The sequence below is a fragment of the Talpa europaea genome, assembly GCF_964194135.1.
Source record: "Talpa europaea genome assembly, chromosome: 1".
Lineage (NCBI taxonomy): Eukaryota > Metazoa > Chordata > Mammalia > Eulipotyphla > Talpidae > Talpa > Talpa europaea.
In genome coordinates, this window is record NC_140073.1 from 43,846,632 (window position 1) to 43,977,210 (window position 130,579).

General features: G+C 37.5%; 9 protein-coding genes and 1 pseudogene across 10 annotated transcripts; 7 read left to right on the forward strand and 3 right to left on the reverse strand.

The window, feature by feature from the left end:
- Positions 1-1,228: 1,228 nt before the first annotated feature.
- Positions 1,229-45,568, forward strand: LOC311180187 (uncharacterized protein; the record flags this gene model as incomplete). The annotated part of the gene is made up of 4 exons (XM_084247848.1): positions 1,229-2,182; positions 32,582-32,762; positions 37,946-38,854; positions 44,589-45,568. The coding sequence occupies 4 exons, from the start codon at positions 1,229-1,231 to the stop codon at positions 45,557-45,559; spliced, it is 3,015 nt and encodes a 1,004-aa protein (XP_084103974.1). The 3' UTR covers positions 45,560-45,568.
- Positions 9,066-10,015, reverse strand: LOC311182317 (olfactory receptor 51F2-like; the record flags this gene model as incomplete). The annotated part of the gene is given in 2 exon segments (XM_084251026.1): positions 9,066-9,859; positions 9,862-10,015. Coding segments are annotated over 2 exon segments (948 nt in total).
- Positions 18,030-18,974, forward strand: OR52R1 (olfactory receptor family 52 subfamily R member 1; the record flags this gene model as incomplete). Its single annotated transcript, XM_084251213.1, has 1 exon — positions 18,030-18,974. The coding sequence occupies one exon, from the start codon at positions 18,030-18,032 to the stop codon at positions 18,972-18,974; it is 945 nt and encodes a 314-aa protein (XP_084107339.1).
- Positions 45,569-49,154: 3,586 nt separating the features above from the next.
- LOC311180268 (olfactory receptor 51F1-like) lies at positions 49,155-50,098 on the forward strand (annotated as a pseudogene). Its single transcript has one exon. The product of its transcript is annotated as an olfactory receptor 51F1-like (transcript).
- A 5,428-nt stretch (positions 50,099-55,526) lies between these two features.
- LOC311180349 (olfactory receptor 51F1-like) lies at positions 55,527-56,492 on the forward strand (the record flags this gene model as incomplete). The annotated part of the gene is given in 2 exon segments (XM_084248082.1): positions 55,527-56,033; positions 56,037-56,492. Coding segments are annotated over 2 exon segments (963 nt in total).
- Positions 56,493-72,780: 16,288 nt separating this feature from the next.
- LOC311180401 (olfactory receptor 51F1-like) lies at positions 72,781-73,725 on the forward strand (the record flags this gene model as incomplete). Its single annotated transcript, XM_084248220.1, has 1 exon — positions 72,781-73,725. One exon carries the CDS (start codon positions 72,781-72,783, stop codon positions 73,723-73,725), a length of 945 nt encoding a protein of 314 aa, XP_084104346.1.
- Positions 73,726-81,236: 7,511 nt separating this feature from the next.
- Positions 81,237-82,178, forward strand: LOC311182475 (olfactory receptor 51F1-like; the record flags this gene model as incomplete). Its single annotated transcript, XM_084251290.1, has 1 exon — positions 81,237-82,178. The coding sequence occupies one exon, from the start codon at positions 81,237-81,239 to the stop codon at positions 82,176-82,178; it is 942 nt and encodes a 313-aa protein (XP_084107416.1).
- Positions 82,179-90,128: 7,950 nt separating this feature from the next.
- On the reverse strand, positions 90,129-91,083 carry LOC311180474 (olfactory receptor OR51C1-like; the record flags this gene model as incomplete). Its single annotated transcript, XM_084248343.1, is given in 2 exon segments — positions 90,129-90,770; positions 90,772-91,083. Coding segments are annotated over 2 exon segments (954 nt in total).
- Positions 91,084-96,943: 5,860 nt separating this feature from the next.
- Positions 96,944-97,888, reverse strand: LOC311182432 (olfactory receptor OR51C1-like; the record flags this gene model as incomplete). The annotated part of the gene is made up of 1 exon (XM_084251214.1): positions 96,944-97,888. One exon carries the CDS (start codon positions 97,886-97,888, stop codon positions 96,944-96,946), a length of 945 nt encoding a protein of 314 aa, XP_084107340.1.
- An 18,212-nt stretch (positions 97,889-116,100) lies between these two features.
- On the forward strand, positions 116,101-117,102 carry OR51E2 (olfactory receptor family 51 subfamily E member 2; the record flags this gene model as incomplete). Its single annotated transcript, XM_084251525.1, has 1 exon — positions 116,101-117,102. The coding sequence occupies exon 1, from the start codon at positions 116,140-116,142 to the stop codon at positions 117,100-117,102; it is 963 nt and encodes a 320-aa protein (XP_084107651.1). The 5' UTR covers positions 116,101-116,139.
- Between the last annotated feature and the right edge of the window lie 13,477 nt (positions 117,103-130,579).

Consider the following 130,579-nt stretch of genomic DNA (forward strand, 5'->3'; position numbering starts at 1 on the left):
ATACATAGTTCAAATGCTTTTAATTTCTCTGATTATTTCTCCTTTGACCCATTGAGTATTTAGAAATGTATTGTTTAAATTCCAGATTTCTTGTTATTAAGGATCTCTAAATTTGTTTTATTATTGCTAGAGACAGACTGACATGATTCAATGTTTTAAAATTTATTGAGGTTTATTTATCATCTAACCTTTCGTCTATCATAAAGAATGTGTGTATCCGACAAATTTTATATTTAGTTTGTAATGTTATTTATGACTTGCATTTTCTGGCTGATTTTCTATTTTTTTATTAGTTATTGATACAAAGTAGGACAAACTGTGAGGCTTTTACTTTGGGAAATTTGTGAGAATTGGTGAGTAGTAATGCCACCAACTCACTTAGAAAACCATAATATGTTTCATTTTTGCCATTATGATTTTCCACCACTGTCTCCTGAGGAAGCTGGAAGAGGTTTTAAGATGCATGTGTTAATATTTGGTTTTGTTTAATTTAAAATGCATGGGATATCAAAAGTAGTATTATCTTATATCAGCTATAAGATAATCAAGGGGGATATATTTGTGCTTCATCAATTTAAAGAGTCGATGAGAGTAGATAAACCACCTATAAAAAAAAAAGAAAGTCAAAGAACAATCCCTTAGAAACCAATGTATAAATTGGAGGGGACACAGCAAGTTGAGCAAATGTGAATACTGAGAGGCAGAATTCAGAAGAAAGTAGATTCATAGTAGCCAAAACTCATTAAGAAATAGATCAGTTTAGGAAAAATGAGAGCCCCTTAATATAGTATAAAGGAGGAAATGGTGGCCTTAAAGAGAAGAGTTAACGTGAACTGAAACATGGGTGTGTTAAGGCAGCACAGAAGTCAGATTGCCTGGGATTGAAAGAAATAGATCTGCTTATATGAGAATAAAACCTCTTCTCAGGTGTTTGATATCCAGGGAGGGAGATAAGTGAGAAACCACAAGGAAAATCAGGATGAAGGGAAAATGAGAAAGACAACCTAGCAGGGGAAAATCTTTTGAGGACAACCGGAAGAAAAGCTCTAATACACGGTGTGACTGGGGTGTAGATACTAGAATGCATGTGGGTATAGGGGGGAGTGTACGTGGGCGGGAGAGGAAGAGACAATCTGTTTTAGAAAGATTCATGAAAATATATCATAACATAAAATAAATCTTTTTATTCAGTTTTCAGATTCTAGAGCTCAAAGTTAAATCCTGAGCTATGTCAACATTCCCCAACCAGGCAGCCTCCAATAGCAGCATTTCAATGGACCCCAACTTCCTGCTGGTGGGCTTGCCAGGCTTGTCAGCTGTACCCTCCTTATGGACAATACCCCTCATCACTGTCTACCTTCTTTCTGCCCTGGGGAATGGCACCATCCTCTGGATCATTGCCCTGGAGCCCACCCTCCACCGTCCAATGTACTTCTTCCTCTTCCTGCTTAGTTTGTCTGATGTTGGCTTGGCCACATCCCTGATGCCCACCCTGTTGGGTCTTGCTCTTGCTGACGCTCATGCTGTCCCTGCCTCAGCCTGCCTCCTACAGATGTTCTTTGTCCACGTCTTTTCTGTCATGGAGTCCTCTGTCTTGCTGGCCATGGCCTTTGACCGTGCGCTGGCCATCTGCCGCCCTCTCCACTACCCAAGACTTCTCACTAATGATGTCATTACCAAAATCGGCCTGGCCATTGTTTTCCGATGCCTGGGTCTCCACTTACCGCTGCCATTTCTTCTGGCCCGCATGCCCTACTGCCGCCCACAGGTTCTGACCCATTCGTATTGCTTGCACCCAGATATGGCCCGTCTAGCCTGCCCAGGAGCTCGGGGTGCAGTCTACAGCTTCTTTGTGGTCCTGTCAGCCATGGGGTTGGACCCCCTCCTTATTTTCTTCTCCTATGGCCTAATTGGCAGGGTGTTGCAAGGTCTGGGATCCAGTGAGGATCGCTGGAAGGCTGGCCAAACCTGTGCCACCCACCTCTCTGCTGTGCTGTTCTTCTATGTGCCCATGATCCTCCTGGCACTCATCGACCGTCTGAGGGTGCCAATCCCACAGGCTGCCCATACTCTACTCTCCTATGTCCATTTCCTGCTTCCTCCATTGATGAACCCTATTCTCTATAGTGTGAAGATGAAGGAGATTAGAGAGAGAATATTCAAGAGGTTGCAGCCCAGGAAAGTGGGTAGTTCTCATTGACAAAGATATCTCGCCACATCAAAGGTGCATGGTTACCTGATACAGAGGTGTCCCTGACTGAGAACTCATGTATAAAATGGACTTCCAGTTACACACAATCTCCTCTCCATGATGGTATCTGCTTGTCCCTAGAAGTGTGTGCATTTGTATATTGGTGAAAGCACACAAGCCTCAGAATCTCAGCAGTCCACCCCTTAGCACCCTACAGATCAATGGCATAGACAGGGCCAGAATCAAGAACATGTATTGTTATTTTGTTTTTATTAATTTCCCCACCACATCAATTCCCTAATAACTGAGGAAGTTAGAGGAGGTATGCAGCTACATAGCAAAGAAAAGAGAAAACAGAAGCTTCCCCACCCAACTGGATGGGGGCCTTCAGTTAATGCTGGAACTTCACAAAAATATAGATTCTGTCTTATCCACAGTGACTGGGTGAATGAGGAAGATACACATAAGAATCTGCACACTAAGAGCTATGCTGTACAACTCTGATCAGGCAATGAAAAGAAGAGGGAAATAATTTTTTTTTCATCCTTTGTTAGTTTACAAAATGCTAGTGTAATATTTAATATATGTGTACATTTGTAATTCAAATTTCAAATAGTTTAGGAAAAATAGAATAAAGATTACCCTAAGTTATCATCCAAATGTAGCCATACTTATTTTATTAGTATATGCTCATAAAAGTAAAGTTTTCTATAGAAGGAATATTACATATAGTAGATCAAATTTTGGGTCTTAGTTCTTTACTTTCTGGTAGTGGTGTTAGACACCTCCAACCACATCACAGGGGTCACAGTGGGCAGATTGTATTTCTCTTCACACTCATTTTTGAGCTGTTCTGTGAGTAGCACTTCCTCTGTGCTATAAGTAGTGCATACCCTACGTAGTAACTGTCCCTTCAACCTGCCCCCAGAAGGAGTCCCAACCAAACCAACAACCCGGAGCCAAACCAACAACCCAGAGCTAGTGCCAGCTGACTGGAAACTTAAAGCAAAGTCATCACACCAAAACAGCCTAGAGCAAGGCAATCTCTTGTTCATCAACCTGATGGACAGCGAGTATTACAGTAAATGCTGCTGTTGTAAGCAACAGAGTTTGTGATTCATGTGCAGCAAGAGTGGACTAGCAGTATAATGAAATCTATTCTGTACCATAATTTCTTCATTTTTTCCTTTATGCCCTAAATTATTAATACATGTATGTGAAGAGCATGCTTTGTATAACAAAAGCTGAATATTATATAAATTTTTCTACATCTTGTTTTTCTTATGGTAGAAATCCCACCAATGTAAGTATGGATATAATTCATTCAAATGGTCATAATATCCTATGGAATAGATGGCAACTTATTTATCTATTTCCTAGGAATGGGTATTGGAAATTGTCCTCAGTTTTATGCCTCTCAGAACAACGCTATAATAGCCATTTTTTAATAGCTCTTCATGTGAATTATGCTTTTATTTCTGTAAGATCTCTAGGTGATCACTGCTGGCTTCACAGCATTGTAATTTTTTTATTTCAGTATGTATTTGTGGATTTTTTCCCCCAAAGGCTGTATAAGTTCATATTTCTATCCTTTGTGCCTTTTTCTTCCATACCCATCAAAATTCACTGTTACCACTATTTTTTAAAATTTCCATCAATTTTGCTAGTGAGAATTATCTCATTTTATTTTATGGTGAATTTCCCTATTAAGTAAGTGTCTCTTATATGTCTTCTGATTATTTTGTTTCCTCTTACATGAATAGTGTCCTCAAATTACCTTCAATTTGAAGAATGGATTGATTACATCAACTCAATAAATTTGATTTTTTATATTCTACTAAATTTTGCAAGAACTGGGCCTGCCTGGTGGCACAAGGGGTTGTGGCAACCTATGAAACTGTCTGCAGCCACTGCAGCATGAGTTCGATCCCCAGGCAGGGAGCTACCCACATGGCGCAGCAGACCTCTCCAGCCTTACCCCTTGCTCCCCTCAGCAGTGTATTTTTGTCAGTCCACCTGTTCTGTTCCCCACTCTGTCTCTGGTGAATCCACTCACCGCACCCCCACATACACTTCTGGCCTGTACCCTGTCCTTGTATGCATAAATAAATAAATCTTTAAAAAAAATTTGTAAGAGATCCTAATTTCACGCATTTAACAATGTAGTGTTTTCTTTGGTCTTGCCTAGGCAGCCAAATTTTAAGAAAATATAGATAGTTTATATACTCAAATCCACCTTTATTTTTCTTCACAATTTTTTTATGTCGCTTTTTTAAAAAGTATCTTTTACTTCTGTGTTCTATATATAGTCTATTATGTTTTTCTGTTAAAATTTCCATACTAGTTTTAATTTTATGTTTCTGTATCAAAAGCCTAAATTTATATTACTCAAAGGTGAATATGTACTAGTGGCAAAATCATCTATTAAGCACATTCTCTTTTTTCTTTTAAAGATTTATTTTTTTTAATTTGAGCAATATTTCTGTTTTTATTTTCCTATAATCTAACATAAGGTAGGAAAAATGTCCAAAAAGCTGATTTTGGAAATAGGAACATGCTCTATTTGTTGACATTTCAAGCACGAGACAATAATGCACATATATTCTTTATAAAATGGAGAGAAACTTATGAAAAGCATGAAGAATGTCTTGGCATCAATCAAAAAAGAAACTGCAAACATCAAGGAAAAAAATTGTTCCCAAAGAATAAAAAATTGGTCAGGAAAGCACATGCCAGATTTTAGCAACATGTATTGATATGTTTGTCTATATAGAGACTTTCAGAGAAAACTTTGTGCTCCAAGGATTTTATATCCTGCCAGGTTGTCATTTACCTGTAAGGAAGCAGCCAAAGACATTGCTGTTTTCTATGGACTTGAATAATATTTCTAATTTTTTTTTAATATATACTGAACCTATGTGGATTTGCCCACTTACCACATCAAAAAAAAAAATGACAAAAGAGTTATTATGAATGTAAGTTAATAAATAACTAGTATCCAATACAGGAAATACAGGAAAGTGAAATCTCTGTGGCCAAGATGCATGATGTACACCCAAAAGAAAAGTAAGACACCAAGGATACTAGGGCCCTTGGGCATCTACCAGAATGTTACTGTGATATTCCCTACAATGCTGCCTGGAAAGTTACTGGCCATTAACAAAACAGCAAAATGTCAAATTTTTATACTTTAAGAAATTAAATCAAATTGCTAAACAATTGATATAACAATGAAACTAAAAAGCAAATTATAAAATATGTATAATATACATACTGTTGGCTTCATAAAATGTGTTTGGAAGCATTTCCTCTTTCTCAATCTTTTGGAAGAGTTTGAGAAGGATAGGTAGTAGTACATATTTGAAGGTTTGGTAGATCTCACTAGTGGAACCATTGGGAACTAGGTTTTTGTTTTTGGGGAGACTTTCGATTACTCTTTCAACTTATTTGCTTGTAATTGGTCTTCTGTTTTTTTTTTTTTTTATCTCTACCTGATTCAGTCTCTGATACCAAAAGCAGGTGAGGGCATCAAACTCATGCCCTTTGAGTCATACTGTTGCTCCAGTATGAGAAAACATTTCTCCAAATCTATCAATATAAGTACATGGTTTTCATTTTGAAAACTTGGAGGAGGCAAGTCCAGTACATCCACTGCCTTCATTCTGCCACCATCTTGCCTGATTTGTTTTTTCTCTTTTGCTTTTCTGCTATTCTTATTTTGAGAACACATATTTTCAGAAAGAAGAGAGACATGCAAATGATCCTCACTCAAGGGAAAACCTTAGACAATTTCCCTGCTTTGAAGATCTATGGCCTCACAGGAAATGTCATCTCTGCTCATTTGGATTCTGTGATTTCTCAAAATCATCCAAAACAAGAAATGTCTGAGAAACTGTCACACCAGGTGGAGCCTGAGGAGATGTGATAATTGAATGAATGTGATGTCCTGAAGGGAATCCAGGAAGGAGCTGCGTCATCAAGGCCAAGTTCCTTCTTTCTCATTAAGATTTCGCCTGGGTTTCTATCTTGTTTGTTTCATTTGAAACATGTTTCTCCGTGTCTGCATTTTGCTTGGCTTTGGTCCCTCTTGTGCAGGAGAGGAAGGCACCTCAGCCTGGAAGGTCCCCGAAGCTCACGGCGCTTCCCAGGGGAGCTCTGGCTGTCTCCCCGTGTCAAGGTCCAAATAGCCCATTTTATTTTTAAAAGTTCCCTAAAGATTTATTTTTATTTATTTATACAAGCACTGGGTACAGTCAGAAGTGTGGGAGGGTGAGAGAATTCACCAGAGCCAGAGGGGAGAGCAGAACAGGCAGATGGCAAAGAAATACACTGCTGAGGGGAGCAGCGGGCGGCAGGAGAGGTCTGCGCACCATGTGGCACCCTCGCCCAGCGGCCTGGGATCGAACCGGCGCTGCAGAGGTTGCGGGTAGCTTCGCAACCCAGGGCTCAACCGCCGCGCCACTGGGGAGGCCCACCTTCTCTTTTTTCTTAGTGAAATAAAATGCTGTGTACGCTACCATGTGTGTGTACTGTTTTACATATTTTAATGAATCTTGATATATATGAATGTCATATATATGACCCAAAAATATATGGTAACTGTTTTGCTCTTCTTAATATATATTTTATATATTTTGATAAAATTACTACCTTTACTAAAATTTATTTTCATGTGATTTTTAAATGTATGATTCTGTTGCTATTATAAAGAAAACATTTCTCCAAATCTATCAATATAAATATTGCTAGATAGATAAGTTGTTTTTATTGTTCATTAATATATTATTAAATTATATACATTTTACCAAGTTATATGCATTATAAAGGGTTTTTAATTTTTGGATTTTATTTGTATACAGCACATTTAAGTAAAAATAGATGACTGGTAATTTTTCTTCATCATACACATTCTTCATTCTCTTGTTTTAATTCACTAAAATCTTCAACCCATCAAAAAGGATTGAGTTAAAAAGCATTAATGTTTCACCTGTTAGAACAATGGTTGGCTGCTAGATGTTCAGGTAAACTTTGTAACATTTAAGTAATTTATATTCCCATTTTTATATATAGTTAGCTTACTTAGAAAAACCTACCAAACACCTTTTTCAGCATCTACTAATAAAACCATAACACTCTGCTTTATAATATTGATAAGTTTTCTGATATTGAAACATCCTTGTTCTTTTGTGATTACAGAAGAATGCATTTTAAATGAAAAGTAAAAAATAAATCCACTTATTGTAGAATCAAAACATATAATCACACATTCAAATATATTCCATGATGCCAGACTGGTTATGTCATCATGATATATAAGGTTTCCCCGTGAGATGTGGAAATGCATTATAGCTGTGCAGAGGGTAGTGTCTCCAGATTCCAGTTCTGCCAATGCTCAGCACTCATCAGCTTCTCTGGTAGCTACAGAGTTTGGAGAATTGAAACCTTCCTGTGGAAGTTCTTTTCATTCATATATATATATATATATATATATATATATATATATATATATGATGTATGTATATAATGTCAGACGCTGGGAAAATTCATGTGTTACCATATCTGTGAAATTTGAATCATTATGATGGGCAGGGCAAAGCATAAGGTCCAAAAAGCACAAATAAATGATATGAATAGTTGTTTTAGAATCCCATGGCACCATCACTGTTATATGAATGTTTCCCATTAATTCACTTCTCCAATCTCACAGGAAGAGGAGGAAAATATTCAGGCTTGGTTCATGGATGGATCGATGAGCAAGTTGGGCTAAACCCAAACAGAATGCAATGGTAAAATAACCCCAAACAAGGAAGGTTGGCCATAAAAAAATAGTGAAGGAAATTTTTCATGGTGAGCTGAATCCTCGGTTGTTAACTTTGTGTGGAAAAGGCTGTCTGAGGCACATGGGTATTTATGAGTTTCTGTGCTTTGCTGAAAGGATTGGATCTCTGGTTAGGAGATGGAACTGGCAACCTTGAAAGAAGGGAGTTGCAGAAGTTGTATGTGAACTGCATATTGATAGGACACAAGAGTGAAAATCTTTGTGTTTCCTGCTAGTAACTACCAATCAGCCTTCATCTGAGAGGAGGAACTCAACCAGCAGGTAAAAAGAAACTGTGCATAGGTGTCAGTTTGCCTTGACCTCACTACTTGTCCAGTGATTCCAAAGACGGAATTATAATGGTAGCAATTAAAGTAGAACATAAGTCAAAAGTATGAATTCCCTTTTACCAAGTCTCATTTTGGGAAAACCATGTGATCCTCATTGCTGGGATATTAGTAATGTTATTACCAACTTTCAGTATTCAGCTAGTAGCGACAGTAACTGATTCCAAGCACTCGATATAGCATTTGTATTTACATTGGATATGCTTCTACATATAATAAAGAACAAAATAACTCTAATTACATAAGATTAAATGTTGCATTATATTGATGTGTAATTTATGATTCACTCTATAAAATGCCTATTTTGGAAACATGCAGAGAATTAAGGGTGTTAAGAAATGTCCAATAAATTAAAAAGATTTTGTATATCATCCAAAGAGAACAACTGACTTATTAACATACTTCCCCACATTAAATCTGACTTTTAAAATTGTTTGCAGTCTGCGTGAATATATTATCCGGGTCTCATATTATTGCAAATATAAATAGCTGTTTACATACATTATTTCACTTTCTCTTGAAACAAAATCCTAATTTAGGTGGTATCAATATGAACTTCCTGATAAGGAAACTAAGCAATGTCATACAACCTATAAGTTGCATAGTCTGAGGCACTGAGGCATGTGTAGGCACTATGGGGATAATTACCCCATTCTACCAAAGTACTCATTCATGAGTGGCTATATCTCTACTCTGATATAGCTAATTTTTAGATCCGGCGCTGCTTCTGAGTTAAAATCTTGACAATAGCCTTTCGAATCTGCTTAGTCTTCACACTGTAGATGACAGGATTGAGCACAGGAGGGATGAGGAGGAAGACATTGGCCATGACAGTGTGGACAAATGGGGGTGCCGAATGGATATAGCGATGAACAAGAGATAAGCTGACAAGAGGAATGTAGAAGATGGCTACAGCAATGATGTGGGATATGCAGGTGTTGAAGGCTTTCTGCCGTCCCTCTGAGGAAGCGATGCTGAGGACAGATCGAATGATCAGGACATAGGAGAGCAAGATACAAGGGCAGTCAAACCCTGTTGTGGAAAAGAGTGCAAACAGACCAAGGATGCTGTTGATTCTGTTGTCTGAGCATGAGAGTTGAATGAGATCAACATGGTAGCAGTATGAATGTGAAAGGACCAAGGAACTGCAGAAGGACAGCTTCTTGACAAAGAGCACAACTGGTAACATGACGGCAACATTCCTTATCGACAAGCTCACCCCTATCTGGGCAATCCTGGCATTGGTGAGGACAGTTGTGTATCTCAGTGGGTCACAGATGGCCACAAAATGATCAAAGGCCATGGCCAGCAGAACACCAGACTCCATAAATGTAAATCCATGGAGGAAGAACATCTGTGCAATGCAGGCATTTATGTTTATCTCTCGGGCTTCAAACCAAAAGACTCCAAGCGTCGTGGAAAGTGTGCACAGGGACAAGCTCAGGTCTGTGGCTGAAAGCATAGAGAGGAAATAATACATAGGCTCATGCAGACTCTGCTCACAAGGACCACAAACAGGATCATGCTGTTCTCAGTGAGGGCGATGACATACAGGAGACAAAAAGGGATGGAGATCCAGACCTGGGCTGCTCTCAGGCCTGGGATACCCGTCAGGAAGAAGGTCAGAGGCTGAGCATTGGTATTATTGAGGATCAACATAAGGAAGGACTGAGAAGACAGTGATATTGGAATAATTGACCATAACACATAATAAATATATATATATAATGTCTCACTTACATCTTCCTGGCACTCTGGGATTCATTGAATAACAATTACTGATTCTCTGAGAACTTTGGTATTTTCTGACTTTTCTGGTGTATGCAAGCTATTCTCTCTGACTCTCTTTATTTCTCATTTGTAGAAAAAGACCACTCTGAATTATTTCACAGGAGATTTCCAAAAGTTTGTAATGTTCTTTGGTAGCAGCAAACATCACCATTAAATTTCCGCCTGTTAATAAAATTTCTCAGAATCTCTAAACTTTATCATGAAAATTTTGGTTTCCAGTACTTGTTAAATAAATTATTGATACTAAAATAAAGCAGTGAAGGGCCTCCTTGGTGGTACAGGGGTTAAGACTCAGAGCAATCAAGCTATCACCAGCCACTGCAGCATGAGTTCTATCCCCAGCCAGGGAGCTGACCCACATGGCGCAGCAGACCTCTCCTGACTTGCCTGCTGGTCCCCTCAGCAGTGTATTTCAATCAGACTGCCTGTTCTGCTCCCCACTCAGTCTCTGGTGAAACTTCTCACACCCCCGCACCTCTGACCTATACCCAAGTTCTTGTATGCATAAATAAATAAATCTTTTTAAAAAAAAAAAGTATCTTACCAGTTCTTATATCTTTGTCTTTCACCCATGAAATTTCAAATGAATATCTGAAAGCAATCTGTTTTCCTGCTTCCTAAAGTTAGGGCCTCCTTCTGGAGTTTGCCTCTTAGGTTTCACACAGGTAAATAAATTCAAAATGTTTAAAATCACACTGAACATTCCCACTATAGTTGTTCTTACTCCTATATATTTTGCATAAAGAGTAACCAATAATCTGTCAAAACTCTGGAAATTATTCTACACTTTTTAAAATCTTTTGTCACCACTCCCAATCAATTACCAACTCTTTTCTATTCAACCACTAATATCAAGTAACTGTTATTCTTCTTCAACCTTTTCTTTTATTTAACACAAAATATTCTCTTTCAGATCATCATGCTGTATACCTGGACTATTAACACACAAAGTTATTATTATGAATATAAAAAGGCTTTAAAGCTAGAACAGTATCACTTATTGAGCATTTTTCTGTGCCAGAAAAATACAAATTAGAAAAACAATCTTTCATATTGAATATAAATGAGAAAAACACATAATAGGACCTGTGAGACAAAACATTGAAGTTCAATGTAGAATATATATTTGTTTGAGAATAAGGACATAAATATTATTTTAATATTTTCAGTATAAGAGGCAGGGGAAATATTTAAATAAATATCAAAAGAAGCAACTAACAAAGATTAAGAAAACACTATTGAATGAGTTAACAATGAAACCAAAGCTGATTATTAAAAAAAAAAAATAGGTGAACTTTTTTCAAGAGTGAAAAGAAATCAAGAAAATTTTAGAAAAATCGTGATCAACAACATGAGAAATTAAAGAGAAAATGAAAGCATAAAGAAATAAAAAATTAAATATAATGAATACCATGCATAAGTACAACAATATATTTGGCACAAATATAAAATGGATAATTCCATAGGAAAACATCAATCATCAAACTAACCGGAGAAATTACATCCAGTGGAGAAAAAATAGCAATGACAGGAAAAACTCCAATAACCAAACCTAAAGAAAAAAAAAAGTATTTCTACTTTTTACAATTTCCAGTAGAGCAGAAGAGAGGTAATTTAAGTAATTTATTTTGTCCTCCAGGGTCATTTGGCAATACCTGGGGGCAGTTTTGTTTGTTGCAAATGGGGAGGGAGAGCTACCGGCATCTCCAGTAGTAATAGTGGGTGAGTGGATGCCAGCGATGCTTACATCCTAAAATGCACATAATAAAAAAGAATTATCCATCCCACAATTTCAGTAAGACTGAGGTTAAGAAATCCTATTCTAGGGCCTCCCTGTGGCCTAGGGGTTAAATCTCAGTGCTATCACCACTAAGGCCTGAGTTTCATCCCTGGTCATGGTGCTAACCCACATATGGAGCAACAGTGCTCCATATGTCTCACCCACTGCTCCCCTCAGCAGTTTATCTCAGGGCCTACACCCTAGTTCTACGGAAAAAAAAAATTCCTATTCTAGAGCACATAAAATTTTGGAAAATTATTCATCAAATTTCTTATGATGACATATGCAACCAACCATTATAAATAACATTTCACCAAGTTAAATGCAACCATATTTTTAAATATTGCACTTTGATAGGATAAATTTTGTCTTACAAATTAAAAAAAATCACTCAACTGAAAATATCAATGTTATCAATAGATTCATATGTTAAAGAATTTTCTCAACAGGAGGGAAAAAAATCAGAAAATTCAATGATAATTCATGGTAAAATTCTTAATATTTAGGAAGAAAATGAGCTTCCCAAATGAAAGGCATCTTCCAGAAATCTGAAGCAAACATACTTGCTAGTGATCTATTAGAAGCATTTCAATTACAATTAGTGAAAAGATAAGGATATTCCTACTAGTCAACATTTTATAGAAGAACAATCTTAGCAAATAAAAAAGGCCAAGTAAATAAAGGGAGGTAATGAAATGAAAACAAACGAAACAAAACAAAAGAATCTTTGTTTAGGTTTTATTTTTTTAAAAAAAAGATTTATTTCTTTGTGCATACAAGAACTGGGGTGTAGGTCAGAGGTGCAGGGGTTGAGAAAATTCACCAGAGACAAAGTGGGAAGCAAAACAGGCAGATCTACTGAAATACACTGCAGAGGGGAGCAGCGGGCAAGACAGAAGAGGTCTGCTGCACCATGTGAGTTAGCTCCCTGGCCGAGGGATTGCAACTCCTGTTGCAGTGGGTGGTGATAGATTGATAGCACTGTTTTTAATCCCTGCACCACCAAAGAAGCCCTTTCATTTAAATTTTAATTGATTTTTTTACCCAAAAAAATCCAAATGACTAGATTACAAACTCTAAAATACTTTGTCTAGCTAGCATCAATACCATAAATTAATGTCTTTTCCTATTAACCAAAAATAATCACTGAGGAAATTTCATAAAAGTGAGGATTATTTACAGTAGCCATACAACCATATGGATCATAAAATGTATTAGAGACTATAAATGGGCAAATATAGTATTATATTGAAAACTACAAAGAGAAAGCATTTGTCCTTTGATAGATCAAAATATGACAAAATAATATTTTACTTAACCAAATGTAATAGTTTTAAAAATACATATCTCTAGAAAATAATAGTAAGATTATGTATGTATATATGTGCATATATATACACAGACATGCATATATATATATATATATAGTTGATGTCAAGGGAAAGAAGCAAAAAAAAAAAAAAACTTGTTTACTAGAAAACAAGGGTACAGAAATTTTCACTTTGAAACAAATACTTGTTTACAAACTTCTCACTGATACCTCATTGCTTTCCAGTAACTTCAGTTTGAGCCTATCACTCTGAAACCCACTTCAAACTATATTCTTCTACCTCTGATTTTTCCATTCTTAACCTCTAAGTAGGAACCTTTTCCCCATTCCTGACTCCTTGCCCTCCAGGTTAGCTCTCAGCATTTCCTGTTCTGTCTCTTCCTACTATCCTAGCACCTTACCTGCCTCCCCTCAGAGGAGCGCTGTCTTTCACGCAGTGCCAGTTGAGTGTGAATATGAGTGGCTCTTGGACCCAGTCTTCTGTAAGGAACCTAAGTAATTGCTAAAAGACCGTTGGGACAGAGATAAAATAATCCCATGAGTAGTGTGACCCTTGGCATGAGAACTACAATTGCCCCAGGAGGCTTGCCACATTAGACCAAAGCAGATCTAAATAATATGTTTACTTTTCCCTTTTAATTAATTGATTTTTATTTTTATAGTTTGATTTCATTATATATATATTTTATATTGTTCTTCCTTTTTGTAGAATGCATGCTTTCTCCTTTCAGGTGAAGTCCCCGCAAAATTCTCATCAACAATTCACCTGTGCACCATCACCATAGTCCCTGGTGTGAGAACACATTCTCTCCCCTGTTTTGATCCCTTTCCCTCCCTCCCCCCAGTGTCTCTGATTAATAGTGGTCTGTTGATTTTGTTTTTTAATTTATTATAATTATTTTTTCCTTGTTTGGTTCCTCTACATTCCTCCTATAAGTGAAACAATCCAATATTTTTCTTTTTTCTTCTGATTTATTTCACTGAGCATGATCCCTTCCAGCTCCGTCCGTGTTGCTGTGAATGGTATGAGTTTATCTTTTTTGATTGCTGAATAGTATTCCATCATGTATATATTCCACATCTTCTTGATCCAGTCATCTATTTCGGAGCATTATTTTCAATGAATATAAGCATTCTGTTTTTCTCCATTAACTTAAGATTCTTTATCCTGTTGTGTAGAATGCAGGCAAGAAGCATCTTCACACTCCTCTCCTCTTCTCTCTCCCCTCCCAAATTCAGTCACTTATTACTGGATTAGATACAAAAAAAAAAATGCATAGTCTTGAGGCTATGATTAAACATTATAATTAGGGACTTAGATTATTTGAATCTTAAAGTGAATAAAATTTTATTGTACTATGATTAAATAATTATTCAGCCCAGAATCCATTTTTTACATGCTTCATTCTCAAATCTTTCTCTCATATTCTATTCAGGACAAAATGCTAATGAGTATATAAGACAAAACAAACAGGTTCCTGTGCAGAACCTGAGAGAGAAGGAGCACTGTGAACACTTTGACAGTTCAGGGTCAGTGAAGAAGGTCTCCATCCTCACACAGTTTCAAAAATAACCATGGCAAGGTCTCCATCAGGAAGTCCTTTTGCCTCTCCAGGTAATCACCCACTCAGAAATGGTAGTAATTGGGATAGCTACTTGCCGAACTGTGAAACTCCAGTAGGTTGTTGAAATCCTCATCATCTACACACTTTGCACACACATCCACATGTATACTCAGTGGTATGTTATCTCACACTAGGGATTGTAGCTCAGAAAATGCCTTTGTAAAGCAAGTATACAGTGGCCTTGCACTTACAGAGCCATATAATCATGTGAAATAGGTGCACTTAATATAAACATTATTTATACTTGCACATATACACAAAATTATGCAGTGATTAGTAACATTCACATGCAAATTCAGTCCATTCATACATATATATTAACATCACTCCCCAATACACATATCAAATATATGACATATCAGTACATTTCACATAGCACAAAATATTCCTTCAATTTAAATATACGTACTAACAAAAAGTATGTGTATATAAGATTACACTCATATAATCTCAGCAACAATCCTTATTGTACATCCATTCAAATCTCCTGACTTTGCATCCATGTACACCAGGGAGACGAAAGTTAGGGGTTAATGCCTCCAGCTTTAGACTATAGTCTCAGAGGAAGCCAGTGTGAGTATGAGGCAGTGGGACTTAGGAGGAGGAGAGAATTAATACTTGTGGGAAGGAAAAGTTCAGAATTTACAAGGACTTTAAATAGGTCCCAATCTGAGCTCTCTACTAAAGCCTGAATGCCAGGAGCCAGTTAGAGCTGCTTAAGGTCAACCAGCATGGTCAGGATTAAATCAGATCTAAGGGTGAGTGGTTCCCTGTGCCCCAGTTATGTCTGCCTTTCCCAGAAAACAGTAGAGTTCATATTGACTCCAAGAAGCTGGACGATAAGGTGTGCACTGGGCAGAATAGTCTGACTCATCGGGGGTCTCAGGTCCACACATCCATGACTGCTGAGCCTCATTCATAGATGGGGAAGACATTCAATATTTGCACTGTGTCATCAGAGGAATCTAGAATAGTAGCAAGACAGCCTCTGCATGATCATGAAGGACCTTAGATAAAACCCCATTCTGCTCCAGAATTATTGTTCTATGCCTTAGTATTAGAAAATCTAAGCAATCAAAATTTCCCTGATTCTATTCCTTATCAATATCTCAGCCCATTTTGCCCTTTAGACTATAGATTCCAACTATACAAACTTACTGATGGACATAACTATTTCCTTGGGCACACTGCTGAATTCAAACCTAGACTTGAAATCTCACTTTCAGCAATGTGAGAACCTAGTTCTCATAACCATATTTCCAAGACAAAAAATTCTCACAAGATAGATTATATTTTGGGGAACAGAAACTGGATGTAGTTCAATGTGTGGTCACTATAGCTATAATACTTGATCTTAATACTTGATCTATAATACTTGACCTATAATCTATAATACTTGATCTTAATTTTGTCTTTATTATGCACTGTGATTACAAGAGTTCTATTCTGAGGGGCAAGAGAGAACATATTTAATAGCAAAGAAGGGGAAAAAGAAAGAATGTTGAGTAAGAAGAGAGCTTATATCATTTTCCCTTCTCCATCCCTGTAGTGAAAGTTTATTTTCATCCCTCAAATCAGCAACAAGGTGATAAACTGTTCTTCCCCTCAGAAATACTATTGGAAAGCATCCATATTGCACAAAAATGACCAAGGATTGCTAATTATCTGTCTATTCCATGATCTCTTGCCTTAACTCTGCATGTGTTGAGTTCATAGATCGTAAGAGAGGAAAAAGCAAAGAAAAACAAACAAAAAAGAGATTGCTGAAAGTCAAGGCACCAGATGTCATGAACAGCCACAGAAATTACAGGAGGAAAGAGAGGCATCTGCCAAGGGCCCCTATCTCCCACTTCTGACTTTGGTCCCAGGTAAGCTCTGCTCCGACATTGTTCTCTATTGTTCAAGAAAGAAAATCTGAGTGCAGAACATAGAGCCAGCACAATGGAATGAGGAAGCTGAAAGGCATCTGTTATAGGAGGTCTCTGGTGTGTGAAAAGGCTTGTGCATATAGATGAATCCATGGAGAAAAACAGTCTTTTGAAAGGGAATACAAAATAAAAGTAGCTAAACCCAGGTTTTTCAACTCCAAAGGAGTTTACGGGGCAGGTGAGTTCTCCAGCAAGTCTCAGGGGCAGAAGACAATAAGGAATCCTAGATAAAGCATCTCATGCCCAGAGATTGCCAAGAGAGTAACTTGAAGACTATTCTAGAGGCAGCCATCCAGTGAAGTTGGAGGGCCTATGGGCTTAAAAACAGACTTACCTGTAATTTAGTATATAATTTGGCAAGTGTCCTTTATGTCTACCTCTGCCACTTTGGGGCAAATAATATGGCAACTGTCCTATAATCAAAACTAACTCAGCATCACTGAATATATTGCTGTAGGCCTGTGATTCAAAGTGTTTTCTAAGTTGGCTTCCTATCCTGAAAAGTTGCCCAAATGGCATAAACATAGAGATGAAGAGGATTTATGGTAAAGGTTAAACAAATCAGTTGGTTTGTCTAAAGATTAGAAGGGAAACACTGATTATGATATTATTTCCAGGATAAATTTCCATTAGCAGATCATACACTTAAAAAAATATTGATTCTTATATAAAACATTAGTCTTGTAGGGCCTCCCCTGGTGGTGCAGCGGTTGAGCGCTGGGCTGTGAAGCTGCCCACAGCCTCTGCAGCTCCGGTTTGATCCCCAGATGCTGGGGAGTGTCCCACATGGTGCGCAGACCTCTCCTGCCACACCTGCTGCTCCCCTTAGCAGTGTATTTCGTCAGTCTGCCTGTTTTGTTCCCCACTCTGGCTCTGGTGAATTCTCTCACCCTCCCGTGCTTCTGACTGTACCCAGTGCTTGTATAAATCAATCAATCAATCTTTTTAAAAAAACCATTAGTCTTGTAGCTGTTGTATGTTCTCACACCCTTTTGAATGGCATAAAAATGAATAAAAAATAGTGTCATCATCTTTAAATGTCACAAATATTTTTTATTAAAATAGTTATAATTATTGTAGTTTACCATTGAATCCAACTGCCCTATTTTTCAGTCGATCCATTCAAAAGATTATAAACAATAATAATGATTTATTTGATTGCTCTCATCTATAGAAAGTAAATTACGTTCTCAATGGAGAGCAAATGCAACAGCCTGTGATGTCGGCTTCAGGGAACAGCTCTTTTCATCCTGATTCCTTCTTCCTGGTTGGGATCCCAGGACTGGAGAATTCTCAGTTTTGGATTGGCTTTCCATTCTGTGCCATGTACATTGTGGCTGTAGTTGGCAATATCATTGTCATTCATATAATCCGAATTGACCACACCCTGCATGAACCCATGTACCTCTTTCTGGCCATGTTGGCTTTCACTGACTTAGTCCTCTCCTCTTCCACCCAACCTAAAATGTTGGCTATATTCTGGTTCCATTCCCATGAGATTGAATATCATGCCTGCCTCATCCAGGTGTTCTTCATCCATGCCTTTTCATCGGTGGAGTCCGGAGTGCTCATGGCTATGGCCTTGGACCGTTACGTGGCCATCTGTTTCCCCCTGCGCCACTCTAGTATCCTGACCCCATCTGTAGTGGGTAAACTGGGGGCAGCTGTGATGATAAGAGGGCTGCTGTGGGTGAGTCCCTTCTGCTTCATGATCTCCAGAATGCCCTTCTGTGCCAACCAGATCATCCCCCAGTCATACTGTGAACACATGGCTGTGCTGAAGTTGTTGTGTGCTGACAGTAGAGTAAACCGTGCGTATGGGCTCTTTGTGGCCTTCTCAGTGGTTGGGTTTGATATTATTGTCATTAGTATATCCTATGTGATGATTTTGAGAACTGTGCTGGGCTTGCCCTCTGGTGAAGCCAGGCTCAAGACTTTTGGCACATGTGCTTCCCATATTGGTGTTATCTTGGCTTTTTATATACCAGCCATGTTTACTTTCCTCACCCACCGCTTTGGACATAATGTGCCCCGAGTGGTACACATCATGTTAGCTAATCTCTATCTACTGGTACCCCCCATGCTCAACCCCATCATCTATGGCATTAAAACCAAACAGATCAGGGACAGGTTTTTTCAAGGGTGTTGTGGAAAAGATCCTTGAACCCAGGTATTCAGTTTCACAACCAACCCCGCTGCCCTACTGTGGATCTGAGGATGAAATCAAAGTTTGTCACAGACCATTAGCTATCACCACCAAGACATCTCTGTGAAAAAGTGGCCCAGAGGCCAGCAAACCTCCAGGACCAACAAGAACAATCTTTAGAACAAGTGTTCTTTTCAGAGATTCGGTTGATAACAGACACTGAGGTGACCTATGGTCATCACAGGAAAATAGTAAAAATCAGCTCATCTATCAAAATAGTGAAGATTTAAACATGTCCTCTTCCACAGACCAGTAAGTTGAAAATTATTCCTATGCTGTTGGTAGACATATAAATTGGTACTCCTTGTTTAAAAGGAGTTTAGAAATGTCCATCAAACAAGTTAAAAAGTGCATATATGTTCCCATTTTAGGAATTTTTTCTAGAAATAGAATTTTTTTAAATAATGTACAAAGACATGCATGGATTCTTTGTTTATACTACAAAAACATTCAAATACTGATTTATATGCCAGGTGAAGCAAAGAACAGTCAAATAGTGTGTATTATTTAACTACTATTAGCAAAATATCTAAGGATGTGAAAAATAATCAAGATATAATATTAAATTAAAAAATTACAATTGCATAAGGGTTAATACTGATTCTTAGGAATGTATGTGTATAGAAAAAGATTCAGGAAATGCATCCAAATGCTAATAAGAGCCACTCTGAATTTTGAGATTTGTATTATTTTAATTTTATTATTTTATTTTAATTTTCTGTTTGCACCTTTGTTGTTTCTTATAGTATCCCAAATTGGGGAAGTTTAGTTTTAATGTAAGGAAACAGTAATTCAAATGAGAACAAAAGCTTATAGAAAATGGAATTCAGTGCCAAAGCCTAGGGGAGTGGAGTGGGCAATCTGAGAGATGAGAGACTCTGGAAAAAATAAGGTTTCAAAAAGTTTGAAAATCTATATGTAAAATTACCCCAGAATCATAAGTTCTAGGAACTAACAATAAGAAATAGCTGAATGTTGGTCTCTTTTCCAAATTTGCTGATTCTTTGATGGCAATCAATTCAGAATGAAGAAATTTTGGAAGAATATGAAAGAAGACTCTTCTGAAGATAACCATATTGTGTGGTGAATGGTAATAAGAAATAACTAGAAACTTTAATAGCATTTATTAATATTCAGTCACCTTTTAAGTTAAAATGCCCATTTTACAGTATTTCAAGTGTTTATTTAGGCTATCTCATACTAATAGATGCTCTGATGGCTAATTTCTATTACTCTCCACTCGCTTACAGAATGCCTGATGCAAAGTAATTGCTCCAGAGATATTTCTTCAGTAGATATTTAATAAGTTCCAGATCATTATTTATACAACAAATTGTCTTATTTGACAAAGAACATCCTTCAAATTTTCCATGGAGAAAATGAAAGGAGCCCTAAGACAGAAATCTGGTACCCAGTTTCAAAGCAATGAGGCAAAAAATGGAAATTTTTTCCTCATTGGTGAGAGGTTCTTTGACCTGTTTTTTGTTTTTATTAATTTGCAAACACAGTATACAGGACACAGGAAATCAGTGTACTTACTAGGTTATTAGATTAATACAAAAGTTGTGAATCTGCAGCCATATGAAGAGATATATTAGGTGAGATGCTTAAAAAAAAGATACCTGGAGCTACCTCTGCTTATGGAGTTTGGGAAACAGTGGCACATGGAAGAATTCCGGGTCCCCAACCTGTAAGATTTCTGAACCCTATCTGCTTGGGGTAAACGGAGGCTTATAAATATGTATAATTATATATATATATACATCAAATGACCGAGTATATATTTCTTATAAAACAAAATAGCATACACCTCAAAATTCACATGTTGAAGTTCTAATCCTAACAGCTTGTTTAAACACTTGATCCAACAGACTAGCCAACGGCATACCTAGATAAAAGGAGATTATGTCCTGCTAATGCCTGAGGGTCCCACACGCTCATTTAGTAAAAATCATGACCAAGTGTGTCTGGAAGCTCATTAGTATATTAACATGTACACCCCATGTGGGAAATTTAGATGCTAATGAGACATGCAACATACAAAGAAGCATGTAGCTCTTCTTGGCATGCCCCAGTATAGACTTGCCCAGGTATGCTATGCTGTTGCACCCCTTTACCCCACTCTGTAGATTGGGGTAAAACTCTTTTCCCAGCTCCCCTTGGAGAGTCTACCCAGAAACTTTCCTCTACAGCCCTGTCTCCCTATATACATGCTTAATAAAACGTTGTCTTGATGCCACCTACCTTGCCTTTTTGTCAAATTCTTTTGTGAGGAGTTAGAACTTGAAAAAGAGACCCAAGGTCTCTGACAGAAGTAGTATGAGAAAGTTAGAATGCAGGTTCCATAAGACCTAATGAAACAGAATTTTCATTTTAACAAGACCTTGAGGATATTTGCATGTTCTTTAAATATTTGCAATCATTTTATTATCATTCTAAATGAATAACATGAAGTCATTACTAAGAGAATAAACAAACTTGTTTCTAACCTGCTAGCAGGGTACAGTATTGTGAAGTCAATGAAATATGACACAGCCTTGTACTCCAAGGAATGTAATTACTATCCCCCAAGTAATGGGTGTATTGAACAAGGGGGGAAAGAGGTTAAATATATGAGATTATAAAATAATCCTTGTGCTCAGAAAAGTTAAAATACAGAAGTCTGAGAAATGGAGAATAATCATATCATTGGGAAACCTTGTTAGACTCCATCTCAAATGACACTTTTGTTCTCTAGAGGAAAGCATCCTCCCTTTGTTCATGTGATCATGTGATTCAGGAAATTTTTACAGTTTGGGCTGCCTTGTAATAAACTTTACTCACTTAATGTCAGGTAATAAAATTTAGTGACTCTTGTACCTCCTTATAATATCCAGTGTCCAAATATCCACCACTTTCTCCTCTCAAAAATTCTCTGACATAACATATAAGATATTCAAAACAAGGACAAAAGTATGCACAGAGGATGAAATATTTCACTGATTGAAATCCATTTTTGTGCCTTATTTAATATTTTCTAGAAAATCTTACCTTGAGTATAGCTCACTGTGTTAAGAGCATAATAGTGTTTCTGAACCTAATATGAAAAATATGAATTTTCCTTTATTAAATTTGTCCCAAGTAGCGATAAAATTAAACTAACAATGGTAGACAGAAAAATTACGTCAGTAGAATTATAATATTAATTATGCACATACAACAGAGTATCAGCTTCTGATTATTTCCTCTTTGGTTCTGTGATGACTTTCCCACTTCCACACTTCATAAATGAAATCTCACCATTTTATATGTCCCTTTTATGACACAGTATCTTTATATGTTTTCTATTCTTGCCATTTTTCTTCTTTAAAAACTCAAAAAAATGTATATACAATTACAACTAGGTATAAAGTGAAGTTTTTTGTCTGAAATGCATATATTAAGAAATAAGAAAAAAACTGAAGACAAGTTATTTAAGTGTTTGTTCCCAGAACTCAGTAAAAAAGAAAAGAAAATCAAGAAAAGAAGAAGAATTTGAATAATAAATACTAGCACAAAATGTATTTTCAAAGCCATCAAACTTTTAGAAATTTAAAGACACAAAAGCTAGTTCATCAGAAAGACTAATAAATTTGACTTGCAAGAATGATCAATTATATTTGAATAAAAGCACAAATGGTCAAGTTAGTGTCTCCATGCCATAGATGCTATAGGCTATAGAGCTTACAGCTCCAACTTTTCACAAATTCTTCAAGAGAATAGAAATAGAAAGCACACTTCCTAGTGTGTTCCATAAAGTCAGTTTTATTCAACATTGCAAAGAAGACTAAAGGAATAACATAAGGCAAAATAAAAATAACACACACACACAAATACATACACACGTACATGAATTAAAGGAAAAGGGATATAAACACTTTTTTTTATAGAAAACTGAATAAGTCATGTAGAATACCAAAAATAATCAACAGGTTATCTTCTAGATTAAGAAATTACTTAGTAAAACTATGATATCAGTCATGACACAAAATTGTTTTTTATATTTTTCACTAAAAATACTTAGAAAAGAAGATTTTTTAGGATTGCCATTTAAAATATTTAAAATTACAAACACCAAAAATAAGTTTTACAAAAGAGTAAACATCCCTACTCTGAAAGTTATAAAACAGCATAAAAGCTAAAGCGATCTTAAATAAATAGATGAATACACAGTATATTCATGGATTGGATGAGTCAGTACTCAAAAGTACTGTTGAATACTATCCCCAAGTTAATTCATAGATTCAGAGTAATCCCACATAAACCAACAAATTTCTGCATGAAATTGCGTGTGTGTGTGTGTGTGTGTGTGTGTATTCATGGGCTGATCCTAAAATTCATAAATCATCAAACAAAAGTTTGAAATCATACTTTACTCAATATCAAACCATTACAAATCTATGGTTTTAAGACTTTGCCCAGAGTTATACAAATGGAACAATGAAGCAGAATGGAGAGTCCACAATTGGCTCATTATACGTATGAATACTCTATTTTTAATTAACAAGAGCCATATAGAAGTAGAAAAGAATGTCTTTTCTGTGAAAGTTGCCAAGATAATTTTGTATTCATACACAAAATAAACTAGACACCTAAAATAGCTCTCAAAAACAGAACTAATGTACTTTAAACTAATGTACTTTTAAACTAATGTACTTTAAACTAATGTATCTGTCACCTTTACCATAGTCTGCTGGTTAGAAACAAGTCATAGGTTCTACCCACATTCAAAAGCAAAGAATTATACAAGGACTTAAGGAGGCAGAGCTAAACAAGGACTCTTTCATTATTTAATAATCTGTCTGACAATTATTTAATAATTATTTTATAATCTCTAAAATTATTTAATAATCTGTCTGAAAATCCTAGCTAGATTGTAAGCATTTACAAATCAAAAGCAGTGAAACTTTTCATCTTTAACAATTACACATTAAGTTAATCAAAATAATTTGCTAGTTCATTTTGGTGTTGAGTATGACATATAATAAACAGGTGTTCCAGTTAGATTGACTTGAACACCTTGGGCTTTCTGTCACTAAAAAAGAAATAAAGGAAGACACAAGGAAACAGGAAGATATTCAATACAATATGGATATTTAATGCAATCTCTATCAAATTTTGCTAGCTACATGGAACCATAAATTTATATGAAAACACATAATTCTGAGAAAAAAGAGGAAAGGTGTTAACTGCCTGACATCAGATTATAACATAAATTTATAGTAATTAAACCACTGTAGCACTGGAATAAAAATAGATACACAGAAAAATGGATAGAATAGGAAGCCCAGAAATAAACCCAAACTTATATAAGCAGTTTGTTTCCAGCAAAGGTGTCAAGAGTATACAATGAAGAAAGGAAAGCCTCTTCAACAAACGGTGACAGAAGAGACACATGAAAATTTAAACAAGACAACTCTGTCACACCATATACAAAAGTTAGCACAAAGACTTGAATGTAAGGCCAAAAACCACAAAATACATAGGGAAAAGAAAAAAAAAAAAAAACATAGGCAAAACACTCCCAGACATTGGCTTCAGAGGTGTTTTTGGAAACTCAACTCCAATGGCAAGGGAAACAAAAGAAAAAAAACAAAGAGTTTACAGCAAACTAAAAAGTGTTTGCACAACAAAATAAAATTACCTTTAAAAGAAAGCTACATCTTACTGAGAGGGGGCGGAGCAACATGGCAGCAAGGAGACACTGCGAGTAAGATCTCCCATTAAAAAAAGTTAATAGGGAGGAAAAGCGGCCAGTCCCAGTGAGAAGTGGGACACGGAAGATAAATGGGTGACGCCAGCAAACTGCCCGAAGAAGAAAGTGGCCATAAAAGAGGACCAGAAGGGAGGGAAGCGCAGAACCCTGCTCCCCTCCCCTGCCCACAGAGGCGGCACTCTCCGACCGGCAGAGAGGAGGAAAACAACAAACCAAAACGGCCAACAAGAACAAACGACGCAGCAAGCGGGACTGTGAGTGGAAAGGAACTATTGCAGCCACCACACCCCGTGAGCGGGAGCTGAGGCGAACCCTGCAGGATTCACCACTGCGGTGAGCGAACGGCTCCCGGCGCCATTAGAGAAGAACAAAGAGACTCTGGAGGAGACCTGCACACAGCCCCGGGCCGGCCAGTAAGCTTGCGCGGAAAAGCGGCGCACTTGGCACACTTGAAAAGCAAACGCAGACCGGGATCCCAGCTGCCCAGGTCCCCGCGCCTGCGACCTAGGCTTGCGGGGAGACGCGGAGGCCCTCACTGGGGTGAAAGTCCCTCACCGAGTGAGCAGGAACCAGGCGCCCAGGCACGGGAGCTGGGTGCAAAAGGCGCCATTCCCGCGCCACTGAACTGGGCTACAGCCCGCGTCCTGGACCTGAGGGCTTTGAACTGAGACCCGGGGCACGAAATTCGGGGCGTGGGTTCTCCACGACGGTGGGGCACAAGGCAGACACAGCACCCCAAAGCCGTTGAGGTTTACCGTACCATTCTCGCTCTCTGTTCCCTGTCCCACAGGGTGGAGGGGTTGAAAAACAGCCCCCCAAGGACAATAGGAGAGATCTCTGGCGCCACCTAGCAACCAGAAAAAAAGTCACTAACACCCCATAGAACAGGGAAATTTCTTAAGACTTCTTGAAAAGGGCAGAAGGCTTCTGGAGGACCCAGTGGCCAGCTGGGAAGTTAGCCCATGCCAGGCCCCTTCCAACCAGCAGTCTGAGCCCACAGAGGGAGCAGGCACCCACATCCGGGGCAGACCGGGCACGCAGAAGAGTGTGCCTGAGACCAGATGCGCAGGGACTGTGTCCCGCTTCGCCAGTTTAGAACAGGGACATTTCTTCAGTAAAGACTGCCTAAAACAAGCAGAAAGCTCCCCCAGAAGCCAGAGATGGTTCCTGGAGGAGCCAGAGGGGAGCGGAGAAGTTCACCCAAGATGACAGCCGGTCCGAGCAACACAGTCTCCCAATGCATACGACAAATTAGAAAACAGACAGTAGGGAGTAGAAGAACCACATGCAACCTAACAACGCGTCAGGAAAGAAGCACACCACAAAAAGAAAACCACCCTCCAGATTGCAACGACAGTAACTTGGAAGAACTTCTGAGCCTTCCAGAAAGAGAATTTAAAATTGCCCTGATTAAAAAAGTGACAGAAGTCATAAAGGAAAACAATGATCAGAAGAAGGAAATTGAGTCCCTAAAGAGGGAAAACAATGGTCAGAAGAATGAAATTGCGTCCATAAACAGGGGAAACAAATGGTCAGAAGAATGAAATTGAGTCCCTAAGAGGGAAGTAAAAGAATGCAAGAGATCAAAGAATTAATGGAGGAACTAAAGAACTCTGGGAAAAGCAATGAAAGCAGAATAGATGAAATGGAAGAACGAATAAGTACTCTTGAAGACACAGAAATAAAAAGAACCAAAACAGAAAAGGAAAGAGAAGTACGAAGGAAAAAGAACAAAGAAAGACTTCGGGAACTATCTGACTCCATGAGGAAAGGAAATATAAGAGTTATAGGAATTCCAGGAGAGGAGAGAGATGTAGGAACAGAGAAAATATTCCAGGAGATAATTGAAGAGAACTTCCCAAATGCGAAGAAGGAGCTGAAAATTGATATACAAGAAGCAAGAAGAACACCAAACTTCCACGACGAAAGGAAAAACACAGCAAGACACATAATAGTAAAGCTCCCAAGAATCCAGGACATGGAAAAAATAATGAAGGTGACAAGAGGGAAGAAACAGATAACATTCAAAGGAAAACCAATCAGGCTGACATCAGACTTCTCTGAAGAAACACTACGGGCAAGGAGAGAGTAGAGGGACATAGTCAACAGACTCCAAGAAAACAGATGCCAACCAAGAATACTCTATCCCGCAAAGCTCTCCTTCCTCTATGAAGAAAGAATATGGACCTTCCCAGACAAAGAGAAACTCCGGAATTTCATTACAACTAAACCCCCACTCCAAAAAATACTACAAGGAATCCTAAAGCCAGAACCTCAGAGGGACGAATAACAACGAAAGAAGACCAAAAAAAAAAAAAAGTTATTAAAAGAATAAATAAAATCAAAGGAAAGACAAACACAATGGCAAATACAGATGCTAACATATCAATATTAACTCTAAATGTAAATGGACTAAACTCTTCAATAAAAAGACACAGAGTTGCAGCCTGGATTAAGAAACAAAACCCAACCTTTTGCTGTCTCCAGGAAACATATTTAACTACAAAAGATAAAAATAGGCTCAAAGTTAAAGGATGGAAAACAATCCTACAAGCAAATGGACCAAAAAAGAAAGCAGGAACAGCTATACTTATATCAGATAAAACAGACTTCAAACTCAAAAAAATAAAAAGAGACCCCAATAGTCACTACATTATGATCAAGGGGACAATACTTCAAGAAGAAATAACACTCATTAACATATACTCACCAAACGAAGGAGCACCAAAATATATCAGACAACTGTTGTCCTCTCTGAAAACAGACATCAGAGAAAACACATACGTAGTGGGAGACTTCAACACACCACTATCAACAATGGATAGATCAACAAGACAAAAAATAAGTAAAGAAACTAAAGCTCTAAATAAGGACCTAGAGCATTTGGGCTTAACAGACATCTATAGAACACTAAACCCAAAAAAAACGGAGTACACATTTTTCTCAAGCGCACACGGATCATTCTCCAGGATCGATCACATACTGGGGCACAAGACAAACATCAACAGATACACCAAGATTGAAATCATACCAACCATCTTTTCTGACCACGAAGGCATCAAACTAGAAATAAACCATAAAAAGAAGGCAAGGAACTATCCTACCTCGTGGAGATTAAAAACCACACTACTGGAAGACCACTGGACTAACGAGGAGATCAAAGAAGAAATTAAAAAATTCTTTGAATTGAATGACAAGGAGGACACCAATATCCTAAATGTATGGGATGCAGCAAAAGCAGTAATAAGAGGAAAATATATAGCAATAGAAGCTCACATCAAAAAACAAGAAAGAACTCAAAGAAACAACCTAATCTCGAAGCTCAAAGATCTAGAAAAAGAACAACAAAAAAACCCAAAACCAGTAGAAGAAAAAAAATAATAAAAACCAAAGAAGAAATAAATGAAATTGAAACTAAAAAAACAATCCAAAAGATCAATGAAACCAAGAGCTGGTTCTTTGAAAAAATCAATAAAATAGACAAACCCCTAGCCAGGTTCACAAAGGAAAAAAGGGAGAAAGCACAAATAAACAGGATCATAAATGAAAGAGGAGAAATCACAACGGACACAGCAGAAATCTAAAGAATAATCAGTAACTACTATGAACAGTTATATGGAAACAAGTTCAGCAATCTAGAGGAGATGGACAAATTCCTACAACTCTACAATCACCCAAAGCTAGATAAAGAAGAAATAGAACACCTAAACAGACCAATTACAAGCAGCGAAATTGAAATGGTAATCAAAAACCTCCCCAAAAACAAAAGCCCAGGACCTGATGGATTTACAAATGAATTCTACCAAACATTCAGAGACCAATTAGTGCCTATCCTTCACAAACTCTTCCAAAAAATTGAGAAGGAAGGGACAATGCCAAACACGTTCTATGAAGCCAATATTACACTAATACCAAAACCGAATAAGGACAACACAAAAAAGGAAAACTACAGGCCAATCTCGCTAATGAACACTGATGCAAAAATCCTCAATAAAATTTTAGCTATCAGAATCCAACAATGTATCCATAAGATAATTCACCACAACCAAGTAGGATTCATTCCAGGGACACAAGGATGGTTTAACATCTGAAAATCAATCAACGTTATCCAACACATCAACAAAAAGAAATATAAAAACCATATGATAATATCAATAGATGCTGAGAAAGCTTTCAACAAAGTGCAACACCCATTCATGACAAAAGCCCTTGAAATTCTTGGGATACAAGGAACATACCTCAACATCATAAAGGCCATCTATGACAAGCCAACAGCCAGTATCATCCTCAATGGTGAAAAGCTGAAAGCAATTCCATTAAGATCTGGAACAAGACAAGGATGTCCACTCTCACCACTGCTTTTCAATATAATACTGGAAGTCCTAGCCAGAGCAATAAGACAAGAGAAAGACATCCAAGGAATCCAAATAGGAAAAGAAGAAGTCAAACTATCACTATTTGCAGATGATATGATAATATACATAGAGAACCCCAAAAACTCCACAGAAAAACTAATTCAACTTATCAATCAATTCAGTAAAGTGGCAGGATACAAAATCAACACGCAAAAGTCACTAGCCTTCCTATACACAAACAATAAATCTGAAGAAGAAGAAATACAAAAAAAATCCCTTTTATTATCAAAACAAAAAAAATCAAATATTTGGGAATAAATCTAACAAAAGAGGTAAAGGACCTATACAAAGAAAATTATAAAACACTGTTAAAAGATATAGAAGAAGACACAAAAAAGTGGAAAGACATCCCCTGCTCATGGATTGGAAGAATAAACATTATTAAAATGGCCATCCTACCAAAAGCAATATACAGATTCAATGCTATTCCAATCAAAATTGCAATGTCACTCTTCAAAGAAATAGAACAATTATTGATGAAATTCATATGGAATCACCAAAAACCCTGAATAGCCAAAGCTCTACTGAAAAAAAAAAGAAGGAAATGGAGGCATCACACTCCCAGATTTCAAACTATACTACAAAGCCATAATCATCAAAACTGCATGGTATTGGAACAAGAACAGACATACAGACCAATGGAATCAAATAGAAAATCCAGAAATAAACCCACAGATTTATGGTCAACTAATCTTTGACAAAGGAGCAAAGATTATGCATTGGAGCAAAGAAAGTTTGTTCAATAAATGGTGCTGGGAAAACTGGGTTGCTACATGCAAAAGAATGAAGCTTGACCACTACCTCACACCATACACAAAAATCAACTCAAAATGGATTAAAGAACTAGACATAAGACCTGAAACCATAAAATACATAGAAGGAAATATAGGTGAAACACTATGTGATTTGCATATCAAAGACATCTTTACAGACACATCACCCAAAGCAGTGATAGTGAAGGCAAAGATAAACAGCTGGGACTACATCAAATTAAAGAGCTTCTGCACAGCAAAAGAGACAATAACAAAAACAAAGAGAAACCCCACCAACTGGGAGAACATTTTTGCACCCAACACTAATGATAAAGGACTGATCACAAAAATCTGCAAAGAGCTGATGAGACTCAACAACAACAAAGAAAATAACCCAGTCAAAAAATGGGCAGAAGAGCTAAAAAGAAACTTCTCTGAAGAGGAAATGCAAATGGCCAACAGACATATGAAAAAATGTTCAACATCACTTGTAATCAGGGAAATGCAAATCAAAACTACCATGAGATACCATCTCACACCAGTGAGAATGGCACATATTAAAAAAACTAGCAACAACAAATGTTGGCGAGGTTGTGGAGAAAAAGAGACTCTCCTGCACTGTTGGTGGGAGTGCAAACTGTTCCAACCACTATGGAGAGCTGTGTGGAGATTTCTGGACCTACTAAACATAGAGCTCCCATATGATCCAGCAATTCCACTCCTAGGTATTTACCCAAAGGACACAGAAACATCAATTCCAAAGAGCACCTGCACCCCTATGTTTATAGCAGCACTGTTTACAATAGCTAAGCTTTGGAAACAGCCCAAATGCCCAAAAATAGATGACTGGATCAAGAAGATGTGGTACACATATACCATGGAATATTACTCAGCATTCAAAAAAGATAAACACATGCAATTTGCAGCAACATGGATGGTGCTGGAAGGGATCATGCTCAGCTAAATAAGCCAAAAAGAAAAATAAAAGTACCGGATTGTCTCACTCATAGCAGGAATCTAGAAAACTTAAATAAGGGATCAGGAAAATGAATAACTATAAGAAAGTGAAAATCAAAATCAACAAAAAACTATGAACCAGAGACACTTTTTGGGGGGTGGGGGCCGGGAGGGGAGGGATTGGGGTCAGAATGGGGCATGTGCAGTTGTATGGGGGAATTCAAAAATAAAATTTATTATTTAAAAAAAAATAAAAAAATAAAATAAAAAAAATAAAATAGTAAAAGGTGGGGTACGTAAAAAAAAAATTAAAAAATAAATAAATAAATAGATAGATAAAAGAAAGCTACATTTTACTGAATGTGAGAAGATATTTGCACAGCATACATCTTATAAGGGACTAATAAAACTCATACAAAAAAAAAACCTCATACAACACAATAAAAGAAAAAAGAGAACCCAATCAAAAAATGGGCAGAAGAGTTAAATACACACTTCTCCAAAGAAAACATACAGATGGCCACGGGCTCATGGGAAGAAAAATACTCATCATCACTTACCAAGGAGATGCAAATTAAAAGCACAGTGAGATACTACCTCACACCTGAGGAAGTGGTGCATATTAAAAACCCAAGACACAACAATTGTTGGCAGAGTGTGGAGAAAAAGGGACCCTTGTTCTCTGTAGATGGGAATGGACACCAGTCCAGCCCCTGTGGAAATGGCCTGTCATCCTCCCTGTGGGTCAATGTGCTCGTGTAGGAGCAGGGGCCTGGGCTCTGAAGCTCATAATGACCTCTCTGTCCATTGACACCATAATTATTTCCAGCTAACACCAATTCATCTTCCCATCTTCCCAGTATAGAGGTTTCTCAGCACATGAAAAATAGATCAATCTTTTGATCCAGCAGTCCCTCTCCTGGATAACTACCAAGGGAATACAAAACACTAATACAAAGATATATGTATGTTCTTCTATGGTCATGAGGCAATGTTTACAATAGCCAAGCTATGGAAACGAGGCAAGTACCCAAGGACAGATGAGTGAATTAGAAAGATCTACTGGTGTATACACACAATGGAACACTACTCGCTTACAAAAAAAAAAGAAGAAATCTTGTCACTTCTAGAAAAATGGATGGAACTAGAGTAGATTATGCTAAACAAAGTAAGTCAGAAAGAAAAAGACAAACACTGGCTCACTCTACTCATGTGGATTATAAAGAAACAAAGCAAACAAACAGCAAAAACTCAACCAAAACAGACTGTAAAAACCTTACTGGATAACTGAGGGCAGAAGGGACGCAGGCGTAGAAGGGGGTCCCATGGCCGATAGTGGGTTATTGGAGGGTTATTGGAGCTTTATTAGTAGATGTGATGTGGTCACACACATTTGTAGAGGTCTGAACCTTTACTACCCCTAAAGTACACACAATGTTATAAATCAATGTTACCTCAATAAACATAATTTAAAAGAAACTTCTCAAACAAGAAGCATAGAAATAAGAACCAAAGTAAAATTAAAGAAAAATAGCCAAAAGGGTAAAACTGACTAGATTTATTGATACCTAGATGAACACAAAACAATCTCTGGCGAGTCAGACTTTCCTACAAAGGAGAAAAATAATGTTGGAATGTGGCTCTTCCCATTTTCTATGTTGTCTGCATCCATTACTGCCACATTGAGAAGGCTGAATCTCCCCCAAGACATCGGAGCCCTTGAACCTATTACCACAGGAAACAGCAGAACGCATACCCGTGAAGACTCACCATTCACCCACAGTGGCCCCTGCCACAGCAAGTGGAGTCCAGTTAACATACCAGGATGGCTGGGCAGAGATTGATGGGGAAATGGCCTGTCATCCTCCCTATGGGTCAATGCGCTCATGTAGGAGCAGGGGCTTGGGCTCTGAAGCTCATAATGACCTCTCTCTCCACTGACACCATAATTATTTCCAGCTAACACCAATTCATCTTCCTATCTTCCCAGAATAGTGATAATGCAAACAATGATATGCATCTCTCTATTTCCCGGGGCCTACTGCAATGTCTAAACTTTCCATTTATGAATGATTCAGCTTCCTTTATTTTTTTGCACTTGAGGTCCCTGGGGAAACTTCTCACTACAGTAAGTCACTAAAAACCCTTTGGAGATTACACCTAATTTCTGCTCATTTGTAGATAGAAAGAGAGATTTCAGTTTTTCTCTATTTATGGCCCAAGGGAAATTCATATTTTACCAATGGCCCCAGAGCTCCTTCCTCTTTACTATAAAGTCCAAGGCTCCAGAACTGGAACCTGTTCTCTCTTTGTATTGAAGAGAGAAAAGGCTCATGCATACACATGATGCTGGTAAGAAGGTAGAGACAGGTGTTCATTGTGTTGATTTTGTACTGTGATTGTTACCTATTCACAAATAATCATGGGCTTACAGAAAAGTCAGATAAAATTAAGGTTCACCTTATCCTCAGGGATCCATGTAACATATAGATCTCTTATCCCTACTAGTTCATATTATATATTGTAATAGTCTTAATAGTCTTTCTCAGATGGATGTGAAACCCTGGGAACTAAGGTTAAAGAGTAACTACAGGAAACTAGCATAAATGAAATGGTAACATGTTTTATTACAGGGTATCAGAAAATAAATTTTATATAGTACCTTTTTAAACTTGACAAAGTGGGGGTAATGAGGAATTACGTTTAATGCATATGTAGTTTCAGTTTTACCAGGTAGAGTTATAGAGATGGATAGTGAAGACAGTTGTCCAACATGAATGTATTTAATATTATTTAACTGTAATATTAAAAATGGCTAATATGATAGTAAATGTGATAGATTTTATGCCAGGTTTGTTTGGCCACAATAAAACAATGGGAAAGAAAAAAGCAGCAGCATCGGATGATAATTCCCTCACACTACCCTCCACCAACATTCCCGTTTCTCACATACTTGCCAGTGCCAGTGAAAATGATGATTCTCATCTTTGGGGAAGCTAATTGCTGCCATGCTCTATATTCAATCACCTACTACCTCTTAAGGAATTGTTCTAAACCAATTAATCCTTGCTGTTCTGTATTCTCAACCTCTTACTATCTATCTTAAACCACTCTTTATAATTAGGTACATTTCTCTGACTTCCAGTCTTGCAAAAAATTCTTTATTTCCCTTACGGTCTTCTGTATACATTGTTTATTTTTTTTCTTACCTTTACTGGCAAGTTTCCAGAAATAATATGCGTTCTGCCTCCACTACTTATTTATTTTCATTCTTTCCTGAAACTGTACAGATTCTCAGCTTCCATCTCTGCACTTTAAGTGCTTTTTCCAGGGTCACTAATATGCTTTCAGCTACATTTGAAAATTCTAATTCTTAACAGATTTGGTGACTTAAGTAATTTGATACTGTTGTTCACGTAACACCCAGTCATGACACCATGACCTCTTGGTATTACTAGTTCCTGTAAAGCTGTCTATCTCATCTTTCTTTACTGCATATAGTCCTTTCCAATAACCGCTACAGTGTTTCATCTTCACTGTTATCTTTTTTCTTTTAAATATATTTTTTGTGGTTGTTTCTCCACATGGTTAGATTAAAATAGCACTTAACCAGTGATATTCCCAATGTATGTAACTAGAAAAAATCTGAAGAGCTTTATCTACAGTATCCCACCCACATGGTAGCACCATGCATATATTTAGAAGGATTTCTCTTAGTAACAACATGCAACTTTTTAAGTGATACTTGATAGTGATTTTTTTCTTATTCATTGAATATTTATCTAAAATACTGTAATTATAGAAAATAATTATCAAAATTTATAGTTACCTTGAATCAGAGTAAAAGAGTTCATTTATATACTAAATATATCTATTTAAAATGATTGCATGTTAGTTCATAAAGAATATTCTATATCTATTAAGCTGATAGTTCTATATTTTTAATATTTATTTAAATATATATATATATATATATTACATCATTGTCATTTTTGTAGTTTGCTTTCTCCTCTCAGGTATGTCACTGTAAAATCCCCACCACCCAGTCACCTATGAACCATCTCCATAGTCTTCTGTGCTCTTTCCAACCCCATGTGATCCCTTTCTCCCCCGTCCCCTGCTGTATGTCTCAATTTATAGTTGTCTGCCAGTTATGTCTTTTTTTTCCCCTGATCCCTTATTTGGCTCCCCTATATTCCTCCTATAAGTGAAACTATATAGTACATTTTTCTGTATTTTAACCTCTCAATATCTAATTTATCTATCTACATTTCTTTATTGCATCATTGTGATTATGAATGCAGAAGGAAGTTAGAGTTCAATATATGCCGGGGACCAGCCTCCGGCAAAATGTCGTGTCAGGGTTCCTGAAAGGATGAGATGGCGTCGGCGAATACGAATGATCTGAAACTTAGGGGCTGAGGGGAAGGGGATGAGGTAGAATGAGGAGACACCGACACTTGGTGAGGTGTTAGTATCTTCTGCCCGAAAGGCTCAGCAGGTTCTTTATTTATACGTTTTTTGCAAGCATTGAGATTACATTATCAAGTTCATAGAAACAAAGCAGAAACAATTAGCGCATCTCTTTTTTGTGCTCTCAGCAAGAAGGCAATAAAAAACTAAGTCTTACACTAAAATTCATTGTTTCAGCTAAACAATAACCTAACACAATTGATAGTCACCAGAACATTCCCATCAGCTAAAGCTTAAGCAAAGAAAGAACTTTTTCTTATTCTCATGGCCTTCACACCAGGGGCCGGCTGCTACTCAGCTATCAGAACTTTCTCTACCTAGAAACTTCTTAACTCAAATAGTTTCTTTTTTTTTTTTTCATTAAGTATAACTTTTATTTATTTTTTTTTACTGAATATCTTTTTTTTATATAAATTTTATTGTTATATTCCCCATACAATTGCAACCTCCCCATTCTGACCCCAATCCCTCCCCTCCCGCCCCCGCCCCCCTAAAATTGTCTCTGGTTCATAGTTTTCTGTTGATTTTGATTTTCACTTTCTTATAGTTATTCATTTTCCTGGTCCCTTATTTAAGTTTTCTAGATTCCTGCTATGAGTGAGACCATCCGGTATTTTTCTTTTTCTTTTTGGCTTATTTCGCTGAGCATGATCCCTTCCAGCGCCATCCATGTTGCTGCAAATTGCATGTGTTTATCTTTTTTGAATGCTGAGTAATATTCCATGGTATATATATACCACATCTTCTTGATCCAGTCATCTATTTTTGGGCATTTGGGTTGTTTCCAAAGCTTAGCTATTGTAAACAGTGCTGCTATAAACATAGGGGTGCAGGTGTTGTTTGGAATTGATGTTTCTGTGTCCTTTGGGTAAATACCTAGGAGTGGAATTGCTGGATCATATGGAAGCTCTATGTTTAGTAGGTCCAGAAATCTCCACACAGCTTTCCACAGTGGTTGGACCAGTTTGCACTCCCACCAACAGTGCAGAAGAGTTCCTTTTTCTCCACACCCTCGCCAACATTTGTTGTTGCTAGTTTTTTTAATATGTGCCATTCTCACTGGTGTAAGATGGTATCTCATGGTAGTTTTGATTTGCATTTCCCTGATGACAAGTGATGTTGAACATTTTTTCATATGCCTGTTGGCCATTTGCATTTCCTCTTCAGAGAAGTTTCTTTTTAGCTCTTCTGCCCATTTTTTGACTGGATTATTTTCTTTGTTGTTGTTGAGTCTCATCAGCTCTTTGCAGATTTTTGTGATCAGTCCTTTATCATTAGTGTTGGGTGCAAAAATGTTCTCCCAGTTGGTGGGGTTTCTCTTTGTTTTTGTTATTGTCTCTTTTGCTGTGCAAAAGCTCTTTAATTTGATGTAGTCCCAGCTGTTTATCTTTGCCTTCACTATCACTGCTTTGGGTGATGTGTCTGTAAAGATGTCTTTGATGTGCAAATCACGTAGTGTTTTGCCTATATTTCCTTCTATATATTTTATGGTTTCAGGTCTTATGTCTAGTTCTTTAATCCATTTTGAGTTGATTTTTGTGTATGGTGTGAGGTAGTGGTCAAGCTTCATTCTTTTGCATGTAGCAACCCAGTTTTCCCAGCACCATTTATTGAACAAACTTTCTTTGCTCCAATGCATAGTCTTTGCTCCTTTGTCAAAGATTAGTTGACCATAAATCTGTGGGTTTATTTCTGGATTTTCTATTCGATTCCATTGGTCTGTATGTCTGTTCTTGTTCCAATACCATGCAGTTTTGATGATTATGGCTTTGTAGTATAGTTTGAAGTCTGGGAGTGTGATGCCTCCATTCCCTTCTTTATTTTTCAGGAGAGCTTTGGCTATTCGGGGTTTTTTGTGATTCCATATGAATTTCATCAATAATTGTTCTATTTCTTTGAAGAATGACATTGAAATTTTGATTGGAATAGCATTGAATCTGTATATTGCTTTTGGAAGGATGGCCATTTTAATAATGTTTATTCTTCCAATCCATGAGCAGGGGATGTCTCTCCATTTCTTTGTGTCTTCTTCTATTTCTTTTAACAGTGTTTTATAGTTTCATTTAAAAACTTTCCCAAGAAACTGCAAGGGAAGGCAAAAAAGAACTTACAATAATAGTTGTATTGTAATGCTTGTCAGGCATGTTTAATAAACCATCTCCCATTGTCAAGTGGGCCAAATTGTTTAATAATTAGTTTTTAAGAGATAATTTTCCGTGCCGTTTATTTACTGTATATTGATGTATATAATGTAGTGCCTGATGTACCTTTTGGGAAATTTTTCTCTTTTTATGACCAAGAACAAAAAGTGAAGGGATGTTAGATCTTCAGCCCCACGGTGTGAGGCACAAGGAATCTTCGGCCCCACGGTGTGAGGCCCTTTAACTTCAGTCCCACGGTGTGAGGCCCTTTACTTCACTGCTTGCCAGTAGTTTATCTGGCTGGGGCTACAAGGCCTCCTGCAGCAAATATATAGTTTTCTCAATGAGAAACTTAGATAACTCTCTAAACAAAAGAAAATGAATCTACGTGCCTTGAACTAATAAAATTATTTCTATAGGATGAGAACATTGTGAGGACAAATGCCACAAATCCAAGACAACATGGAGATCCTCAATAACTTCACATCTACATTTCCAACCTTCTTATTGACCGGCATTCCTGGCCTGGAGTCAGTCCATGGCTGGATCTCCATTCCCTTCTCTTGTCTCTATGCCATTGCCCTTACTGGGAACAGCATGATCCTGTTTGTCATCATTACCCAGCAGAGTCTGCATGAGCCTATGTACTATTTCCTCTCCATGCTGTCAGCCAGTGATCTGGGCATCACTGTGTCTACAATGTCAACAACATTAGCTATCTTCTGGTTTGATGCAAGAGAAATCAGTCTAGATTCCTGCATTATCCAGATGTTTTTTCTTCATGGATTTACTGTCATTGAATCAGGAGTGCTGGTGGCCATGGCCTTTGACCGCTATGTGGCCATCTGTAACCCTCTCAGGTACACCACCATTCTCACTAACCCCAGAATCATTCTGATGGGACTTGTAATGACTATACGCTCCATAGTATTAATAGGGCTAATGCTTTTGCTCCTTAAGCGTCTCTCCTTCTGTAAAGTGAAAGTTCTTTCCCATTCCTACTGCTACCATCCAGATCTGATTAAATTTTCTTGCTCAGATACTCGGGCCAACAACATTTGTGGCTTAATTGTTCTCATCCTGACCACAGGGATAGATGCACCATGCATTCTCCTGTCTTATATCTTGATCATTCGCTCTGTTCTCAGTATTGCCTCCCCTGAAGAACGACATAAGGCCTTTAGCACCTGTATCTCTCACATTGGAGCAGTTGCTACTTTCTACATCCCCATGATGAGCCTGTCCTTGGTGCATCGCTATGCTCATTCTGCCCCCAAAGTGGTCCATTCAATGATGTCCAATATATACCTGCATTTGCCCCCAGTGCTTAATCCCATTATCTATAGTGTAAAGACAAAACAGATTCGCAATACTATACTCAAGCTATTCCATAAAATGTAATCAGAGATGATTAAGGCTGTAAAAAATCTAATAGAACTGAATTTAACTATAGAAAAGCAACTTTGATAGATCATCAGATTTTTTTGTCTTTTTTTCATTTAGCAATTACTTGTTAAGCATTTTGTTAAGCAGTTATAAAATGTAACTATTGTTTACTACCAGTAAGGGAAAATGAGTATATTTAAAATGAAATAATAAAAAATTGTTTCTAAAATTAACATTTATTGCTTATTTTATACTCTCTATTCTACCAACTGCTTTATTTTCTTTATTTTTATTTTTTTGTGGGACTCTCGCCGGTGGCCAGGGAACAAACTGGCGCTGCAGAGGCTGCGGGCAGCCTCACAGCCCAGTGCTCAACTGCTGCACCACCAGGGGAGGTCCTCTACCAACTGCTTTAAAGATATATTCCATTTGTCCATATGTATACCTCAATGATGCATAGATTATTAATTATGTTGTAGAGGTGAAGAATTATTTAGGCCATTGAAGCCTAGTCAAGGCTGATATTAAAACACAGGATTACTGTGTTTTAGATTCTCTGTCTACACTGCTTTATTACATAGGCATCCAAAATCACCTAGAAAAAATGTTCTAACATCAAAAATAAGAACTTTAAACATCATGTACATATTTCCTGCCCTAAAAGACATGTTGTCCTTCTTGGAGTTTAACTTACAGTGTTTTCTTCTTTCATAATTGAGACTAGAAAGATAAATGTAGATATCTCACGACATGGAAGCCACATATATCAGTATCCTGTACTGCAGACAATAAAGAAGCTCTAGCAATTAGAGACTTTTGCTAACTTATCACAGGAAATAGGAAATGTAGAGACCAGAAAAGTTCATGATATAGAATGTCAGAAGTTTGGAATAGATTCTTCACCTTTTTGTGCAGAATGAGCTCTTTAGAATCTAGTGAAATCCTTGAACCCATCCAAACAATAAAATTGCATATAAACAAACACACTCAGACTTTTTTCTACTAAATTTCAGTAGTTTCACAGATATCATGAAGGACCAACTGTGGTGTTCTCAACCAATCAATGGCTTATTTCATCACTATTTCTCAGATACAACACATTAACTTAAAGTTGAATCACGCTGGGCCTCCCTGGTGGTGCAGGCGGTTGAGCGCTGTGCTGTGAAGCTGTCCGCAGCCTCTACAGTGACGGTTCAAACCCACCAGCAGCGCAGATGCCCACATGGCGCGGCAGAACTCTCCTGTCTCGCCTATGAATACAGCAGTGTTTTTCATCAGTTTGCCTGTTCTGTTCCCTGCTCTGTCTCTGGTGAATCCTCTCACCCTGCCGCGCATCTGCCCTGTACCCCGGTTCTTGTATAAATAAATAAATCTTAAAAATAAATAAATAGATAGATAGATAGATAGATAGATAGATAGATAGATAGATAGATAGATAAATAAATAAAAAATTGAATCATGCTCCCTCCCACTCTAATGTACTATGTTCTTCCTCTTTTGCTTTTGATCAGCGTTGTATTCATAATTCCACTGTTTTGATGAACCATCTTTAACCAATAGAATACAGTGGCTGAAGAGAGTGAGCACATTGGGCTGGAAAAGTTGCTTAAGACCAGGCTATACAATGAAGGGTTTGTTCCATGAGGGGCCCCAGAGGACACACATTCATTAAGGTTCTTAAGAGTGAGCTGCGGTGATCACCAAACCAGGATCATCAATCCCCATACCTAGGATGATGCCTGACATAACAGAAACCAGAGAGTAGTGGGTAATTTCCAATAGCCAATGACTACAGTTATCACAAGCATCAGCAGGCCCAAAGAATAGACAAGCGAAATGAACAAATAACTGTTATTTTCACTTAGGAATATACAGAAACAAAACAAAGGGTCAGATAAAACCAAACCAATAATAAACCCTAGAAATCTGACTGAGAATTTGATGTTACCAGAGAGGGAGAGAGAGGAAAAGAACAATGTGGGCAACAGATAGTGGAGGACCATGGGTGGGTTTTATGTGGTATCATATCCATAAAGGGTGTGATCCTATAGACCTCTAAATCACTACCTTCCAATGAAAATTTTATGAAAAATTCAAAAATCATTATTTTCTATGATATAACCAGATATGTTCTGGGTATGTTTGATAATGTAAATACTATTTTTTAAAAATGCATAGTCTTTGTGCTGCATAAAAATTATCACAAATGTAATTTTGTTAAAAGAAAGAAATTTTTCTTAAGGTCAACTTTCATTCATTTCCTTTAGCACAGCTGTAACTGGCTGCCCACCACCCCAGGTCCTTCAATCACAGCATGAAACTCTGAAGTTTTAGGTCCCGTGGAAAGTGGCAGTGTCTACACTGGACAAACTAGAGAATCACTGGGCCTCAGGACTCAAGCACCATCTATCTGCTGTAGATGAGCCCTTCAAGTAGGGGCCAGTTTTGCCTTCTATATTCCTTCACTGGGGCAGATCATCTCTGGAGAGGAAGAACTGCTGGCTTCTCTTACTGTCCTTTCCTTAGTCTTCCACAACCATGGGCACTGCCAGAGTCTTCATTGGAAGGATGGCTTCCACATCGTCCAGAAGAGTGACTGATGGTTCAGCAATTGTTTCCTCTTCAAGTGCCTCCTCTTGGGTTTCTCTGATAAGGCTCTGTCCAGCTCAAACAGCTTCCTCTAGATGAAATTTCCCATAATTTCATAGGTCCAGTCTTGGTACAATTTCACTTAATCTGCTGGTCTATAAACAAAGTGTCATCAGAACCAGAGTCTCATTGAGAGTCCCATGCAGCGGGTGTGCATTAGATCACAGGGTTGTTCACAGGATTCAACTAGTTCCTGTGGCCTGGGCGATTCAGGGAACCAGTTTTCTTGCCATGGACTCAAGGAGGCCACATTAATTCCTTTCTGCTCTTGAATGCAGACAGGCATCAATTCTTTGTCATTGGGCAATGAAACGTGTTACTGCTTAACAAAGCCAGGTGTTATGCGTCATAACACAGAAATGATATTATGTCATCTTTTCCATAATCATAATCACTTAGAACAAGTTGCAGGTCATACCCACATTCAAGAGCAAAGGATTATGCAAGGGCTCAAGGAGGCAGGATCAACCATGGACTATTTTATTATGTATAATCTGTCTGTCAGGGTAGAATTTAGGTAGGCATCTCAGTTAGACTGGAAATTCATTGATGGCATTTGCAGGGAAATTTTGCCTTGCTCAGCACGGCTCATCACTTCACACAATGATTTGCTTAAGGCTCTTTTTTTTTTTAATTTTCTTTCTTTTTTTTAAATTTATTTATTTATTTATACAAGCACTGGGTACAGTCAGAAGCACGGGAGGTTGAGAGAATTCACCAGAGTCAGAGCGGGGAGCAGAGCAGGCAGAAGGACCGAAGTACACTGCTGAGGGGAGCAGCGGGCGGCAGGAGAGGTCTGCGCACCATGTGGGACCCTCCTCTGGTGGCCGGGGAGCAGCTGGGGATCGAATCGGCGCTGCAGAGGCTGCGGGCAGCTTCGCAACCCAGCGCTCAACTGCTGCGCCACCGGGGAGGCCCAAGTCTCATTTTTGTTGTTGAATATAAGTACAAACACTTGGCAGGAATTCCAGGTAAATTTATGGTACTTAAACTTCTCATATTTTGTGCTATTAAGTCTTCTCAAAAAAAAAGGGCACAGAATAAAAGGCAAATAAAAATCAGAGAAAAGTCACCAAATGGGGAAATATTACTGGATTTATTGATATTAAACAAACACAAAACTCTCTGCCAATTCATACTTCCCTAAAAAGGAGAAGCATGTTTGGATGTGCATCCTCCCCTTTCCTATGACTCTAGACTTGCAAGATCTGGAAAGCTGTCTGCACCCATTACTGAACTGCTCACATTGAGAGGAACATCAAATTCCACCCAAGATGTGTAAGTCCTTGCACCTATTACCATAGGAAACAGCAGTTTTGAGAGAAAGAATGCATGCCCATGAGAACTCACCATTCACCCCAGCCACTAGCAAGTGGGGTCCAGTTAAGAATTAGGAGTTGACACATTTCCTGGGGAAAATTCAGTGATGGCTGGACAGAGATTAATGGGGAAATGTCATGACATCTTACCTAAGGACCAATGTGCTAGTGCAGGAGTAGGGGCCTGGAGACTGAGGCTCATAATGACCTCTCTCTTCATCATCACCATAATTATTCCAGCAAACACCAGTTTGCTGTCCTAGCTATCAACCATACTGATAACCCAGGAACAATGATAGGCATCTCTCTTTTCCCTGCTGCCTAGAACATCTAAACTTTCCATTTATGTGAATAATTTGGCTTCCTTTGCTTTGCATTTAAGCTAACTGGGGACACTTTTTGTTGCAGGATACTTGTCACTATAGTTAGTCACTGAAATTCTTCTGAGATTACACAGAATTCATGGTATTTATAGATAGACAGAGAGGTAATTCCATTTTCCATACAACATATGGCCCCCGGGAGATTCATATTTTACCAGCGGTCCCAGAGCTCCATCCTCTTTACTATAAAGTCCAAGACTCCAGAACTATTTTCTGTCTGTATTGAAGACGGAAAAGGCTCGTGGTTATACATGATGCTGGTAAGAGCAGAGAAAGGGGCGCATTGTGCTGACTTGTGCTTTGATTGTTACCTATTCGCAAATAATCATGGGCTTGTAGAAAAGTCAGATAATATTAGGGGCCACCCTATCCTTAGGGATCCATAAAACCCTCAAATACCTGACCACCAACTGGTTAATCAAATAGTGCAATCTATCTCAGATTGAATTGACCACCAGTAATTGGAGACTAAAAAAGAATCACAGAAAAATACCCAAAAGTGGCCTATCTATGTGTCAGAGGGCTTTTACTCTTAGGAAGAAACATTAACTAGTATTTTTATAAGTTTGACTGAGCAAATTATATCACTAATGTGGATATTATTTGATTTTAAGTCCTCTTATAATTATTTTAACAACGTGATTTTCTTACTTAAAATTCATTTTTAAAATTGGGCCTCCCCTGGTGGCGCAGCGGTTGAGCGCTGGGCTGCGAGGCTGCCCGCAGCCTCTGCAGCGCCAGTTCATTCCCCGGCCGCTGGCAAGGGTCCCACAAAAAAAAAAAAAAATTCATTTTTAAAATTTTAATTGCACAAATCATTATGTCATTTAAAAATTTATATGTGTAAAGTCAACTGCCTCTCCATGCGATGTCTTTGAAAATGTCTACCTTATCCTCAAAATAGCATTCAAACTTAATACTTTTGAACAGCAGCAATTTCCACAAGTAAGTCACAGAGAGAAAAAGTAGACACGGATTTACTAAGGAAAGAAATTCTAATTTAACACAAGGAACACAATTTAACACAATTCCAAATTGATGGATTACTTTTTTTAACTAATTCTCTATTCATAGATTCTTATGATGTAATGGAGCTAAAAATTCCATCACATAGAAAATTATTATAATCCAATTGTATAAAATTAATAGACATATATTCCCAGTATTCAAAAGTACAAAAAGGTTTATGTTTTCTAAATATTCTTGATAATGATTGCAGATAATTGTTAGAATGCTTGCGTTTTCTCAGTGAGAAAATTTATATACCCATGAATTTAGGCACTCCTAAACAAAAGAAAAATGAATTTACATATTTTGTGCAATTGCATTATTTATTATTTCTATAGGAGGTGAATGTTGTGAGGACAAATGCCACAAATCCAAGACAACATGGAGAATCTCAGTAACCTGACATCTAAGTTTCCAACCTTCCTCTTGACCACCATTCCTGGCTTGGAGTCTGCCCAAGGCTGGATCTCCATTCCCTTCTGTTGTCTCTATGCCATTGCCCTTACTGGGAACAGCATGATCCTGTTTGTCATCATTACCCAGCAGAGTCTGCATGAGCCCATGTACTATTTCCTCTCCATGCTGTCAGCCACTGACCTGGGCTTGACGGTGACTACAATGTCAACAACATTAGCTATCTTCTGGTTTGATGTAAAACAAATCAGTCTAGATTCCTGCATGATCCAAATGTTTTTTCTTCATGGATTTACTTCCATGGAATCTGGAGTGCTGGTGGCCATGGCCTTCGACCGCTACGTGGCCATCTGTGACCCTCTCAGGTACACCACCATTCTCACTAACTCCAGAATCATTCAGATGTGTCTAATAATCAGTGCACGCAGTGTAATATTGATAATGATAGTAGTCTTGCTCCTTAAGCGTCTCTCTTTCTGCAAAATGAATCTCCTTTCCCACTCCTATTGCTACCACCCCGACGTGATTAAATTAGCATGCTCAGATACTCGGGCCAACAGCATCTTTGCACTAATTGTTCTTGCCCTAAACACAGGAGTAGATATACCAAGTATTGGTATTTCTTATGTCTTGATCATTCGCTCTGTTCTCAGGATTGCCTCCCCTGAAGAACGACACAAGGCCTTTAGCACCTGTGTCTCCCACATTGGAGCAGTTGCTACTTTCTACATCCCCCTGATAAGTCTGTCCTTGGTGCATCGCTATGCTCATTCAGCCCCCAAAGTGGTTCATTCAATGATGTCCAATATATACCTGTTTTTTCCCCCAGTCATCAACCCCATCATCTATAGTGTAAAGACAAAACAGATTCGCAAAGCTATAGGCAGTATTCTCCTTCCAAATAAACAGTGATGATTAAGTAGAGAAAAACCTGATAAAGCGACTTCCACTGCAGAAAACATCCAAGGTAATTGACTGCCTATCAATAATTTTTTCACAGCTAAAAAATAGTTCATGATGTAAAAATAAGGAAGTTTGGGAAGGGAAGGGTTCATAAAATTTTGGACTCTATTAAAATCCATGAACCTTTCCAAGAAAAAAAATTCATGTCAAGACACTCATATTTTCCATAAATTTTCAGAGGATTCACAAAAGCCATGAAGGTGTTACTGTGATTTTAACTGACAATGTACCATTAAATAATTCATGATGCACAGACTAAAAACAGTTATACATAAGTAGACCTAAATTTTGACTCCTGAATTGGGACTCACAGTAACTACATCAATTCAAGAGTTAGGAATAACCTTAAAATTCAGTTGTATAAAATGATACTGTAATTCACTGAAAAAATAATGTGAAAAATTGATGAATGTCTCACATGATTTTGATTTCAGATGAAAAGATGGTAATAGATAGGAAGCATTTTTTCACGCATTCTTCAAACACAGGGTACAAAACAGTTGAATCAGCTGGCATAATGGCAACAGCCATAGGAGGCAATACTTCTTTTCTCAACTCTCTGTTCAATCTCACCACAACTTCATACAGATTATATTATGAACATTGTTAAGGCTAAATATGAGGACTTTTCTTTCAGAAAATTACCTTAAAGGACACCAGTGATTGGGGGTCTTATGTTTGGCCTTGTGAGAAAAAATTGAAATTAAATTATCAACAAGTCATATTTTAATCACCCAGAAAGTATAAAGTCTACAGTGTGAAGTAACTAAATAGATAAAAATATTTCCCAATAATGTACAGTTATTATAGTTGACATTTTTGACATTACATAATTATACTCTTTAGAGTACATTTGGAAAATTTGATTAATGACCAATATATTTTAAGACAATGGTTCCAATACTAGGGATTAAATGATTGACTAAATAGAAGGATATCTTAATTTTTAAAGATTCTCTTTTATTTTATAAAATTGCTCAAGGCAAAGTCCAAGGATTATAAAAGCACAGGTTAGATGAATAACAGAAGAGATACATAAAATTACAGATTCAAACACATGTAATAGGAGTTATATTTTTCTTCAGATTAGAAAAGAGTTTCATGTAATTTGAAAAAAAATTAAGAAATAATAAAGATTAAAATATCACTATTTTAGGCAAAGAACAAAAAATCCCACTAGCATAATTTTGATCCAATTTTCATGTTTATGGTATTCTTAAATCTATATTCTGTAGTCATTGTCCTTTGATATGTAAACAGGAAGAACAGAAATCCATTATAAACAACTATTTTCCACAAAATTTTATTTTTTTCTATTGTGAATTTTATTTTACTTATCTTTTTCTACAAAACTTTAAATATATTCAGTGATTTAGGTGATTTAGTTTCCTTTTTAGAAAAATTTTGAACAAGTGAAAATGACTCTTGGCTACAAGTCCTTTTGTTTAAATTGTTCTTTAATCAGAACTAACAATGTTTATGTCCCTCTGTGATGCCATCTTCTTTTCAGCCTTCAGAACTTGATCTATGATATCACCTATGGCCTTTGCCTTTCTCTTCAACACTGAAACTCTTAGCATGTAATATAAACACACCATCATTGATACTGCACTTAACACTATTCCAAAACCGCTATTCCAGGACTTGGAATCTCCTGACTGTGGGCATATTCTGCCAGGTGGTTCTACATTCAGTCTCTTCTCATTGTGATTAATCCCCAAGCAAATGTCAGATCAATCTCATAAAGGAATCACATTGCTTCAAATAACTTTCAAAGCTTTGCTTGCTGTTCAAATTGTCCAATTCTTGCCAACCAAGAAAAACTAACCTCCCACAGTTCTCTAAAATTTTCAGGCTACCTAGTTCATTACTGTTCTGCAAATAAAGAAACTGATATCCTTGGCTATACTGTCTGTTTTATGTGCTACACAGCTAATAGCAGAGCAAGGTTTTCTGCTTGTATAAGGCGGGATTCTTGGAATTCTACTATGCTATATCTCTCAGCCGTGAAAACACTTCAAATATGTGCATGCAATTCCTGGTGAATTTCTTTTTCTCTGTTTAGACACTTTTCTAAAAATAAATACAATTTTAATGTAAGTATTTCTATGTAGTAATCACTGGCATCCAACAATGTCTTTGAGATCCCGATTACAATACCTTTAGACAAATAACTAGATGTGGGGCATGTGTTAATTAATTTTTAAATTTTGAGAAAGTTACACTCTGTTTTCTGTACTTGGATTACCAATTTAAACTCCCTAATGTAGAAGACTCCATTTTCTCCATCCCTCCCAACAGTTTTATCAATTCTTTTCATAATAAATTTTTTAACAACTCTGAGATAATATCTCGTGTAGGTTTGATTTTCATTTCCTTAATGATTAGTTAATGAAAACATTTTCTTGTACCATCAGTCTGTAGCTAATAACAATGCATTTTGTATATAATATTTTGTAAAGGGTTAGATTATCTTAAGTGCCTTTACCACACAAAACAAAATAATAATAAGGGGCATGGGAAAACTTTGGAGATGACAGATATGTTTATCGCTTTGGTAATGAATATGGTCTCTGGTTGCATACTTGTCCCCTAATATATCAGACTATACTACTAAATAAATGCAGCTTTTCACATATATTTCCCATTTTCAAGCAGTTAATTCACCTAACATTTTCCTTTACTCACAGCTTGTTTCTCTTCTTCACAGTTTCTGCAACAATATACACTTTATCCCAACTGCTTATTTTTCCTTCATTGCTCAGATTTTAGCTTTGATCAATAGATGCTAAAATCTTTTTTGGGTCATTAAAATACTCTCAATATATTGGAAATTTTTAATCTTTGGCCTATTCAAGTAGTCAGGTGAATCAACACTGTCATTCACATGACACCCAGTCATGGCACTGCTTTCCTGTTTTCAGTGGTTTATGGAAATGTGTCTGGTCTCATCTTGGTTTAATGGATATAGTCCCTTCCAATAACTTCTATAGACTTATACCTTCTTTGTTTTTTCTTGTAAATATGCCCTTTGAAGTTGCTCACCCAGAGTGTTAGATTGAAGTGGCACCTAACCAATGATAGCTTCTACCACCTAGAGAAAGTGATGCCTGGAGATTCACACCTACATGTGTACTGCAGACATGGATGTGTGGGGTGGATATCCTTATTCATTTCATAAAGAACATATTCCAAACTGATGGATTACGTTTTAAACTGATTCATTATTCATAGAATCTCATGATACAATGGAGCTTGAATTACCATCACATAGTAAATAATTGTCATCAATATGTATAAAATCAATACACATATTTTTCTAAGAATTTGAGTACAGAAATTCTTATATTTTCTAAATATCCTCAATAATGATTGCAGATGAATATTAGAATGATCTAGAGTTTTATAAGTGAAAGAGCTTGTACCACAAATATAGACAATTTCCTAAACAAAAGAAAATAAATCTGCACATTTTGAACAACTTCATTATTATTTTTATAGGCTATGAGCATTGTGAGGACAAATGCCACAAATCCAAGACAACATGGAGATCCTTAGTAACTTCACATCTACATTTCCTACCTTCTTGTTGACTGGCATTCCAGGCTTGGAATCTGTCCATGGCTGGATCTCCATTCCCTTCTGTTGTCTCTATGCCATTGCCCTTACTGGGAACAGCATGATCCTGTTTGTCATCATTACCCAGCAGAGTCTACATGAGCCCATGTACTATTTCCTCTCCATGCTGTCAGCCACTGACCTGGGCTTGACTGTGTCTAAAATGTCAACAACATTAGCTATCTTCTGGTTTGATGTAAAACAAATCAGTCTAGATTCCTGCATTATCCAGATGTTTTTTCTTCATGGATTTACTGTCATGGAAACCGGAGTACTGGTGGCCATGGCCTTTGACCGCTATGTAGCCATCTGTAACCCTCTCAGGTACACCACCATTCGCACTAACCCCAGAATTATTCAAATATGTCTAATAATAGGTGCACGCACTGTAATATTGATAATGATCGTACTCCTCCTCCTTAAGTGTCTCTCTTTCTGCAAAATGAATCTCCTTTCCCACTCCTATTGCTACCACCCAGATGTGATTAAATTAGCATGCTCAGATACTCGGCCAACAACATCTTTGGATTAATTGGTCTCATCCTGACCACAGGAATAGATACACCAAGTATTATTGTTTCTTATGTCTTGATCATTCGCTCTGTTCTCAGGATTGCCTCCCCTGAAGAATGACACAAGGCCTTTAGCACCTGTGTCTCCCACATTGGAGCAGTTGCTACTTTCTACATCCCCCTGATAAGTCTGTCCTTGGTGCATCGCTATGCTCATTCAGCCCCCAAAGTGGTCCATTCAATGATGTCCAATATATACCTGATTTTGCCCCCTGTGATCAACCCCATCATCTATAGTGTAAAGACAAAACAGATTCGTAAAATTATAGGCAATGTTCTCCTTCCAAATAAACAGTGATGGTTAAATTAGAGGAAAAACTGAAAAAAGTTACTTTCACTGCAGTAGGCATCCAAGGTAGTTGATTGTCTATCAGTAATTTTTTACAAGTAAAAAATTGCTCATGATGTAAAAATAAGGATGTTTGGGAAGAGGTTCATAAGCTTTTTCTACTCATAGTTCCTTTGGATTCTTTTAAAATCCATGTATCTTTCCAAGAAAGCAAACACATGTCAAGGCAGCCATATTTTCTATAAATTATCAGAGCATTCACAAAAGCTATGAAGGAGTTACTATGGTGATTTTAACTAACAGTGTACCTGGTATAAAATTCATGATGCACAGACTATAAACAGTTACACTTAAGCAGAACTAAATTTTGACTCCTAATAGGGACTTACAGAAACTACATCAATTTGAGAGTTATGAAGAACCTCTAAAATCAGATGCATAAAATGGTACCGTAATAATTCATTGAAGAAGTAAAGATGAAAAATTGGTGAATATTTCACATAATTTGATTTCAGATGAAGGGTGGTTAAACCCCAAGCAAACGTCAGATCAATCTCATAAAGGATTCACTGCATCAAAATTACTTTCAAAACTTTGCTTGCTGGCCAACTTGCAAACAAACTCTACCAACCAAGATAAACTGACCTCCCACAGTGCTCTAACATTTTGAGGCTACCTAGTTCATTACTCTGTTCTGCAAATAAAGAAACTGATATCCTTGACTATAATTTCTGCTTTTTGTGCGACACAGTTAATAGCAGAACAAGGTTTTCTGGTTGTGTAAGGCAGGATTTTTGGAACTCTGTTATGCTGTTCTCCTCAGCAGAGGAAATACTTCAAATATATTCATGTAATTGATGCTTAATTTCTTTTTCCCTTTTTGGACTCTTTTCTAAAAATAAATACAATTTTAATGTAAAGATTTCCATGCAGTAATCATTGGGATCCAACAATCTCTTTGAGATCCAGGTTACAACACCTTTAGACAAACATCTAGAAGTGGGCATGTGTTAATTAATTTTTAAATTTTGAGAAAGTTACATTCTGTTTTCTGTACTTGGATTACCAATTTAAACTCCCTAAAACAATGTAGAAGGCTTCTATTTTCTCCAAACTATTTTTCAATTTTTTTTATAATAAACAGTTTTATAAATCTGAGATAATGTGATTTTCATAGCATCATTCATAATAAAATGATTTGCATAGTATCATTTGTAATAAAATGATTTTCATCTCCTTAGTGATTAGTGCTATTGAGAACATTTTCTTAAACACATCAGTGTACAGCTAATAACAATGAATTTTGTATATAATATTTGATAAGGGGTTACAATTTAGAAACTTTGGGCGATGACAGATAGATTTATGGCTTTTGTGATGAATGTGGTCTCAGGTTGTATACTTAACCCCTAATATATCAGGCAATAATACTAAATAAAGTAGCTTTTCATACACAACTCACACTTCAACAGAGTAGGATTATACTAAGTGAAATAGCCAGAAGGAGAGAGTGAAATACCAAAGTGTCAAAGACAAATTATAAAAGCATTTCTTGAAAACTGAGAATTTCTTGAAAACTGACCAAAACTGGAGGCCCCCAGGAGGGGAGGTAGATCGGGAAGGCTAAGAATGAAAGGGGGGAGATCACAGTGGACTATGGCTGTGGACTGTGGGTCCTTCAGTGTTAGGAGAGCTACAATGACCATATCTAAGGGGCAAAAACCAATATTGTCAAAATATTAGAAATATATAAAACAGTGGCTCTTTATTTAAAAAATACATTAAAAAAATCTCTGAGCAAATTCTACTGTCTATGATTGAGAAGTGAATCATTCTTTGTTGCCTCTGTTAAATGTATTGATTGATCTTCGCAGCTGGTTAAACCCTCATAATTCATTCTCTAATGAACAAGTTCTCACTATCCCCAATAAGGGCATTGTGGCTACTTATAATAAAGGAACTGTGGATACTTATATTTTTTTAATCATCATTATTATTACCATGGAAATTATATTGGTTGTTGAACATGTGGTTTATGAAAAGTGGATAATATGGAATTCCAATTTGCAGACTATATAGAGGACCCTAACTCCATATGTAACATGATGACTAAATCACATATGAGAATCTTAGGTTCAAAGAAAATGCATCAATGAAGACCGAAAAATTGTATGAGTCCTATAGTTAAACAAATATACTAAGTAATTAATGAAAAAACAACCAATATTGAATAAAATGACTTCATTGTTAATATATCCTCTTTTATGGTGTGAAATATACCTTAAGAGCAATGGATAAGTTAATTAAATAAAACCATAAACCACTTAATTTATGTCAAGCAATGTGTTCATCAGTACTAGAGGGTAAGTTAAAAAATATAAATAGATTTTCACCTAAATAAATTTAACCAAAGCTCAAGTAAATAATGTTCCTGAAATTCCTTGAAAACATTAATCACTATGTAGATATTAATAAAATCTTGACCTACAATCAATTTTTCCCCCTGGAAATTGTTTTCTTGTCAATTGGCATGTAGCTAAATCATCTTTCTCCTCTTGCAAGCACTACCCTCATGAGCCACTAGATTTTATAATGTGCATACCTATGAGCTGTAAGAATGCATTTGCAATTTTAACAAATATTTAATGTGATTCATATTATTTACCTAGCACTACACTGTTGCAGGGAGATACATTCAAAGAATCTGTTATTTCACATTTTTATGCAAAGTCAATGTAGTAGATTTTTATACAAAAATAATTGAAGAATAAAAATCAAGAAGTTATACCTTCCCTCAAGTGCTATATCCATTTCAAATTTATGATACCTGAAATGGAATATTTTTAATTAAAACTTGTGAATATGATTTAATATGTCAATGTTCATCTTTGCTTGCCTTAGCATTCACATTTCCTCATGCCATTTACTAAGCCATAATCAGACGGGTGAAGCACAACAGAATGACAGAAATCTCCTCCAAGTTGTATTTCTCCTAGTGTGAATTAATACACTCTCAAGTTTCCCTACAAAATTCTCCACTCAGAAATAAAAGAGTAACCTCTTATGCCCACTCTAAGTAGGAGTGAGCAAAGTTTCTCCTCCCTTTCTAAGGATCAAGTCAAACATTTGTGCTCTCACTCAATAACAGAACCTGTTTTATCTATGCATGGTCCCCATCTTATAATATTTTTGACTTGATGTGTTTTAACTTTCAGTAGTGTGAGATTATAGCCCAGCCAGTGTTTAGAGAGGAAGGTATTGCAGCTTTTCTGTCTATGCCTCAGGGAGGCTCAGACTTTATCCATGACCCCAGAGCTTTCTCCTCCTCACTATAAAGTCCATGACTGCAGACCAGCAACTCAGAACTTGCTCTCTACTGCCAAACACAGAAGGCTCCCCTCCCCCAGGGACTCTGGTAAGGAGGTAGACAAAGGTGCTCACTGAGTTGACTTCCTGCTTTGTTACCTTTGCACAAGTAATCAGGTGGGCTTGCAGAAAAGTCTGATAACACTATTTTTACCCTTACCTCAGGGTCCCATGGAGCAGCAGGTATCTGATCCCTACTAGTTCATGGTTGAATATGCTGACCTTTCTCAGAGTGAGGTGAAATTGGAGAGGGACAGTTAAAAGGAATCACAGAAAGCTAGCATAAAGGGCACAGTAACATGTATAATTATCTCACAGTCGTGACTCCCAGGAAGTAAGTTTTACCAACTATTTTTTACAGTTTGACTGAAAAATAATATTATAATAAGGAACACTGCCATTGTTTTATAAGTTTTCATTGAGTGATTTCAATGATATATAGTTTAATTTAAAAATGATTTTAATTTAATTGCACATGATTATTAATATTTAGAACACTAACATCTGCATGTACGGTGAGTAAATATCCTCTCCTATACACTTCAATGTATCTTAAAAACCCTGTTTTCTCAAACTACCATCCATTCTTCCTGTGCCTTCAACAGAAGCAAATTTTCTGCTAATAATTTACATTTTAAAAATCGACACTCAGTAAAAGGGAAGAAATGATTTTTAACACTCTGTAACATGTAATTCTCTGATAATGTTGTGGTACATGGATAGTCAGTGACAAACTACAAATATTTATGATTCCACTCATATGTGACACTTAAGAGTAGTCAGTCAAAAGCAGAGAGAGAGAGAGAGAGAGAGAGTACATGATGGTTGCCAGGGTTGCAGAAAAGGGGTGATAGGGAGGGATTCACTGTTTAATGTGTACACATTTGTTTTACAAGATGAAAATATGAACATGGATGTAGGAGAGAATTGCCAGTAATCTGTACACATAATATTGCACAGAATGATGTGTTTAACCACAATTTTAAAATGATGGAAAAAAAAAACTTAAAAGAGCTACTGGGTGATAATTCCTTGACCTTTTCAAAAGCTAATTACTATCATGCTCTATATTCAATCACCTAATACTTTCTAAAAATTTTTCTGTAACAATTAATTTCTACCATTTAATATTCTTAAACGATTTAGCCACTGCTACTTTAATTTGTTTATAAATATGTACGTTCTTGTATGTATTTCCCATTTGCAAGCAGTTAATTCACCTAACATTTTCCTTTACTCACAGCTTGTTTCTCTTCTTCACAGTTTCTGCAACAATATACACTTTATCCCAACTGCTTATTTTTCCTTCATTGCTCAGATTTTAGCTTTGATCAATAGATGCTAAAATCTTTTTTGGGTCATTAAAATACTCTCAGCTGCATTTGAAGTTTTAAATCTTTGACCTATTAAAGTAATCAGGTGATTCAACACTGTCATTCACAAAACACCCAACATGACACCATGCTCTCCTGGTTTCAATAGTTTATGTAAAGGTTTCTGACCTTATCTTGCTTCAGTGCATATAGTCCTTTCCAATAACTTCTATAGACTTACATCTTTGTTTTTTCTTGTAAATACGCCCTCTGAATTTGCTCACTCAGAGTGTTGGATTGAAATGGCACCTAACCAATGATAGATTCTACCACCTAGAGAAAGTGACGTAGATTCACACCTACATATATACTGCAGACATGGATGTGTGGGGTGGATTTCTCTTATTCATTTTATACAGAACATATTCCAAACTGATGGATTACTTTTTAAACTGATTCATTATTCATAGAATCTCATGATACAATGGAGCTTGAATTACCATCACATAGTAAATAATTGTCATCAATATGTATAAAATCAATACACATATTTTCTAAGAATTTGAGTACAGAAATTCTTATATTTTCTAAATATCCTCAATAATGATTGCAGATGAATATTAGAATGATCTAGAGTTTTATAAGTGAAAGAGCATGTACCACAAATATAGAAAATTTCCTAAATGAAAGAAAATAAATCTGCACATTTTGAAAAACTACATTATTATTTTTATAGGCTATGAGCATTGTGAGGACAAATGCCACAAATCCAAGACAACATGGAGATCCTCAGTAACTTCACATCTACATTTCCTACCTTCTTGTTGACCGGCATTCCAGGCTTGGAATCTGTCCATGGCTGGATCTCCATTCCCTTCTGTTGTCTCTATGCCATTGCCCTTACTGGGAACAGCATGATCCTATTTGTCATCATCACCCAGCAGAGTCTGCATGAGCCCATGTACTATTTCCTCTCCATGCTGTCAGCCACTGACCTGGGCTTGACTGTGTCTACAATGTCAACAACATTAGCTATCCTCTGGTTTGATGCAAGACAAATCAGTCTAGATTCCTGCATTATCCAGATGTTTTTTCTTCATGGATTTTCTTCCATGGAATCTGGAGTGCTGGTGGCCATGGCGTTCGACCGCTATGTAGCCATCTGTAACCCTCTCAGGTACACTACCATTCTCACTAACCCCAGAATCATTCAGATGTGTCTAATAATCAGTGCACGCAGCGTAATATTGGTAGCGATCGTACTCTAGCTCCTTAAGCGTCTCTCTTTCTGCAAAAAGAATCTCCTTTCCCACTCCTATTGCTACCACCCAGATGTGATTAAATTAGCATGCTCAGATACTCGGGTCAACAGCATCTTTGGATTAATTGGTCTCATCCTGAACACAGGAATAGATACACCAGGTATTGTTGTTTCTTATATCTTGATCATTCGCTCTGTTCTCAGAATTGCCTCTCCTGAAGAACGACACAAGGCCTTTAGCACCTGTGTCTCCCACATTGGAGCAGTTGCTACTTTCTACATCCCCCTGATAAGTCTGTCCTTGGTGCATCGCTATGCTCATTCAGCCCCCAAAGTGGTCCATTCAATGATGTCCAATATATACCTGATTTTGCCCCCTGTGATCAACCCCATCATCTATAGTGTAAAGACAAAACAGATTCGCAAAACTATACTCAGTACTCTCCTTCCAAATAAACAGTGATGGTTACATTTGAGGGAAAAACTGAAAAAAGTTACTTTCACTGCAGTAGGTATCCAAGGTAGTTGATTGTCTATCAATAATTTTTTACAACTAAAAAAATTGCTCATGATGTAAAAATAAGGAAGTTTGGGAAAAGGTTCATAAGCTTTTCTACTCATAGTTTCTTATGATTCTTTTAAAATTCATGTATCTTTCCAAGAAAACAGCCACATGTCAAGGCACCCATAATTTCTATAAATTACAGAGCATTCACAAAAGTTATGAAGGAGTTACTATGGTGACTTTAACTAACAATGTACGAGGTATATAATTCATGATGCACAGACTATAAACAGTTACACATAAACAAAACTAAATTTTGACTCCTAATAGGGACTTACAGAAACTACATCAATTCGAGAGTTATGAAGAACCTCTAAAATCAGTTGCATAAAATGGTACTGTAATAATTCATTGAAGAAGTAAAGATGAAAAATTGATGAATATTTCACATAATTTGATTTCAGATGAAAGGTGGTTAAACCCCAAGCAAACGTCAGATCAATCTCATAAAGGATTCACTGCATCAAAATTACTTTCAAAACTTTGCTTGCTGCCCAACTTGCAAACAAACTCTACCAACCAAGATAAACTGACCTCCCACAGTGCTCTAACATTTTGAGGCTACCTAGTTCATTACTCTGTTCCGCAAATAAAGAAACTGATATCCTTGACTATAATTTCTGCTTTTTGTGCGACACAGTTAATAGCAGAACAAGGTTTTCTGGTTGTGTAAGGCAGGATTCTTGGAACTCTGTTATGCTGTTCTCCTCAGCAGAGGAAATACTTCAAATATATTCATGTAATTGATGCTTAATTTCTTTTTCCCTTTTTGGACTCTTTTCTAAAAATAAATACAATTTTAATGTAAACTGGGATCCAACAATCTCTTTGAGATCCAGGTTACAACACCTTTAGACAAACATCTAGAAGTGGGCATGTGTTAATTAATTTTTAAATTTTGAGAAAGTTACATTCTGTTTTCTGTACTTGGATTACCAATTTAAACTCCCTAAAACAATGTAGAAGGCTTCTATTTTCTCCAAACTATTTTTCAATTTTTTTTATAATAAACAGTTTTATAAATCTGAAATAATGTGATTTTCATAGCATCATTCATAATAAAATGATTTGCATAGTATCATTTGTAATAAAATGATTTTCATCTCCTTAGTGATTAGTGCTATTGAGAACATTTTCTTAAACACATCAGTGTACAGCTAATAACAATGAATTTTGTATATAATATTTGATAAGGGGTTACAATTTAGAAACTTTGGGCGATGACAGATAGATTTATGGCTTTTGTGATGAATGTGGTCTCAGGTTGTATACTTAACCCCTAATATATCAGGCTATAATACTAAATAAAGTAGCTTTTCATACACAACTCACACTTCAACAGAGTAGGATTATACTAAGTGAAATAGCCAGAAGGAGAGAGTGAAATACCAAAGGGTCAAAGACAAATTATAAAAGCATTTCTTAAAAACTGAGAATTTCTTGAAAACTGACCAAAACTGGAGGCCCCCAGGAGGGGAGGTAGATCGGGAAGGCTAAGAATGAAAGGGGGGAGATCACAGTGGACTATGGCTGTGGACTGTGGGTCCTTCAGTGTTAGGAGAGCTACAGTGACCATATCTAAGGGGCAAAAATCAATATTGCCAAAATATTAGAAATATATAAGATAGTGGCACTTTATTTAAAAAATTCATTAAAAAATCTCTGAGCAAATTCTACTGTCTCTGGTTGAGAAGTGAATCATTCTTTGTTGCCTCTGTTAAATGTATTGATTGATCTTCACAGCTGGTTAAACCCTCATAATTCATTCTCTAATGAACAAGTTCTCACTATCCCCAATAAGGGCACTGTGGCTACTTATAATAAGGGAACTGTGGATACTTATATTTTTCTTAATCATCATCATTATTACCATGGAAATTGTATTGTTTGTTGAACATATGGTTTATGAAAAGTGATAATATGGAATTCCAATTGCAGACTATGTAGAGGACCCTAACTCCATATGAAACATGATGACTAAATCACATATGAGAATTTTAGGTTCAAAGAAAATGCATCAATGAAGACCGAAAAATTGTATGAGTCCTATAGTTAAACAAATATACTAAGTAATTAATCAAAAATCAACCAAGAAGAATTGAATAAAATGACTTCATTGTTTATGTATCCTCTTTTATGGTGTATAATATACCTTAAGAGCAATGGATAAAGTTGATTAAATAAAACCATTGACCACTTAATTTATGTCAAGCAATGTGTTCATCAGTACTGGAGGGCAAGTTAAAAAATATAAATAGATTTTCACCTAAATAAATTTAACCAAAGCTCAAGTAAATAATGTTCCTTAAATTCCTTGACAAACATTAATCACTATGTAGATATTAATAAAACTTGACCTACAGTCAACTTTTTCCCCTGGAAATTGTTTTCTTGTCAATTGGCATGTTGCTGAATCATCCTTCTCCTCTTGCAAGCGCAACCCCCATGAGCCACTAGATTTTATACTGTGAGTACCTATGAGTTGTAAGAATGCATTTGTGGATAGAGGGCAGATCAACATGGCAGCGAGGAAATGCTGCGTGTAAGATATCCCATTAAAAAAAAAGTTAATAGGGAGGAAAAGTGGCAGGTCCCAGTGAGAACTGGGACACGGAAGATAAACGGATGACTCCAGCAAACTACCCAAAGAAGAAATTTGCCATAAAAGAGGACTAGAAGGGAGGAAAGCTCAGAACTCTGCTACCCTCCCCCACCCATAAAGGCGGCACTCTCCAACCAACAGAAAGGAGGAAAAAAAAAAAAAACTAAAGCAACCAACAAGAACAAACTACGCATCAAGCGGGACTGTGATCGGAAAGGAACTATTTCAGCCACCACACCCCGCAAACTGGAGCTGTGAAGAACCCTGCAGGATTCAACACGGAGGTGAGTGAATGGCTCCAGTCGCCATTAGAGAAAAATAAAGACTCCTGGAGACCTACAAACAGCCCCAGGCCAGCCAGTAAGCTTGTGCAGGAAAGCGGCGCACTTGGCGCAGATCACAGCTGCCCAGGTCCCTGCGCCTGCGACCTAGGCTTGCGGGGAGACGTGCGGGGGCCCTCACTGAGGTGAAAGTCCCTCACGGAGTAATCAGAAACCAGGCGCCCGGACACGGAGCGGGGTGCAAAAGGCGCCATTTCTGCGGACACTGAACTGGGCTCCAGCCTGCGACCTGGACCTGAGGGCTTTGGAACTGAGACCCAGGGCACGAAATCGGGGCATGGGTTCCCCATGACAGTGGGGCACAAGGCAGACACAGCACCCCAAAGCCGTTGAGGCTCTCCCCACCACTCCCACTCTGTTCCCTGTCCCACGAGGTGAAAAAAACAACTCCCCAAGGACACTAGGAGAGATCTCTGGTGCCACCTAGCGACCAGAAAAAAAATCACCAACACCCCATAGAATAGGGACCTTTCTTCAGTAAAGACTGCTTGAGAGAGGTGAGCTGGGAAGTTCACCCACGCCCGGCCCCTTCTGGCCTGCAGTCCGAGCCCAGAGGGGGAGCGGGAACCCACCGCCGGGGCAGACCAGGCACGCAGGGAGTGTGTCCCGCATCGCCATTTTAGAACAGGGACATTTCTCCAGTAAAGGCTGCCTGAAACCAGCAGAAGACTCCCTAAGGAGCCAGCGGTGAGCTGGGAAGTTTGCCCATGCCAGGCCCCTCTGGCCTGCAGTCCCAGCCCAGAAGGGGAGTGGGAACACACCGCCGGAGCAGACCAGGCGCGTAGGGGAGTGTGTCCCCGCATCGGCATTTTAGAACAGGGACCTTTCTTCAGTAAAGACTGCTTGAAACCGACAGATGGTTCCCGGAGGAGCCAGAGGGGAGCGGAGAAGTTCCCCAAGATGCCGGCAGTCCCAGCAACACAGTGTCCCAATGCATACGGCAAATTAGAAAACAGACAGTAGGGAGTAGAAGAACCACACACAACCTAGAAACTCCTCAGGAAAAAAGCACACCACGAAAAGAAAATCATCACCCAGATTGCAATGACATTAACTTGGAAGAACTTCTGAGCCTTCCAGAAAGAAAATTTAAAATTGCCATGATTAAAAAACTGACAGAAGTCATAAAGGGAAACAATGATAAGGGAAAAATAATCAGTGATCAGAAGAATGAAATTGAGTCCCTAAAGAGGTAAGTAAAAGAAATGCAGGAGATCAAAGAATTAATGGAGTTGCTAAAGAACTCTGGGAAAAGCAATGAAAGCAGAATAGATGAAATGGAAGAACGAATGAGTACCCTTGAAGACACAGAAATAAAAAGAACCAAAACAGAAAAGGAAAGAGAAGTATGAAGGAAAAAGAACGAAGAAAGACTTCAGGAACTATCTGACTCCATGAGGAAAGGAAATATAACAGTTATAGGAATACCAGAAGGAGAGGAGAGAGATGTAGGAACAGAGAAAATATTCAAGGAGATAATTGAATAGAACTTACCAAACATAAAGAAGGAGCTGAAAATTGATATACAAGAAGCAAGAAGAACACCAAACTTCCACGACGAAAATAAAAAACACAGCAAGACACATAATAGTAAAGCTCCCAAGAATCCAGGACAAGGAAAAAAAATGAAGCTGACAAGAGGGAAGAAACAGATAACATTCAAAGGAAAACCAATCAGGCTGACATCAGACTTCTCTGAAGAAACACTACGGGCAAGGAGAGAGTGGAGGGACATAGTCAACAGATTCCAAGAAAACAGATGCCAACCAAGAATACTCTATCCTGCAAAGCTCTCCTTCCACTAGGAAGAAAGAATAAGGACCTTCCTAGACAAACAGAAACTCTGGAATTTCATTACGACTAAACCCCCACTCCAAAAAATACTACAAGGAATCCTAAAGCCAGAACCTCAGAGGGACGAATAAGAGCGAAATAAGGCCAAAAACCAAAAAAGTTATTAAAAAAATAAATGAATAAAATCAAAGGAAACACAAACACAATGGCAAACACAGATGCTAACATATCAATATTAACTCTAAATATCAATGGACTAAACACTTCAATAAAAAGACACAGAGTCACAGGCTGGATTAAGAAACAAAACCCAAACTTTTGCCGTATCCAGGAAACACATTTAGCTACAAAAGATAAAAATAGACTCAAAGTTAAAGGATGGAAAACAATCCTACAAGCAAATGGACCAAAAAAGAAAGCAGGAACAGCCATACTTATATCAAATAAAACAGACTTCAAACTCAAAAAAATAAAAAGAGACCCCAATGGTCACTACATTATGATCAAGGGGACAATACTTCAAGAAGAAATAATACTCATTCACATATACTCACCAAACGAAGGAGCACCAAAATATATCAGACAACTATTGTCCTCTCTGAAAACAGACATCAGAGAAAACACATACGCAGTGGGAGACTTCAACACACCGCTATCAACAATGGATAGATCAACAAGACAATAAATAAGTAAAGAAACTAAAGCTCTAAATAAGGACCTAGAACATTTGGGTTTAACACAAATCTATAGAACACTAAATCCCAAAAAAAATGGAGTACACATTTTTCTCAAGCGCACACGGATCATTCTACAGGATCAATCACATACTGGGGCACAAGACAAATATCGACAGATACACCAAGATTGAACTCATACCAACCATCTTTTCTGACCATGAAGGCATCAAACTAGAAATAAACCATAAAAAGAAGGCAAGGAACTTTCCTACCTCATGGAGATTAAAAACCACACTACTGGAAGACCACTGGACAAATGAGGAGATCAAAGAAGAAATTAAAAAATACTTTGAATTGAACAGCAAGGAGGACACCAATATCCTAAATGTATGGGATGCAGCAAAAGCAGTAATAAGAGGAAAATATATAGCAATAGAAGCTCACATCAAGAAACAAGAAAGAACTCAAAGAAACAACCTAATCTCAAAGCTCAAATATCTAGAAAAAGAACAACAAAAAAACGCCAAAACCAGTAGAAGAAAAGAAATAATAAAAACCAAAGAAGAAATAAATGAAATTGAAACTAAAAAAAAAATCCAAAAGATCAATGAAACCAACAGCTGGTTCTTTGAAAAAATCAATAAAATAGACAAACCCCTAGCCAGGCTCACAAAGGAAAAAAGGGAGAAAGCACAAATAAACAGGATCATCAATGAAAGAGGAGAAATCACAACAGACACAGCAGAAATCAAAAGAATAATCAGTAACTACTATATACAGTTATATGGAAACAAGTTCAACAATCTAGAGGAGATAGACAAATTCCTACAACTCTACAATCACCCAAAGCAAGATAAAGAAGAAATAGAACACCTAAACAGACCAATTACAGGCAGCGAAATTGAAATGGTAATCAAAAACCTCCCCAAAAACAAAAGCCCAGGACCTGATGGATTTACAAATGAATTCTACCAAACATTCAGAGACCAATTAGTGCCTATCCTTCACAAACTCTTCCAAAAAATTGAGAAGGAAGGGACAATACCAAACATGTTCTATGAAGCCAACATTACATTAATACCAAAACCGAACAAGGACAACACAAAAAAGGAAAACTACAGGCCAATCTCCCTAATGAACACTGATGCAAAAATCCTCAATAAAATTTTAGCTACCAGAATCCAACAATGTATCCATAAGATAATTCACCACGACCAAGTAGGATTCATTCCAGGGACACAAGGATGGTTTAACATCCGAAAATCAATCAACGTTATCCAACACATCAACAAAAAGAAATATGAAAACCATATGATAATATCAATAGATGCTGAGAAAGCTTTCGACAAAGTGCAACACCCATTCATGATAAAAGCCCTTGAAATTCTTGGGATACAAGGAACAAACCTCAATATCATAAAGGCCATCTATGACAAGCCAATAGCCAGTATCATTCTCAATGGTGAAAAGCTGAAAGCAATTCCATTAAAATCTGGAACAAGACAAGGATGTCCACTCTCACCACTGCTTTTCAATACAATATTGGAAGTCCTAGCCAGAGCAATAAGACAAGAGAAAGACATCCAAGGAATCCAAATAGGAAAAGAAGAAGTCAAACTATCACTATTTGCAGATGATATGATAATATACATAGAGAACCCCAAAAACTCCACAGAAAAGCTAATTCAACTCATCGATCAGTTCAGTAAAGTGGCAGGATAAAAAATCAACATGCAAAAGTCAGTAGCCTTCCTATACACAAACAATAAATCTGAAGAAGAAGAAGAAATCAAAAAAACCATCCCTTTTATTATCGAAACAAAAAAAATCAAATATTTGGGAATAAATCTAACAAAAGAGGTAAAGGACCTATACAAAGAAAATTATAAAACACTGTTAAAAGAAATAGAAGAAGACACAAAAAAATGGAAAGACATCCCCTGCTCATGGATTGGAAGAATAAACATTATTAAAATGGCCATGCTACCAAAAGCAATATACAGATTCAATGCTATTCCAATCAAAATTGCAATGTCACTCTTCAAAGAAATAGAACAATTATTGATGAAATTAATATGGAATCACCAAAAACCCTGAATAGCCAAAGCTCTACTGAAAAAAAAAGAAGGAAATGGAGGCATCACACTCCCAGACTTCAAACTATACTACAGAGCCATAATCATCAAAACTGCATGGTATTGGAACAAGAACAGAAATACAGACCAATGGAATTGAATAGAAAATTCAGAAATAAACCCACAGATTTATGGTCAACTAATCTTTGACAAAGGAGCAAAGAATATGCATTGGAGCAAAGAAAGTTTGTTCAATAAATAGTGCTGGGAAAACTGAGTCGCTACATGCAAAAGAATGAAGCTTGACCACTACCTCACACCACACACAAAAATCAACTCAAAATGGATTAAAGAACTAGACATAAGACCTGAAACCATAAAATACATAGAAGGAAATATTGGCGAAACACTACGTGATTTGCACATCAAAGACATCTTTACAGACACATCACCCAAAGCAGTGATAGTGAAGGCAAAGATAAACAACTGGGACTACATCAAATTAAAGAGCTTCTGCAGAGCAAAAGAGACAATAATAAAAACAAAGAGAAACCCCATCGACTGGGAGAACATTTTTGCACACAACACTAATGATAAAGGACTGATCACAAAAATCTGCAAAGAGCTGATGAGACTCAACAACAACAAAGAAAATAATCCAGTCAAAAAATGGGCAGAAGAGCTAAAAAGAAACTTCTCTGAAGAGGAAATGCAAATGGCCAACAGGCATATGAAAAAATGTTCAACATCACTTGTCATCAGGGAAATGCAAATCAAAACTACCATGAGATACCATCTCACACCAGTGAGAATGGCACATATTAAAAAAACTAGCAACAACAAATGTTGGCGAGGACGTGGAGAAAAAGGAACTCTCCTGCACTGTTGGTGGGAGTGCAAACTGGTCCAACCACTATGGAGAGCTGTGTGGAGATTTCTGGACCTACTAAACATAGAGCTTCCATATGATCCAGCAATTCCACTCCTAGGTATTTACCCAAAGGACACAGAAACATCAATTCCAAAGAGCACCTGCACCCCTATGTTTATAGCAGCACTATTTACAATAGCTAAACGTTGGAAACAGCCCAAATGCCCAAAAATAGATGACTGGATCAAGAAGATGTGGTACATATATGCCATGGAATATTACTCAGCATTCAAAAAAGATAAACACATGCAATTTGCAGCAACATGGATGGTGCTGGAAGGGATCATGCTCAGCGAAATAAGCCAAAAAGAAAAAGAAAAATACCGGATGGTCTCACTCATAGCAGGAATCTAGAAAACTTAAATAAGGGACCAGGAAAATGAATAACTATCAGAAAGTGAAAATCAGAATCAACAAAAATCTATGAACCAGAGACACTGTTTGGGGGGTGGGGCGTCGGGAGGGTAGGGATTGGGGTCAGAATGGGGGGTTGCAATTGTATGGGGAATATAAAAATAAAATTTATTATTTAAAAAATAAATAAATAAATAAATAAAATCAAAGGAAAGACAAACACAATGGCAAACACAGATGCTAACATAGCAATATTAACTCTAAATGTCAATGGACTAAACACTTCAATAAAAAGACACAGAGTCACAGGCTGGATTAAGAAACAAAACCCAACCTTTTGCCGTCTCCAGGAAACACATTTAGCTACAAAAGATAAAAATAACTCAAAGTTAAAGGATGGAAAACAATCCTACAAGCAAATGGACCAAAAAAGAAAGCAGGAACAGCTATACTTATATCAGATAAAACAGATTTCAAACTCAAAAAGATAAAAAGAGACCCCAACGGTCACTACATTATGATCAAGGGGAACATACTTCAAGAAGAAATAACACTCATTAACATATATTCACCAAACGAAGGAGCACCGATATATATCAGACAACTATTGTCATCTCTGAAAACAGACATCAGAGAAAACACACACGTAGTGGGAGACTTCAACACACCACTATCAACAATGGATAGATCAACGAGACAAAAAGTAAGTAAAGACACTAAAGCTCTAAATAAGGATCTAGAGCACTTGGGCTTAACAAACATCTATAGAACACTAAACCCAATAAAACGGAGTACACATTTTTCTCAAGCACACACGGATCATTCTCTAGGATCAATCACATACTGGGACACAAGACAAATATCAACAGATACACCAAGATTGAAATCATACCAACTATCTTTTCTGACCATGAAGACATCCAACTAGAAATAAACCATAAAAAGAAGGCAAGGAACTTTCCTACCTCATGGAGATTAAAAACCACACTACTGGAAGACCACTGGACTAATGAGGAGATCAAAGAAGAAATTTAAAAATTCTTTGAATTGAATGACCAGAAGGACACCAATTTCCTAAATGTATGGGATGCAGCAAAAAGTAATATGAGGAAAATATATAGCAATAGAGGCTCACATCAAGAAACAAGAAAGAACTCAAAGAAACAACCTAATCTCGAAGTTCAAAGATCTAGAAAAAGAACAACAAAAAAACCCCAAAACCAGTAGAAGAAAGAAATAATAAAAACCAAAGCAGAAATAAATGAAATCGAAACTAAAAAAACAATCCAAAAGATCAATGAAACCAACAGCTGGTTCTTCAAAAAAATCAATAAAATAGACAAACCCCTAGCCAGGCTAACAAAGGAAAAAAGGGAGAAAGCACAAATAAACAGGATCATCAATGAAAGAGGAGAAATCACAACGGACACAGCAGAAATCAAAAGAATAATCAGTAACTACTATGAGCAGTTATATGGAAACAAGTTAAACAATCTAGAGGAGATGGACAAATTCCTACAATTCTACAATCACCCAAATCTACATAAAGAAGAAATAGAACACCTAAACAGACCAATTACAGGCTGCGAAATTGAAATGGTAATCAAAAACCTCCCCAAAAACAAAAGCCCAGGACCTGATGGATTTACAAATGAATTCTACCAAACATTCAGAGACCAATTAGTGCCTATCCTTCACAAACTCTTCCAAAAAATTGAGAAGGAAGGGACAATACCAAACATGTTCTATGAAGCCAACATTACATTAATACCAAAACCAAACAAGGACAACACAAAACAGGAAAACTACAGGCCAATCTCTCTAATGAACACTGATGCAAAAATCCTCAATAAAATTTTAGCTACCAGAATCCAACAATGTATCCATAAGATAATTCACCACGACTAAGTAGGATTCATGCCAGGGACACAAGGATGGTTCAACATCCGAAAATCAATCAGCGTTATCCAACACATCAACAAAAAGAAATATGAAAACCATATGATAATATCAATAGATGCTGAGAAAGCTTTCGACAAAGTGCAACACCCATTCATGATAAAAGCCCTTGAAATTCTTGGGATAAAAGGAACATACCTCAATATCATAAAGGCCATATATGACAAGTCAACAGCCAGTATCATTCTCAATGGTGAAAAGCTGAAAGCATTTCCATTAAGATCTGGAACAAAACAAGGATGTCCACTCTCACCACTGCTTTTCAATACAATACTGGAAGTCCTAGCCAGAGCAATAAGACAAGAGAGAGACATACAAGGAATCCAAATAGGAAAAGAAGAAGTCAAACTATCACTATTTGCAGATGATATGATAATATACATAGAGAACCCCAAAAACTCCACAGAAAAGCTAATTCAACTCATCAATCAGTTCAGTAAAGTGGCAGGATACAAAATCAACACGCAAAAGTCAGTAGCCTTCCTATATACAAACAATAAATCTCAAGAAGAAGAAATAAAAAAAAAATCCCTTTTATTATCAAAACAAAAAAAATCAAATATTTGGGAATAAATCTAACAAAAGAGGTAAAGGACCTATGCAAAGAAAACTATAAAACACTGTTAAAAGAAATAGAAGAAGACATAAAGAAATGGAAAGACATCCCCTGCTCATGGATTGGAAGAATAAACATTATTAAAATGGCCATGCTACCAAAAGCAATATACAGATTCAATGCTATTCCAATCAAAATTTCAATGTCATTCTTCAAAGAAATAGAACAAGTATTGATGAAATTAATATGGAATCACCAAAAACCCCGAATAGCCAAAGCACTCCTGAAAAATAAAGAAGGGAATGGAGGCATCACACGCACAAACTTCAAACTATACTACAAAGCCATAATCATCAAAACTGCATGGTACTGGAACAAGAACAGACACACAGAACAATGGAATCGAATAGAAAATTCAGAAATAAACCCACAGATTTATGGTCAACTAATCTTTGACAAAGGAGCAAAGAATATGCATTGGAGCAAAGAAAGTTTGTTCAATAAATAGTGCTGGGAAAACTGAGTCGCTACATGCAAAAGAATGAAGCTTGACCACTACCTCACCTCACACCATACACAAAAATCAACTCAAAATGGATTAAAGAACTAGACATAAGACCTGAAACCATAAAATACATAGAAGGAAATATTGGCGAAACACTACGTGATTTGCACATCAAAGACATCTTTACAGACACATCACCCAAAGCAGTGATAGTGAAGGCAAAGATAAACAACTGGGACTACATCAAATTAAAGAGCTTCTGCACAGCAAAAGAGACAATAACAAAAACAAAGAGAAACCCCATCGACTGGGAGAACATTTTTGCACACAACACTAATGATAAAGGACTGATCACAAAAATCTGCAAAGAGCTGATGAGACTCAACAACAACAAAGAAAATAATCCAGTCAAAAAATGGGCAGAAGAGCTAAAAAGAAACTTCTCTGAAGAGGAAATGCAAATGGCCAACAGGCATATGAAAAAATGTTCAACATCACTTGTCATCAGGGAAATGCAAATCAAAACTACCATGAGATACCATCTCACACCAGTGAGAATGGCACATATTAAAAAAACTAGCAACAACAAATGTTGGCGAGGACGTGGAGAAAAAGGAACTCTCCTGCACTGTTGGTGGGAGTGCAAACTGGTCCAACCACTATGGAGAGCTGTGTGGAGATTTCTGGACCTACTAAACATAGAGCTTCCATATGATCCAGCAATTCCACTCCTAGGTATTTACCCAAAGGACACAGAAACATCAATTCCAAAGAGCACCTGCACCCCTATGTTTATAACAGCACTGTTTACAATAGCTAAGCTTTGGAAACAACCCAAATGCCAAAAAATAGATGACTGGATCAAGAAGATGTGGTACATATACGCCATGGAATATTACTGAGCATTCAAAAAAGATAAACACATGCAATTTGCAGCAACGTGGATGGCACTGGAAGGGATCATGCTCAGCAAAATAAGTGAGTAAGAAAAAGAAAAATACTCATAGCAAGAATCTAGAAAACTTAAATAAGGAACCAGGAAAATGAATAACTATAAGAAAGTGAAAATCAAAATCCACAAAAAACTATGAACCAGACACACTCTATGGAGGGTGGGAGACGGGGAGGGGAGGAATTGGGGTCCAAATAAGGGTGCTGCAATTGTATGGGGAATATAAAAATAAAATTTATTTTAAAAAAATGAAAAAGTTAAAAAAAAGAATGCATTTGCAATTTTAACAAGCATTTAATGTCATTCATATTATGTACCTAGCACTATACTGTTATAGGGAGATACATTCAAAGAATCTGTTATTTCACATTTTTGTGCAAAGTCAATGTAGTAGATTATTTATACAAAAATAATTGAAGAATAAAAATCAAGAAGTAATACACCTTCCCTTAATTACTATAATCTAAATTCAAGCTAATGATACCTGAAATGGAATGCTTTCAATTAAAACTTGCAAATGCAGTTTGTCAATGTTCATCTTTCCTTTGACTCTTCTTTGCTTGCCTTAGCATTCACATTTCCTCATGCCATTTAACTAAGCCAGAATCAGAGGGGTGAAGCACAACAGAATGACAGAAATCTCCTTCAAGTGTATTTATCCTAGTGTGAATGAATACACTCTCAAGTTTCCCTACAAAATTCTCCAATCATAGGAATAAAAGAGTAACCTCTTATGCCCACTCTAAGTAGGAGTGAGCAAAGTTTCTCCTCCCTTTCTAAGGATCAAGTCAAACATTTGTGTTCTCACTCAACAGAACCTGTTTTATCTATGCATGGTCCCCATCTTATAATATTTTGACTTGATGTGTTTTAATTTTCAGTAGTGTGAGATTATAGCCCAGCCAGTGTTTAGAGAGGAAGGTGTTGCAGCTTTTCTGTCTATGCCTCAGGGAGGCTCAGACTTTACCCATGACCCCAGAGCTTTCTCCTCCTCACTATAAAGTCCATGACTGCAGACCAGCAACTCAGAACTTGCTCTCTGCTGCCAAACACAGAAGGCTCCCCTCCCCCCAGGGACTCTGGTAAGGAGGTAGACAAAGGTGCTCAGTGGGTTGACTTCCTGCTTTTTACCTTTGCACAAGTAATCAGGTGGGCTTGCAGAAAATCTGATAACACGATTTTCACCCCATCCTCAGGGTCCCATGGAGCAGCAGGTATCTGATCCCTACTAGTTCATGGTTGAATATGCTGACCTTTCTCAGAGTGAGGAGAAGTCGGAGAGGGACAGTTAAAAGGAATCACAGAAAGCTAGCATAAAGGGCACAGTGACATGTATACTTACTTCACAGCCGGGACTCCCAGGAAGCAAGTTTTACCAACAATTTTTTACACCCTGGATTGAAAAATAATAATATAATTAGAAGCATTGCTATTGTTTCATATGCTTTCCTTGAGTTATTGTAATAAGGCATATTTCTTACATTAAATATTAAATTTTAATATAATTACAAATTATTATTAAGATTTATAACATTAAAATTTGCATGTACAGTGAGTACATATCCTCTCCTATACACTTTAATATATCTTAAAACCTCTGTTTCTCAAATCAGCATCCATTCTTCATGTGCCTTCAACAGAGTAAATATTCTGCTAATAATTTACATTTATAAAAGTGGACACTCAATGCAAGGGAAGAAATGATTTTAACAGTCTGTAACCTGCATAATTCTCTGAGGATGTTATGGTACATACAAATAGTCAGTCATAAAGTACAAATATTTATGATTCCACTCACATGTGACACTTAGAGTAGTCAAGTTCAGAGAAAGAGAGAGTAGAGGATGGTTGCCAGGGTTGCTGGAAAGGGGGATAGAGGGGGACTCACCTTTTAATGTGTACACATTTGTTTTACAAGATGAAAATATGAACCTGGACGTAGGAGACTATTGCTCAACATTATAAATATATTTACTGCCAATAATCTGTACATTTAATAATGCTCAGAATGGTGTGTTTTACTTTTTTTTTAAGAAAAAGAAGTTTAATTCCTCAAAACAGAATGTGACAAGCTTCCCTTATTAGGTTACATGCAAATCTACTAAGCAAAGACTCCTCTTTAATAAATATCAAGACACACAAAATACATGAAGATATCCGAATGATCAGAAACATAGCCATTTTAAGGCAAGAACCAGCTTCAGGGTAGCCATCTATACACCACCACACACCAGCAGGCCTTCTGTGGCTTTAGAACTATTACTACTGAAAAGACACAAAATCTTGTGAAAACTGAAACAAGAATGGTGTGTTTTAATCACAATTTTAAAATAATGGAAAAACAAAACTTAAAAGAGCTACTGGGTGATAGTTCGTTGACCTTTTCAAAAGCTAATTACTATCATGCTCTATATTCAATCACCTAATACTTTCTAAAAATTTTTCTGTAACAATTAATTTCTACGGTTTAATATTCTTGAACGATTTAGCCACTGCTACTTTAATTTGTTTATAAATATGTACGTTCTTGTATGTTTTTCCCATTTGCAAGCAGTTAATTCACCTAACATTTTCCTTTACTCACAGCTTGTTTCTCTTCTTCACAGTTTCTGCAACAATATACACTTTATCCCAACTGCCTATTTTTCCTTCATTGCTCAGATTTTAGCTTTGATCAATAGATGCTAAAATCTTTTCTGGGTCATTAAAATGCTCTCAGCTGCATTTGAAGTTTTTAATCTTTGACCTATTCAAGTAGTCAAGTGATTCAACCCAGTCATTCACAAAACACCCAGTCATGACACCAAGCTCTCCTGGTTTCAGTGGTTTATGTCAAGGTTTCTGGTCTCATCTTGCTTCAGTGCGTATAGTCCTTTCCAATAACTTCTACAGACTTACATCTTTGCTTTTTCTTGTAAATATGCCCTCTGAATTTGCTCACTCAGAGTGTTGGATTGAAGTGGCACCTAACCAATGATAGCTTCTACCACCTAGAGAAAGTGATGCCTGAAGATTCATACCTACATGTGTACTGCAGACATAGATGTGTGGGGTGGATTTCTCTTATTCATTTTATACAGAACATATTCCAAACTGATGGATTATTTTTTAAAATGATCCTTTATTCATAGATTCTCATGATGCAATGCAGCTTAAATTGTCATCACATAGTAAATAATTATCATCAAAATGCATAAAATTAATAGATGTATTTTCCAAGAATTTCAGTACAGAAAGTCCTATATTTTCTAATTATCCTTGATAAGGATTGCAGATGAATATTAGAATGATCTAGAGTTTTATAAGTGAAAGAGCATGTACCCACAAATATAGACAATTTCCTAAACAAAAGAAAATAAATCTGCACATTTTGAACAACTTCATTATTATTTTTATAGGCTGTGAGCATTGTGAGGACAAATGCCACAAATCCAGACAACATGGAGATCCTCAGTAACCTCACATCTACATTTCCAACCTTCTTGTTGACCAGCATTCCTGGCTTGGAATCTGTCCATGGCTGGATCTCCATTCCCTTCTGTTGTCTCTATGCCATTGCCCTTACTGGGAACAGCATGATCCTGTTTGTCATCATCACCCAGCAGAGTCTGCATGAGCCCATGTACTATTTCCTCTCCATGCTGTCAGCCACTGACCTGGGCTTGACTGTGTCTACAATGTCAACAACATTAGCTATCCTCTGGTTTGATGCAAGACAAATCAGTCTAGATTCCTGCATTATCCAGATGTTTTTCCTTCATGTATTTACTTTCATGGAATCTGGAGTTCTGATGGCCATGGCCTTTGACCGCTACGTGGCTATCTGTGACCCTCTCAGGTATACCACCATTCTCACTAACTCCAGAATCATTCAGATGTGTCTAATAATCAGTGCACGCAGTGTAATATTGATAGCAACTGGACTCTTCCTCCTTAAGCGTCTCTCTTTCTGCAAAATGAACCTCCTTACCCACTCCTATTGCTACCACCCAGATGTAATTAAATTAGCATGCTCAGATACTCGGGTCAACAGCATCTTTGGATTAATTGTTCTCATCCTGACCACAGGAGTAGATACACCAAGTATTGTTGTTTCTTATATCTTGATCATTTGCTCTGTTCTCAGGATTGCCTCCCCTGAAGAACGACACAAGGCCTTTAGGACCTGTGCCTCCCACATTGGAGCAGTTGCCACTTTCTACATCCCCCTGATAAGTCTGTCCTTAGTGCATCGCTATGCTCATTCAGCCCCCAAAGTGGTCCATTCAATGATGTCCAATATATACTTGATTTTGCCCCCTGTGATCAACCCCATCATCTATAGTGTAAAGACAAAACAGATTCGTAAAACTATAGGCAGTGTTCTCTTTCCAAATAAACAGTGATGGTTAAATTAGAGGAAAAACTGAAAAAAGTTACTTTCACTGCAGTAGGTATCCAAGGTAGTTGATTGTCTATCAGTAATTTTTTACAAGTAAAAAATTGCTCATGATGTAAAAATAAGGATGTTTGTGAAGAGGTTCATAAGCTTTTTCTACTCATAGTTCCTTTGGATTCCTTTGAAATCCATGTATCTTTCCAAGAAAACAGCCACATGTCAAGGCACCCATATTTTCTATAAATTATCAGAGCATTCACAAAAGCTATGAAGGAGTTACTATGGTGCTTTTAACTAACAATGTACCAGGTATGTAATTCATGATGCACAGAATATAAACAGTTACACATAAACAGAACTAAATTTTGACTCCTAATAGGGACTTACAGAAACTACATCAATTTGAGAATTATGAAGAACCTCTAAAATCAGTTGCATAAAATGGTACCGTAATAATTCATTGAAGAAATAAAGATGAAAAATTGATGAATATTTCACATGAATTTGATTTCAGATGAAAGGTGGTTAAACCCCAAGCAAACGTCAGATCAATCTCATAAAGGATTCACTGCATCAAAATTACTTTCAAAACTTTGCTTGCTGGCCAACTTGCAAACAAACTCTACCAACCAAGATAAACAAACCTCCCACAGTGCTCTAACATTTTCAAGCTACCTAGTTCATTACTCTGTTCTGCAAATAAAGAAACTGATATCCTTGGCTATAATTTCTGCTTTTTGTGCTACACAGTTAATAGCAGAACAAGGATTTCTGGTTGTGTAAGGCAGAATTCTTGGAACTCTGTTATGCTGTTCTCCTCAGCAGAGGAAATACTTCAAATATATTCATGTAATTAATTGTTAATTTCTTTTTTCCTGTTTGGACACTTTTCTAAAAATAGATACAATTTTAATGTAAAGATTTCCATGCAGTAATCACTGGGATCCAACAATCTCTTTGAGATCCCGATTACAACACCTTTAGACAAACATCTAGAAGTGGGCATGTGTTAATTTTTAAATTTTGAGAAAGTTACATTCTGTTTTCTGTAATTGGATTACCAATTTAAACTCCCTAAAACAATGTAGGAGGCTCCTATTTTCTCCAAACTCTTTTTCATTTTTTAATAATAAACAGTTTTACAACTCTGAGATAATGTGATTTTCATAGTATCATTTTAATAAAATGATTTTCATCTCCTTAATGATTAGTACTATTGAGAACATTTTCTTAAACCCGTCAGTGTACAGCTAATAACAATGAATTTTGTATATAATATTTGATAAGGGGTTAGAATTTAGAAACTTTGGGCAATGACAGATATGTTTATGGCTTTTGTGATGAATGTGGTCTCAGGTTGTATACTTACCCCCTAATATATCAGGCTATAATACTAAACAAAGTAGCTTTTCATACACAACTCACACTTCAACAGAGTAGGATTATACTAGGTGAAATAGCCAGAAGGAGAGAGTGAAATACCAAAGGGTCAAAGACAAATTATAAAAGCATTTCTTGAAAACTGAGAATTTCTTGAAAACTGACCAATACTCGAGGCCCCCAGGAGGGGAGGTAGATCAGGAAGTCTATGAATGAAAGGGGGTAGATCACAGTGGACTATGGCTGTGGACTGTGGGTCTTTCAGTGTTAGGAGAGCTACAATGACCATATCTAAGGGGCAGTAACCAATATTGTCAAAATATTAGAAATATATAAAATAGTGGCACTTTATTAAAAAATTCATTAAAAAATCTCTGAGCAAATTCTACTGTCTCTGGTTGAGAAGTGAATCATTCTTTCTTGTCTCTGTTAAATGTATTGATTGATCTTCGCAGCTGGTTAAACCCTCATAATTCATTCTCTAATGAACAAGTTCTCACTATCCCCAATATGGGCACTGCGGCTACTTATAATAAAGGAACTGTGGATACTTATATTTTTCCTTAATCATCATCATTATTACTATGGAAATTATATTGTTTGTTGAACATAGGGTTTATGAAAATTGGATAATATGGAATTCCAATTTGCAGACTATATAGAGGACCCTAACTCCATATGAAACATGATGACTAAATCACAAATGAGAATTTTAGGTCCAAAAAAAATGCATCAATGAAGACTGAAAAATTGTATGAGTCCTATAGTTAAACAAATATACTAAGTAATTAATCAAAAATCAACCAAGAGGAATTGAATAAAATGACTTCATTGTTTATGTATCCTCTTTTATGGTTGAAATATACCTTAAGAGCAATGGATAAGTTAATTAAATAAAACCATAAACCACTTAATTTATGTCAAGCAATGTGTTCATCAGTACTGGAGGGTAAATTAAAAAATATAAATAGATTTTCACCTAAATAAATTTAACCAAAGCTCAAGTAAATAATGTTCCTGAAATTCCTTGACAAACATTAATCACTATGTAGATATTAATAAAATCTTAACCTACAATCAATTTTTCCCCCTGGAAATTGTTTTCCTGTCAATTGGCATGTTGCTAAATCATCCTTCTACTCTGCAAGCACTACCCCCATGAGCCACTAGATTTTGTAATGTGCATACCAATGAGCTGTAAGCATGCATTTGCAATTTTAACAAACATTTAATGTCATTCATATTATGTACCTAGCACTACACTGTTATAGGAAGATACATTCAAAGAATCTGTTAATTCATATTTTTGTGCAAAGTCAATGTAGTAGATTATTTATACAAAAATAATTGAAGAATAAAAATCAAGAAGTTGTACCTTCCCTTAATTACTATATCTAAATTCAAGCTAATGATACCTGAAATGGAATCCTTTCAATTAAAACTTGCAAATGCAGATCTACTATATCAATGTTCATCTTTCCTTTGACTCTTCTTTGCTTGCCTTAGCATTCACATTTCCTCATGCCATTTAACTAAGCCAGAATCAGAGGGGTGAAGCACAACAGAATGACAGAAATCTCCTCCAAGTTGTATTTATCCTAGTGTGAATGAATACACTCTCAAGTTTCCCTACAAAATTCTCAACTCATAGGAATAAAAGAGTAACTCTTTTGCCCACTCTAAGTAGGAGTGAGCAAAGTTTCTCCTCCCTTTCTAAGGATCAAGTCAAACATTTGTGCTCTCACTCAATAACAGAACCTGTTTTATCTATGCATGGTCCCCATCTTATAATATTTTGACTTGATGTGTTTTAATTTTCAGTAGTGTGAGATTATAGCCCAGCCAGTGTTTAGAGAGGAAGGTGTTGCAGCTTTTCTGTCTATGCCTCATGGAGGCTCAGACTTTACCCATGACCCCAGAGCTTTCTCCTCCTCACTATAAAGTCCATGACTGCAGACCAGCAACTCAGAACTTGCTCTCTGCTGCCAAACACAGAAGGCTCCCCTCCCCCAGGGACTCTGGTAAGGAAGTAGACAAAGGTGCTCAGTGGGTTGACTTCCTGCTTCTTACCTTTGCACAAGTAATCAGGTGGGCTTGCAGAAAAGTCTGATAACACTATTTTTACCCTTACCTCAGGGTCCCATGGAGCAGCAGGTATCTGATCCCTACTAGTTCATGGTTGAATATGCTGACCTTTCTCAGTGTGAGGAGAAGTCGGAGAGGGACAGTTAAAAGGAATCACAGAAAGCTAGCATAAAGGGCACAGTAACATGTATACTTACTTCACAGACGTGACTCCCAGGAAGAAAGTTTTACCAACAATTTTTTACATAATATAATAAGAAACATTGCTATTGTTTTATATAATTTCCTTGAATTATTTTAATAAGGCATATTTCTTACTTTAAAAATTAAATTTACATATAATTACAAATTATTATTAAGATTTATAACATTAACATTTACATGTACAGTGAGTACATATCCTCTCCTTAATGTATCTTAACCTCTGTTTTCTCAAATCAGTGTCCATTCTTCATGTGCCTTCAACAGAGTAAATATTCTGCTAATAATTTACATTTATAAAAGTGGACACTCAATGCAAGGGAAGAAATGATTTTAACAGTCTGTAACCTGCATAATTCTCTGAGGATGTTATGGTACATACAAATAGTCAGTCATAAAGTACAAATATTTATGATTCCACTCACATGTGACACTTAGAGTAGTCAAGTTCAGAGAAAGAGAGAGTAGAGGATGGTTGCCAGGGTTGCTGGAAAGGGGGATAGAGGGGGACTCACCTTTTAATGTGTACACATTTGTTTTACAAGATGAAAATATGAACCTGGACGTAGGAGACTATTGCTCAACATTATAAATATATTTACTGCCAATAATCTGTACATTTAATAATGCTCAGAATGGTGTGTTTTACTTTTTTTCAAGAAAAGAAAAGTTTAATTCCTCAAAACAGAATGTGACAAGCTTCCCTTATTAGGTTACATGCAAATCTACTAAGCAAAGACTCCTCTTTAATAAATATCAAGACACACAAAATACGTGAAGATATCCGAATGATCAGAAACATAGCCATTTTAAGGCAAGAACCAGCTTCAGGGTAGCCATCTATACACCACCACACACCAGCAGGCCTTCTATGGCTTTAGAACTATTACTACTGAAAAGACACAAAATCTTGTGAAAACTGAAACAAGAATGGTGTGTTTTAATCACAATTTTAAAATAATGGAAAAACAAAACTTAAAAGAGCTACTGGGTGATAGTTCGTTGACCTTTTCAAAAGCTAATTACTATCATGCTCTATATTCAATCACCTAATACTTTCTAAAAATTTTTCTGTAACAATTAATTTCTACGGTTTAATATTCTTGAACGATTTAGCCACTGCTACTTTAATTTGTTTATAAATATGTACGTTCTTGTATGTTTTTCCCATTTGCAAGCAGTTAATTCACCTAACATTTTCCTTTACTCACAGCTTGTTTCTCTTCTTCACAGTTTCTGCAACAATATACACTTTATCCCAACTGCTTATTTTTCCTTCATTGCTCAGATTTTAGCTTTGATCAATAGATGCTAAAATCTTTTCTGGGTCATTAAAATGCTCTCAGCTGCATTTGAAGTTTTTAATCTTTGACCTATTCAAGTAGTCAAGTGATTCAACCCAGTCATTCACAAAACACCCAGTCATGACACCAAGCTCTCCTGGTTTCAGTGGTTTATGTCAAGGTTTCTGGTCTCATCTTGCTTCAGTGCGTATAGTCCTTTCCAATAACTTCTACAGACTTACATCTTTGCTTTTTCTTGTAAATATGCCCTCTGAATTTGCTCACTCAGAGTGTTGGATTGAAGTGGCACCTAACCAATGATAGCTTCTACCACCTAGAGAAAGTGATGCCTGAAGATTCATACCTACATGTGTACTGCAGACATAGATGTGTGGGGTGGATTTCTCTTATTCATTTTATACAGAACATATTCCAAACTGATGGATTATTTTTTAAAATGATCCTTTATTCATAGATTCTCATGATGCAATGCAGCTTAAATTGTCATCACATAGTAAATAATTATCATCAAAATGCATAAAATTAATAGACGTATTTTCCAAGAATTTCAGTACAGAAAGTCCTATATTTTCTAATTATCCTTGATAAGGATTGCAGATGAATATTAGAATGATCTAGAGTTTTATAAGTGAAAGAGCATGTACCCACAAATATAGACAATTTCCTAAACAAAAGAAAATAAATCTGCACATTTTGAACAACTTCATTATTATTTTAGAGAGAGAGTAGAAGGTGTTTGCCAGGGCTTGCAGGAAAGAGGGAGTAGGGGCTTACTGCTTAATGGGTGCACACTATTTCCACAAGATGAAAATATGAACCTGGATGTTGGAGACTATCGCTCAACATTACAAATGTATCTACTGCCAGTATACTATATACTTAAAATGGTCAGAATGGTGTATTTGACCACAATAATAAAAAATGGGGGAAAAAATGTAGGTACTGGGTGAAATTCCCTGACATAAACCTCCACCAACCTGTGCATTTTGCACATACACTCTCATGTAATTTCTTTTGGGATGATGATTCTCATCTTTTGGGGAGTTAATTACTGTCATGCTCTATATCAGTCATATAATACTTTTTTTTTAACATTTTAAAAGGGTAAGTTCTTTAGGAAAAGGAGAAAGAAAAAAGAGAAGTACCCACATAGTCACTGGTTGGCAGGAGAGCTCCACTCCTGTTTTGAAAGGGAAAAGGTTTGTGAAAAAAAAGACACCTAATACTTTCTTAAGGAATTTTCTAATTAATTTTTTCTTAAATTTCCTTTACTTTCTTAAGGAATTTTCTATAGCTAGTAAGCCCCACCTTTTAATATTTTTGAACTCTTTATCTACTGCTTACTTTACCCTCAGTTTATAACTATGTACATTCTTCTACTTCTTACCATTTTGCAAAAAAACAATTCAGTCACCTCACATTTTCCTTTACTCATGCTTATTTCTCTCCTTGTTTCCATGGAATGTTTCCAGAATATAAACACTGTACCCCTACTACTTATTTTTTACTCATTCCTCAAATGTGCCAGATCCTTAATGCTTTTCACTGACTAAGCTGCTTTTTCTTGGCTTATTAAAGTACTCTGAGCTGTATTTGAATATTTTAATCTTTGGCCCACTTAAGTACTCAAGTGATTCAACACTGTCATTCACATAACACCCAGTCATGACTCATGGCCTCTTGGTTTTAATGGTTTCTGTAAAGTTGTCTGGTCTCACTTTGGTAAACATAGTCCTTTCCAATAAATTCTATAGACTTACAGCTTCTCTCTTGTTTTTATTAGATATGCTCTCTCAGATTATTCACCCATAGTGTTGGAGTAAAGTGGCACCTAACTAATAACTGATAAATCCTAGAAAGTTATGCCTGGAGATTCACACCCACTTGGGCACTGCAGACATGGATGTACTGGGGTGGATTTCTTTCACTCATTTCCTACGCAACATATTCCAAATTGATGGATTAACTTTAAACTAATTCTCCACTCATAGAATCTTATGATATAATAGAACTTGAAGTTGCATTAACATAGAAAATATTTATGCTCAAAATGTGTAAAATAAATGGATATATTTTCCTGTAATTCATCATTTAATAGGTTATATATAGTCTAAATATCCACAATTGGGCCTCCCTGGTGGCGCAAGGGGTTAAGCACTGCATTATGAAGCAATCCCTGGCCGGCCAGGGAACAACCCACATGGCAAAGCAGACCTCTCCTGTCTCACCCGCTGCTCCCCTCAGCAGTGTGTTTCAGTCAGTCTGCCTGTTCTGTTTCCCACTCTGTCTCTGGTGAGTCCTCTCACCCCCTGCATCTCTGGCCTGTACCCCCACTCTTGTATGCATAAATAAATACATATTTAAATAAATAAATAAATATACATGATCATGAATGTAGAAGAGTATTAGCATTTGATTTAGACTTTTCTCAATGAGAAAGCACTTAACCATGAACTTAGCTCTCCTAAACAAGAGAAAATGTATCTACATATTTGTGCATAATGATATAATTTATTATTTCTATAGGATGTGAGCATTGTGGGGACTAATGTTACAAATCCAAGACAACATGGAGATCCTCAGTAACTTTACATCTACATTTCCAACCTTCTTGTTGACTGGCTTTCCTGGCCTGGAGTGTGTCCATGGCTGGATCTCCATTCCCTTCTGTTGTCTCTATGCCATTGCCCTTACTGGGAACAGCATGATCCTATTTGTCATCATCACCCAGCAGAGTCTGCATGAGCCCATGTACTATTTCCTCTCCATGCTGTCAGCCACTGACCTGGGCTTGACTATGTCTACAATGTCAACAACATTAGCTATCCTCTGGTTTGATGCAAGACAAATCAGTCTAGATTCCTGCATTATCCAGATGTTTTTCCTTCATGGATTTACTTTCATGGAATCCGGAGTGCTGGTGGCCGTGGCTATCTGTGACCCTCTCAGGTACACCACCATTCTCACTAACCCCAGAATCATTCAGATGGGGCTTGTAATGACTATACGCTTTATAGTATTAATAGTACCACTTCTTTTGCTGCTTAAACCCCTCTTTTTCTGCAAATTGAATGTTCTTTCCCATTCCTACTGCTACCATCCAGATCTGATTAAATTAGCATGCTCAGATACTCAGGTCAATAACATTTGTGGCTTAATTGATCTTATCCTGACTACAGGGATAGATACACCATGCATTGTCCTATCTTACATTTTGATCATTCGCTCTGTTCTCAAGATTGCCTCCCCTGAAGAACGACACAAGGCCTTTAGCACCTGTGTCTCCCACATTGGAGCAGTTGCTACTTTCTACATCCCCCTAATAAGTCTGTCCTTGGTTCATCGCTATGCTCATTCTGCCCCCAAAGTGGTCCATTCAATGATGGCTAATACATACCTGATTTTACCCCCAGTGCTTAATCCCATCATCTATAGTGTAAAGACAAAACAGATTCGCAAAGCTATACTCAGTTTATTCTTTAAAAAGTAATAGAGATGATTATGTGCTCGCTTCGGCAGCACATATACTAAAAAGTAATAGAGATGATTAAAATTGTGAAAAAAGTGATGTAATTGAATTTCATATACAAAAGCAAACATGGTAGGTCAATCTTTATCAGTTTTTCTAATATTTTCATTCAATAAAATATATCTCATCATTTTTTGTTCAAACCATAAAATATATGTATGCTATACCCCATGAATTTTATTTTTTCAGTAAGGGAATCTTGAAAATAATCCTTTTTAATAATTAAGATAATATTCCAAAAATTGACATTTATTCTCCATGTTCACTGCTAATGAATTTTGACACGTATTACAATTTTCCTCAGTTCAATGAATTATATATTGTTATAGTTTTAGAGATGATGAAGTGAGGCCTAGGAACATTTTGACCATCTATGGGACAGACATCTAACATAAATCGGGGTCAAAGTTTATTTTTTTGTGTATGTGAGCATTTTTATTTTATTTTATATATATTTTTACATCATTTTTCATTTTTGCACAGTGTATGCATTTTATCTTGGTTATAGTCTCTATACAATTCCCAAATTCCACTCCCCTTTGTTTTGATCCTACACCCTCCTCCCCCACCCCCATAGTGTGTCTCTTGTTTATAGTCTCTTGTTGATTTTGATTTTAATCTAGATTTTCTCTATCTCCAAAGCCATGGTCTTCACTACTGCATTGAATACTATGTCAGAAGTATCTAGAAAAATTTTTCTGTGATCAAATGTAAGAAAATGGATCTTCATGTTCAAATGTCATTTCTTTAAAAAATTGTGTTGTCCTCTTAGAATATATTCTCCATTCTTAATTATAGCAGAAAAATGTATAAATAGATATATCCTAGATTCTAAGCCATAGACTAATATCCACTACTGAACATCTAATAGAAAAGTCTCAAAGATTAAGGACATTTGTTAATTCATTACAGCATATACTGCCTTGAAGAACTCGGGAGCCGAACTGGTGCAGAGGGTCACAATACTTTTTTTTTTTTTTTTTGCATAATGATCGTTTTTGGTATGTAATGAAAAAGAAAGTTTCTAAAGAGAAAACTCACATATAAACTTCTTCATAAAGTTTTAAAGATTTCACAAATGCCATGGAGTACCTACTATCATGCTCTTAACTAATCAATGAACCAAGATGAAGAATTCATAATGCTCTGACTATTAAAAGTTATACACAGTTAGACTTAAATATTTGGTTCCTAAAAAGTGACTCATGGTAACTACATAAATTTAAGAGATAGGCAGCAGTATCAAACTCAGTTGCATAAAATGGTAGATAAATTTAGAGCAAAATGGCAATGGAAAGGTGATAGAAGTCAATTTTATTACAAATGAAAAAGGATATTAGGAGGCAGGGGAAGAACAAAGAGGGAAGGAAGCACAATGGTCTATTGTGGTGGAATATGGGTGAGTTGTTGGTGGGGGTACTGTGGTGGACCCCAATATTATCTACGTTAAAAATGAATTAGTTGATAAATTTTATAAAACATGATCTCTGGTAGAAAGGATACCTCATGTATCCCACAAACTCTGGAGGCAGACTTGTGCTGAATCCAGCTCACACAGGCTTGCAAGGAATGTTAGTATCTAGATATTCTCGATTTTATTTTCAGTATGTCATACAGCACCTTAAAACCAGCATTTATACCAGGGATATTGGCAAACACTGAAAATGAGGACTTTTTTATACAAATATTGTTTATCAGCACACGGTTGACTGGTGGTCTATCTTATGTTTTGCTTTATGAGAAGCTATAGATCAATAAAACATGTTGTCCCTCACTCAAGTAGTTTACTGTGTATGAAGTAGTGACATAGACAAAAAAATTATAAAATAATATGTTAAGTTTTATGGCAGTTGATAATACATTATAATACCCATTTATTGTGTTATCTGAGTTGAAGGTGTTTTCTTTTTTTTTTTTTTATAAATTTTATTGTTATATTCCCCATACAATTGCAGCCCCCCATTCTGACCCCAATCCCTCCCCTCCCGCCCCCGCCCCCCCTAAAAGTGTCTCTGGTTCATAGTTTTTTGTTGATTTTGATTTTCACTTTCTTATAGTTATTCATTTTCCTGGTCCCTTATTTAAGTTTTCTAGATTCCTGCTATGAGTGAGACCATCCGGTATTTTTCTTTTTCTTTTTGGCTTATTTCGCTGAGCATGATCCCTTCCAGCGCCATCCATGTTGCAGCAAATTGCATGTGTTTATCTTTTTTGAATGCTGAGTAATATTCCATGGTATATATGTACCACATCTTCTTGATCCAGTCATCTATTTTTGGGCATTTGGGTTGTTTCCAAAGCTTAGCTATTGTAAACAGTGCTGCTATAAACATAGGGGTGCAGGTGTTCTTTGGAATTGATGTTTCTGTGTCCTTTGGGTAAATACCTAGGAGTGGAATTGCTGGATCATATGGAAGCTCTATGTTTAGTAGGTCCAGAAATCTCCACACAGCTTTCCACAGTGGTTGGACCAGTTTGCACTCCCACCAACAGTGCAGAAGAGTTCCTTTTTCTCCACGTCCTCGCCAACATTTGTTGTTGCTAGTTTTTTTAATATGTGCCATTCTCACTGGTGTAAGATGGTATCTCATGGTAGTTTTGATTTGCATTTCCCTGATGACAAGTGATGTTGAACATTTTTTCATATGCCTGTTGGCCATTTGCATTTCCTCTTCAGAGAAGTTTCCTTTAAGCTCTTCTGCCCATTTTTTGACTGGATTATTTTCTTTGTTGTTGTTGAGTCTCATCAGCTCTTTGCAGATTTTTGTGATCAGTCCTTTATCATTAGTGTTGGGTGCAAAAATGTTCTCCCAGTTGGTGGGGTTTCTCTTTGTTTTTGTTATTGTCTCTTTTGCTGTGCAAAAGCTCTTTAATTTGATGTAGTCCCAGCTGTTTATCTTTGCCTTCACTATCACTGCTTTGGGTGATGTGTCTGTAAAGATGTCTTTGATGTGCAATCCTGAGTTGAAGGTGTTTTCATTGGTAAATGGATGAAGGTATTTTGGAAACAATTCTGTGGAAGGAAGGAAGTAGGATTTTGTCACAATTTTACTTTTCATGTGAAAAATACTGTATTGAGCTTTAAATTCAATGGGCCCTACTGGACATAGCACTGAAGTATATAAAAACACAAAAACTCTACTTATTTTTCTATCTGTTTTCTCTGTAATCAGATGCTTTCCAGTAAATTTAGAGCAAAAGATCTGCACTGGTGATTCAGTTTGCTTGAGAAGTGCTATTTTATAACAGAATTGATTTGTAGATTTGGTTTAGAAATCTTGTTTATTTCCTGATACATATGGTTAAGAGACTTGTTCCAGCAATTCAAAGCCTATCAGTTATGTTTTCTATATACTGTGTATGTCCAAATCTTTCATATATATACTTATCTTGTGCTCCCTGTCTTTACTTTTTCTTCAAATGATCCTCCCAATATAATATAAACACATCAATATATGATTAAAAAAATAAATCTAATGTTTCCACCAGACGGATGGATCTATTTGAAGTTCTAAGCATTAAAGCAAAATGCTCAGCATATCTACTTCATTATCCAGGTTTCCAAAATCATCACCATTTCTCAGATTCAACAGGTAAATTCAAGTTTAATCATACTACTTCCTGTTCTATAATACATTTGCTTTTCACCTATATTGTATTCATAATTCCACTGTTTTTATGAACCACATTTAACCAATAGAACAATGGCAGTGTAACGTGAGCATACAGGGCTGGATAGATATTATATAAGACCAGAAGATCCACCCAAATACACTCCATGAAAGATCCCAGAGGATTCCTCCAAAACACACCATGGTTATTATGAATGAGCTGTGAAAATGAATCCAGCATCATTGCAAGTTGAGATGTGGCTCTCAGCTGACCAGGGATGACAATAGATGAGGTCAAAAATCAGTATCACTGTATCCATACATAAGATGAAACCATGGCACAGTAAGAGCCAGATAGCAGTGGTTAGTCACCAAGAACAGGGAGGCTGCAATTATAAGAACAAAATGGGTCTTAAGGGCAGGCAAGCTTAAAATTCAAGTACTCTTGGGGATGATCAATTGAGTATGATATTTTTGTGCCCTCCAAAAATGGGCTGGCTTAGTTTTGCTGCCAGTTTCAGTCATACCCTGAGCAGATGGAATGTGATAATGAATTTAAGATCTCAGAGCCTAGAAGTGTTATTCCCTATGACTCCAAATGTGAAAGGCACATTGTAGTATAAAAGGAAAATAAACAGAGGAGCCAGAAAACTGAAACTTGAGTTAGAGAAGTTAGAGCAACTTTGGGCTCAGGAGAAATTTAACAGTCTGCCATTTTCCACCCTTCATGCATCACCCTTGAAATTTCAAATGCTCAGAAATTGGTAAATCATGGATAAGGATATATGAAAAATTAAGTTATTCATATGAATTTAGAAGATTTGATTAATGATAAATATTTTTAAGAAAATAGTTATGATAGTGGGACTATATGATTGACTAAACAAAAGAATATCTTCATTTTTAACACCTCTTTGAATGCACTCTGTTGGATAAAGAGTGAGTAACAGAGTGTTGTTGTATAGCTGTTAGCTACATTTCCCACTTCTGATAACAGCCCCAAATATAGAGGCAGACCCTATATAAAGTTCAGAACACTTGAACATAACTGATCAATACAAAGACTCAGACATCTGACATGAGCAAGCAAATCAGAGCTATTTCATGTGACATGTGACAATATACTTTCACAGTATATTTCAAAACATTTTATGAGTTATAAAAAAACTACATATGTATTAATTAAATGCTATTCTCATTTCAATAACTTAGGCTTTTAGCCAAAAAAAAATGTAATAAGAGAGAAAGGGATATACTGCATAATGATCAAGAGGTCAATCTATGAAGAAGATATATTTGTTTTTTTTTTTTTTTTACTTGTGGATTATTTTTTTTATTTTTTTTTTTAAATAAATTTTATTGTTATATTCCCCATACAATTGCAGCCCCCCCATTCTGACCCCAATCCCTCCCCTCCCGCCCCCCTAAAAGTGTCTCTGGTTCATAGTTTTTTGTTGATTTTGATTTTCACTATCTTATAGTTATTCATTTTCCTGGTCCCTTATTTAAGTTTTCTAGATTCCTGCTATGAGTGAGACCATCCGGTATTTTTCTTTTTCTTTTTGGCTTATTTCGCTGAGCATGATCCTGAAGAAGATATATTTGTAGTCAATATATATGTTGCCAAAATAGTCACAACTAAAAATGTCAAACAATTATTAACAAACCTAAAAGAATATATTGACAGCAATGCAATAATAATAAGGGGTCTCAACACGCCACTAACAAAATTAACAGACCATCCAATCAAAAAATTGAATAAGGATATAATGAACTTAATAAATAAAAAAAAATGGGCCTCCCCAGTGGCACAAGGGGTTAAGATGCAACCTATGAATCTATCCGCAGCCACTGCTGCACGAGTTTGATCCCCGGCCAGCCAGGGAGAGACCCACATGGCACAACAGACCTCTCCTGACTCATCCACTGCTCCCCTCAGCAGTGTATTTCAGTCAATCTGCCTGTTCTATTCCCCGCTCTGTCTCTGGTGAATCCTCTCACCCTCCTGAACATCTGGACTGTACCCCGGTGCTTGAATGCATGAATAAATAAATCTTTAACAAAAAGAAAGAAAGAAAAACAAACATAAATGAAACCATTTTAGAATAGGACCAGCATTTGTTGCCTTAGAAATCCTGCTTTAATGTCTCACATGTACTGAACCAAAAGACCTTTGGATTGGGCCAAACAGGGATTGTGTCATGAGCTTTGTTTGAGAAACCAGCAGAATAGACATCCCAATCACAGAGACTGGTGGCTGTGGCCATTTTCCAGAGGATAGTAGAATCAGTAGCCAGTTATGCATAGCCAAAAAGAATTTGAACTAATCAACACTAGCTCTTTTCTTTGACCACCTACCTCATCTTCCTCTTTTCTTCCCATAAAAATTCCTAACTTTTATCCCTTCTCAGGGTGCATTTTAAGATTCTACCTGAAATTATACACCTTGATTTGCAATTTTGTAATTCCAAATAAAGATTTGATTACCTCTCACTTTACCCTTTAATTATTAAGTTAATACTTCATGGGTTTTCACATGTGTGGTTCATAGGGAAAGGAGGAAGGTGTGGTTCATTGATATAAAAAATGCTGACTTTTATTATGTTAAGTCATGAAACTATGACATATAATTGATAAATATTAGCAAGGGGGGGACTCATGGCCCCAGATAGGCCTTCCCTCAAATCCATTTCTTTCCTTTATTCTAGTCTATTCAATATCAACAGTTCCCATGGAGCATACAAGAAATTCCTCTCAAGGTCATATCAATCTTGATTATGTTGCATGTACATTACCTGCTGTGCTGGCTTGAAGCTAGAATCTCCCAGCATCAAAACCACCATTCTGTATATTCTGCTATTGACACAAGTGCAGAGAATCATGTACCACCATCACTTGCCAGCTGTTTCCCTACTATATTTTGTTAATTGGAAGATATTAGAAGGATTCTGGAGAAACTACTGGAAGGAAAAATATCTCATGTTTGCTTGTTATTCCTTCTGATGCCACACAACATTTCCGGTGGCATTGGTTCAGCCTTGAATTTTTTCCCACACTTTCAGCAAAATCATATCATGCTTTCTCAGAAGAAACAGGATCAGACAAATGTGGGTATCTTTCCAGAGGTCTGAGCCCCATTCCCTGAAGGGTCTTCCTCGGGGCCCCTGAGGAATACGATGCAGCTACAAAGCCCCCCTACGCAGAACTTCAGGTCTTGGCTCCATGTAGTCTGTTCCCTGAACTCCTGAGGTTCTAAAGCCAGAGGGGCAATGCTATCTCATTATAGGTATGAGTGTCTGGGGAGAGCCTCCACCAAGTTTCTAGGCTTCCATAACCCCCAAATCTTCTCTTTGCTACCATAGACATACATGTGGAAGTGACATCCTATAGTTATTATGTCTATCACTTCTGTGCTCCCTTTATGCGTTTTCAGCCCTCCAATGACAGCTTATCCAGGTCTTCACATTAAACACACCCTGAGTTAACCCATGGTATGATTTCTGTTTTCCTGTTTTAGAATTGAACTACAATATTCACCTCAAGTGCCCTCATCTACTGGGGATGCAATGCTGAGGACAGATTTAGCATAGTAAATCCAACCAGATTAAAATATATCCATAACTGGTCCCTCATAATCTTGAGACTTGAAAGAATATTAATTTATTTTGAGTAGATATTTGCCAAAACCAAGAAAAGTTGTATTAAACATTAAGTATGACATTAGTATTTCAAAGAAATGGCACAGATTAAAGTTGAATCAAGGAGGGTTTTGTTGTTTTGTTTTGTTTTTTTTCCCACAAAATACTTGTGCCAAAAAAGCTTCCTGAAAAGGTGGGAGAAAATAGGAAGACTTGATTTAAAAAAAGATTGGGTTAATGCAAAGTGGTAAAACAATATATTGATGATGATACAGCTATTACATTAAAGATCAAATGCAAAGAAGAAAAGTAAGAATATTTGGAGCAATCCCTTTCCTATCAGCAATGTCAGTCACATGTGCCAGATATAGATGATAAAATTCAGTAATTTTCAATTAATATATTTTATTACAATCTTCCCCTTTAAAAATACAATAAATAATAAATCCCCCTTTCAAACATAAACCAAACCATTGGTTTCTAGGTCAATGAAATGCCTTTATCTTAAATGTAGAAATGTTAATGTTATTGTGGTTATTTGAGGAATATAGTGATAGAGAAGTCTCTACAATAACCAGTACTAGAAAAAATCCAATTGCTAGTCCAAAATACAATCCAACTGAAATCAAGAAAAATTTCATATCTTTCAAACTAGCAGTCATCTACTTCTTTGTTGCACCAAACTGGAGAACTTTTAGAACAGCCCTGTGTATCTGTTTGGTCTTCACACTGTAGATTATGGGGTTCATCACTGGGGGGATTAGCAGGTAGGCATTAGCAATCAGGGTATGGACATAGGGTGGGGCCCCTTTTCCAAATCTGTGAACAAAGGACAGACTGATCAATGGAATATAGAAAATAGCAACAGCCCCAATGTGGGAGATGCACGTGCCGAAGGCTTTCTTCCTCTCCACTGGGGATGCAATGTGGAGGACAGTTTTGATGATCAAAACATAAGAAAGGAAAATGAAGATCCAGTCCACCCCAGCAGTGCTGATCAGGGCAGTCAGCCCATATATGCTGTTGATCTGGGTGTCTGTGCAAGAGAGCTTCATCACATCAGGGTGAAAACAGTAGGAGTGACGCAGCACACGGCTTCGGCAGAATGACAGACGCTTGAGGAGTAACTGTGAAGGTATCAATATTAATGTCCCCCTGGTGACTATTGCTATTCCAATCTGTGCTATTTTAACTTCAGTTAAGATAGAGGCATATCTGAGAGGATTAGAAATGGCCACAAAACGATCAAAAGCCATGGCCAATAGCACTGAAGATTCCATGACAGTGAAAAGATGAATAAAAAAACATCTGTGACAAGCAGGCATTAAAGCTGATCTCCCTGGCATTGAACCAGAATATGCCCAACATGGTGACCAGAGTGGATATGGACAAGAAGAGGTCAGTGGTGGATAACATGGACAGGAAATAATACATAGGTTCATGGAGGCTCGGCTGTGTGACAATGGCAAAGAGAATCAAGCTGTTTCCTGAAAGAGCAGTTATATAGAGAAAGCAGAAGGGAATGGAGATCCAGCTGTGAAATTCCTCCAGCCCGGGAACACCAGTCAGCAGGAAAATGATGGAAGTGGATGATGTGGTGTTCTGGAAACTTGACATGTTGAGTTCAAACTGCAGAATCTTAAGTTGAGTGTCCATCAATTATAAATTCTTTTCACTTATTTTGTATTCAACATGAATGTAATTATTTCACAGGCAAACATTTACAAAATTTAATGTCTATATTAATTAAAGTTTTCAGATAAATGGTTGAGATCACCTCAAACAAAGGAAAAGAAAGATGAATAATGATATGATGATGCAAAATTGGCACATGAACACATAGAGCACATGAACACATGGAGCAGTGGCCCATTTATGTACGTTCACAGGTCTGCGAAGTGATGTGACTGGGATTTAATTTCATCACTTCCGGAATTCATATGGTAGAGTCAATAAATATTTGTGGAAATGTGTCAAAGAGTTTAATGAATTGTTAAATAATTAGGAAATGTTATATGTAGCCATTCTTATATAGTAAATGAATTATAACTTTAGGAGGCCCCAAAAGATTCTTTAAGTATGAACAATCAAGACAATTATAGAGTACATGGATCTATAATGTGAGGATTATGAGAATTTGATGTAATTAATTTTTATGCTACATGCCAAGTCAGTGTTTCAAAATTGAATGTGCTAGACTTGGATAAGGTTCAAATATAGGCTAATGTATGATCGACTAAGTTACCACAGGACAAGTTACTAAACTGTGTACCGGAATTTCTCTATATCTAAAATAACAATAATATACATGTCCCATAAGATTTCTCTAAGGGATTAAAGAATGTGGAAAACTTGGCCAAGTACCTCACTGTGGTAAAAGCTTACAAATTTTAGGTATTATCGCTTTTAAAAAAAAATAAACAAATTAGCAAATATTTCACCTCTCTCTTTTCCCTACTTCTTCCTACCCATCCTCACCACCCACTTCTCCCATTGTCTAGTCACTGACAAAGAAACCCGGGAATTATTTCGGTCTGACTTAGGTAATACATACTAATTAATATCTTTTTCATGTGGCTCCTTCTTCCTCCACAGCTATAATTTTCTCAACCTTTTTCCACCCTTTTCTGATTTAGAAGAAGTCTTGCTGCTTTGCAGAGATGACCCTACCTCCTAGCATCTCAGTCAAGTTTGGACATTAGTTTAACATTAAATCACTGAGCAGGCTGTGCACCAGGCTACAGAGATGCAGAACCCAATTTGATATGACAAGTGTTTGCAGAGACACTTAGGGAAGGGTAGGATACGTAGGAACACAGACTTACAAACAAACAAATAAAATGTGGTGTATACAATAATGGGTCTGCGTTGAAATACGAAGATTATATATATTGGAAAATTGTGTAGGTCAAGAAACACTTCCCTTGAGAATATGAAGATCATTTGTGCAGGGTTAATAGGTGAAAATAACAATGAAAAAAATTCTAAGCATGTCTGTTAACTAGTATATTCGGGATGCATTTAAATGGTAAATGAGGCTGAGGCTGATGTTGGCTGTAGATAATGGCAGTAGCATCTTAGACAATGGTTTTTAAATACGGTGCAAGAAACCACGAAACTCACAGCTGCAAAGGCCTGCTGAAAAATTGTTCTAAGCAGAAATAAGTATGTCCTATAAATGAAAGGAGCCTCGTCAGTTAGAATATGTCCTCAGAATACAGTTTACAGGAAAGAGCTTTCCACTATTTTCCTGAGAACTTTATGCAGTTAATAAAATCTCCCTAATTTTTAAGAAATCAATGTGCACACAAAGACTGGTATTTTCCCTGAATGCAGTCATTTTACTTACAAAGTATGGAGAGTGATTCTTTCCTGCCTGTTTGCCAGGAAGGGGCTGAGGATCTGGGGAGAGTTACCATTCAGGGGCTGGCAGCTTATTTAAGGAGCCATGACTCAAGCTGTTTGAAATCTACTAATCAGGAAACTCTGAATGAGCTTTTTATGGTCCCCAGAGTATGAAGCTTCCCAAGGACTCATTTTGCCCCTGGTCTCCCTCCCGCTATGCCTCATTACATTTACTTTCATCATTTCCATGAAGGGCCCAGTATTATGGTTCCTTGACCTTGTGTCCTAGTAAAATTTTTTCACGAGTAAACTTGTGTGCCCAGTGATGGAAGACAAGATTAAGAATCTGTGGTAGGGGCCTCCTGGTAGCACAAGGGGTTAAGATGCAACCTATGAAGCTATCTGCAGCCACTGCAGCACGAGTTCCATCCCCCGCCAGGGAGCTACCCACATGGTGCCCAGACCTCTTCTGTCTCACCCGCTGCTCCCCTCAGCAGTGTACTTTGGTCTATCTGCCTGTTCTGTTCCCTGCTTTGTCTCTGGAGAATCCTCTCACCCCCTACACCTCTGGCTTGTACCTTAGTTCTTGTATGCATAAATCTTAAAAAAAAAAGAATCTGTGGTATATTCACACTATGAATACTATTCACATCAAGGAAAGGTGAAATGCTGACTTTTACAGCAAACGGAAGGAGTTTGAGGAATGATGGGAAGTAAAGGAAATCAGAATGGCAAAGACAAATACTAAACATTTACATAGTGGACAAGTTGATCAGGTAAAATACTTACAAAAACCATCATACATTAATAAATGAAGTAAGATTTCTGAGGTTAAGAGGAAAGGAAGGTAGGAAGGGTAAAGGGATATAAAGGATGGTGGTATGGAGAAAAATTTAATAGAAGAAAAAGCAAATTTGTGAGTAAAAACTCCAAAACAAAATACCTCCTAAATGTATGAGGTCACTCTCAGTCCCAACATCACCCCCACATCCAGGCTCCAGCATCATTTGGGTGACTTCTGCATAGTTTTAAGAAATCTCTGTATTTATGTAAAAAAGTCATTAATTCTTTCATAAAATGCATTACATGTCTATCCTATCATATCCTAGAATTTTGCATGGGTAATACAGAGAAGAAAACAGTTACTTCCATCCAAATGCTCAAAACCCAGTGAAGAAACAGATGGAAAACTTAGTGATCAAAATAAGATGTATTTATAATGAGAACATAGAAGAACATGTATTTATTTTGCAGGAGGATCTGCAACAGGATATGCAGGAGAGCAGAGCACAGGAAAGACAGCAGTGAGGAAATAATACATTCATCATACCTGGAACTCTGAGTCCAAGTGGAGGAGCAAGGGGGAAATGAAACTAAACAAGACAGGATCCATGTCATTCAAGACCTAGTAAGCACCCTAAAGCATTTGAACCAAAATAACATAATAGAAAGCACTCTGTATGGAATTTAATCTCTCTCCTTTGCTAGACAACAATTTCAATAGATCATTGTGAGACAAGTGAAGGATTCAGGCATCTTATTTGAAGCTCCATCATTTATTTTAATTCCCTTCTCAGTGAAATATCAACCTGAATGACAATCTTACATTTTTCCACTAAGTCACACTCTTTCAGTTATATGGAAATATCTATTTTGGGTATGTTCTCAAGCAGAACCTCAATGAGCTCATATGTTCTCAGAAGAACATTGCATCACTTGTTCTTCCAAATTCTATTACAGGTGAACCAAAATATTATTTTCAGCATTGACTTTGCACCATTTTATATGGCTTATAAATAAAATTTATACAGTTTATAAATAAAATTTCAAGCATTATTTCATATGGTTTATAAATAAAAACAAAATCTGTGAAAAGGTATAGCCTCCTGATGTTGAATTCCAGAAAAATATAGCTGGTTGAAAAGTAAAAAGTATTGCCCTTAAGTTAAAAGGAAAGCAAAAACTTTACTTAGGCAGTTTTCTGTGAATTGTATCACTTTATAAAGAAGGGAAAGGAATATAATCACAAATAGATTGCATGTATATATATATATATATATATATATGACTACCCTATGTAAAATTATATGTAATTGACACTTTATGAGTTACTTGTTATTGAAGCATAAAGGAAAGTTGAAACTTTCATGAGAACATTCTTTAGTACATTTATTTTAAGACACCCTAAAATATGTAGTTGCTATACCTTCAAATTTCTCCATTTTCAAAATTTTACTGAGCATCCATGAAATGAATTACTTATACTTGTGCATTTATTGCTTAGATTTGAATGTATTTTATATATCTCCTCTGTTAAATAGTAAATTTCTAGATTCTAATTTTTTTCATGAGGCTAAAAGTTTCCTAAGTTGACGATTTCCTCCTTTATTTTATGCTCTTCCTGGGAAACAAAAGGATTACCATCTATACTCTTCTTAGTATCTGAGGCAAAAATATTAGTATTTGTGCACAGTATCATTCATAAGAAACAACTGGTTAAATTATTTCAATTTAGATTAATTTAGTCAGATTGTTACTCTTCAGAATAGAGACTGTATCTTCATTGCTCACCGTCCATCCCCAGTGCTTCCTACTGTTTAACAAAATGAACATTCTCAAAAAATGTTAGAAAAATATCTTCTAAATTATGTAAAAATAAAATTTTAAATGTAAGCTTATGTTAAGTCGCTATTATTATGAAGCTACTATGCTTGTTCTCTCTTCAAGAGATATCAATTCCCAAAATATAGTGCCTATTTGTAAAACGTTTCGAATCAGTCAGGGAAGAAAGATATGATTGTTTACAAAACAAAAATGTATTAAAGGTATGTGGAAGAAGGATAAAAGTAACATCAGAAAAGAAAAAGACAATGGGCAGGTTATTCATGGGACTGTGGGATGCCATTTTGAAGTGAAGACCTCGTAGAAGAGCATCATCCCAACATTCGTGACAACATACAGGTTGCTTGTTAAAGTGCAAATCCTTGCGCCCCATCTGATGAGTTTGTACTAAAGTTCTAGGGTGGAGTTGAGGAATCTGCACTTTAAAAAATATCAAGTGCTTCTGGTGTTCCAGTGCTCAATCTCATAGAGAACATGACGGCTACAAATGGAAGTGGATGTCCTATTATAACTGCATCCAGTGGGTGGCATTGTGAAGACCCATAGGAATGAAGATCACATGGAAGATGAAGAATCAAAAAGTTGCTATGATTTTAGGTAAATGTCAAATGGAAATTATTTTGTTAACTGAATTTAAAAAAAAAACAGAAAACTTCATTATTGAGCATTTTTAAGTCATAGGAAAATAAAAAGAAAATATAAACAGACCAATGTCCTTCTATCAAAAGATAAGCATTCCTGACACTTGGAACATGATTTTCCAAACCTTTGTAATATATTTGTGTGTGTGGTCGTGTGTGTGCCTATGTGTATATATCAAATAAAATATATATACAACATCAATAAGTACCCTGCATACTAACATTTTTTCTTAACAATGTATCCCTTATTGGGGCCTCCCTGGTGTCACAAGGGGTTAAGATGCAACCTATGAACCTCGTCTCAGCTGCTGGAGCATGAGTTCAATCGCCAGCCAGGAGCTACCCAAGTGGCACTGCAGACCTCTCCTGACTTGCCTGCTGCTCCCCTCAGCAGTGTATTTCAATCAGTCCACCTGTTCTGTTCCCCACTCTGTCTCTGGTGAATCCTCTCACCTCCCATAACTCTGGCCTATACCCCAGTTCTTGTATGTATAAATAAATAAATCTTTTTTAAAAACCAATATATCCTTATATCTACCTTTATTTCATGATGTACTGAGCATTCATCCTCTCCCAATTTCCCCCTTTGGGCACATATTTGCTGCATTTACTAAAAGATCTGAAAAACTCTTAAGAACTGGTAAAGTACCCTTTTATTCATATTGCTTCTTTTTTGTTGTGCTTATTCATGTTTTTCAGTCATGAATAATCTATTTTGGGGAATAATAACCATTACAAATAACTGTAAGAATTAATGAAACCTTTGCTTTTCTACAGATCTAAATTATATCAGACAATTCTTGACAGCTGTATAACCTAGAGGTGAATTCAAAGGCAACTATGCAAAGAAAGGATTCACTGAAAATTTCCTAAATTGGCTTAGAAAGGAATATTTTGAGCACAGCCTTGCGGATTTGCTTTGTCTTCACGCTGTAGATTATGGGATTCATTACAGGAGGAATGAGCAGATAAACATTGGCAATGAGAGTGTGCACAATGGGAGGAGCATGCTTCCCAAATCTATGTACCAGTGACAAACTGATCATGGGGATGTAGAAGATGGCAACAACACTGATGTGTGAGACACAAGTACCAAAGGCCTTTTTCCTCTCCACTGGGGAAGCAATGCTGAGCACAGAGTGGATGATCAGAACATAGGACAGGAGGATCAAGACAGAGTCCAAGCCAGCTATAGAGATGACAATGGTCAGACCAAATGCACTGTTGATCTTGGTGTCCGTGCAGGAAAGCTTCATCACATCAGGGTGGAAACAATATGAATGGTGCAGAACATGACTATGGCAGAAGGACAGACGTTTAAGGAGCAGGAGTAAAGGCACTAGAGCTGTTGTTCCCCTGATAACGATTGCAAAGCCCAATTTGATGATCCTTGAATTGGTTAAGATGGTGGCATACCTCAGTGGTTTACAGATGGCAATGAAGCGGTCAAAGGCCATTGCCAAGAGCACTGAGGACTCCATGAATGTGAAACCATGGATAAAGAACATTTGGCCAATGCAGGCATCAAAGCTGATTTCTCGAGCATTGAACCAAAAAACACCCAGCATGGTGACCAGTGTGGAAAGGCAGAGCCCTAAGTCTGTGAAGGACAGCATGGACAGAAAATAGTACATGGGCTCATGGAGACTTGACTCAGTGATGATGATGAACAAGATCATGCCATTCCCAGAGATAGCTATTGCATAGAGACAGCAGAATGGGATGGAGGCCCAGGCATGGTAAGTTTCAAAACCAGGAATGCCAGTAAGAAAGAAGACTGTAGGATAGAAAATGCTCTGATTGAATGAAGGCATAATGCGTGATTTCCCAGGGACAAAGAAGCATGTCCTGCAAAAATAAGGAAGAAAAATGTTTATACTCTCTTCCACCTGTCATATAAATTAAGATCACTAGTGAACTTTGTCCTGTTTATCCATGGCAGTGCATACTGTTATTCTTAGATTTGGAGTCAATCTTGGGTAAACTAGAGGAAGAGACAAAGCACTAAACTCCATGAGGACATCTGGCTTTCAGCAGGAGTCCCACATGTTATCAATGGGCAGTAAAAAAAATCTGAATTAAATTGTTAAGGACTTTCAAATCATATCCTCTTTGTTTTAAAGATAAAGAACCAGTTTCTCAAGTTTTAATCACAGCACATAAGTGATGAGGCCCCAGTGGATTATCTAAGTGTTGAAGCTAATCTTCATTTAATATCAAGAATGATAATGTACCAAGTGCCTCCTATATGCCAAACAATTTACTCCTCTTCTCTGCCAAACAATTTACTCCTCTTCTCAGAATCCTTCTTTGCATTGCTCTGAGTGCTTCTCAATGTAGCTTTTTTTCCAACTGGTATAATCAAAGGGAAAGAGTAGGGCTATTCTAATGCAGAAATTCTATGAATAAAGCTTGCAGCAGGAATAGTTTTCTTTTTGTTTTAATTCCAAGGATCTTAAACCACCCTTGGGAGTGCTTGCAATAAAACCAATCAGCAAATATTAAATAACTATTTCTCCAAAAGATATATTAAATACCACCTTTTCGCCTGTGAAAAAGTTTTCCAAAACAAGGGCTATTAATTAAACATCCTTGTTACCAGACCACCAGGAACAAATAAAAAGATAGTCCCAGTCCCAAGCTTTGCATTCATCACTCACAACATAGACTGGGTATTTTTTTTTTTTTTATAGAGGCATGCTTTATTTATTTGTTTGCTGGTTTGTTTGTTTGTTTTGTTTATACATGCACTGGGTACAGTCAGAAGCGCGGGAGGGTGAGAGAATTCACCAGAGCCAGAGCGGGGAGCAGAGCAGGCAGAAGGACCGAAGTACACTGCTGAGGGGAGCAGCGGGCGGCAGGAGAGGTCTGCACGCCATGTGGGACCCTCCTCAGGTGGCCGGGGAGCAGCCGGGGATCGAACCGGCGCCGCAGAGGCCGCGCGCAGTTTCGCAACCCAGCGCTCAACCGCTGCGCCACCGGGGAGGCCCGACTGGGTATTTTAAATTCCTGTTCATAGATGAGAAAACTTCACTTTAGATTAGAAACCCAAGGCTCAGAGAAATAATATTACTTTATCACATTTACCCAAACATGATGACCATGTCAAACGGAAGAATTGAACTCTGTCATCTCTCATTTCAAATGGCATGCTTTGCTACTCCTTATTTTAAAAGAACTAAATTTTTAAAAAGTCTGAATGAATACATGTCCATGACTATAGTCTACATTTTAATAACTATTTTGAACATTGAAATTGATTTTAAATTGCCCACTATATATTACTATATACATACATATATAACTATGAATTCACCAATTTCCTCTCTTTGGTTTTATAAATTATTTGAAGATTATACAGTTCCTGATATATTCAGAAAAGATTTCAATGCATGAAACATAGATCTCACGCAAAGATTTGTTGGACCTGGAAAGAGAAGTCATTGATCCTGATCCATGACAGAAAGGAAGAGAGAGACAGAGACAGAGAGACAGGGAGAGAGAGAGAGAGAGAGAAACTATCTCAACTTCACAAACTTACAGGCAGAAAGGTCCTCTGTCCTAAGGCTGTGGAAACTGTCCCTGATCAGTCCTGCCCCCTTAAACCATCTCCAAGGAGATTCCCTTTTTCTAAGAGGACTCATAGGGAGTTCTTAGGAATAGGGGTGCTATGAGATTTGAGAAACAAAGCCTTTATAAGGAAACTAGAGTTGCCAGGTGAGAGAGCCTTTACCCAGCAGAAAAATTCCTAGGAGAAAACTATACAGCTGTGTCCTGCTAACCATTTGTGCCCCGGAGGACACACTCAGTTTTTCTTAGTCTAGCTTCACTCTTATTTCCCCAAAGGAGAATCCTGGGGGTGAATTGCAATTCAGGTTATCATTCATAAGCAGTTTGGCCCCTAAAGAGCTATAAGCCAATGCTTTGCAGAGGGTGAAAGTTAAGGAGCAGTGGCTAGAGCTCCCAGGAGTTAAGTCACTGGGCATTTGCTAGCATTACAGCATTCATAAGATTCAGAACCCAGTCAGGAAAAGAGTTGAGCTACTGCGTTCACTGAGGCTAGAGGAAAGGGGTCAAGAGTTTTCCTGGGCATCAAATATCTTGGAAGTTGTTGCTAACTTGTCCACAGCCACAGAAAATAATGTGAAAGGAGGCAACTCAGCTAACAAGCGTATGAACACCTTCTTCTTACCCTATGTTCAAGCAAATACAAATTCAAACAGCAATGACATACCAATACATACCTAATAGAATAGCCAAAATCCAGACCACTGCAATACCAACTCCGGGCGAGCATCTAAAGTAACAAGAACTTTCATTCTTTCATTCATTGTTGGTGAGAATGCAAAATGACACAACCGCTTTGGTAAGTGTTTCCTCACAAAACTAAATAAACCTTCACATGTAATGGAGCCATTGGGCTCCTTAGCATCTACACAAAGGAGCTGAAAACTAACATCCAATCCTTCAGCTTCCCAGTTCCTTCGGACTGGGGCCTTGCAGTCCTTCTGGCTCTATCCTGAAAGCAGTTTCTTTCCACTGGGCCTTCAGCTCCACTGAACTCACCCGCCGTTCCCTGAATACCATGTTTTGTTTTATTTTATTTTCACTTTCTATTTATTGAGGTAAAGTAGGTTTATAGCATTCTATCTGTTTTGGGGGTTATGGGATTGAACCTCTTCAAATGTATATTTTCACACCCTGCCCACCACCAGTGCCCCAACAACCCTCCCTATATGCCATCGTGCCCCTCCCTGCCTGCTTGCCTCAGTTTTGCAGTCAGACATCAAGCATTTATTACTGGTTTGACTTTGCTCCATTAGCTCATCTCTGAGCCTCGTTTCACGCTGTTCTCCAAGGTTGTATTGAGGTGTTTACTGATTCCCAAATTCTGCCTTAAATGTAGTTCAAAAAAGATTTAATTTTCATCATCATAGCACTATATTAAAATTAAATTCAATTAGTATCAATACTAAGTAACACTTGTATTAAAAATTAAGTGCATTAAAATTGAAATAGTTTTTTCCTAGATTTTTGTGACTTCTGAGTTGAATATAAAAGAGTGGAGGCTGAATTTTGTGGGACTTTTTATGTGAATTTTTTGTCTGTGTTTATTTGTGTGTTAGTTCCCCTTCTTCACAGTTTCCTAATATTGTACAGAGTCTGTGTATGAGATAAAACACCATAGCTGTTCACCATGCCTGGAACATTTCTTTAACCTTCTGTTATCTCCTTACTCTACCCTACTCTGACCTATTCTCTCTAGTTCCCCTGGAAAAAATCCTTACTTTCTCAGATCTCATTTTAGCAATTATCCTTGGGTCACTTCCTCTGACACATGGGCCCACATGCCCTGTATGTGATTTTAAGGTAAGTGATGCCCAGGCTTTTGCACTGCTGGCCTCTGTGGCTATCACTTGCTGCCTTGGACGCAGGAGGCACTTGGGACCATCGGTCCCGGGCACGCATGACTGATGGTGGACACCTGGAGGATGGTGTGGGCATGTGTGAGTGGGCATTCCTGGGCCTGGAGTTTAGGGTTATACCGGCAGTGTTACTCAGAGAAGGTGCAGCAGAAAAGAGCTACAACAGAACGAGTGACTACAGAGAGGCAGGACCACGAGAGAACGTCAGAGAGATCCCCCTCCTGACCTCCCAGCGCCCGTTTGCCCTGCCTGCCGTGCGCCTGGTTGCCTCACTGCAAGTGGTGTAGAAAAATCATTAAAAGCCTAAAAAATCCACTGAGGGCTCCAGGACTCTCTTTTATCTGTCTCCTGAATCTGTAGAGTACCTGCCCTGTGCATGTTTGCACTACAGTGATCTACACCAGCACTTCTCACACTTGACTGTCACATGAGTCCCTCGGGTATCTTGCAAAAATGAAGATTATGATTCAGTACATCCAATATTCTGTATTTCCAACAAGCTTCCGAATGATGACAATACTATTGGTCCTTCAGTAGCAAAGATCTCTATTAATACCCCTGTCAGAATAATTAAAACACAGTATGTGATTTGTCATGTATTCATTTGTATCCTGTATTACATTCTGTAATGTCTGGGGCAATAGCCACCGTGCTATGGTTACACCTTCAGGTCTCATTCCATTTAGAGTGTGCATACGATATTTTTAATGGTAAATAAGGAAATGAACAATATTGATGGAAGGACGTGCAAGATGCATAAGACGTGGGTGGGAACAGAGAGAAGTGGGGAAAGTAATAGAAATGTGCAGAAGCTGGAAGAGAGAAAAAAGGAACTACATTCCTTTATCCACTGAAACTGAATGGCCAAATTAACAGGGTGAGAGAACTGCTGCTGACTAGACACAGCTGAATCCAGAAACTGCGAGACCTTCACAGACTGTGATGGGTTTTCTTCCAGTCAGGAACTCCAAAACACAAACTAAGCAGAATGAAGAAAAAGCAAATAAAACTTTATTTTTTGCACACTAAGTTGTGGACTGAGATTTTTTACCTACTTGACCTGTGCCTCTAAGATAACCTTCTCGTTGTTCATCAGGCAATTGCCCGTTAACTTATCTGTTTTCTACACTAGACAGCTCTGGACTGTAAGAACTATGTTATATTCCTTTTGAAAAAAAAAATCCATTACTGAGCATGAGGTTTAGAATATAGAAAACTTTTATGATATACTCACTAGATAAATATAGGGACGAATGAATTGCCTGTAAGAGAGAGACTGCTTGCTAAGAAGCTCATAGGCTAATGAAACAGGACTGCTGTGAACAGTAAACATTAAGGAGTTATGGGGTGGAGAATAAATTACAGTCATAGTAGGAGATACCTTTTAGCAATATAGATTCTTTTTCTTTTTAATAGATTTATTTTTTTAAACTCTTGCCTTCAGCATTATTTTTTAAAATCTTAAGAGTAAGTTCAGGATGACCCAAAAATTCCTCTTCAGAGTGACTGCTGTTGGGTGTGGGTTTCTTATGTGGGTGAAGACTTTCTAAAATTAGACTGTTATAATGGTTGCTGCACAACTCTGAGAATTTGATCAAAACTATTGAATTGTATCCTTTAAAAGGGTGAGTTTTGAGTTACTTGAATTATATCTCAAAACAGTCCTTACAAAAAGTCCTTTAATGAAAGGCACAAGGACAAAAATAATTACATCAGTTATAAAGCACATAACCATAAAAAGTAATTGCAAATGAAACAGATTATAAAAAGACTGTATTAGGCAAAAAAAAAAAAAAATCCTCTGGGAACCGACATGCCCTGGAGACATGCAGAAGTGAACCAGCACCAGGAGCTGAGCTCATATCTCTCTCCTAACTGGGCTGGAAGAAGTCTCCTAGTTCACCAGGTCCTCCCTTGGAAACTCCAGCCTCCTCTGCCTTCTGAGTCAGCCTGAAAGGGACAAGCTGTTGTATGGGTTCTGTAAGTAAAATTGTTTTGTTCCATGAAAATACTCATGTGTAGATGAGCTGAGACTTCTTATCCATAGGGAAGAATTTCCCCACAATTGTGGGATGGCAGGTGGAGGCAGACAGTAGAACTGATAGAACATTTTATTCTCAGGAACTCTGTATAGAATGACTGTTTTTGTTTTACCAGGTATGGGTTGGGTAACCGATGCTCACTGGCTTCATCAGTGTGGTGATATTTGTATCAAGGTTGGTAGCTTCATGTTTGAGAAATCTAAAGAGGTTGTTGGGAATTGAAAACCTTATTGATAAACCCAAAGTTTCTTACTAAAAATGAAAAAAAAATGCCAATTTTGAACAATCACTGCATGCCAGGCACTATATTAGGCACAGTGCATTTTCTTCTACCCTATAGAGGAAGAAACTGGATCATAAAATGTACATTATTTGTAGATAAAGACAAAGTTTTTAAGAGCATATGCATTGAAATTAGAAAGAACTAGGTTTAGAATTCCAGCTCTAACATTGACTAGTTGTGTGTGATCTTCAATATGTTTTATAACCTCTCTGATACTCAATATCCTTATTAAAAAAGGCAATTTAAAATGTGTTTATTAATACTTACCACCTGGTGTCATAGTAAGAATTACAAGAATATTTACAAAATGTTTACTATAGTAATTTTCACAGAACAAGTTCCAAAAATTGGTAGTTATTATGAGTAATATTTTACTATTTTTACTATTTTATTATTATTGCTGTTATTGTTATTATTATTGCTGTTATTGTTATTACTATACAATGTCTCAACTATAACCATGCTGTGGGCAATGACTTAGACACTATAGATAATACCATATGATTTATTTCAGCAGCTAGACACATAGCTATTCACTATAGCTCAGAGCAATGCACTAGAAGAAGAATGTCATTGTGATCTAAGTGGAATGGAAAATTAGTTGCAAGACTATAGCTTATTTCTCACAAAAGAAAAGACATTCAGTGTCTCCCTCTGATAAAATCCAATGGTCTCCCTATGTTCTTCAATATAAACTTAGATTTTTTTTTCTGTGTAAGAAAATGCAATAAAATATAGTTTCATGTACCCACTACCAACTAGGTTGCTATATCTTAGAAGCTCCAGTTTTTAATATTTTAGAAGTAGAATCAATAAACAGTTGCTGAGTATTTGTGTGTAGGGGATGAGAGAGCTGAGTAGTGTGTGTATATGTGTGTGTGCATGAGGGCAACCATTCTAATTCAATGGTTGTCTAGAATTTGATGCCATTCACTGATAAATGAAGCACAGGAGAAAGCCCCAGGTTTGGAATGGGGAAAGAATAAATTCTGTTTGACTCACATTGGGGTTGAGGTATCTGAGGGGTTGTGGGTGGAAATGTAACTCAGGGGTAGATAAAATATTTTATTCACCTATTATTCACTGATAGCAAGCAGAGAGCCTTGGTTTGTTCTCCAAACTTCCAGTACTCCCAGCTACCAGGTCTTTTTTCTAAATTGACTATTTGATTGCCTTACTATTTCCATGATTCATTACCACCTTCAAGTTTAAACCCAGAAACCTATCCCTAGCTTTAAGGATGTATTAACTTTTGAAATATGGAATGCAAGAGGAGCCATAATCTGATTTCAGATTTGCAAGTCATCCAGAGACACATGCTATTTGAAGGCATGGGAATAATTAAGATATCCCAAGGAAATTATGTGTTGAGTAAGAAAAGAGGCACTCTTGAAAAAAAAAAAATGACTTCTGAAGAAGACCACAATTTAAAAGACAAAGGACTAATACTGATAAACATATTTTTAACCCACACAATAACTGTCATTGAAATTAATAAAGGAGGGCCTCCCGGTGGCGCAGCGGTTGAGCGCTGGGTTGTGAAGCTGCCCGAAGCCTCCGCGGTGCGGGTTCGATCCCCGGCTGCTCCCGGCCACCGGAGGAGGGTCCCACATGGCGCGCAGACCTCTCCTGCCACCCGCTGCTCCCCTCAGCAGTGTACTTCCGTCCTTCTGCCTGCTCTTCTCCCTGCTCTAACTCTGGTGAATGCTCTCACCCTCCCCCGCTTCTGACTGTGCCTGTATAAATAAATAAATCTTAAAAAAAAAAAAAAGAATCTACTTAACTTTAAAAAAAAAAAAGAAATTAATAAAGGAGAAATTTCAAAGACAAGGTGGTCAACATTGAAAAATTTTGAGATCAGGAAGAAGACAACAAATCTGAAAATAAACTTTTGCACTTTATATTTATAGAGTCCTTGGTGACATCAGTTGGGACATTTTCTGCAGGTCTTAGAGGCAGAATACAGATTGTTCCTGAAGGCGAAGAAATAAGAGCAGGCTATCCTTCAATAAATGTATTTTGTTGTAATAAAAGATATGGGAGGAAACTCAGAGAAACAGAATTATGTCTTACTTTCTCTATTATTTAAGTATACTGGCCAATTATAAGAGATGTTCAATGGCTCTCGATTGAATTGAATGTGTTGTTTATATATATTCATTAATGAGTTGGTATAAAACTTCAGTATATGCAGACTGCAGAAAAGTAGTCAATGGTACTAAATAAGGAAAGGAATGTGGATGGCATCAAATTAGAAGAGATGGAGATGGTATGCTTACTTATTCACAAAATATTTGGAAATGCCTGGCTCTTAATGCTCTACAAACAAAATCAAAGTTCCCCATTTTCCCATGGATTTCAATATTTTCATGTCCTGGCCCCTGATAATTTCTCTAACTTCATCCCTCATGGCATCCAGACTCACATTTAAGATTCCAGCACATCAATTTTTCTATAGGTTTCCAACAGACTGTCTTATGTTATTATTTTATTCAACCTCTGCTGGTGTTGTTACCTATGTCAATAGTAGCCTTTTCCTACTTTTCTTCCTCCTTGTGAACTCTAAACACCATTAATACTTTACCTACCATATTATGTATCTGTTGAAATACATTTCATGGATTCTCTAAGGACACTCTCATGACTATAATCTTTATAGCCTAAAGAGAGAGTTTACTTATTGGTCAACTCATGTAACTAACCACTTCTTTTTTACTCTAAGTTTCCATTTTAAACTTTTAATTTCCATTTTAAACTTTAAACATTTTAATTTCTATTTTAAACTTCCCAATGCTTTAAACTAAGATTTCTTTATAATTCTCGAGGTGTACTTTTATCTAAGTGAACTAGATAAAGTATAGTCTGGAAACACTTAGAAGGAACAGTATTTTAACATAAACCACTTCTTACTGATTGGAACTTCTCCAGCCATAGCCTTAATTTTTGTTTTCCCTCAGAGCTCTTCTTCCCACGCATACATAGCCATCTGGCTAGTCTTCAAGTCTCCAGTTCTTACTCAAAGAAAAAGAAATGCAATGTTTGTAATAAAGTTTTATCTTTCCCTCCTTAATCAAAGTGTCATTCTACTAGGTATGTCCTGAGAAGCACGCCTTAACAAAATGGAGAGAAACTGTTCTGGAGAATTAGTCTTCAGGTGGATTGAAGAGAGAAATATAGTTGAATAAGGCAGCACCTTATATCGGGGGAGAAAACCTCTATAGGTGGTAGGTCAGTATTCTAATGCTATGTCGCTCCCAAATTTGACACCAGATGCTGATTTCCTTTTTTTTAATTTATGTATACAGGATCTGGGGTCAGGCCAGAGGTGCAGGGGGTGAGAGGATTCACTAGAGACAGAGTGGGGAGCAGAACAGGCAGATCTACTGAAATACACTGCTGAGGAGAGCAGCAGGTGAGACAGGAGAGATCTGCTGCACCATGTGGCAAGGGATTGAACTCGTGCTATAGTAGCTGCAGATCGCTTCATAGTGCTGACACTTAACCCCTTGCACCACCAGGGAGGCCCCCAGATGCTGATTTCAAACGTTTCTTTACAGGTTAGCTACTGTAGACAACTGCATGTGAGTGTGCTAGTGCCTAAGTCATATATTATCATTTCTATATGTCCCTTTGTATTATAAGTATTTCTCAATATTTTCTGACTTCCCAAATTGTCTGTGAACTTTTTCTGCTGCTCCATAACCTCAATCTACCTTTATTCTGATGTTAGCTCTACCATAAAAACTAACCTGCTACTGCTTCATCACAACTTAAGTATTCCAGAGAGGACGGGATGTGATCAGACCATCTTGGCTAAAGAACCATCACTCGGTCCCAGTAAAAGAATGCGGGGAGAGGTCACTGAACATGAACATAGGTGCCAGCAATGGTCCTAGGAAAAGAAAATCATAAACTGAAGAAAATAAATAAATAAATACTCTACCAATTGAAATCTTTCATCAATTTAAATAAGTCATTCCTATTTACATAGTATATAAATACATTTGGTTATTTTTCAGCTAAATAAAATTGTCATTGGATTAAATTTTTAAATGCAGTTTTTTGTTGTTTCAGAATTTCATCTTGGAGTTCTATCCTTTTAATCCATCATGTCAAAGTTCCAGAGTATAACATCCTATTGCATCATTTTCATAAACTGATGTTCCTGGGCTGGAAGACTTACATATTTGGATCTGCATTACCTTCTGCTTTCTCTAGAAACTTTTCTCTTAGAAAACAGCCTGATTCTCTTTGCCATTGTCATGCTTTATGAGAAGCAATTAGAATTTACTAATTAAAATAATAATTTAACTAACATTTATTATTTCCTTTAACTAGTCACCGTTCTAAGTTTTGTTGCTTGTATTCACAGATTTTATATCCAAAAGAATATTATCAGGTAGTTACTTCTATGATCAATGAGAAAGTCAAGGCACAAAAGTAACTTGCTCAAAAAGTCAGTAAGTGATACAGCCTTATTTGACATCCATGCAAATCCTCACACTCTTAATTTTAATACTACATTGCTGCCCATAACATAAAATGTTGATATTTTATATTTAGATAATACATATGCATATATGAGTGTGTATATATATATATGTGTGTGTGTGTATGTATATATATATATATATTTCTCATTTCATGCAATTTGTACTGGGGGATATAAAAAAGCAAAAACAAAAACTTAACTATGTCTTTTCAACTGAATTGCAGAGGACAAACCCAAAACAAAATCTTTGAACTTCACAAGTGCATTTCTATCTGATGTTCTTTCCCAACAAAGCATATTCCAGAATTTCTCTTTACCCTCTATAAACTTTCTGCCCCAACATAAACTGAAAACCCAGTATGGATTACAAATGAAGTATAATTAATGTCATCTACTTAGACATGCTTAATATGTGGCATATGTTTCATGTAATGGCTTAATAGAACAAGTTAACATTTTTTTCTAGCCTGGACATACCTACTAATTCTCAAAATTTTAGTACCTATTTCAAGGGCCTTCAGTGCCACTCAGTACAGGTGGGTTCTGCAAATGCTATCAGATCCAGCAAGGAAGAAGAGGTAGTCATTCTTATCCACAGTTAATTTGTTTAGTGACAAAAGTACTTACTGCCTATTTAATAATAAGGATCATATAAAAGTTCTCAGCATTTTTGACAATGATATTTTCAGTCTAAATTATTTAATTTCCATCTTTCTGATCTCTGAGCATTGGAATGTCTCAGAACATTTCATTCAGCTTCATGGTTTTAAATACCATCTACATACTGACAATTTCAAAATTAACTTTTATAGTCCAGATTCATATTCAACAACCTATATATCAGTATCTCCACTTGAATGCCTAATAATCATCTTAGACTCATCATGTCCAAAACCAATACCTAAGATTTGTATCAAGGAAAAAACATTCTCAACTACAGTCTCCCATAACTCAAAAACTCTATTGAGATAGAACACATGGATAGAACACATGGAATTGAGATAGAACACATGGAGTTAGCCCTGATGTCTGCCTGTTTCTCCCATTCCACATCCAACCAACCAGCAAATACTGATCACTTTTCCAGATATTCTATATACTGATATCTGAAATTCAAATACTTTTCAAAACTTCTATCACTACTATTTTATCCAAGCCATCATCTTGGACCTAAAATATAAAAGTCTCTGAAACCATGATGGTCATGATGGTCTTTTCCTATTTCTACTTATCTTGGAAGAATGGCAGGCTGGGCATACAACAATGGGATGAAAATACCCCTACCCATTTTAGAAAAAAAAAAAAAACATTTCTCATAAGTTGACAAGTTGTGTTTCATAGTACAGGTCCAAAAGAATGATATCTATCCTCGAGGTGTTTTCTCATTGTCCAGATGGAAAATAGCCATGGAAGATGAAATACGATGCCCAGTCATGGTTAGATGGATAACATTTGGAAGTGAGGGGTGCACACATGGTTGCAGTTCTTGACCCAAATTCGAGTTACACCATGATTTAGCAGAAAGCAACCAACCAGACTCTGCCAAACTGCATTTTCTATATTTATTCTTCAACCCCATAAAAACTACCCAAAGCCCCATCCTTAGGAAACCAATTTAGCCTTGCCTCCAGTCTCCTGCCAGGTGACTTTACATTAAACTGGTTATTTTCCCAAAAGCTGGTAACATGGTTTTTGACTCAATGTCATCAAACAGTGGGCCCACTTGAGCAACATTTCCTGGGGACTCTTGCTTCATTCCCCACAGTAAAGCAACTACTTTAATACACAAGACAGATGATGTCACTTCTTCTGTTCCACATGTTCCAGTGACCTCCTGTTTTGTCCAGGGAAAATTCATAGTCATTATTATATCTCATAAGGATTTATGTGAGCTGACTCCCCTCTACCATGCCAACTTCATCTCTTACTATTCTTCCTCCCCTTTCTTCACTCATTACACCTACTCTAGCCTCCAAATAAACTCACCTTAAACTCATCAGCACTCTTCAACATCAGATCTGACACTTGCTTTTCTCCTTATTTGAAATATTCTTCCCCTAGACACCCACAAGTTTCACCGCCTCAGTTCATGTACCTCTTTGCTTAAGTATCACCTTATTACAAGGCCCTTGACATAATAAGTATATGACAATATGTAAAGATACATAATATAACATATATACAATATAAATAATAATAGTAATCTCTCTTCTCTAAATCCCATCTCCTCTCACTCTCACCTGCCTTGTTTTTAATTAATTCCTCCACCCCAACATATTTACTACTTTCTATTCTAGTTTACTCATTACAAGGTAAGATCTTTGAGAGTAAAGACTGTTTAGTTTACACTGTCTTCCAGACCCCAAAACTGCCACATTATAAATATTAATACATAAAATATATAAATATATAATATATATTTTATATATATATAATATGAATGATCTGGCTCTATTTATCTTTCAGGTCTGCTACTTCTCTTCTCTACAATGTTCCAGGCACAGCTAACAGCTTCCTTAACCCTGATTGTCCTATCTCAATTACATGCCTTTGCACAAGCTGTACCGCCACCTTTAACACCCTGAGTTCTCTTGACTTAGAATAGAAGGGCTGCTGCAGAACCCTTTTCCTGCTTTCTGAAGTATCCAGTCTGTCTGGTGTTCTTTCCAGGTGTTTCTTCAGATTGTGGGAATCATTCTCACTCCCACAGCCCCCATCTCTTTTCAGAAGCTGCTGCAAACATTCTCCCTACAGCAGATGCTGTGTCCACCTCTCAAGACCAGGGACTGTGACTTATTCATTGTTGGGAAGTGAAAAAGTCCCTTACAGTCTGGGGTTTCATTTTCATGTGTTACTTAAGGTGGGGTGCGGAGAGAGGGGGCAGCGAAAAAGGAAAGAGCAACCTGGGCTTGAGAAGAATGGAGATTCTCAGAGTCCTGAAAATAGAATGGAGAAAAAGAAATTTCAGTTCAAGTACCAGACAGCTAAGATGTTCACCCGCCCTATTGCTACAGAAATCCACCCCCACACCTCACACCCCCAACACACACACACACATACATACTGATCTGCAGTTAACCCCACTGTCCAACAAACCTGGCTACTTGTAAGTTTCAGTGCCAAGGGATTAATGTGGACACTTTAAGAGGGTGGCTAGCAGGGTTCATGTCATCTGTGACGAAGACTTTCCTAAAAAATAAATAAATAAAGCAGTCACAGACATAAGGCTGCTATTGTAGCGACTTGTATTCATAGTCCAAAGAGAAATTCTTAAATGTCCTGTATGATACAATTCGCTATAATCTATGTGACTTTATCTCCCCACTGCTTTCCCTCTGTTGTCTCTGTTCAGGCAGTGATCTCTCTATTGTTCTAAACCACCACATACACTCCCTTCTAGAACTCTATTTGTAGTTTCTGTTCCTTCTTCCTGGAATTGTCTTCCTCAGAAATCTCCACAGATCTATTTCCCATGTCTTCAGGCTTCCTCCTCAATGTCTCCAATATGTAAGTCCTTCCCTAGAAACTTCATTTAAAATTTCAGTGACCACTTTTTTCACATAAATGAACCACTTGGGCCCTGGTCTCAGAGCCTGTAACAGGTGAAGCAAGCTGAGGCCAGAGGCACTGCCCAGCAGGGCAGCAGCCTGCAGGAGGGAGGGAGTCAGGTGCAGCCAGGGCCCCGCAGCAGCTCCCTGGCTGGGTGAGCAGGAGAGACTGCAACCTCCCTAGATCTCCAGGCCCCAGGCGCCCCCTGCTGAGCCAAGGACTGCTCTCTCTGGAGCACAACCTGAGGAAAACCCTGAGGAACTTGCAGCAGCTCAGCAGCCAGGTGGGGCGTGCAAGGAGAATGGAAGACAAGGGAGACCAGCCCAGGGCCAGGGCTGGGGCCAGCGGGGAGGACATGATTTCAGTAGGTATATTTATAGGATATGTTGGATATGTTTAATAATGTTAATTCATGTTATTTGGAACATGGGATTCAAAGGCAGAGCCTTCAGAAAAGAATTGCCCAAACTAAACTTAATCAACATGGCCACATTCTTGATTGACAACTTATGAAATTATCCCTACTATCTTCAAACTCTAAGTGCTGTAAAATATATTTCTTACTACTCTTGACTAAATCTTGTTTGATCATGAGAGGAACTATATACGTACATATCAGCCATCCTTAAAAAGTATATTTTGACTGGGTAATTAATTTTTAAATACCTACCTTTAAAGAATGTTTCAAAGTTTTCCTTTTGTGGTAGATATTTGAAACATTAAGGAAGGGTCTCATTAATATCATTTTCTGGAAATCATGTGTACCTGTCAATACACTCATGGAGAACTTATATAGAGAATTGAAAAAACTGTGTTTCAGCTGTCCTTCCCTGATATTTACCTGTTCTCTTTTCCCTTTATCTTTTTCTCCTTCTGGCTACCTACAGCCTATTTAATTTTTCCTATTAATTCTACTTACAGTTTCTCTTACCAGAATGCATACTTCATGAGTCCATGAAGACTCTCTTTTAATATTACACTATAGGCACTTGATAAATATTTGTTGAATGTGAATGAATAAAGAGCTGAAATACTGGATATCCGACCAGTGTTATCACTATTTAACTCCATGACGTAAGGCAAGGAATTTTTATCTCATCTGTCCTTTATCTGTAACACAGGTGCAATAAAGAGGAGCTTCCCTACCTCAGGGTCTATTTCAGCAACTGAAAGGAAAGCTAGGAAAAGAAAAAGTGTAATGACCTGATTTTTTTTTATTTATATGTTAATATATTCAAGAACTGGGGACCAGGCCAGAGGTGTGGGAAGTGAAAGGATTCACCAGAGACAGAGTGGGGAGCAGAACAGGCAGATGTACTGAAATATACTGCTCAGGGGAGCAATGGGCGAGACAGGAGAGGTCTGCTGCACCATTTGGGTAGCTCCCTGGCTGGGAATCAAACTCGTACTGTACTGGCTGCAGATAACTTCACAGGTTGCGTCTTAACCCCTTACACCACCAGGGAGGCCCTATAACCTGATTTTTAATTATGGCCATTATTAGTTTTATGTGCCCATCATGGTTTTTAAAGAAATTCCTAGAATCCAAGGACATAACTATACTCATTGCCTGTTGTGTTTAGCAAAGTAGCTAATAAGGAAAGTACTAACCACTATTGATTGCTTACTGGGAATTTGAGTTACTTGGAAGAGTAGAAATAGATGGTCAAGAGCCCCGAAGTATACATGTGGGATTGATTGTGATTGCTTCCCCTGGACACTAAGAAGCCTATGGGAGTGACATACAAGTGGACATGGAGACATGGAGTCTCCTGTCTACTAGGCCCCTGGGATCTCAGTCCTGGGCCTGCTCCCACAGCCTTTTCCCATAGGCCTCCTGGGCAGGACTATAAATAGGCCTTTGTGTGCAGGCCAAGCCAGTTCCAGCTGCACTTAAACAGGATTGCACCATTCTAAGGTGAGTGCAGCCTTACCTGGGGTTGACAACTCAAGGCTCTTTGCCATCCTCATGGACCTTGAATAACCCACAAAATGCCTCATTTTAATTTAAGGACAGGAAGGCCCTTGTGTAGTGCCCATAGCTTCCCGGGTTGAAAAGAAATGTATCAAAGCATGAACTGACTGTCCAGAGAAAATAAGAAGGGATGTAACTGCTACATTCAGAGCCAAAAGAGTCACTTTAGGCAGAAAGCCAGTTAAACTGGGAGGAAAATGAGGTCTGGGGTAGGTAAGTGGGAAAACAAGATGATGGCCCCAACACTTACATTGCGATCAGCAAAGAATAGATGCTTTGGGGGGGGGGGGGGCAAATTGGGACGTATCCAACTGTCTTCATAGACCCTTATTTTATCAGTGCTGAGGACAGCAGCATGGTCAAAAGTCTTGAGAACAGGGAAATACATTTCTGAGCTCCCTTGCTACTGACCACACCTGCCCTTTTCTCCACCTGGGCCCCCTTCTGTTAGATACAGAGATCCAGCGATCTGGCCTCCTTCCAGATAAGCCTCTTTGGCGTTATTACATACCTGTCAGCCTGATTTGTTTGGATTCTGAATCTCCCTCCCCAAGAACTTGATGATAGATATTTAGATAATGAGATGGATATGAGGTACAAATCACCTTTATCTCACTGAAGGATACAATTATTCTGAAAAGGTATTTCTTTCTCTGACAGTAGCAGGGGGCCAAATTTGTGAAGGGGGTAACTGTTATAGCCTTGCACAAGTTGTGAGTAGTCAAACGTACAAATTTTGTGAAATTTAAATATACTTTGACCTTTGAACTCTGGATATATTCTTCCTTGCTTATCCAAGATGGGGTTAAGCCAGGTCAAATTTTTTACTTCTCATTTCATGATATTACATTATAAAACCACTGATCTCCAAAATAAGACTAAATGGAAGAACATCTGGTTGCAGTTAGAACCCAAGCTAGGGATGAAGAAGAATCCAGGGAGGGGGGAGTGGGAGGGGGATCAGCACATGAGCACATCAGCTTGAACATCACAGATAAGGATATCTGCAGTATATTCCCAAGATTCAGGGCCTTTTCTCAAAGCCAATTTCTTTACCCCTTAAGACAATTGCTTGTAAATATCAGGGCACTGTGGGAGCCTAGGTTAGTGAGGAGAGATGCTAGGTGTCCAGGGAGACAGAGCAACACTGGCCTTCCAAAAAAGAAATGGCTCCCCTTATATGAATGACTTGTTGGCAGAGGTCTTAGGGAAGACAAAGCTGCAGGAGAATCAGGACTCAACACAAGTTCTCCTCCAGGCAATGAGAAGGACTTTGAAGGCAACTTTCAGATGTGAGCAGAGACCATGGCAGGCAGCCAGGTGTGTAAGGAGGTGATACCTCCCAACAGCACCTTCCTCTCTGGACAATTCAGTGGAGGGAGTTGCTACCTCTGCTTTGAGGACCCCAAATAAGTTTCCCTTTTTTCCCTTAAGAGTTTGACTTTGGCCTGTTTTTTTCATAGTGCTTTTCTGTTTAATTTTTTTGTTCATTTTCACTTAATAGAATTTCTATTATTGTGTTTCTTCCTCCTATTAATGACCTTAGACCTGGGGACCTGGAATCCTAAATTATTTTTTAAGTTACCTATCTAGCCTCACGGACTCCATACACCTTTGTTCCGTTTCCTGTCTGTTTGATTTCTACTCATCTTTCAAGGCTGGATGAAAGGATCACCTTTCCCAAAGCTGTCCTCCAAAGCTGCCTCTCCCTCTCCCATCATTAAATGCACACCTTATGCTAACTCTTATCCCAAAATGCTAACAATTTGATTACTTGTCTGTCTTATGCCTAGGCAGGGCATCTGAAGGGCAAAAGGTGTGTCTTTTACCTCTGTTTCAACAGCAGCTAACAAATAAGCTTGTACACAGTGAGTCATATAATAAAACCTATGGCATGAATGAATAATTGAAGGACAGAAAAGAGAACACACTCTTAACACCCACCTGAAAAACGAGACTCCCAGTTTCTAGGCAATGAAGTTGTGGGACAGGAGAAGAAATGTGAGGGCAATTGTATTTTGGAATAAGCACCATTCTTCTTTTTAAAAATGCAGATGGACACTAAGAGTAATGATTGAAAAATAAATTTGAGCTATCACTTTCCCCTTTGGAAAGGGCTTCAGAGATAAGGAGAGGGCCTTCATGACTTGGAGGAGTGGAAGGAGAGAGTAGGGGCGGGGTGCTAAGCTGCACTCGGTTCCTGGGTTTCCAGGGCTGGCCTTTCTGACTATGCTCCGTGTCTTAGCAGGCTGCCAGTGTGACCTCACTCTCTCAAGGGCCCCCTTCTCAGTGCCAGCTATGAATTCCTGCAACTTCTCACACACCACCTTTGTGCTTATTGGTATCCCAGGACTAGAGAAAGCCCACTTCTGGATCGGCTTCCCCCTGCTCTCCATGTATGCCGTGGCAGTGTTGGGAAACTGCATCGTGGTCTTCATTGTAAGGACAGAACGCAGCCTGCATGCTCCCATGTACCTCTTTCTCTGCATGCTGGCTGCCATTGACCTGGCTTTGTCCACATCCACCATGCCCAAGATCCTCGCCCTTTTCTGGTTTGATTCCCGGGAGATTACCGTCGATGCCTGCATTACCCAGATGTTCTTTATTCACACTCTCTCAGCCATTGAGTCCACCATCCTGCTGGCCATGGCCTTTGACCGTTACGTGGCCATCTGCCACCCACTGCGCCACGCCGCGGTGCTCAACAACACAGTGACAGCCCAGATCGGCATAGTGGCCGTGGTTCGTGGATCCCTCTTCTTTGTCCCACTGCCTCTGCTCATCAAGCGCCTGACTTTCTGCCACTCCAATATACTCTCACACTCCTACTGTGTGCATCAGGATGTGATGAAGTTGGCCTACACAGGCACATTGCCCAACATTGTCTATGGTCTCACGGCCATCCTGCTGGTCATGGGCGTGGATGTCCTGTGCATCTCCTTGTCCTATTTCCTGATCATACGAACGGTCCTACAACTACCTTCCAAGGCAGAGCGGGCCAAGGCCTTTGGAACCTGTGTGTCACACATCAGTGTGGTACTGGCCTTCTACGTGCCACTCATAGGCCTCTCCGTGGTGCACCGTTTTGGAAATAGCCTTGATCCCATCGTGCATGTTCTCATGGGTGACATCTACCTGCTTCTGCCCCCTGTAATCAATCCTCTCATCTATGGTGCCAAGACCAAACAGATCAGGACCCGGGTGATAGCCATCTTCAAGGTCAGCTGTGACAAGGACCTTCAGGCTGTGGGAGGCAGGTGACCCTTATCACCCCACTGGCCCTACCTTTAATGGCTTGGTGTAGTGATTTCATAATGCTGGCTCAATTCCAGTTGCCCATAGCACATCAATGCTTTTCTCCAGTTTGACTACCAAATTCTACCTATACTTGGGATAAAATTTTTGAGACTCTAATAATTCCTTCCCATAGATCAACATGTAAGCTATATCTTTTTTATATAAAAAGTTTAAATTAAAAAAGGTATTATGGCCCCAAAACATAGTGAACAGGCATAAAGAATAACAAAAATTACCAATGACTTTGAAACAAAGGAAAAATCATTCTGTCTAATAATCCAAGAAATCTATACTAAAGCAATAATTAGGTAAAATTTTTGCCTGTCAAATTAGCAGATTTTAATTAATGAAAATTCACAATGAAATCAGAGATTATGTTGAAACATATTCTTGAGCATCAGAGCTGATGGTATAATTGGAAATACGTAGCAAAAACTTTTAATAAGTTTAGTAAGACTTTAATGCTGTAAAGTCATTTTTGGAAATTTATCCCTAAATGCAGAAAATAGTTTTTCATAAACTATATTGCACATACCATTACTTAGAATAGTGATACGTTAGAAATTCTGGGAAATAACATATAATGTAAGGAATAGGAAACTCAAGTGTGGCCCATTTACTTCATGGAATGTTACGTGGAATAAACCATATTGAAGGAATATTATGTGACCTTTAAAGACTCTGCTATAAAATAAGACATGATTAAAATGTTGAGAAAAAGTATAAGAAAACATTACTGAAATTACCTTGTAAAACAATTTTATGGTATCTTTAAGCAAATATGCTAAACTTACTAGTGACTTGTTTTTGCTGCTACTTTCTAAATTTCATTATGGAGGTCTTTCTTAGCTGGCATATACAACTTTTTAAAGTGAGGAAATCAAACTGATTATTTACAGAAACCAGGCCTTGTCATTGTGGCTTACTATGTATCACCTGAGAATTTATCTAAGTCCTCATTAATTATACCAATAAACATGAGCACTGACCATGTTCCCAGCAGTGTGACTAGTACTTCTAAGGTTTTATCTGATCTGCACAACAAATTTATGGGGTAGGTACCAGTTTTGCTCTCCATTATAAGTGAGAGAACTGAGGCTTACATGAACAAGTTAACATAACTAAGTCACAAAGTCTGTGGGTGCTGTGCCAAGAGTTGGAATTAATTTGATAAGCAAATACAGTTGCTTCATTTCCATGTGATATTGTTTCTGGTTTAACAGTCTCTGCAATCTGATCAGATGAATGATTTTGTATTTGTATTGTGACATAGCTCTGCCCATGTTGCAGGCAAAATCTTAAAATTACCCTTCACAATTTACAGCCATGGTTATCATCTACAGCCTGCTTCTTTCCAAATTAAAGGACAATATTTTTTTCCTATTTATCTTTTACATTTACTTTATGATGTCTTTGTTTTCTTAGTGCATTCTGTACCTGTCAAATATATGAATGTCTGGGTTTTAACTTTAGCGTTAAGATATAATAAAATTTTATTTTAAATTCTTCTAAGTGTTATGCTACTGATTTTACATTGATAGAACCCTATAAACTCACATTTGGGGATGTGAGAGACTCCCGAGTCTTCATTCCCTCCAGTGCAGATGTCCTGAGAGATACCATTTGTACAGTTGTAAGGATGCTGGATGCAGGCCTCCCTGGTCACGCAAAGGGTTAAGTCTCAGCACTATCAAGCTATCACCAGCTACTGTGGCACCAGTTCGATCCCTGGCCAGGGAGCTAACCCACATGGCAAAGCAGACCTCTCCTGTCTCACCCACTGCTCCCTTCAGCAGTGTGTTTCAGTGGATCCACCTGTTCTGTTCCCCACTTTGTCTCTGGTGAGTCCTCACCCCCACACACCTCTGGCCTATACCCCAGTTCTTGTATGCATAAATAATTCTTTTTAAAAAAAAAAGTCTGATAAAAAGATGCTGGAGGCATCTTTCTCAGGGTGGACAATCCCACTGTATTCCTGAGCGGGTCTGATGAGAAGCTGAAGTCTACTTCAATCACTGGGCTCATGTCTTCCTTCAGTCACTTCATCTTGGGTGGGGGACATGGTGGAATCAAGCATGGAGGACATTCCTACCTATGGGTGCTTTCTTTGGAGGAGGGAACCTCAGACATTTGACCTCCTTCCCAGGGAAGAGCCCTCCTAGCATATGTACCTGTGAGTATCCGATTGTGCTTCCCTGCTCAGAGGCAGTAAAGTGGCCTCGATGACATGTAGAAAGTCCAGGACTTGAGGGAAAGAGAAAGAATGAAAAAAATGGGTGACTTTCCTAAAGGAAAAAAGGGATGCTGAGCTGCTGTGAAAGTGGAAATTCAAGGATTGGATCTTATCCTCAAAGAATGAGGTCAGGACCTTAATTTATGAGGTTGGATAACCCCCATGTCTCCCCAAAACATTCATCCTCTTCTACCCCCTGTATATTACTCTACCTTAAATCTTACCCTCCTATCTACTTCCATATGTCTAAGATCATGACCATATTTTCAATTTAATAAAGCATCTATCTCCCGCTCCAAATTGCCTCACCATCCCACCATAGCCCATGTTATTCATTTTTTATTGCTCTTTCCTTTTTCCCCTCTGCCCTAAGATTTTCATTTTTAAAAAATATTTCAGAAATTTGTATGTCAATATTCACAAAAACAGTATTCAAAATAGGCAAAATGGTGAAAATAACCCAAATGCTCATAACAAATGAATGGATAAACAAAGGTGGTATATCCATACAGTAGAATATTATTCAGTCATAAAAAAGAATAATATTCTTATACATTCTACAACATGGATGAATGTTGAGAACATCATGCTAAGTGAAATAAACTAGACACAAAAGGACAATTATTGTATGATTCCACTTACATAAGTTATCTAAAGTAGGCAAATTAGAGTTACCTAAGATAATTTTCTTAAAAACAGGCAAATTATAAGGTACCTAAAATAGGCAACAAGAGCTAGACAGTAGAATAGAGGTTAACAAATACTGGAAGGGGGAGGGAGTTAACCGGTACACAATTTCAATTTGGAATGACGTGAAAGTTTTAGAAATGGATAGCGGTGATGCTTGAACAGCAATGTAAGGAATACCACAGAATTGTAAACTTAAAAATTGTCAAAACAAGGGAGCAGCCCTGGTCTCTCAGTCTGATAAATCCTCCAACAAGGCAGGCGTATAAACTGGGAGTGAACCAGCCACTGTCCATTGCTTCACCTGCTGGAAATCAATGGGATGAACTAAGAGGTCCTGCTCCCAAATCCAAGAAAGTGTTCTTGAGACCCTCTGGTTGCAATTAAAAAGAAGCCTCCGTATTTCAGCTGTTGTAAATAGTGCTGCAATGAACATAGGAATGTAAATATCCTTTTGAATAAATGTTTTTGTGTCCTTTGGGTAAATTCCTAGGAGTGGATTGATGGGTCATATGGTAGCTCCATTTTTAGTAATTTGAGGACCTTCTACACAGCTTTCCATAGTGATTAGACCAGGAAACAAACTAAATGCCCCAAAACAGATGACTGGATTAAGAAGATGTGGTATCTATACACAATGGAATACTACTCGGCCATCAAAAAGATAAATTTATGCCATTCGCAGTAACATGGATGAAGTTGGAAGGGATTATGCTCAGTGAAATAAGTCAGCAGAAGGAAAAAGAAAAATATCAGATGGTTTCACTTATAGAAGGAATACAGGGAAACCATACATAGCATCAGGAAAGGGAAAAAAACCTAGTAGTCAAACTATGAATTGGAGACATTCACCAGGGGAGGGGGAAGGAAAGGGATCAAAACAGAAGCGAAGAGAACAAGAATCTACGGTGATGGTTCATGAGTGTCTTTGTGGTTGTAATTTTATGGGGACAACACCTAAGAGGAGTAATCAAACAATGTACAAAAATGAACAGCAATGTAAAAATAAATAAATAAATAAATAAATAAATAAATAAATAAATACATTATTTCACTAACATTTAAAAAATAAAATAAAATGAAATGAAATGAAGCCTCTACAGACACTAGTGAGGGCAGGCAAGGATTTGATGATTAATGAATGGGAAAAGAGAACTTCTAAGAGATCTCCTTGGGCAAGAAACATGGACTCTCTGAGGAGCCAGACCAGGGGTCTATGTAAGGGTAGGGTAAATGGTTTTCAGGCTTTTCTGCCCTCCTGCCATTAGGATTGCCCTGCCTGATGGGGCACCTGCAGTTGTTACATTGTTGTAAGCTGTTTTGTTTACTTCTGTGGGCCATGGTAGCAGTATTGAGATATTCCCCCAAGAGAAGCAGAAACACGAGAGAGGCAGGAGATAGGAGACAGAAGAAGGCCAGAGAAGCCCAGAGAGAAAACTTGCTGGGGGCTTGGAGGCCTGCCTGCCGTGTATCTGGTTGCTGCAATGCATGTAAAAGCTCAATAAAAGCCTGAGAAAGCCACGGAAGGCTCCAGCACTCTCCTTTACCCATCTGCTCCAAACATAGGTATCCTGCTCTATGCCATTACTGGCACTACAGTAGCTTTTAGGACTGGGGGTTGAGAACAAAGAAATTAACCTTTATTGGCTCAGTAAGCAAGGAGAGTGGATTTGCCAAAAGCCCATTTGTTGCTAGTTGTGGGCACCCATCAGAGCAGGTTGGGGCCGGTGACCATCTCCAAAGCAAGCATCTCATGGATGCCGTGTGCCCACAGCTCTGGTGTGACCCAGTCTGGTCTCAAGGCCTGTGACGCTTTTCTCTGTCTGTCTGCAACTCCCTCTTTTCCCATAGCAGTCAACATGATAAACTGTGGAGCGCTAATTCCAAAATGGTGAAACAAAAACAAAAACAAAACAAAACAATGAGCCAGGAAATTTATGGCAGCAAGTGTTCAGGCCCAGAGTTATTAGGTTTTTAACCTCCTATTTAGCAGACTGTGGGAACAGCAAAATTCTTGCAAATTTTTTGAGCTTGATTCCTGTCCTTGTCCCAGGACCCTCCCTGACTCAGCCATCTTAAGATTATGTATGTTTTACTACAACTAAAAAATCAACAAAGAAAGAATGTAAAAGATACCATTATCAATTTTACATTAAGAACATATTGAAATGACTATTTTGGATATATTGTTTTGTGTGTGTGTGTGTGTGTGTGTACACGTAATTTAGGTTTTATTAAAACTGCCAAAAGAGTGCTTGCTTCAGCAGCACATAAACAAAAATTGGAACAATATAAAAAGAGATCAGCATGACCCCTACACAAAGGTGACCCCTAAATTCATGAAGCATTCCATATTTTTTTGGAAATCTGACCCTCAGTTTGAGGCTACCAGAGAGGAAGGTGAGGGAAGCAAAATAAAGAGTGACCCAGTGGACTGTGGTAGAGAATTACTGGTGCTTTTGTGGTTGGGTGTACTGTGGTTGCATGCATCTGAAGAGAGTGAGCCTATACTTCTAATCATATAGTGTTGCAAACAACATCACCTTAATAAAAATAATACAATTTAAGAAGAACTGAAATTGCAAAAGGAGGATGATATTTAATCCAAAGCAACAATAGGACAACTAGGATTATGATAGTCCCATGATTTTTTAGTGGAAATTTTTATAGATTTCAGGACCTTCCTGGTGGCCTCGGGGTAAAGTCTCAGCGATATGACCTCTATGGCCTGGATTTGATCCCAGGCCAAGGAGCTGACCCATATGGTACAGCAGACCTTGCCTGTCTTGCCTGCCACTCCCCTCAACAGTATGTTTCAGTAGATCTGCCTATTCGGCTCCCCACTTGTCTCTGGTGAATCTTCTCACCTCCTGTACCTCGGGCCTACATCCCAGTCCTTCTATGGGGAAAAAAAGGGAAATTTTTATAGATTTCAATTCCCATAGTGAAGAACATCAATTGCCTTGCCTCTGGTCACATAGCCTGAAGGTAAACAAACAAAAGAGGGAAGACCAAGTTCCTGGCTCTGTGTACTTGGGTAAGTCACAGATTTTCTTACCTCTTTTTTTATTCCTATGACTTCATAATGGGGTTTCATTCGTCAGGCAAAAAAATACAGAAATGGAATAAACTTCCAAAAATACGTTGCAGTTTATGACTATCAATGAATCATTTAGCAAGAATGTACTGATTAGAATGATAAAGTGGTGGTAATTTTGCAGATTAGACAAAATCAGAGAACCCTATGATAATTAATGTTACGTGCAAGTGGGCTGAGTCATTTGGTCAAACATTGTTCTGGATGTTTCTATGAGAGCATTTTTGCTCTCATTTTGACTTCGAATAAACCAAATTACCCTGCAAATTGCTCTGCATTTTGCAATTCAGGAAACTGATGCAAAGATGAAACTTATGAAAGAGTAATTTATGTAATTTTTACTAAGTCACTCAATAGTAAATGGCTGAGCCCAGACTTAAACCACGTTTCCATGATGCTGCAGTTTACTTTTTCACATTTGATGAGAATGTAGTCTTACAGGCATCGTGGAATGTCAATGTAAGTGACAAGGATCTTGGAAAATGACTTCCCATAGGAGGTGACTTTGGACAAATCGTTTACCCTCCTGTGCCTCTGTTGTTCCTTTCGAAACATGCAGGCCAAGATAACATTTCCCCTTCAGAGTTCAAGATGAATTCAGTCTAAGAGAAAAAATATCTTTTGTTCTCTAAGTTTCCATATTTCTTCTGAAAGGAAAAGGAACATTAGAAGATTAAGTCAGCTGTCCCTGCTTCCACGGACTCCATCCCAAGGAGTGATGTGAACTGTTTTTAAGGAGATGTTGACTCGGGGCCTCCCTGATGGCACAGAGGATTAAAGACACAGCGCTATCAAGCTATCACAGCTACTGCCACATGAGTTAGATACCCGGCTGGTCAGGGAGCTAACCTACATGGCGCAGCAGACCTCTCCTGTCTCACTTGCTGCTCTCCTCAACAGTGTATTTCCATAGATCCTTCTGTTCTGCTCTCCACTCTGTCTCTGGTGAATTCTCTTACCCCCGAAACTCTAGCCTTCACCTCAGTTCTTGTATACGTAAATTAACAAATCTTTAAAAAAAAAAAAAAAAAAGGAGAGATGGGGAATCTCTTACGCCACACTCATCTTTGTCCTAGACGAGAATTCATGTGCCCCTAGAGCAGCTCAGAGAGCAGGGGGAGGACATGAGCATGGTGTGCCCCCAGCCAGGTAGTTAAGTGCATCCCAGAGACCTGGGTTGGGGTACAGGACCTCTGAGATAAGTTCCTATTCTGCGATGAGGGGAGTGACCTTGTCTACCTCACATCATTTCTTTGAACTAACTCTATAAACCATAGTGATTAAATTAGCTGTTCTCTAAATCCCATTCCTTGTTCTGAACATTAAGAAGCCACAGCATTTCCAAAGGCCTCTGGGCTAAAATTCTCCAGGACCCCTTGGGGACTGCTTATTGACTCACACTGGAAAGCCAGACCCTCCCTCGGGCCACACCTGCTGTTTGTCCAAACATGGTGTTTCTCAGCTTGATCTCCTACTCCTTGATTCTGCCAATTATGGCTCTTTCCAAAATTCAAACATGCTCTCAAAGATTGGGGATTTTCCACTCCAGGAGATATTCACAGGCTCTCTAAAAGGAAGCCCAGAGCAATAGAAGAAGCAAACAGTTCTGTGACTCATGTCAATTTACCCTTTCTGGGATTTGTTTTCCTCATGTTTTTTAGGGATGATAACAGTACCTACCGTCAGTGGTTTAGTGAGAATTATATGCAATAATATATGTATAACACTTAGAACAGTATTTAATACAGATCATTAGCTCAATACATCCTCATTATTAGTAGTACCAATGAAGGGTTGGAAATAATCTGTGCCCCACAGGGATTTTGAATGATCAGAATGTGAGTTTCTGTCTATGGCAAGCAAGCCATAGCAAGCAAAACACAGATTGAAAAAAAAAACAAAACACTTATTTAGTCACATTAGTCTAGGAGCTTGGAATTTAAGAACAAGATTATTTGGTTTTTCTTTCTCTTATACCCCCGCCAGAACTAAGGCTGGGAGGTGTGAAAAAGGAGAGGAGCATGGTGAATGGAGAAGGTGGGATTCAAATGGGATTAAAATGACTAGTGTTTATAAGAAAGTGAAAATCAAAATCAACAAAAAACTATGAACCAGAGACACTCTATGGGGGGTGGGAGGCGGGGAGGGGAGGGATTGGGGTCAAAATAAGGGGGTTGCAATTGTATGGGGAATATAAAAATAAAATTTATTTAATAAAATAAAATGTTACCAATTGAAAAATGACATAGTAAAAATATAAAATAAAATAAAATGACTAGTGTTTTGAACTAAAGGAGGAAGACCAACAGAAAGTCCAGTTTTCAGAGTTGTCCCAAGAAAATATGATTGCATTCTAGAAGGTGTTAAACCAAAGGAGGTTTGTGTCCATTGTTTATTTCTTATTCACATAAACCAGGATCCTGGGAGAGTTCTTGCTGTCCAGTTCCCATTGACCTGGAAGGGTTTCCAGGAGGAGGCCCTCTGGGTGCTCTGCTTGCTAAGTCAACTGGTAGAGGTGGTTCCAGGCAGCCCTGGCTTTTAGACGCCCTGCGACTCAGGCAAATGCTCACTACAGTGAGAGAATCTTTCCCAGTGAGAAAGTCTCCAGGGACTGAGGACCATGAAAACACTGCCCTGTTCCCAGCCGTGTTTACTTTGGCCTCGTCGGTGGAGGGCACCAGTTTAGGTATCGAATTCCCCTTGGGGGCCAAAGAGTCTGTGGTTACCCATAAGTAAAAAAGCTTCCATCCCCCAGTAATTTCACTTAGCCCCAACTCTGAGCAGCACATCATTTATCCCAAATTAAATTAACAAGAACAGAACATAAATTTGGTGTTTTTTTTTTTTTCCTGAGGATAGAGATGTCCCTAGGATTTTTTAATTATTATTAGAAGGAAATATTTACTCAGTAATATTTGCGGTCAGAGATTACCAGCATCACATATTTGGGATTCCTTCCGATGATGATCACCATCAATTCCCCCAGCTGTTGCCAGAATTCATGTCCAATGTCCATTTCTTTGCTATCATTCAAAGTTGAACATTCAAGAACCATTCACAAATGTTTCAGACCCTATAAAAAGTGAAGTGAATACACAAATAAACAATAGCAGATATTATAGTAGAGGTCAGATATAAAACCAAATTTATTAATGTAGGGGCCCCAGTGGCCACATCATCAGATTTATAAGGTAGAATGGCCAGAAGGAGGAGAGCGAAAGCAGCTTTGGCAAGACTGTGCCTGAAAGTTTCATGAATAAATGATATTTGCAGTAAGCCTGAGTACGGTGCAATGGAGAGTAAATGAGGAAAATCAGAGGGAGTACTATGGAGATACGAAACAATGAAGTGATTTCTGATACTGAAATAAAACTTTAATGCCAGAGTATAATCTGTGTCTTCCTTGGATTCCCGGAGACAAAGGTCTAAGTCCAGCTACTCTGTTGGGGCACATGATCCAGTGAGAAAGTGTACAGTGGGATTGAAGCAGTAAAAGGGAAATTCAAGACAAAATGGCAACTGTTGCTAGATCTTGCAGGACTCCCTAAAATAATGTGGAAGTAATTATCACTCCTGCCCCCCATCTGTTTAAGAATTGCCTCACAGAGCATTAACTCCCTAGCATCCCAGTTTGCTTCTGCATGAGTGTTTAGTGGCTTCTGCAGGCCCCCATGCAATAGCGTCAAAGAAAAATCTCCAAAGGAGGTATATGGCACTGGGCTGAGTTAAAACTCTGACAGGTTGCACTTTGTTAAGCTGATCAAACCAGCACAAAACTGGTAGCCATAATGATGGCTATGAAATGGCTGGGGGAAAAAGATAAAGTCAGAGGGATTTTGAGTAGGTTACAATATATAAGGAGCTAAGACTTTTTAAAAGGTAAATAAAATTCTTAAGGGAAATATGCCAATTAAACCTCAATAGAAAAAAATCTTAAAGGGGACTTTAACTTTGAGAAAAATGAAATAGACTTATTTTTCTGTATTCCTATTTAGCTACTAAGTACAACTAAATTCTCTGGACATTATATATATAACAAACAAGAAGATTCAGAAAGGTTGCAGAGGCTGACTAGCTAGGAATCAGAGAAGCAACACAATTGTGAGTCCTTTGGGCCTTCTTATCTCATATATCCCAGAATTGTTGCTGAAGAAACTAGAAACCCAGAAAGGCTAACAGGCACAGATAATAAAAACCCTATCTGCTCTCTTTAGTCAAAGTACTATAAAAGGGGCATCCTTGAGAGGCAGAAGTCATCCTTAAAGACATTCTTTAATATAGCAACCACCAAACCCCACCAAAAGAACTGTGATCCAACTCCTGGCATACACAGGCAAATGTTGAGTGGAAAGCCTGGACTTCCAACTTCCCAGGCTATATAAGGCACCCAACACCCTTCCTAGGGTAGTGTTAGAGATCAAGAAGGCAGTTGACGTTTTCGTATCTGCCAACCAGTAAGGAGGAAGTTTTTGCTCCCATGGTGTCCATGGAAAGCTCAAGAAGTCTCTGGAAAAGGTAAATTATGATGTTATGAGGTCACATCCCTATGCCTTCCTAGATAAAGTTAGAAGACACCCCATAGTAAGTCAGGATATTTACCATCACTCAGCCATCATGATGACTCCCCAACCATGTTGTCATAAAGACTACTTGGAGAAAATTCCTATCGCCACTAGGTAATGAACACTCCTCTCTCAATGTTAATGGAAACCAAACTTAAAAGAATAAAGTCACACAGAGCATATGCTCCAACTACAATGAAATCACAGAAAGACAACTTTGGAACTAAGCAACACACTCTTGAACAAGTTAGGGTAGCAAAAAAAGTCTCGGGGGAAATAAAATATACTTTAAAATGAATGGAAATGAAAATGACCACTGGTTTCACCAATGAATTCTACTAAATATTTAAAGGAAAATTACTACAAATCCTTCTCAAACTCTTCTTTTAAAAAAATGAAGAAAAGGAAACATTTCCCACTCATTTAACAAGGCCAACATTACCTTGATATCAAAACTAGACTCACACACACACAAAAAAAAAGAATGACAAAGCAATATCCCTACTGAATACAGACACAATAATCCTCAAGAAAACATTAGCAAGCCAAACTCTACAGCACATTAAAAAATCCCCAGCCAAGGAGATAACCCACATGGCAAAGCAGACCTCTCCTGTCTTACCCACTGCTCCCCTCAGCAGTACATTTCAGTAGATCCACCTGTTCTGCTCCCCACTCTGTCTCCTGTGAATCCTCTCACCCCATGCACCTCTAGACTACACCCTAGTTCTTGGTATGCATAAATAAATAATAATAAATCTTTTTTTAAAAAAATCATGTACCATGATAGGTGGGATTTATTCCTGGAAAGTAAGGATGTTTCAACATTTGCAAATCAATAGCTATATCACAAAAAATATGATCATCTCAATAGACAAGAAAAAACATTTCACAAAACGTTTTTGATTAAATATGTAACTTCTGATTAAAATTCTCAATAAACTGAGTATAGAAAAAATAACAAATAGCAAAGGGTATGTATGACAAAGCTATAGTAACTTCATACTCAGTAGGAAAACATTAAAAAAAAAATGTGTGAAATCAAGAAAAAAAGCAAGGAGTCTCCTCTCACTACTCTTATTCAAAATGGTTCTGGAAATCCTAGTTAATTTGGCAAGAAAGAAAAATTAAAGGTATCCACGTAGGAAAGAAAGTGGTAAAAGTGAATCTGTTTGTAGATGACATATTATTATATCTAGAAAACCCTAAAGACCAGCAAAATGCAGTATAATTAATAAACAAGTTCAGTAAAGTTGCAGGATACAAAATCAATGTACAAAGCAGTGTATTTCAGTCCATCTGCCTGTTCTGTTCCCCACTCTGTCTCTGGTGAATTCTCTCACCTCCCACACCTCTGGCCTCTACTCCAGTTCTTGTATGCATAAATAAATAAATCTTTAAAAAAAATTAATTGCTTTCCTATACAAGTGAGCTCTCAGAATGCAAAATTAAGAAAATAATCCCATTTAAAGTAGTATAAAAAGAATAAACTACTTAATAATAAATTTTCCAGGGAGATAAAAGATTAGTACCCTGAAAACTATAAAACACTAATGAAAGTTATTGAAGAAAACACTAATAAATGTAAATATGTGCCATATTAAAAGGTGGGAGAAACTAATATTTTTAAAATGTATATACTACCCAAGGTAACCTACATATTCAATGCAATCCCAATCAAAATTCCAAAGGCATTTTTTACAGAAATATATATTTAGAACTACAAAAGATTCCCAATAGCCAATAGCAATCTTGAAAAAGAAGATTAAAACAGGCGGCATCACACTTCCTGGTTTAAAACTATATAACAAAGTAAAAGTAATCAAAACAGCATAAAAACAGACACAGATTAATGGAACAAAATAGAGATCATATAAATAACTTCATGCACGAATTGTCCATTAATCTGTGACAGAGGAGAATGTATAATGTGGAAAATGTAGTCTTTTCAATGAGCAATATTGGGAAAGCTGACTATCCCCATACACAAAAATCAATTTAAAACTCGGGCCTCCCCGGTGGCGCAGCGGTTGAGCGCTGGGTTGCGAAGCTGCCCGCAGCCTCTGCAGCACTGGTTCGATCCCCGGCTGCTCCCCGGCCACTGGAGGAGGGTCCCACATGGCGCGCAGACCTCTCCTGCCGCCCACTGCTCCCCTCAGCAGTGTACTTGGGTCCTTCTGCCTGCTCTGCTCCCCGCTCTGGTTCTGGTGAATTCTCTCACCCTCCCACACTTCTGACTGTACCTAGTGCTTGTATAAATAAATAAATAAACCTTTTAAAAATAAATAAATAAATAAAACTTATTAAAAACTTGAACATACTACCTGAAACCATCAAACTCATAGAAGAAAACATAGTAGTTAATATCTATGACATTGAACTTGTCAATGATTCTTTGGACTTGACACCAAAAGCAAAATAAATAAGTAAGACTATATCAAGCTAAAAAGTTTCTGCACAGTAAAAGAGGGAAGAAGCCATCCACAAAATGAAAAGCCATTCAATGATACACCAGCAATTATTTTCAAACCGTATACCTAGAAAGGGTTTAATATTCAAAATATGCAAAGAATGCCTATAACTCAAGAGCAAGAAAATAGATAACCCAACTTAAAAATCATGGGCAAAGGACATTAATAAACATTTTTCTGAAGAAGATATACAAATGGCAACAGATACATGGAAAGATAAACAACATCACAAGTCACCAGGAAATACAATTCAAAATCACATTGATTTCATTCATGTGGACTATAAAGAAACAAAACAAAGGAACAGACAAAATAAATAAAAACAAATCCTAGAATTGAGGCTGCCAGATGGAAAAGGGGGTAGGTGGGCACAGAAAAAGTCAAATGTGTC